Source organism: Mesoplodon densirostris, chromosome 1 (assembly GCF_025265405.1).
Source record: "Mesoplodon densirostris isolate mMesDen1 chromosome 1, mMesDen1 primary haplotype, whole genome shotgun sequence".
Classification (NCBI taxonomy): Eukaryota; Metazoa; Chordata; class Mammalia; order Artiodactyla; family Ziphiidae; genus Mesoplodon; species Mesoplodon densirostris.
The window spans coordinates 28,773,052-28,913,206 of NC_082661.1; the positions used below are offsets into that span (position 1 = coordinate 28,773,052).

At 47.6% G+C, this 140,155-nt stretch overlaps 7 protein-coding genes across 12 annotated transcripts in view; 2 read left to right on the forward strand and 5 right to left on the reverse strand.

The window, feature by feature from the left end:
- The window catches only part of SFXN3 (sideroflexin 3), an 8,432-nt gene extending 1,825 nt beyond the window's left edge, over positions 1–6,607 (reverse strand). The window contains exons 1-9 of one of the 2 annotated variants that reach the window (XM_060100618.1): positions 6,287–6,607; positions 3,984–4,147; positions 3,155–3,329; positions 2,716–2,810; positions 2,304–2,379; positions 1,833–1,918; positions 1,484–1,611; positions 1,255–1,304; positions 355–404 (exon numbers count right to left, since the gene is read on the reverse strand). In XM_060100618.1, the coding sequence (XP_059956601.1) occupies positions 355–404; positions 1,255–1,304; positions 1,484–1,611; positions 1,833–1,918; positions 2,304–2,379; positions 2,716–2,810; positions 3,155–3,329; positions 3,984–4,144 (821 nt within the window). In that variant the 5' untranslated portion in view covers positions 4,145–4,147; positions 6,287–6,607. Of the gene's footprint in view, positions 1–354; positions 405–1,254; positions 1,305–1,483; positions 1,612–1,832; positions 1,919–2,303; positions 2,380–2,715; positions 2,811–3,154; positions 3,330–3,983; positions 4,148–5,306; positions 5,884–6,286 lie in introns of those variants that run through there. The other variant, XM_060100609.1, reaches the window with a different exon arrangement.
- Positions 6,608–7,660: 1,053 nt separating this feature from the next.
- On the forward strand, positions 7,661–25,518 carry PDZD7 (PDZ domain containing 7). Its single transcript, XM_060107636.1, has 17 exons — positions 7,661–7,883; positions 12,058–12,198; positions 12,501–12,675; positions 13,194–13,370; positions 13,607–13,754; positions 14,967–15,027; positions 15,415–15,822; positions 16,331–16,528; positions 17,704–17,796; positions 18,108–18,158; positions 18,768–18,943; positions 21,968–22,059; positions 22,185–22,276; positions 22,428–22,499; positions 23,375–23,962; positions 24,278–24,378; positions 24,800–25,518. Exons 1-17 carry the CDS (start codon positions 7,661–7,663, stop codon positions 25,013–25,015), a joined length of 3,012 nt encoding a protein of 1,003 aa, XP_059963619.1. The 3' UTR covers positions 25,016–25,518.
- A 710-nt stretch (positions 25,519–26,228) lies between these two features.
- LZTS2 (leucine zipper tumor suppressor 2) lies at positions 26,229–35,951 on the reverse strand. Of its 2 annotated transcripts, none has more exons than XM_060100640.1 (5): positions 35,834–35,951; positions 30,043–30,492; positions 28,787–29,434; positions 27,989–28,240; positions 26,229–27,168 (listed from the first exon to the last, which is right to left on the reverse strand). In XM_060100640.1, the coding sequence occupies exons 2-5, from the start codon at positions 30,448–30,450 to the stop codon at positions 26,485–26,487; spliced, it is 1,992 nt and encodes a 663-aa protein (XP_059956623.1). In that variant the 5' UTR covers positions 30,451–30,492; positions 35,834–35,951; the 3' UTR covers positions 26,229–26,484. The 2 variants fall into 2 exon arrangements, with proteins under 2 accessions (XP_059956623.1, XP_059956614.1); XM_060100631.1 differs by lacking the exon at positions 35,834–35,951 and adding an exon at positions 33,059–33,197.
- A 2,047-nt stretch (positions 35,952–37,998) lies between these two features.
- On the reverse strand, positions 37,999–44,445 carry TWNK (twinkle mtDNA helicase). Its single transcript, XM_060100654.1, has 5 exons — positions 42,595–44,445; positions 42,162–42,402; positions 41,916–42,023; positions 41,465–41,606; positions 37,999–40,165 (listed from the first exon to the last, which is right to left on the reverse strand). Exons 1-5 carry the CDS (start codon positions 43,835–43,837, stop codon positions 39,845–39,847), a joined length of 2,055 nt encoding a protein of 684 aa, XP_059956637.1. The 5' UTR covers positions 43,838–44,445; the 3' UTR covers positions 37,999–39,844.
- A 75-nt stretch (positions 44,446–44,520) lies between these two features.
- On the forward strand, positions 44,521–46,298 carry MRPL43 (mitochondrial ribosomal protein L43). Its single transcript, XM_060100686.1, is given in 4 exon segments — positions 44,521–44,688; positions 44,779–44,885; positions 44,999–45,195; positions 45,198–46,298. Coding segments are annotated over 4 exon segments (465 nt in total). The 5' UTR covers positions 44,521–44,557; the 3' UTR covers positions 45,228–46,298.
- A 178-nt stretch (positions 46,299–46,476) lies between these two features.
- Positions 46,477–60,192, reverse strand: SEMA4G (semaphorin 4G). Of its 2 annotated transcripts, none has more exons than XM_060100672.1 (16): positions 60,104–60,192; positions 56,616–57,094; positions 56,373–56,521; positions 56,044–56,106; positions 53,301–53,399; positions 53,086–53,179; positions 52,823–52,936; positions 52,464–52,633; positions 52,211–52,380; positions 51,802–51,946; positions 51,451–51,673; positions 50,929–51,044; positions 50,629–50,789; positions 50,367–50,428; positions 47,711–48,765; positions 46,477–47,582 (listed from the first exon to the last, which is right to left on the reverse strand). In XM_060100672.1, exons 2-15 carry the CDS (start codon positions 56,737–56,739, stop codon positions 47,939–47,941), a joined length of 2,517 nt encoding a protein of 838 aa, XP_059956655.1. In that variant the 5' UTR covers positions 56,740–57,094; positions 60,104–60,192; the 3' UTR covers positions 46,477–47,582; positions 47,711–47,938. The 2 variants fall into 2 exon arrangements, with proteins under 2 accessions (XP_059956655.1, XP_059956650.1); XM_060100667.1 differs by having other exon boundaries at positions 50,614–50,789.
- Positions 60,193–63,287: 3,095 nt separating this feature from the next.
- SLF2 (SMC5-SMC6 complex localization factor 2) lies at positions 63,288–107,119 on the reverse strand. 3 transcript variants are annotated; one of them, XM_060107734.1, is made up of 20 exons: positions 106,895–107,119; positions 104,263–104,306; positions 103,028–103,752; positions 101,626–101,683; positions 96,176–97,164; positions 95,120–95,190; positions 92,291–92,413; positions 91,198–91,365; positions 89,965–90,067; positions 86,562–86,637; positions 85,623–85,764; positions 81,487–81,589; positions 80,383–80,559; positions 78,910–79,007; positions 78,243–78,330; positions 75,677–75,808; positions 75,161–75,238; positions 73,432–73,518; positions 71,211–71,279; positions 63,288–63,390 (listed from the first exon to the last, which is right to left on the reverse strand). In XM_060107734.1, the coding sequence occupies exons 1-20, from the start codon at positions 107,032–107,034 to the stop codon at positions 63,292–63,294; spliced, it is 3,570 nt and encodes a 1,189-aa protein (XP_059963717.1). In that variant the 5' UTR covers positions 107,035–107,119; the 3' UTR covers positions 63,288–63,291. The 3 variants fall into 3 exon arrangements, with proteins under 3 accessions (XP_059963717.1, XP_059963776.1, XP_059963871.1); XM_060107793.1 differs by lacking the exon at positions 63,288–63,390 and adding an exon at positions 68,490–68,748; XM_060107888.1 differs by lacking the exons at positions 63,288–63,390; positions 71,211–71,279; positions 73,432–73,518; ... (14 more) ...; positions 103,028–103,752; positions 104,263–104,306 and having other exon boundaries at positions 106,344–107,119.
- Between the last annotated feature and the right edge of the window lie 33,036 nt (positions 107,120–140,155).

Below are 140,155 nucleotides of genomic sequence, written 5' to 3' on the forward strand. Positions count from 1 at the left end.
CAATGATGACATTAGGTTCTGGCTGAGGAAAGAGCCTCCAGAGCAGTGACCCAGAGCGCCACAGCCAGTGACAGAATTGGGAATTAAATGTGCGTGAAACTCTGGGCTGGTACCAAAAGGTATATTTCCATGGTTTCCGTGGTGGATGTAGAACCCCTTCGACTAGATTCTTGACCTTCAAGAACAGAGATCACTCCTAACACACACAGTATGCCCTACAGGTGTCCAATACCCCTACCAGTTGAATGTATGAATGAATGATGTATTTAAACATCTTAAAAGCAATAAGACCCACCCACATCCACCACAGAAAGGACACTCCCACACATTCTAGCTAACTCCCTGCACACTTACCAGAAGCCCACCAGTCCCACCTGCAGGGGCGCCCCCAGCCAGGGGCGGCGCTGTGGGGAGAGAGAGAGAATGTAATGGTGTGTGTCCCCTGCACCCCCCCTCACCCCTACACATTCACCCACCACGGCTCTATCCCATCAGCGCTGCCTTTGAGCCTCTGATATGTGGCCCTTTTCTTTCCCCCAGTCCCATAACAGGGACTCACCACCCTCCACTCCAGCCAGGCCCATTTGCTGACACCCTCCCTAGCGTCCCACCACCCATCTTCACCTCTCTGAATCGCTTCCCACACTTCCTTCAGGAAGCCTCCTCTAACCCTCCACTCCCTCCCTCCCATCCCACTGCGTGAATCTGTCCCTTTCCAAACACATCTCCTGCTCTGCACACCCTTCTGGATTTGCTCCAGCCTTAGAGGTCACCAATCTGTTGCTCCGTGTACATGGTTGGCACTCAATAAATATTTGCGAATAAATGATTCAACAAATGAGCCAGAGCTTGTATCCCTGTGCCTTGCTTCTCCGTCCTGCTCGTGTGCGGGCGAGCCTGTGTGTATGTCTCAATGTTTTTTGTAGCTGACAGCATGAGCATGATATCAAGCATGGTTGTGATAGTCCCTCCCTATGTGTGTCAGAGGTGTCTGGAGTGACACCAGCTTCCTTCAGGACAGAAACCCTTTCTTTCCTTCCCTTCCCTTCTCCTCCTGCACCCTCAGTGTTCCTTCATTCCAGCTCAATTTATTCTTGCTGAATGAATTAATGAAGGTGGAAGGGGTAGCACAGGGGTGGGGCAAACAGGTAGCAAGTCTTAGACTCAAGTCAGGTTGGAGAGGAAGTTGGGGACCGGTCACTTCTGCCCCCAGTCACCACTATTTCTAGGACGGGAGAGGTGAGAGTGACGTACCTTTAGGAAGTCTTTCTTCTCCAGGGTGTCCATGATCACGGGGGGAATGGCTGAGGGGAGAGCAGGGCAAGGAGGGAGGGAGTTAGTAGAGTGAAAGTCAGGACCCTAAGGAAGGGGCGATCCCCCTTTGAAGCTCCTCCCACTCCCCCCAGAGTCCTCGAACCCCCCGAATAATGGCACCCCCTTCTCTTAGAGCCGCCCATGCCCCACCGAGCCACTCCTGCCTCACCCATGGCAGGAATCGCCATGCAGATTCTTGATGTCACCACCTGGAAGATTCCTTGCTTGGCTGCGGCCACCGAGTGGCCAAGCCTCTGACCCTGTTCATCGGTCACTGGGATGCCCACCTGCAGCTCTCTGAGTAGAGAAGGGGGTGGGGGTCAGATCACAGGCCCCAAATCTGACCTGCCATGCTCTCACGGGCAGCTAGTCCCCTCAGACAGCCTAGATTCAAAGGCTGGTTCTCCCACCCCAGGATCCCAGCACCAGACTGAGACTAGGCCCAGCAGCTCGTGTGGCTGGCTGGTGTGCCTACATGCACCCTGGGCGTGCACACGCCAGGAGCTGGGGCCACTCACCTCTGCCTCATCAGGGGGATGTTGATGCAGTTGGCAGCTGCCACAGCTGCAAAGGGCACAAATCTGCCAACCAGTGGGGGCAAATGCTGGGGGAGGAAAGATGTCATTTAATGCAGGGGTCCCCAACCCCAGGGCCGCAGACCGTTACCTGTTAGGAACTGGGCCGCACAGCAGAAGGTGAGCGGCAGGCGGGTGAGTGAGCGAAGCTTTATCTGCTGCTCCCCATTGCTCGCATTACTGCCTGACCCATCCCCCCACCCCCATCTGTGGAAAAGCTGTCTCCCACGAAACCGGTCCCCGGTGCCAAAAAGGTTGGGGACCACTGATTTAGTGACCCTAAGGGCCACGGGGTGGTAAGGAACTCTGAGGAGAGATATGGGGAGCCTGTAGGTTGGGGTGGAGGAGTGGTAGGGAAAAAGGAGGCAGATAAAGTGTGAACTGGGGGAGGGCAGTGGAATGGGGGGGATTTACCTTGGTGAGGGATTTGAGTCCCAGGGCCGTGGCCACAGCCCCGGTGGTAGCACTCACGTAAGCCGTTCCCAGCTGCCTGTGGACGGAAGAGCCAGGACACAAGGTGGGAGGTAAACAGTCCAGCATGTGGCTCTTTGCTTCAGGGATGTGAGGCGTGGGAGGGTGGCCTCATTGCAGAGAAACGTCTCCCCTGCTCCAGTGCAGATTTGTCTGGAAGCCCCAATCCCAGCCCTTGAAGAGGATTGGGTCCCCCAAAGCATACACAAGAAGACCTCAGGCCCTCAGTCAGGCCAGGAAAGTGAGTGGGGGGCAGGCTGAGAGGAGGCCGCTGAGCCGCTGGCTGCAGAGGCCCAGGGGAACGGGAGAGAGCAATGGAGGGCCGGGAGAAGAGCCCCTGGGGACAAGCTCTCACCCCCCAGTGATGGGAGCGTCGCCACTGCGGTTGGAGTAGTTAACGATGGCATTGAAGGACTGATTCACCCACTGCCAGAACACCACGGTTGGGGTCTTCCTGAGGGAACAAAGACACTTACTTCCACAGTGTCCCACATCCTTGGACACTGATAATAAAACCCCAAAGGTTAACCCCAAACCCTCAGGAGGGGCCCTGTTGATGCCCCTAGAACGTGCTCTGGTGACCCCTGCATGACCCTCCTTACACAAACACACCCATTGTCTCTGGGGTGGGAGGACCCCGGGGGCTGAGTTCTGAGGAATGGAAGGGATTCTAACACAAGCTCTCACCCACCTACTATTTTCTGCCCAAACTGGCCCAGAGAGGAAGTGCCTAGTCCTCAAGTTACACTGTAGCTTGAACAGGGCACCCAGGGAGGAGACACACAGGATAGGACCTGCCTGTAGAAGGTGAGCATGCAGCCGGTGATGGTCATGTTCATGGGCACCTGGGCTGACATGCGGCCAATCAGGACCACCTTCTCCCCTGTGTCCGGATGGAAGGCAGAGTCGTACACATACTTGGCCCTCCAGAGCTGGTCCTCAGTGAGCCCTGGTGTCACCACGCCGGCCCTGCAGAGGTTGGCAAGGAGGAGATAGGCAATTCTAGGGGGCAGATCTGCCCTCCCAAGCCCTGCCCACCCAGCTCAGGGGAAGTCTGGGCAGAGGACCAGGCACTTTGGCTCCCAATCTCAAAACAAAGGAACTACTTGTCTCTGGGGAAGAATCAAGTCTTGCCAGAAGGAGGGCTCCTATTTCTATTTCCCTTCTAGCCACACTAGGAGGGGTGCCCTTCTGTTTCTGCCCAAATGCTAGGTCAATGCTGGGTAATGGTGGTTTCCAATGGGTCAAAAATGGCTGGGGTGCATGAGTTTTTCCTCCTGGAGACAAGGAGGCTGCCTTCCTACTTCCTTGGGACTCAGCTGAGCCCCTCTGTCCTTGCAGAGGGTGGCCCAGTAGTGGGACAGGTCCTTGTAGGGGGTTTGTGAAACACAGAGCAGCCCCCTACCCACAAATATCGACACCACCTCCTCAACCCAAACACCCTGAAATCCTTTAAGTTAAAGTTCGGTGCCCTAGTTGTCTGTGATTCCAACAGAGAGGGCAAGGGAGTGAGGGGGTGGAGGAGTGGAACAGGGTCACGCTCAAGTTAGGGGAGACAGGTGCAAAAGGTACTGTATTAACAGCAGGGAATGAGCCCCTGGGTTAAATGGGGTTGGGGGTCACCTGTAGTTCTGTACGATGTTCCGGGAAGCTTCTAGCTGTGCCCCGGACAACAGCAGATTTCGGGGGTCGGTCACAGTGAAGAAGTGCCGGGCTCTGCCCAGGAAAGTGCTCTGGTCCCAGCGAGGTTCCTGGATATTGATATCTAAGGGCAACTCACCCATTTTCTGCAGGGCAGGGACCAAAGTCAGAGGACTCCAAGGAGGGGTCCAAGGGCTCCACATGGGGGAGACTTTGGTGGTGCTGCCCTGGTCCCTGCCAATCCTTCTAGAGCTCAAGATGACTCTAGATAGGTAAGCAAGGATGTGGGGAGGAGCTGTTTTCTAGGCAATGTTCCAGCCCCCCTGGGCCACTAGAGAACATGGCCAGGAAAACAGATGTCCTTGCACTCTGGCCTGGTAGAGATTTTCATGAGTGAGGATTTACATGTGTGTGGTTGATGCATGAGCAGCAACTAATCCCATGCAGCTATTCTTGTGCTCTGTATGCACAAAAATGCAGATTATATGCATTACACATCCACGTTCATGTCAGCTTTAGGCCCCAGTTGCCTTGAGACCTACATCCAAACCCCCAAGGCTGTTTGGGAAGATGACGTAAGCCATCTCACACCCCAGGCCCTGACTGGAGGACAGCAAGGGGTCATTGGCAACTCCAGGGCTTACCTATCCCAGATCTCAAACAGGGGACTCTGATGCCAGCCAGCCAGGTGTGCTCGTGGGCATGCACAGTCCCCTCTCCAGACCCATCTTCCTCAGCCCACACTGAATGGCCCAAGGTTCTCCTTGTTCCCTAGCTGGGCAGGGCTGGCACGAACACACATCCACCTCTCCCTGAGCTACCTGCCTCTAAAGGAGCAGGATTCAGTGAGTGACCCCTCCACTCAGCACAGAGAGGAAAGCCTGAAGCATTCATCTGGCCATGTTGGGCAATATCCTACAGAATGACTAATTCTCTCCAACCACAATTCCTCCCTCACAGGCAGACACACCCTCCCCTCTCACACACTCACATTCACATACCCACACACAAAGACACCAGCATACACGCCCTACACAGACCTGCAAACAGGGTGGACACGCCCTGCATACAAAGACCGTTACTTAAACACACACACACAGCTCATATCCATCAGTTGCACACACTTGAATGTGTGACCATACAGAGTCTCAGCCCGACATTCCCTCCCCAACCAACCTCCTCTCGTGCCTTAGAGCCCAAGATGCTGAATCTCGCAGGACAGAGGCAACTTTCCTCTCTGACTCCCAGCCCTCAAGCCCCTACTCCCCTGACCCCCGAACCCCGCCCGGCACAATGAGCACTCACGATTTCCTAGGCTCCTGGGCTCCCGTCCTCGGCAGCTCTCAGTCCCGCCTTCCTCTCCGCGGGCCGCCCCTGCCCTCACACCCATCACGGGTAACGTCACGCGTGACGCTCGCCAGCCTAAGGGGCGGGGGCTCCCTTGGCGCAACCGCCCGGCGAGGCCAGGGATTGGCAGAGCCTGGGGGCGGTGGGTGTCATTTAAGGGCGACGCCCCCAGCCCGGGCCACTGAGACCTGGCCCTACGCTGTCTCCCAGAGCCAATCCGAGCTCAGGGATCAGTTCTGGCCACGTCCCCAGCCCGAGAGAGGAGAGGAGCAGCTGCCCTATTTGCTTGCAGTCCCTTGGCTGGCCTCGGGAGGCACCCGGTCTCTGCAACCGGGGGTCTAGGTGCCTGGGGCGAAAGCTGGCGGCGTGGAGGGGCATCCTCTGACGGTACGCCCAGAGGGACTCGGTTACCGCCCGGCTTGTTTACTTAATGGCTGCCTTGGCAGTGGCCTCTGCCTACTTGGACCCCTGGTCTCCTACCCCGGTTTCCTCAAGGTCCTCTCGCAGCACCTTGGCATTCTCACCCCTTCACAGTCCGGTTCTGCTCGTGCCTGTGCCTCTTCGGTGTCCCCAGCCCTTTCCTCCTCCCCAGTCCCCTCTATACTCCCCTCTATAACCTCTAGCTCCACTGGGTCCCCAGTTTCCTTATTCCTCAATCCCTACCCCTGCATCACAGACCCTGGCCGCAGTCCCTGCCCCGGATGTGGAGGGGCAGAAAGCTCCAGGTACCTCCGTCTGCATCAAGAAAGTGGATCAGAAAGTCTTCCTCCTTCTAGTGTCCTGGAACCAGCTTCCCTGCCTTGCGTCCTTTCCAGAACTGGGTGGCCAGAGAGACACTTTCTGACATAGGAGGATGCATATGAAAGCAGCGCTCAAACACACACACACACACACACACACACACACACACACACACACACACCACACTCCCAACTCACCCAGTCACCATACAGAGCATGCGTGCTGCACACCCAGGTGCCAGCCCGCGCTCCTGCCCACCGCAGGCTCACGCCCCGCTCTGCCCAGGTGGCATTCCCTCGCTGAGGCCTCAGGGGTGACCGCGGAGGGGTGGCAATTCCATGAGCCCTGGTAGCTGGTTTGGCCTGGAGAAGACGTGGTTCTGGGCTCCCCTGCGCTGAACCGGTAGCGGGAGCCGGGCGAGCTGAGACCCAAGGCCTAAGTTCGCGGTGAGGGGTGGGGCACCAGAACTCGAACTGGAGCGGGTAGAACCCAGAGGCCCCAGCCCAGATTACAAACGGCCGACCGGGGCACCCAAGGGAGGTGGCTGGAGGGAGTGATTGGCGGCCCTCCCAGCCAATGGGAGCCCGGGGCTGCGCTGGGCAGCCCTATTCCTTCAGCCTCGGCGGGGCTTGGGCGGGGATCCCCCTGCTGCTGACGCTGCTGCTGCCGCTGCTGCTGCTGCTGCTGCTGTCGCCCGCGCCCGCGGGCGGGCGAGGCTGGCGGCTGCAGCACGCGCGAGCAGGTGAGGGGGGCCGGGAGGACCGAGACGGGGGTAGGGTGCTGCGTTCTGGGTCCAGGAACTGCTCTGAGGGATTTGGCCCAGGTTTTGCGCGGGATGTTGGGGGGCTCTCGCCAGCTGGTCCTTCCCCCAAGGCTGGGAGAGGTTCACGCCCCTCTTTGGACGGGAGGGAAGGGGGGACAGAGGGGACCGCAGCCTGGGGTCTGGGGATCTCTGGGGCCCTTGGCTGCAGCTGTCCCAGGTTCTGAAGCCCCTCGAGGCCCGAGCCCCTGGGGCTGGCCCCCTACCCACATACACAGGAGGGATAGTTCAGCGAACTCTCCTGGCCCAAATTTCTCTCACACTGCTTGCAGCCCTAGGGCCGGCAATAATCCCATCTCCACTCTCTCAGCCTCGACTGAGGACTGGGGACCTACCCGAGTAGATGACTAAGCTGAGAGCAGGAACTAGGGGTGAAAGAGAGGTTCTCACCCACCTTGTTGTATAAATGGCTCCAGAAGTCCACAATGGTGGCTGAACTGGGCAGTTCTCTGGTCAGGGGGTGGGAGAGGTGAGAGGCCTAAGGCATGGGAGGCAGGATGCTCCAAGCAGGGGTGGGGTGGAAGTTCTGGGGGGCAGCGGGGGCAGCATTCACACCCCTTCCCCAATCCCTGCTCTCCCTATGCAGGCCTGGAGCACACACTCCTGAGAGGCAGCAGAGGTCGGGGACTCCGGGTCCCTGAGATCCCAGTCCGCACAGAAGGCTCATGGAGCCTGGGGCACGTGGGGCCCTCCTCTCAAGGGCTAGCAGGTTCTCTCTGGACCTGTAGGGCACCACCCCCATCTAGCCACCATGGCGCATGGCTTCCCAGTGGGCTTCGACCCAGTGGGCCTCACAGACCTAAGCTCTGGCTCTCTGAGCTCCCTCTCCTCCCGAGGCCACCTGGGCAGCGAGTCAGGCTCTGCAACCCGATACCTGCTGAGAAAGCAACGGCGGCTGCTGAATGGGCCCCTCCGCGGAATCCGAGCCTCATCGCCCATGGGCCGTGTCATCCTCATCAACTCCCCCATCGAAGGTGGGAGCAGGGCCCAGCCACCGGGCCGGGAACTGCAGGTGGGGGGTAGGGGACAGCAGGCACTAGGTAGGAGAGGGCAGAGCCAGCGTGGGTGGGGGAACTCAAAAAATGGGAATCGTAGGGATGCAGGGAGAGAGGGCCTCTGGTAACCCACAGACTCTTCCTCATCTACTCTGTTCTCACCTTTAAGCCGATCCTTTAGTGTTCCAGGATTGTGGAGAGGTCAGAGGTGGGACGTCTGGCATGGAGGTAGAGAAGGGGGGTGTGGTATGCCAGCCCCCAAGGAAGGAAGGCAGAGTATTAAATTGGCACCTCACTCCTATGGACTCTTCCTTTCTCCAGACCCATTCATGTATGACTTTGGGGGGTGGGCAGGATGGAGAGGGACATTCTTCATCAACCAGTTCATTGTGTGCCCAGCTCTGTGCTGGGCTGTGAGGAGTCAATGTCCAGCTGGACAGACGGAATTAAAGGCTTCAGGTGCAGAGGACAGAGACGGAGGTAAAGTGGAAGATGTTCCAAAGAGTTGGGAGAAAAGGAGGGTTGAGGATAGGGAGGGAGCCCCAGGTCTGGGCCCTGAGGGAGGGGGACACCTAATCTTATGTAGTTGCTTAATGTTTCATTGCACACCTATTGTATACCGGCTCTTGTTAGGTCCTGTGGGAACCTACAGAGAAATAAGGCTCAATCTTCACCTTCCAGAAACTTCCAGCGTAGCAGGGCTTAGAGACAGAGCAATGACAGCAGCTGGTGGTGGGGGGGGGGGCGGAGATATCACAGACAAGGTTGAAATGGAAAGCATGGGATATGATGGGTGGGCACTTAGGAGACAGCCTGGCTGCAGTGACAGATGTGAGGCGACAAAGAGCCGGCGACCAAGGCAGGACCTTGAATACCAGCAGGAGAGTGGGGCCCCCTGGGCCTGGGCTTTCCGTGGGTGGGACCAGATAAGTATCTCCAGCTCTGCTCTTCTCTCTCAGCCAGCAGGGCTCCCCTGGCTGGATCCCAGACTGGACTTTTCAGCCTGCTCCTTCCCGCTGACTCAGCTGGGCCCCTCTGTCCCCTACCCAGGGCACCAGGGCAGGGGAGGAGCATGTTGCTCAGGGAGCAGGCTTTCCTGCACCAGTGGCCCATCACGCTCACCCCCATCGTCCACCAAGCCCGGCCTCAATTTCAGGTGAGCAGCAGGGCAGCATGTCATTCTGGACATGGAGCAGAAGTCGCCAGATAAGCTAGGAAACACAGAGGGGGAGAGAGGAGGTACTGTAGCACGGCCCTTGCAAGTCCCATCGTATTGGAAGAACCACATCATACCTCCCCCTCACACGCCCACGTGCTCCATGCCCAACTGTGATGCGAGGCCTATGCACACTGTCCCTCTAAAGATCCTCTTCCAGAAGTTCCATGAGTGCTCTCTCCCTCTGCCTCACCCCAGTGCCCTAGTGCAGCCAGGAGAGCAGCATCCCCTAGCAATGGAAGGACTGGGGCATTGCTCCAACCAGCTGGCTTGTCTGGGTTGGGAGCCTGTGAGCTCAGAATCATCCCCTCTGCCTGAGCACAAACATCTCCCAACTCACCACAGGCTGGAGCCCCTCCCCCATGTTATTATCAATATTTAGAACTTTCCAGAGGCCTAAAGTTAACTGATAAGGAGACACAGTGGGAAGGGGAACACTGCCACCCATATCACCCAGGAGTTCCCACCAACTCCTCAAACTCAGTGGGTCCCAGAGAAATGGTATTATCTTTAATCCCAACCAGCCCTTTCTCCTCACTCTCCTAATTCATTCATTTATTCATTATTCCACTTATTATTTCATTGATTAAAAAAAAGACTTAGCAAATATCAAGCACAGTGCACCATACTGGGGATACACTGGTGGAAAGAATTACTAAGTCCCTACCATGATCGAGCTTACAGCCCAGTGAAAAGAGAGCACGCATAAATAATATACAAATAAGCAAATGATGAGAAAGGCTGGTAAGAATCTTGAAGGTACTAATTTGGATGATATGATAGAGCAGTGGTTCTCAAACTTCAGAATACATCAGAATTGTCTGGGGGGCTTGTTAGATAGGTTACTGGGCCCTACACCCAGAGAATCTGATTCAGTGGGTCTGTGGTAAGACCCCCAAGTTCACATTTTTAATAACTTTCCAGGTGCTGCTATGCTGCTGGTCTGGAGAGCTCACTTTGAGAACCATTCGAACAGACACTACCTGGGAGGAGGGGGAAGGGACTTTCTTAGGTAGGGTTGTCCAGGAAGGCTTCTCTGAAAGTGGTGTTTGAGCCAGGAGGAAGTGGAAATAGGAGGTGACTTTATGAAGGTCTGGGCAAGAGCATCGCAGGCAGAGGGAACACTGAAAGGACTGGCCAGTGAGAGGAACAGGAAGGCGGTCACTGTGGCCAAAGGTCATGAGGCTGGGGAGGGTGGCCAGAGGTGAGTGTAGAGAGGTGGGCAGGGGAAAGCCCAGGGAGGGCGTTATTGGGCATGGAAGGAATGTGGAGCTCCTTCTAGAAGCAGGGGTAGGCACTGAGGTTTGTAATCAGGGGAAAGGCATGATCTAGTATGAAAGTTGACTCTGGCCACTGTGTAGAGAATGGACTAAAGGAGGCAGGAGTGGAGGAGATAGTGAGGAGGCTGCCGAGTGCCTGGAGGGATGCCTGATGGCCCCAGGCTAGGGCAGTGGAGGTAGAGGATCTTCCCTCCTCAGAGGCCCCAAGCTCCTAGGCTCAAAACCCCAGATTTGACATCCCCCTGGCCCAGGGCCCTAGGGAGGCCCCCCGAGGAGAGACTGAGGAGAAAGAGGGTTGGAGGGCGGGAGAGCAAAAGCCTCCTCATCTGGGCTGAGAAAGTCCTGGGACCTGTGCAGATAGAATCAGCTAGGAAGCCCCAGGATCTCCCACAGCTCTGTCCTGCACTGTCCCCACCTACAGGCTGCCTTTGGGGATTACTTCCTGAGCTGCCCTGCTCATGTACAGTAACCTGATTTCTCTTAGATCGAATAGAAGTGTGTGTCTGTGTGTGTGTGTGTGTCTGTGTGTGTGTGTGATATTTCTCCTCTCAAACACCTCTGAGTAAGCCTTCCCCAAGAAGAACTCTGACCTTCCCACCTGGGACCCAACTTACCCCTCCAGTCCCCTCACTTTTCTCTAACCAAAAGGCCACCTCTGAGCCTTTGCTCACTCCATCCCCTCATCAGTGCCTTTCCCTTCCCCTCCACCCATCCAAATCCCATCCTCCAAGAAAACTTCCCTGACAGCTCCAGTCCCTAAGGACCCCCTCCTCTGACTTTGCCCATCACTGATGGAGAGGACCACTTCTGTGCTCTGGGCACATACTGAGGCATGGTGGTTTGAGTTTCTTTCCTCATGTAGTCAGTTAGCTCCTAGAGCCCTCACCTCCAGGATCACAGAGTCTATGAGATACAAGGGGCCTCAGGGATCCTTCCACAACATCCCAGACAGGGACTTACTAGGTATCAGTTTGTATGCCTCCAGTGATGGGAAACTCACTATCTTTCCTCGGAAAATTCATTCCATTGTCTGCCAACTGAAGGTTTTAGAAAGTTTTCCCTTATTAAATCTTCCTCCATATAACTCCACTGCGTGGGCTTGGTTCTGCCTTATGGATTACACAGACAAAAACATCTAATGCCTTTTATAGAAGAGCTCTTCAACTATTTGAATATAGACTTACCATACTTGTCTCTACTGCAAGCTGGATAGCCCAGACTCCCTCAACTGTGCCTCGTAGAATGGAATCGTGAACATCTTTCCCATCCATCTGACTCTCAGAGTGGCAGGATTTTTCAGAATTTGGCCTATCCCAGGCCTGTGGTCATGGGTAGCTTAGTAAGGATTAGACACACACACACACACACACACACACACACACACACACACACACACACACACACCCTGCATTATGAGGAAAGGAGAACAGTGTCTTCTAGCATGGAGTCCTGTCCTGTCTGCTCCCACACCCTCCCTGGCCCATGGTCTCAAAATCACCCAGAGAGGACGCAGAAATTAGCTACCTACCCCCTCATTTAGGGCCCTGGGTGCCGGTGCCCAGTAACCCAGCCTTCGCAGGCCCCAAGCTGGGGAGGCCAGGGGCCCTCTGTGCCCAGAATGGGCAGGGGAGTCATGCCTGTGTCCCTACGCCAACAGCCAACAGCGATGAAAGTGACATCATCCATGCAGTTCGAGTGGAGAAGAGTCCAGCTGGGAGGCTGGGGTTCAGTGTGCGAGGTGGCTCTGAGCACGGCCTGGGCATCTTCGTCAGCAAAGTGGAGAAGGGGAGCAGTGCAGGTGAGTGGGGCCCAGGTCCTGGCTTCGGACGTGACCCCCACTTTGGTAGGGTGCAGAGATGCTGTTGTCAAGAATAAGAGGAGAGGGCCCTCAGCTTTGGAGGGTCTGATCCAATGGGGAGATGGAAGGGGCTAATGAACAGGTAGGTCCCTGTCTGATGGCAGATACTCAGACCCTACCTGGGGATCCCAATCTCATCAAAGGTTTTACCCCAGGGAGCCTAGTCTGATGGGAGAGGCTCAGCCTCAACCTGGGGGACTTCTCCCAAGCGGCCCATGCCAGCCATGCCTCCCCTGGTGCAGAGCGGGCTGGTCTGTGCGTGGGTGACAAGATCACCGAGGTGAATGGGCTGAGCCTGGAGAGCACCACGATGGGCAGTGCTGTGAAGGTGCTGACAGGCAGCAGCCGCCTGCACATGATGGTGAGGCGCATGGGCCGCGTACCAGGCATCAAGTTCTCCAAGGAGAAGACCACATGGTGAGCAGGCCTGGTCCCACCCCACCCACCCCAGCACCACCACCCAAAGCCGTGGAGGGAGAGGCCAATGGCACAGGGCTCAGACGGGGGCCTGGCTAGTATGGCTTCTGTTCTTCCCATCCCCTGGCACTGGCAACACAGGGATCCGACAGCCTGACCTTGAAATGAGGAAAGGCCATTTCTTTCCCCAAGCCCTCCTCTCAACACCCTGCTGTCTCAGACCCCAGTGGCCCTGCCCCTCCATGCTGCGGCTGTGAGCCTGGGGACAGTACACGGCCTCTCCCTCGGGGCCCGGGGAGGATTTGAAATGGGGCCTGGCAGTTAGAGCTGTTCAATAAAGAGAGATTTGCGTGGTTTCCCTGACTTGATGAAATCTATATCCCAGTGAAGATCTCAGGTCTGGGAGTCCCCCAAAGACAGCCCTGCCTTTCCTATGCAATTGTCTTGGCTGCTGAGAGGTGAGGGGGTGGCCGGTGGTGGATGAGGGCCCAGGCTGAGGGCCCCGTGCTGTTGTCCAGGGTGGATGTGGTCAATCGGCGGCTGGTGGTGGAAAAGTGCAGCTCAACGCCCTCTGACAGTGGCTCAGAGGACGGCGCACGGCGCATCGTCCATCTCTACACAACCTCTGATGACTTCTGCCTGGGCTTCAACATCCGCGGGGGCAAGGAGTTTGGCCTGGGCATCTATGTGTCCAAGTGAGGGTTGGGGCAGGGTATGGAACGGGGTTGGGCTGGAACCTGGGGATGGGTCAGCAAGTAAGTCCTGACCAATGACCTAGGTCAGGGGTGGGATCTGGAGAGGGGGTCGGGGGTCACCAGGAGGAGGGTCAAGGGGTTTGACTGGGGTATCCCTGTATGCGAGTGAAGAGTCTGGAATAGGGTGAGGGAGAGCAGCCAGGTGGCCTATCGGAATGCCTCCTTTCTGACCCCAGAGTGGACCATGGTGGACTGGCCGAGGAGAACGGCATCAAGGTGGGGGACCAGGTCCTGGCGGCCAATGGTGTCAGGTTCGACGACATCAGCCACAGCCAAGCCGTGGAGGTGCTGAAGGGCCAAACACACATCATGTTGACCATCAAGGTGGGCAGGACTGTGGGAGACAGGGAGAGGCCAGACTATAGGAAGGACTTCCCAGACCACCCTAGCACTTAATGTTGCCCATCGCTGTGCAACTTATGACTTTCCACAGCCTCGCGAGAGGTAGGGCAGGCATTGTCCTCATACCTATTTCACAGAAGAAGAAACTGAGGCTCAGAGAGGTGACATAACTCAGGAATCACAGTCAATTACTCAGTTGATCAGTAGGAGGGCCTGGTTTCTCTCCAGCTCCCCACCAGATGCGTAGGCCAGTGTCCCTTTGTATGAGTGGTGGAAGTCTAGGGGCCTCCACTCAGAAAGGAGTCCTGCCCAGAAAGGGGGTGGTAACTGTGGCTTTGGGCAGGACCTGGGTAGTGGGCATCCTCAGGGCACAAGGCAGGGAGGTCTGGGCTGGAGCCAGAGATTGGATTTCAGGGGATGTGCCTGGATTCATTATTCATGTGGGTCTCACACTTGCCTAAGGATCAAGTCCTTCTCACCCTGGCTCCCGGAGGAGGTGATGTCTCACTCTCCCCTAGCGCCCAACCCTGGCCCCTGCCCCCATCCTCTCCCTTGTGAGACTTCTTCCCTCTCACCATTCGGTGCCTCCCCTGCCACCACCCCCACCGCCTCTATTTCCCACCTCTCCCACATCCCGTTTCTCCATTTCCTTCCTCTCAGATTACCCCCAAACACTCCTCCTCTCTCCCACTCTGCCCCCATTCATTCATTCATTCAATATTTTTGAGTACCTACTACACGGCAGCCACTATGCCAGGTACTGGGTCACAGCAGTGAACAAGATAGACAAGGTCTCTGCTACTGGAGGGAAACAGACAAACTAGGTGTATGCGGACTGTGACAGCTGCTGTAGGGAAATTAACGGAGAGGTGGGATGGGGTAATTTGGGAAGGCTCTTTTAGCCAGGGGGGGTCAGGACCTTTCAGCTCTGAGGAGGTGACACCTGAAGAGCTGGCCATAAGACGAGGTGAAGGAAGAGAATCCAGGCAGAAGGGACAGCAAGTGCAAAGGCCCTAAAGTATAGAGGAACTTGGCACGTTCAGAAACAAAGTGGCTGGTGTGGCTAGAACATGATGAGCTCGGAGGAGTGTAATCAGGTTGAAAAGTTGACTCCTGTCCCGTCGCTCCTCCATTCTTACCCTCCCTCCTCAACCACTCCCCTCTGCCCTCCTGTGCCCACCATGCCCTCCCCAGGAGACTGGCCGGTACCCTGCCTACAAGGAGATGGTTTCTGAATACTGTTGGCTGGATCGATGTAAGTAGCCAAGACTCCAAGGTTGGAAGGTAGGGGCTGAGGCCCTAAATTGGGGCTGAAATCTCTGAAGAATAAGTGGGCAGGGGCACCAAAATCTCCTCAGGACTTTCACACGCCCAGAGCCGTTTCTGGGCTCTCCTCCGAGAAGCTGCGGTTCCTTTACAGGCTCTCCTGGGGTCTGGAGTTGCAGGGGGTGGTTGAAGAAGAAGTGACTTGCTTAAGATCTCTCAACCAGTCAGTGACAGGACAGCTGAGCAGCTGGTTCCCTAGACCCCATGCTTACAACCTTGCTGCCGCCAAGCCCACGGATGGCCTGCAGCCCCGGCAGGGCCCCAAAGCCACCCGGCCAGATCGCTGAGACGCCCCTGCCCTCCCCACTGCCCGCAGTGAGCAACGGGGTGCTGCAGCAGCTGTCCCCCGCCTCGGAGAGCAGCTCCAGCGCCTCCTCGTTCGCCTCCAGTGCCCACTACAGCTCGGCTGATGGCTGGAGCTCCCTGCCCTCGGACTGCATGGATGTCTGCCTGGGGCCTGAGGAGCCGGGCAGCTGGGGCCCAGGCCGGGGGCGGGCAGACACGGCCATGCAGACAGAGCCAGACGCGGGGGGCCACGTGGAGACCTGGTGTAGCGTGCGGCCCACAGTCATCCTCAGGGACACGGCCATCCGCTCCGACGGCCCCCCGCCTGCCCCCCGCCTGGACTCTGCGCTCTCTGAGTCTCCCAAAACTGCTCTGCTCTTGGCCCTCAGCCGACCCCGGCCCCCCATCACCCGCTCCCAGAGCCACCTGACCTTGTGGGGTATGTGGGGGATGGGGGGCTGCTGCTGTCTCCAAAGCCCCTGCTCCCAAACCTGTCCCTCACCCTGCCCTGGGCCCCAAAGCTTCCTTTGCGCCAGGCTTTGCCCCAGCGCCAGCTGCAGAATACACTCCGACCCTGCTCTGGGCTCCATTTCAAACTAGTCCTGGGCCCCAAACCTACCCTCAGCCCCAGCCCCAGCTTGTCAGCCCTGGGCCCCAAACCAGCCCTAACCCAGCCCCTTCATCCTGGAGTTCCCAGCCCTGTCTACAGCCAGACAAACAGACAGACACACGCACACACTCCTCACATAGCTGTAGCTGTGGGTGGGGGAGGGGTAGAAAGCTGGAAGAGGAACCCCAGCCCCGTGCTCATCCCCACCTCCCCACATGGCTGCAGATCCCGTCTGCCCCCTACTCTCCCTTTTCTCTGCCCCTCCCCACACCCCTGCCCCTCGTCCTTCCCTTCTGCCCACCCCTCCAGCCCCCCGGGTGCTCCCTCGTGTCTGCAGAGGAGAAGAAACAGCGGAGGAAGGAGAAGTCGGGGTCCCCTGGGGAGAAGGGGGCCCTGCAGCGCTCCAAGACCCTGATGAACCTCTTCTTCAAGGGAGGGCGGCAGGGGCGGCTGGCAGGGGACGGGCGCAGAGAGGCCTGGACGCTGGACAGTGGGAGCATGGCCAAGCCCCGCCCCCACCCGGACCTGGAGAAAGGTAAGTACTGGGCAGGTCAGCCAAGCAGGACAGAGGAAAAGTCCACTCCGGCACCCAGCAGGTCTGAGCTTAAATCCCACACTACTTCGTCCTAGCTGTGAGCCACCACTTCACCTTGCGAGCGTCATGAGTAAAATGAGAGTAATAATACCTATTTCTTTGGGAATAACGAGGAATAAGTGAATTAGTGTATGTTAATCACTTAGCACATGGTCTGACACACAGAAGGTGATCAGAAAATATAATGGTCCTTGTTATACTGCCTCGTCTTCCCATTTTACAGAAGGGAAAACTGATGAGAGTCAGAGCATAGACAAGAAAGCCTTGGATCAGATCCCCGTGCTCTTGGCACTGAGGGGAGGCAGGGCACTCCTTTCCTAGAGCATTTGGCTTCACTTCCCCTGGCCAGAGCTCCATAGGCTTTACCCAGTTCTAGAACCATCTTGAGAAAGGAGGCCATTTGTAGATCAAGGGCCAGGCAGGAAGGCCTAGACAGGCTTCACTCATGTCAGGGGCTTCCTAAGGACACTTACAGAGGGTGTCTCATCTCTCTGGTGAGATTCAGAGGCTGGGCCAAAAATGGATGAGTTGAGACTATCAGGGTTGCCTGTAACAGAAACTCAACTCAAGCTAGCTTTAAAAAGCGCTTCTTGGCTCAGCTACTGGCGCAAGCTGGGTCTAAACGTTTAAACAATCTCCTCAGACATCTGCCCCCTTCATCTTTTGGTTCCTCTTTCCCCTGGGTTGGCTTCATTATCTTGCCGGCTTTGCCACTTGGAGGTAAGAAGGCCACTGTCGCTTAGCAACCCAGGGAAAAGAGCTTCTCCTTAAATAGTTCCAGCTGAAGGCTCTCATTGGCCCAGCTGGGATCACGTGCCCAACACATCACTTGTCATCTGGGAGAGAGAGAGGGTGCTTTCATTGGCCAGCCTGGGTCATGTGTCCACCCTGGAGTACAGGGACTGAGAATGGGGTGGGGGGGTGGTCCCCAAGTAAAATCAGGGTGCTGTTTCCAGAAGGGAGAGTGGATGTTGGGTACGCAAAAACAACCAGGGAATGAGGGGCTCGGCCCTGCCCCTCCCTGGGGTCTCAAGGTGACAGTCTCATGGGAGAGACAACCCCTTCAAATCAGGGCAGGCTCAGCCCCCTCCTTAAACCCATCTCTTTTTCCAAAGCCCCCAGGGCCCTGCTCTCTCCTGGTTCTCCTCCTACTTCTCTGGCCACTCCTCTCCTTCGAAGGCTCCTCTTTTTCTCTCTGTCCCTTGAAGGTAGGTGATTTGCCCTTGGGGTTCTTCCCTCCATTCATTTGCTTCCAAATGAACCTCCGCGAGCAGGGTGCAGACTGGACCCTCTCTTGATCCAAAGCCTTCACTGACTCCCCGTTGCCTGTGAATGAATCTCTGGCCTGAGCATGGCCTTCAAGACCCTCCTCAATAGCCTGGCCTCTTGTTTCCCAGTCCTACCATCTTCCAGCCTTGAACGCTCCATTCCAGCCAGTGATCCAGCCAGTCCTGAGCCCCCAAACCCCATTTTCAGATTGGGGACCAGGGCTGCAACTGAGCCTCTTTCTTCTTCATAGCAGGGGGAGCGGGATCCGTGCAGAAGTTTGTCACCTGGAGGCTGAGACGTGGTAATGCATGCATCCCTCTACCAAGCCTGGTTTACAGTAGAGCTGCAGATGGGGTGCATATTGGGGGTAGTAGCTTAGGAGCTTTGGGCTAAACTCAGTTGGGGTCAAGCATGGGGGATCAGACAGATAGGAAGGTGCACATTGGGGGGCAGCTAAAAGAATTGGACTATACTTTCTAAGAAAGATAGGGTTGCAGACAGGTATTGGGGTGAATTTTTGAGGAATGGGAGCTTGAGTTGGGTCTCCCCAAAGACAGATTTTTGGAGAGATGAGGGAGGTAACGTTGCTAGAACTCCAGTGAGGACAGATGAGTATGACAGTGCATGTTCAGGGGGCCCAGGGGGCACTGGGCTAGGACTCCACTAAGGAACAGCCTGGGATAGGGGTCTGTGTTGGGGGCTGAAGGGCCTGGATTGGAGCTCCAATGATGAGAAGATTATGTGGGAGACCATGGTGGGGAGCATCTGGGCTAGGCTGGGATTCCGTCGGGGGTACATGGGCCCCTTAGCCAGTCTGTTCTGGGGTCTGACCCCACTGAGGGGAGCCCCCCGCCTCCTCTTCTGATGGCTCCTGGCTCCTTCATCATACCCTTTTGCTCCTGCCCTGCAGACCGGGAGAGGGGCCGGACTCTGCTCTCTGCCAGGTCCAGGAGCCCCTCCAGCCAGCTGCCCAACGTGGATGAGAGGGTGCAGGCCTGGGAGAGCCGAAGGCCCCTGATTCAGGACCTGGCCCGGCGGCTGCTGACTGACGACGAGGTGCTGGCTGTCACCCGCCACTGTTCCCGGGTGAGCCTCCAGCCTGTCCCCAGCCCTAGTACATAGTCACTCAGTCTCCCAGCCCTTCATTCATTCAGGCCACTATCTATTGACCAGTATCTGGGCTTGACACTGTGAGGCCAGTGGTAAGTAAAAGCAGAAGTTACCCCTGTAACTCATGAGTGCACACAGACACACGGACACATGGACACACACACACACACACAAACACACACGTTGAGCTCACAGCCAGGAAGGGAAGATAGACAGTAACTAAAACCTAAGCACCCATAGTGACAAATCATGTGAAGTACTGTGAAGAAAAAGAACATGAGAAAATAACCTAAGAGGCACAAACTAGATGGCGTGGTCTGGGAGGGCCTCCCTGAGGAGGTGATATTTAAGCTGAGGGGAGAAGGAGCCAGACCAGACAGGTGATGAGTTCGGGACCTGAGTCCCTGGAGTCACCTGCTCTGTTCTCTGTTCTCTTCTAAACCCAGGCTTCCCCACCCCTCATGCCTCCTTCCACTCCTGGGTCAGCCAACAGGCCTGGCCTCATGCCAAGCCTCCTCCCCTGTTACCCAAGTCAGTAATCTTTTGTCCTCCCAACATACCCCAAGCCTGCCCCAACACCTGCACTCTTGTCCTCTGTTTCGTTCAACTTCAGACAGAAGCAGAGGGCCCCGCGGTGGGGTAGAGGGTAGATCTCAGGGAGTCTTTGTAGCCTGGGTGTTGGGGAGGCTGCAGGAGGCACAGGCCACGCCCTCCAGGAGGATTGGAAGGCTCTCTCCTATCCCTCTGTCTCAAGAACCTGCAGGTTTCCTGTGATGGGTTCCTTGTGCTGGATCTGCATCAGTGCACACGTGATCCCGTATACCAGGGCAAGCTGAGGAGTTTCAGGAAATTGTTTGTGGTTCCCCCGACTCCCTCACCTTGGTCAGGGTGGGGCTGTGTTATGTCTGTGTGACGTGCATTTGTTAATCTCTGGGGTACCTGAGTTTGTGTTGACTTAACTGTACGGTTGTATCTGTGTGTATGTCACCTGGAGACTGAGGCACACTAATTAATGCATCCTTTTGCCAGTGCTTGGTTTACAGCAGAGCTACATATGGGGGTGCATCTGGGGGGCAGCTAAAGGCCTCTGGGCTAAACTCAGTTGAGTGTCACGCTCAGCTCTGAGCGCCAAGTAGGGCTGTGTGTACCAAGCCTTTGTGAGCCTGCAACTCTAGGCTCTGGCCACTAGGTAGCGCTCGGCATCAGTTTCTTTGGTAGGCTCCTGTTCCCCCACCCCTCTGCTCCTCCCACCCTGCCCAGGCCAGGAGGGCCTCTCTCTGTGCCCCAGAGCACCTAGGGAGCAATGCCTACCACCCAAGCCTGACCCAAGCCCCCCACACACCAAGAGATCAGACCCTCGGGGTGGAGTCCTGGCTGGAATGATTAGTAAAGCTCCCCTGGTGACTTGGATGTGTGGTTCCCGAACCCCAAGCCTCCCTTCTCTCTCCCCCTCTGAGCCATCTCCCCACAGCCGCCAGACCAGGTATTATAAACCACCTCTCTGATCACTTTACACTCCCCAAGCCCCCTTGCAGCCTCATATCTTTGGCAGAATAGAGTACAAGTTCCTTATCCTCACATTCAAGGCCCTCTCTGATTTGATTCCCCAATTCACTAACCTCTGCTTTCCCATGGTCACCACATCACATCCTCTTTCCTTGGTATAACATACAACACTGGTTTATACAGCCTACGAATTGCACAACTCTAGGGGCACTACTCACACTGTAGTCACAAACTGTACAGCCTATATGGAGGCCCTCCATGTACCCCATGTTCCAGTTCAACCTCTATCCACCCATTATTCCACACTACCCTTTCCTGCCAGCTATCACGCTGTTTCCCTGCATTTATCCTTAAGAGTCAGTGTAAAGGCCATCTCCTCCATGCAGCCTCCTTTGGTCTTCCCACCCTCCTCTGAGACTGCCTCTGCCCCATCGCCAGTAGTCTGTAGTTTACTGGAGCATGTGGCTCTCTGTCGTTGTGTCCCCACTGCCCAGTACAGGACCTGGCACTTAGTGGATGCTGAACACAAGTTTGTGGGCTTGAAGTGTGTGCACATATGTGACTGGCTCTGTGCAATTACATGTATCTCTCTCCAGACAAAAGGGGGTGTGTTGTCCATATTTGTAAGTGTGGGTCCCTGTAATTTTGTGTGTGGTTTAGGGCCACACACAGTTGAATTTCCAGATATTTATGACTGTCTCACTCTGGCCACCAGGGTGTGCTGTTTCCCTGTGTCTGTGCATGCCCAGGATGCTCTGTGTGTGTGTCCCGGAATCAGTATGTGTGTCCCTCATGGCACTAGGGGGCAGTGTGCTGTCCAAGTCGGCTGGCTCCCAGTATACAGTTTGCCAGTTTGTCTGGGTCGGTGGGGTGTGGCTTGTGGCATCCGGGCAGTGGCAGGCAGAAAGGCCTCCACCACCCTGGGTACTGACTGGAGAGGCTTTCTGTAGGGCCACCCCTTCCCCAGAGTCCCCATTCCAGCCTTGAACAAAGCCTAATTTGTAGGTCTGTGCAGACACAAGCTGGGACAGCCAGGCGCACAGACTAGACTTTGGCTCAAATTCCTTCCTTCAGCCTGGGAGGTGGGGTGGGGAGGAGAGTCCACGCCCTGCATATCCTTTTCCGGTACCACAGCAGGCAGGAGCCAGAGCTCTTAGCTTGGTTCCTCATCTGTGTGGCCTGGGGCAAAGTCCTTCTCTCTGAGCCTCAGTTCCCTCATCTGTGAAACGGGAATAATTGACGTCTCTCTCAGAGTGGTTGCTAAATGAGAGACCACGTGTACGAGGCCTAGAAAAAGGCCCAAAGCTGTTAGTGTTATTGCTGTTACAGCTCTGTCATTATTATTGCAGGCTTCCTCCCAGTCACCAAGATAAGACAGCCTGGGGGTGGGGAGAACCTCTCCTAAACGTGGGGTCCCTCCATGCCCAGGCATGCCCCCTCGCTGGGCTCTGGAAGTTCCCGCTGCTATCTGACCTGTGGCGCCTCTCTCTGCAGTACGTGCACGAGGGCGGCGTGGAGGACCTGGTGAGGCCCCTGCTGGCCATTCTGGACAGGCCTGCGAAGCTGCTGCTGCTGAGGGACATCAGGTGGGGAGGGCTTGGGGGCAGGAAGGGGATCCCCGATACCTCCCCTAACCTCTCCAGGGCTGAAGTCCCTCCAGGCACCTCCAGAACTGAGCCCTGACCACCCCTCGTCTCTTGCCCTCCCCCAGGGGTGTGGTGGCCCCCACAGACCTGGGTCGCTTCGACAGCATGGTGATGCCTGTGGAGCTGGAGGCTTTTGAGGCCCTCAAGAGCCAGGCAGGTCAGCAGCCAGGGGGCAGGACTGTGGATCCCGAGCCGCAGGTGGGGCTGGGGGCGTGGCCTCCCAGTGGAGAGGGGCAGAGATTGCCTGGGTCCATTCAGCTGGGCCCATCAGGGAGCCTTGTTCCTGACTTGCTCTCCTCTCCAAACAGTTTGGCCTCCTGCCTTGCGACCAGCCCGGCAGGACACACCGCCCAAGCGTCACCTCATCACTCCTGTGCCTGGTCAGTCAGAGTCCCAGAGCCCAGGGAGGGGGCACACCCTAGGGAGGCTGGGGGAGGGAGAGTGAACCTTCCATCCTTGTCCCCATGTGGGCTGTCGCGGCTTCAGAGGTACGTGTGTTTCCCTGAAGGAAATCCCTTGTCTGCCAGAACCATTTTCATCATGTCCACTCACCATCTGTACTATTATTTACTTAATAATATAAAACATTTTTTTAATTAATTAATTTTATTTTTGGCTGTGTTGGGTCTTCGTTGCTGCACGCGGGCTTTCTTTAGTTGTGGCGAGCGGGGGCTGCTCTTCATTGCAGTGTGCGAGCTTCTCATCGTCGTGGCTTCTCTTGTTGTGGAGCACGGCTCTAGGCGCGCGGGCTTCAGTAGTTGGTGGCTCGCGGAGCTCAGTAGTTGTGGCTCGCGGGCTCAGTGGTTGTGGCTCACAGGCTCAGTGGTTGTGGCTCACGGGCTTAGTTACTCCAAGGCATGTGGGATCTTCCCGGACCAGGGCTTGAACCTGTGTCCCCTGCGTTGGCAGGCAGATTCTTAACCACTGCGCTACCAGGGAAGCCCCTTAATAATTGGTTTTAAACCCACCCACTTTTTAAATCATCTCATTCTATGCAATAGCCTCTGCGAAATTACCAGCTTGGTGTGGGAGTCATATTTTTACTTTCTATTGTAATAGTTACTTAAATAAAACTGTAACTATTACAATAGAAAGTTTTAAAATACTATTGCAATAGAACCTGGGCACGCTGCCAAAGGGCCTGAGCAAACCCAGGCCTGGGTCTCCCTACACCAACAAAGGCAAGGACTGGGGTCTGGCAAGGTGGTCTGGGCTGTTGAGGAGAAGGCGGCCTGACCTTGGCCCTCTTCCCCAGACAGTCGTGGAGGCTTCTACCTACTTCCTGTGAACGGCTTCTCAGAGGAGGAAGATGATGGGGAGCTGAGGGAGCGTCTGGGGGGCCTCCAGGTCTCCCTGGGTGCCTCTGCCTCCTGCCACCCTCATAAAGGGATCCCCCCTCTCCAGGATGTGCCAGTAGATGCCTTCATCTCACGCAGAGGCGCCTGCACACCCCCTCCCCAGCCACCCCCCGTGGCTCCCCGGCCCCCGAGGCCTAACTGGCTGCTGACAGAACCCTTGACCCTAGAGGGCCCTCGGCAGAGCCGGAGCCAGGGCCCAGGCCAGAGCCGCAGCCGCAGCCGGGGCAGAGGCAAGTCCCCCGGGCGCAGGCGTTCCCCATCCCCGGCACCTATCCCCACTCCCAGCACAGCCAGCGGGCGCTACCACAAGCCTCGGAAGGCCAGGCCTCCTCTGCCACGACCTACGGATGGGCAGGTGGCCAAGGCAGGGGCCAGTCAAGGGCCCTCTGAGAACGGAACTGGTGGGACAGCCGAAGAGGCAGCCACGAAGGTCCCCAGTGGGGAGCTGAGGACCGTCACGCTATCCAAGATGAAGCAGTCCTTGGGTGAGTCCAGGCGGAACTGCGCCTGCTTGGGGGTGGGGGCTCTTGGGTGTGAGTGAGGTTGGTGGGCTTGGTTTTGGGGTATAATTAGGGGACCTGGGACTAGGGAAAGAATCGGGGTGTTAGGATATAGTTGGGAGGGTCCATATTTGGGAGGTTTGGGGTCTAGAGTGAGTTGAGGATTGAGTAGTAATAGAATCTGGGGGTTTGGGAGAAGTTGGGGGCTCTCTATTTGGGGATGGGTCCTGGGTTCTCCTGGGAGCTCTGGGCTTTAGGGGTGTGGCTGCACGGTAACCCAGTGTTCCTCCCTCTCACTAGGCATCAGCATTTCTGGGGGCATTGAGTCCAAGGTGCAGCCCATGGTGAAGATAGAAAAGATCTTCCCTGGGGGCGCCGCCTTCCTCAGTGGGGCCCTTCAGGTGGGTGAAGGGCACCCAGGCCCACTCCCTAGGCTCAGAGCTGAATTCTGGCAGGGGGCGGGGCTGGTACATGCTCTTCTTCCAGCCAGACATGTTTAGACCAGGTCATGGGAGGAGGCTTGGGAGCAGCGGGGTTAGGCCTGAAGGATGAGCAGACCTAGGGAAAAATCTGTCCCCTCATGCCAGCCTGCGCCTGAGGGTGGCCCATCCTGTTACACCACTAGCCCCAAGGGACAAAAGGCAATTGTCTGCACCCCACCCTGCCCCCAACCGGCTCTGGACACAAAAGTCCCATTGTCCATCGCCTCCGCCCAGAGACCAGATGGGGAGGAGTGTCCTAGCTGGTGGAGGTGAGAGGTTGGGTGGTGGTGTGGCGTTGACCTGAGGAGGGAGGTCTGTGATTCTCCCACCCCCATCCCAGGCTGGCTTTGAGCTTGTGGCCGTGGATGGAGAGAGCCTGGAGCAGGTGACCCACCAGCGGGCAGTAGACACCATCCGCCGGGCGTATCGAAACAAGGCTCGGGAGCCCATGGAGCTTGTGGTCAGGGTCCCCAGGCCCGACCCACTGCCCTTACCCTCTGACTCATCAGCCCTCACTGAGCAGCGGCTTCCTGGTGACCATTCCCCTGCCCGCTGACCCCTTGATGGTACTCCAGCTACCTCCCACTGGCTCCCAGAACCTCCCATTAATGCCCTTCCCACCCATACCCAGACCCCTCCCGCTGATGCCAGGCTTCTCCAGCTGACCCCCAGCCCAGTGCCCTCTCCAGTCTTCCAGCCTCCTGATACTAATCCCAGACTCTCCCCAGCTACCCTGTAACTCTTCCCACTGACCCCCGAGAATCCTCCTGCCATCCCCTGGACCTCACCTACTAACCACTTCAGGCCTCAAGAACCTCCCACTCCTGCTTGCCTTGCCTACTCCCAAAGCTCCACACTGGTGGCTCAGATCCTCTCCCCCGACATTCTCCCTCCCCAGTTGTCACTAAGGCTCTGCTCATTCCAGATAAACTTGGTGTCAAGGACAAGGTGCTACTGGGCAGCTCTGTCACCAGCTCACTATCTCCAACCTCCCAAGACAGGAAGGGGGTTGGGAAACCCAAGGTCTGGAGCTTAGGATTGGTGTGCACGTTCTCATGATTCCCCCAGTGAGGGACAGGCACTCTCAGGGCCCTCAAGGGGGTCACTGTATCCAGCCCCCAGCCCCAAGCAGTGTTCTGTGCAAGGGACAGGATGGGTCTTTTCTAGTTTCTCAAACCCCAAGAGCCCATTTCATGTTGTGGTCCACTAGGAACTCAGATTTTCTGCTGGATTTGTCCCTCCCCCATCACCCTTTCTCCCCCGAAGACCTCCATGAGGGGTAGGGGAATAGCCAGCAAATAAAGAGGGCGTGGGGGTCAAACAAGTTCCCGTAATCTTTATCCAGCACACTCATCTTTTTCTAAAAACAAAAAAAATTTTTTAATTTTTTTCTTCGGGTTTTTACAAGAAATTTACAATGTGAAAAATATACAAGTGAAAACAAGGCCATAAACCTGGGTGTGGGGGAGGGGCCACTTGGTCACAAATACAAATAAACAAGACATTTCTGAGTTCTTCCTTTGGTCTGACTATAGCCCCCTTACCCCAGGAGAGAGGCTGCAGAGCTGGAATCTGGGGATCAGACCCCACTCCCAGCCCTGTCCCCCAACACAGGCAGGGTGGGGGCAGGCACATCTGGAGCAGCTGGCGCTGTCTGGCTCGCTCTGGCTGTGTGATGGGGAGAATGTGGAGATGAGGGAGCCCCTTCCTCTTCCCAGCCCCCTGGCTGGGTGGGCTGGAGCGCTGGGGGTGAACGGGGTTGGCAGAGTGGCAATGGCAGTAGTTGGTGAGTGAAATAGGTTGAGTGAGTAGGAGCCTCTGGGTGACAGTGAACACAGGGACCTTCAAGGAGTCTGATCTTGCTCATCCAAGTCATAGGGCAGCCCCGAGTCCTTGACAGAGGCCCAGAGGCCTGGATCACAGGGGACAAGTGGCCCTGGGACCCTGAGACTTCGGGGCCCTCAGTGGATCTGAGGCTACCATCTGCATTCAGTAGACCTCCCCGCAGAGCTGGATGCCAAGGCCCTAGATTTCGGTGGCAGTGATCTCCTCCAGGCAGATGCAGGGAGCTGGCTCCGCCAGGCCCAGGTCCGCGAGTTCCCGGGCCTCCAGCTCCAGGCTGAGCTGCTGCAGCTCCTGCTCCAGCTGCCGGTTGCGTCGGTACATCTGGATGTAGTTGTGCTGCAGCTGCTTCTGGTAGCGGATCACCTGCTCCTTCTCCGCCTGCCAGGCCAGCCGCTCCTCCTCGAAGCTGTCCCGCTGCTCCTCGCCTCGCCGCCGCTCCCGCTGTAGCTCCGCCCGGAGCCGCTCCACCTGGGCCCGCAGGCTGCCCCCAACCCCGGCTGCTGCCCGCTGTGCCTTGGCCTCATCACTCTCTGCCAGGAGGAATGGGTCAGCAGTGGCAGGAGGCACAGGGGCTTCCCGGAGTCCAGCCGCCTCGGTGTCCAACTGCCCAGCTTTCTCCCGCAGCCGCTCAGCCTCCTGGCGGTGCCGCTGCAGCTCCTGGGAACAGGCCTCCAGCTCCAGCTCCCGTGTTCGGGCCGCCTCCTGGAGGCCCCGCGCCCGGCCCTCACTGACCCGCAGCGCCGCCCGGGCCTCCCGCAGTGCCACTCGCAGGGCCACCAGCTCGCTGCCCTTCTGCACCAGCTCTGCCTGAGATTCCTTCAGTTGCTGCTTCAGGAGGGAGATCTCGCCTGACTTCTGGCACACCTGGGGGTGGGAGATAGTCAGAAAGGATGATGAGAAGTGTTCTCCCAGGGTGTCAGGCCCTGACATCATGCTGGGCATTTGGGGAGAGGTGGTTTGATCATTATACCCATTTTACAGATGGGTATAATGAGACAGCTATTAATTGGCTACGGTGGAATACAGACCCAGATCTTTTGCTTTCAAAGCTGGGGTCTTTAAACCATCATGAAGCAGTAGCGCCCTGGGGACTGGGTGGTGGCAGGTTTGGTAGGAGTGGAAGCAACTGAGGGCAGTGCCCACATTTCCAGTTGAGAGGCACTACAGTATCCTGGTGAAAAGCAGAGACACTGGAGCCAGACTGCTTGGGTTCAGATCTCAGCTCAGCCACTGACTAGGTGTGACCTCTGGCTCTAGCCTTTCTGGGTCTCACTTTCCTCACCTATAAAATGAGGATATTAACAGCACCCACTTCACAGGGTTGTTACGAGGATTAGAGGATACACTCTACATTACATGCTTAGAATAGTGCCTAGAGCAGCAAGCACTACATTCGCATTCTTATTATGGCGGGAAGGCAGTGGATGGGAACGTTACTGGCTACATGAGCACTTAGACCAGACCAATGAGAAGACCAAATGTGGAGGCCCAAGAAGACCCGCACCCAGAAAGGGAGGTCAAAGGGGGAGCCTCATCTCACAAAGGTGAGGAAGGGGAGGCCCTCTGGGGGTGGCAGGTGAGGGGGTGTGGCTGGGCCCCTCCTTTCAAGGCTTACCCACTCCCCACCCCCACCCCCACCCCCCTGCCAAAGGCCCTGCTCCCTGCCCATCCTGGTCTGGCCCACCTCCCACTTGGTCTCCTCCAGCCGTGGCCCGAGCTCCCGCTGCTCCCGCTCGAAGGTGGCGCAGCGCCGCTCCAGCTGCTCACGTTCCTGCAGCAGCTGTGCAAAGTCATCCTGCAGCTGCCGCTTCTCCTGCTGCAGCTGGAACACCTGAAGCTGCAGCAGCTGCTGGGCCCGCTGCACCCGCTGTGCCTGGGCCGCGCCGTCCTCTCGCAGGGCCTCGCGCTGCCAGTGCCGCTGCCGTTCCTCGTACACCTATGGGCGAGAGGGCAGGCCTGGGTCCTGGTGGCTCCCCCAAACCTCAAGCCCTGGCCACCCCCAGCTCCCCAATCACCGACTGCCCTGGCCCCTGTCCTGGGCTCAGGGAAGGTAAATTCCATTCAATAATTACAATAATTACAATACCAACAGTAGCAGCTCCTTTTATGAAAAGCAACACAACAACAATAACAGCAAGCACTTCCCAGGTGCCAGGCATTAGTCTAAGCACTTTACACCCTTCACCCTACTTAATCTTCATGATACCCCTGAGGCCAGGAATATCCCCATTTATAGATGAGGAAACTGAGGCTCAGTACAACTAAGTAACTTGCTCAAGTCTGAAGGACAGTAAATGGTGGTGCTGTGTCAACCACTCCACAGTTTAAGCCAGACAGCTGGGGTGGGGATGGGGTCACAGTGCAACAGCCCGACACCTGCCCCTCGGCACAGGCAGAAATGCTTCTTGTATTCCCAGCACCTGTGGATGTCCTGCCATGCCACCCCCGTCACTGCCACTGACCACACCCGGCACATGGTCACCTCGCTCTCGTCCAGACTGTCCCGCAGCTGCTGCAGCTCTGCCTCCCGGTCTCGGAGCTTTCCTTCCAGGACACAGTGCAGCAGGGCCTCGTCCGAAGGGGGTGGAGGGGGTGGAGGCGGTGGCGGGGAGCGTTCCCCACAAGAGCTGCTGTCAGGGGAGGCCCGGGGACCGCTGCCCAAGAGCCCCCCGGCCATGCGGCCCCCCAGGGAGCCTGTGCTCTTGCTGGAGGAAGATCGGCCGCTGTCTGAGTGGGAGGGCCCAGTGGGGGCCCCTCGGGCTGGCCCAGGCAGTGCCCCCCGCCCAGGGCCGTGGGAAGGCAGGTGCCCGCCTGGGGAGTTGGTGGCTGGCTCTGCACCCCCGGTGCTGTAAGTGGGCAAGCTGGACAGTGAGTTTCGGCCGGAGTCAGATAGAGTCCCCGATGGACAGCTGCTGGCCCAGCCACTCAGTGTCAGGGGTTTGTCGGCAGCCGAGGAGGAGGAGGAGGAGGAGGAGGAGGCAGGGCCCCCAAACAGCTGCGTTAGGCTGCCTTGGCTCCCTGACAGTCCGGCGGCCCGAGGACCCAGGAAGCTAGGTAGGGATGGTGCCCCTCGAGGTTTGGGCAGCACTGGCTTGAAGGCTGTTGGGCGGATCACAATTTTCTCCATGTTCTGAAATGAGGTGCCACTTGACAATGGGGATGAGGCCGCCCAATCTTTCAAAGCCCTTATCATACTCCCGGCCCTCCCATCCGGGGTCCCCAATCCCCATATATTAATAACAATTGCTACCACTGGCTGAGGGCCTCCTGAGTGTCAGCTTTATGTCAAGCAACTTAAAACGTTCCTCTCAGATCATTACAACAGCCATACTAGCAAAATATTATCACTATCTCATACACAGATGAGGACATGGAGGCTCAGCAGAGTTACGGGCCTTGCTCAAATTCGAACACGTTGTTTTAAGTATAAAACAGTATTTCTAAGCAGCTAACATTTATCGAGTACATATTATGTGCCAGGCACTAGGCTAAACACTTTACACACATTATTAAATGTAATTCTCCCAACAATCCTGTAAGAGTTGACCTATTACCTCCATTTTACAGATATAGGAACTGAGACTCAGAAAGGTTAAATGACTTCTCTGAGGTCATACAACCAGAATGAGAACCCAGATCTGGAGCCCACACTCCCTCCTCTAAATAGGTCTCCTGATTTCAGCTTCTCCAGGGGACCCCTGATTCCACCCAGGCCCCAAAGGAAGGGCTGGTCCTCACCTTCTCCAGCTTTCCAGAGACAGGGACGAGCTTTGGTGGGGGACCGCGGAGATGGGCATTGCGTGCCCGCTGTTCTCGGGCATCTTCGATGTCACTGCTTGGGCTGGGGGGTGACTCTGTCCGGAAGTCTTCATTGACGTAGGTAAAGTTGGTGCCAGGGACAGCCTTCCTGGGGGGCACAGCTGGGCACAGCGGCTCCTGTGCCTCATAGCCACCCTGCAGCAGCCCATCCTGCTGGCGGAAGAAGGTGGGCCCAGGGGGACCGTGATGGCGGGGAGGAGCCGGCCCCCCAGGGCAGGGCCGGCCTGAGATGAGGCTGCTCACGCTGCCCATGGCTGGAGCTTGTGGGGCAGTGGCGGCCTCAGGGGCGGGCTCCAGTGGCACTGGCAGCGTCTGCACAATGGCCATGGCAGCAGAGGCTCAGGCCTGGCCAAGGGCCTCCAGGGAAACCTGCGAGCAGGGCAGGGGTGTCAGTCTCTCCATCTGGAGCTCCCTCCCTATGTAAGGTCTCGAGTTCCTCCTGGTCCTTTGTCCCAGGTCAAACAGCCCCCTGACATCAGGAACAAGCACTGATACCCTCCCCCCAAGGCATCCCCTCCGAGTCTTGGCAAGAACCTCACTTATCCCTGGGCCCCAGGCCACTGCCCAATTCTGCTCTGAACAGAGCTGAGGACTGAATCTACCAAGCAGGGATGATGAAGGAATGGGGGCCCACAGAGGCCAGGACTCAAGTTAGGGAGGGAGCCCTCTCTACCAGCTCCCGGCACCAGTCCTTGGTCCCCTGGGACAGGTGGCCTCATTAGAGGCAGCCTGGGCAACCTCAGGGGTGCAGTCAGCAACTCAGATGGTAATTAGGAAACAAAGAGCTAAGGCCAGGCAGTGCCCAGCCTCCCCCAGCTGGGCCTCAGTTTCTCCCAGACAGACAGGCGGCAAGGGTGGAGCTGGTCAAACAAGAACTCAAGAGCTCTTAGGGAGCCCACAGGTACCCTCTGGGGTCTCCTGCCTCCAAGAGGTGGATGCAGGCTCATGCCTGTTTCCATGACAACTAGCCTCACCACACCCAAACAGTCAGGCCTAGAGAAGCCTACACAGACCCATTGCCAACCCCTATGAAACCTTCTAGCTTTGGACATTCCCCAGAGTAACCCCAAGGGGATGAGGATAGAAGCTCTACCATCACCTCTGGCAGCTGCTCCAAGATCTCATTTCCCTGGAGCCCAGGGACGAGGGCTCCACCTCCCCAGGCCCTGCTCCTTCCTGGAAGGGGACAGCAAGTCTCCACCCGGAACTCCCTCCCCAGTCCTGAGGCTGAAGACCAGGACTCAGGCATCTGCTGAAGTCATCATGCAGAACGGGAGCCAAGGAGTGGACAGAGAATTGCGTAGGAGTAGGAGTGTATGCATCTTACTTATTTGTGCATGTGAAACTGTGTGCACAAGAGCATGAATCTGAGCACTGTGTTTGAAAACATCAGGAATGAATGTATGAGTATATATGTTTGGATAAATGCATTAGTACATTCAGATATACATGCCTATGTATGTGAACTCATATATGCATATCTTACAAAAGTGTGTGTGTAAATAGGGTGTCTCTCTCAGAAACAGAGAAGGTTTGTGAAGGTTACAAATGCATACATACATGCATGTATGCATGCATACATTTGTGAAGGTTACAAATGCATACATAAGTGAATTTGTGGTGTATGACTGTGACTATGTGAGAGAATATGTTTGGTTAGATGTCCATTCATATATACATGAGTTTATGTATCTTACAGAAGTGTGTGAGTAGGAAATGAGGGTGCACAAGTGTGTATAGAGCACCGTGTGTGCATGGGAGCATGTGAGCGAGAGGGTGAGAGCCTGGGTGGCACGCAGGGCCTACTGGGTGAGTGGGAGCCTGGTTTTTGTCACTCACTGCATTGTGGGGAGAGGAGAGACACGTGAGTCTTTGCTTGATCTGCTCTCCTTCATTCTTGTGTGTGTTCCGTTAAGTCCGCCCCCACCCGCCCTCCCCGCCCAAGTCAGAAGATCTGGAGAACCAGGGAAGTGTCCAGACTGAGGAAGGAGGAGCTGCGAGCTGGGGGTGGGGGTGACTGGTGTCCATGGAGCAGGGGCAGGGGCTGAGTCCACCCCACGAGCGCCAGCCCTGAGCAAAGCCAATGGAACACCCCCTCCTCTGCCCTCTCCCAGACCACTCCAGGGCCTGGAGGAAGCAGTGGGGAAGGGGCTTCTTAGGGGGCCATGGGGGCTGGCATCTCTGTCTCCATTTCCCCACTTCTGTGAGCACAGAGAAAGTGGAAACTGAGGGGAGGAGACAGAGAGATTCAGATAGGGACCCAGAAGACAAGAGACAAAGACTGAGAGAGGCCCCAGGGTCAGGCAGACCCAGTGAGCCGGGGTCCCTGCGCGCCACGGAGCCAGGAGCCCTTAAACCCAGAAGAGTCACTGAGCTGGGCCCTGAGAGCCAGACACCCAGGGAGCCAGCGCCAGGCGTCTGGAGAGCCAGGCCCAGCCAGCCCGTCTCCTGCTCTTGGAGCCCGAGAGAGAAGGAGGGGCAAGTGGAGGCTCCATTTTGAGAAGTGCGTTTGTGGCCGTAGGAAGGGAACCCTCAGCTCTCCCCAACATCCTTGAGAAACCGCTCCGGCACAGCACACACTCCCCCCGCCCAGTGGGGACTGCTGAGGGCTGGGTCCAGCCGGGGTCCGAGGGAGGTCTGGCCTAGGTCCGAGCTCCCACAGACCTGTTTTGGGGGCAGAAGAGTTCGGGAAAGTCTCCCCCTCACCAAACTCCAAGGACCATCCAGCGGGATCAAGTCTGGGATCACGAGTTCCCATTCCGAGACCGGAAGCCGGGAGCCCCCAATCCACCCTCCGGAATCCATCCCCCCCCTCCGCCCCCCGCCGCTTCCATAAAGTGGGGGCAGCTGTAGAATGCCGCCTCCCCACGGGACCTCGGCCGTGCATAAGTTGAGGTCACCCCCAGGTCGTCTCCCAGCCCCGGCCCCCCCTCACCTCCACCGCGCTGCTCCATGCTCAGCCCCGGGCCGCCCCCAGCGCTCCACAGGCGCGCCGCCCGGCTCCAGTCCGTGCGCCTCTACTCGGAGCGGCCCGGTCCGGCCCGGCCCCGCCTCCGGGGAGCCCCCGGCCCCGCCCGGCCCAAGTGGGCGGTGCAGCGCGGGGGAGGGTCCGAGGGGCGACCCGCCCCCGGGGCGCGGATAAGCGTAGGCACCCCGTGTCACGCGTGTCCGGCGAGGCGCACGCACGCAGGGGCTACGCAGCGGGACTCAGGCTCCCTCCCTCCGAGGCGCGGTGGCTGTGTGTCTGGAGGCTCGGTCGGCTCAGGACTAGGCGGCGGCGGGTCACCCTGTACCCCTACCCGAGCCCCGGGGCCAGCGGCTGCTGATCATTGTTAGAGCACAAAGGGCCAGGCGCCGCGGCGGCCGCCCTTCCCCCTCCGCTCCTCGGGTCGATGCCAACCCCGCCCCCCCCCACCCCCGACACACTCTCCGGCTTCGGAGTCCAGAGAGGGAGGCCGAGGGTCAGCTGCCCCCCACTCTGGGCCCTGCGCCCCAGCACAAGTCGGGGGCCGAGGTTTGGTGGGTGCTTGCCCCACCCGCAGCGGGTTGGAGGAGGTACGCTTGGATTTGCGGAGGCGGCGCCACCTAGCGGCCTATTCGGAGAACACGCCCAGTCACCCCCAAACTTGGGGGTCCCTACCCGACTCCCCAGCACTGTGCCCTCTCCCACTAGAGCCCAGGCCTTCCCCGAGCGCGGCTCTGTGCTCCCCAACCTTCCCTCCGAGTCATTTGCTAAGAGAGAGGTCATTGCTCGAGAGGCAGCCCCTGGGCCCCCAAAAGTCACTGGGGTGAGCTGGTCCAAACTTACAGGCCAAGCCTACACGAGCCTCATAGCAGACAACATTCCACTGTCTTCTCAGGGTCAGGGATATTCTCACCCTCTGGCAAACAACACTGTCTTAACACCCACACGATCTTTCCCACATTCAGTCTCACACAGCCACAATCACACAGTCTGTCTCGTCCATCACAAGGTTCCATGTCCCTTCTTTCCATAATCTTCAGGCCAACTCACAGAGATACACTCGGTGTCACACGCCTAGTTGTGCACAAGCTTTCACAGCTCGAGTTCCTTCGCACCCAGTCACAATCTTAAATACACTTCGTCTCCTAAGCATTTTTCACACTGACAGTCTTATTCAGTCACAAAGACAACTTCTTACACATACACGTTGTATTTCACAAACATTTTAACACATAGACTTGCCCGTAGGGGTCTCTGTGACCTAGTCAGGTCAGCTGATGCCCGCACCGCTGGGCAAGGACAGCCTCCTGCCCCCTAACCCCGCCCCCCAGGGCCTAGGCCCGCCAGAGCTCCTCTGCCCCAGGAAGGAGCATTCCCCCCCTTCCAGGCCACAGCCCTGGCCGGCTCTCAGCTCTATTTTTAGCTCTATGGAAAGGGTTGTTTTTCTTTCTTTTTCCGTGGAAAGGGAAACATAGCCCAGCCACCCTCAGGCTCACCCTAGACCCTCTGCCTCACAAGAACAGACTGAGCCCCACCCCCCCGTGGAGACCCCCTCTGCTGGCCTTACCCTGATCCCAGCCTCCTGGGACACCAGGAGCCTCCTCCCCTTTCTGGCAGCCTGCCCAGAATCAGGCAGCAGCTGGGCTCAGCGTGTGTGTAGAGGTGGGGGGTGGGGCAGGGAGGGAAGCCGAGGGCCGCTGCCCACTACCTCATTCCCTGGGGGGAGGGGGGCCGTCCTCCCTTCTACCAGAGGGAGATAGGCCCACTCTGGTATTAAGGGGATGTGTACGCTCATGCATCCTCTGGGGAAGGGGGACTCCCACTCTTGCATGAGGGGCCTTCTGCTTCTACTTTGGGGGTAGGAGCTCCCAGTTCTGCAAGGAAGAGTGGCAGTAGGAAGGGGACCCACAGGCTCTCCCGCAGCTGCTCCCTGGGCTGGAGGACCGGGCGGGGGCTGCTGTACACTACCATCCAGAATAGCACCCCCTTCAGGGATATTTTCAGGGATGGGGGGACCATGTTCCGGAGAAGGAAGACGAGGAACCCAGGTAACCCCACCCCAGCGCAACAGTCTCTGGTCCTCCTGCACTACCCCAACTCCAGGGGGCGTTGTGTACCCATTCCTGGGGGAGGGCTTATCACGTCCAGGAGGAGAATGAAATACAGCCCGGCAAGATACCTGGCAAACTTGCTGAGTACCGCGGAGGGAGGTTCCCGCCCCGAGGCTGGGGTGGGGGGAGCACAGCCCGCTGGTGGGCGAAGCGATCACGTGCTCAGCGCCTGTTTACGTCCTAGTCTTCACCTGCGGGCGGCAGGGAAGCAGGAACCTCCGGAGGTGTCCCACCCGGCCCGCCCCCATCCGCGGTCACTGGGCGGCCCTATTCTCCCACCCCCGTCAAGTACGCGACAGCAGCGCGCCCTGCCCGCTGGGGGGTTCTCGCGGGCCAGTGGTGCTGCTCCACGGACTACTAGCGTTAACTCACTGGGCGCGTCCGCCCCGGAATGCACGTGTGTTCGTGTGTCCCCAGTACGCGTGTGTGTCTGTGTGCACGCGTGTGTGGGCTCGTCAGTGTGAGCTTCCGTGTAGGTTCCCTGTTCAGACTCCTGGCCTGCGGCCCCCGGACCGGGGACCCCCCTCCCTCAACCCCAATCCCCAACTTCCCCAGATCGGGAAAGTTCGCTCCGGGGCGGGGGTGTGCGGCAGGCGCGAGTTCCTGCACCTCCGCGGCCCCACCACTCACTCACCCAGCGCCACCTGCACCGCCGTTCCAGCTTCCGCCCGGCTCCTGCTCCAGAGCCGGTACCTCCTTGCCGCAGACCCGCCGGCTCCCAAGCCCGCTCCGGGTTGCGGACTCCCAGCGCCCGCCCGGCCGGGCTTGGTGGAGCGGGGCGGGGCGGCTGAGGCCGCGCCCCCGACCCCGGCAGGGGAGTGGTCTGCGCAGCACCCCCTCAACAGCCGACCCAGTACCCAGCCCAGCTGTGGCTCGACGGTGGCCCGAGACTGCCCCTCTGGCCTCTGACTTCACAGCTTACTGGATTTGGCTTTTGACTTACGAAGGGGCCAGTGGCGCGACAGCCAAGCTAAGCTACCTGGCTGCCCTAACCAAGTTGGCTATAGGGCTTTACTGCCACCCTCCTCTGCTTTGTAGGGAGCCCACCCTGGTCCACTCTCAGCCCACCCCCCAGACACAGGGGAACCCCCTGGGAATCAGACAAAGAAGGCTCAGGTTTCACCAAAACAGACCCCGCCCTTCTTCACACCTCGAGGCTGGGGCTGCCCGAGCAGAACCAGCGTCTCCCCCTCCCCTGGAGTAGGTGTCTGCCTAGGTGAGCAGGCTTGCCAGTTCTGGCCCCTACGGAGTATGGCCAGGTTTCTCTCAGGCTCATAAAGTTCCACCCACAGGCACAAACAGGAAGTTGACCTGTATTGCAGGGAGGCACCAAGGGCTCCCACCCTCCATGGCACTCAAGGCAGCCTGTGATGTCTACAGGTATCTGGGCCATATTTGCAGCCTGAGTACTTGGGCAGCAGGAGTCCTGTGAGTTTAGTCCCTTCTCAAACCCATTCCCAGTAAAGGGATGGAGGACCAAGGCTGCCCCTCACAGGCAAATGTGACAATGAATCTGAGGACAAGGCTGCAAATCCAGCTGGACTCTGCTGGGCCAGGCTCTTCCTCAGCTCTCAGGAAGATTCTTAATGTCCAGCTGGGCACAGGCAATTTACCTCAATCACTCTGGCTACGTACAGGGACAGTGACTCCCAGGGATCTTACACAGGACCCAGGGATTAACTACTGCTTTCTAGGCTCCAGGGACTCCTGAACACACTTTGGGCTAATTTTGATGTGAGGAGTTTAAGGCAGGTGTGGAATAGAATGTGTTTGTCTAGGGGGTGGGGCTGGGGGAGCATTAGCTTCCCCTCCCCCCATTCTGGTTTGTGCAGTGTGGGGGGTATCTGCTAGGAGGGTGGGGCAAGACAGGCAAGTGTGTATCTATCCCTCTAACCCCAATTCACACAGAGACCTCACAAAAGTCCCCTAATGGAAATCCCTAAAGGATTTCCTGAGAACACACCAGGCATCCTAGGGAGACCAGAATATGGAACCCACATCCTTATAGGTAGGACTGACCTGGTCGTGTGCATCTGGAAGGCATGGCGGATGTTCAGCGTTATAGACCCTGGATGAGGCCTAGACCAGCCAGCGGCTGGGAATGATTACTGCAGGATTAGGAGGCCTGGCTCCAGCCAGTCTGGGAGAGACCCCCAAGAAGGGAGGCCCTGGAGGAGGTCCCCCCTCCCTCCCCCCCAGAGAACAGCTTTGCTCCAGGGTGTTTCAGCAGACAATAGTAGCCACAGTTCTCACACACCACAGACCAGAGACCCCAGACCATTCCACAGGGTTCCAGAGCCCCCTCCTAAATTGACAGGGAAACCTTGATAAAGCAGCCCTACTTTCAGGAAGCAGGAACCCCACTGACCCCACCACCCTTTACAAAAGGCTTCTCCCCAGCCCCCTTAGAACATCTTGCATTCTCATCACGCTTGCAGGCAAATCTAAAGGGAAACAGACTTTAGGATATCAGAGGAAGTGAGATGGGAAAGTGTCACCATTTAGCAATATTCCTTAAAAAAATTTTTTTTTCATTAGATTTTTAAAAAATATTTATTTATTTGGCTGCACCGGATCTTAGTTGCAGCAGGTGGGATCTTTTTTTTTTTAATTGCGGCATGTGGGATCTAGTTCCCTCACCAGGGATTGAACCCGGGCCCCCTGCATTGGAAGCACCAGAGCCTTAGCCACTGGACCACCAGGTAAGTCCCTCAGCAATATTTCTGACAGGTCTCTAGGTAAGTTATCTTACAATCTCTGGCAGGGTTTCTTAAAAATGAAGAGTCCTTCAGCCATAAAAAGAAATGAAATTGATTTATTTGTAGTGAGATGGATGGACCTACAGACTCATACAGAGCGAAGTAAGTCAGAAAAACAAATACCGTATGTTAACACATATATATGGAATCAAAAAAAAAAAAAGGTTCTGAAGAAACTAGGAATAAAGACGCAGATGTAGAGAATGGACCTGAGGACACAGGGAGGGGGAAGGGTAAGCTGGGACAAAGTGAGAGAGTGGCATGGACACATATACACTACCAAATGTAAAATAGCTAGCTAGTGGGAAGCAGCTGCATAGCACAGGGAGATCAGCTCGGTACTTTGTGACCACGTAGAGGGGTGGGATAGGGAGGGTGAGAGGGAGATGCAAGAGGGAGGAGATATGGGGATATATGTATACATATAGCTGATTCACTTTGTCATACAGCAGAAACTAACACACCATTGTAAAGCAATTATACTCCAATAAAGATGTTAAAAAAATAGGTTCTGCATTTTTAAACAAGAGCCCCAGTTCTGACACACACTAACATAAGAGAAAAGCTGAGAGGGTACAAGAGGAGGGAAATGTACGGGGGGGTGGCCAGATAAGAATATGCTGAGCTTGGGTCCACGATGAGAGGTCAGTGAGTGGCTCATGTCACAGAAGGACAGCTGGTCAGGCAAAGCCTTAGGCATGGGGCCCAGTGATCCACACCTCTGCCAGGGATCACATGGAGATCCTCAGGGAAGACAGAGATAAAGAAGCACCATCCTGTCTTCCCTAGGCCACAAAGAGATGTAAGGGTGTGCATGCATGAAGACCCCTTAATACCCCGGCTTTCTTGGGAGTGCGTGGCTCAGACAGGGTCGGGGAGGGGACCTATCAGCTCCCAATTCAAAGTGAGAGGAAAATCCAGTTAAAGACTGGGGTGACACCCAGTGGTCAAATAAGAAAAAGCACAGAAACAAAGGCAATGGAAACATTTTTCCAGTAAAACTGGAAAAGGCTCTACAAAAAGTCATGATTGCAGCCACTCCAGCAGCATACCATGGAATGAGTGTCTAGGTGGCAGGCACCCCGGGCTAACAGCTCCCTTCCATGGCTCTCTTCCAGGCTTCCACCTTTGTGGCTGTCCCTGGTATTATAAGGGCTGAGCACCTAGATCCAATGGTAGTAAGCACTACCTGAGGGCAGGCTCCAGAGTGGGGAGCAGACGAGATTGGTATCCACCGTGTCACCCCTTGGCTCTGAAAGCCTGGGCTGGAGTTTTGGCAAGAAGTCCCCTATCCCCCTCCAGGTTCAGGGGGCCTGACCCCACTGCTTTTACCTCAACTTGCTCACTCCCACCTCAGGGCCTCTGTATTTACTTTTCCCTCTGCCTGGATTCCTTCCTCCAGATGTTCACATGGCTCAATCCTAGTTCTTCAGAGGACCCAGCTCAAATGTCCTCTGCTCAGAGACACCTTTTCAGATCTTAATCTAAACTAGCCTGTAAGCATGATCACATTACTGTATTTTTTTTTCCTTTAGAGCATTTTTTCACTATCTAAAACTATGTTTTGTATGTATTTGTTCATTGATTATCTTGTCTCTTCTACCACATTACAGGTTCTGTGGAAGCAGGGACCTCATCTGCCTTGTCAGTGCTATATTTGCAGGATGTAGAACAAAACCTGGCACACAGCAGGTTCTCAAATATTTGCTAAATTGAATTCTCTTGCAATGAAACCCTGCCCTAGGCTAGGCCCCTCAGATTGAGAAGGGCCCATAGGTCACAACTACAGGACAGAGGCAGCCCTAACTGCCTTAGAGGACTAAGAAACAGTCTCTACCCCAGCCTGTCCTGGCAGGCTCGTTTCAGCATCCAGCTCTGCAATGCCTTCACCTTGAAGGCTTGGAGAGGTCTGGCTTCTTGGGGTCGGGGGCCTGGTCAGCGTGAGTCTCAGAGATCTGGGGCACAGCCCCCTTTTTGCCAGAAGAGGGCTTTTTGGCCACTAGCCCATTGTCATCTTTGATCTTCTTGAGCCGGGCCTTGCTCTTTGGTGGGATGGAGAAGGTGAGAGAGCTCTTGTTGAATTCAAGTGGGAAGACACCTACGTCTCCATCAAAGCGGTTCTTGGACACCTGTAGATACCGTTTCCCTGGCCCAGTTACCAGCTTCCTGTCCTGCAGGATCAGAACATTGTCCGCTTCCTGGCTTGCCTGGGGGATAAGGGGCAGAGGAGGAAGGAGCAGTGAGAAGACATATGAGAGAAGCACAAAGGAAGGCTGAGGGTGCAGGGAGGAATAGCAAGAATGGGGGAAGGGAAAAGTACTTCCCCCATCACCAAAGCTCTCTGAACGACCGACCAGAATGCTGGGGCCACTTGAGTCTTTTGGTTCCCTGACAACCCTGTTGCTGTCTCAGATTGTGTACATGCTGCTAACACGTCTGGCTCCACAGCTCACTCAACCCGAGCGAGCTCCTTATCATTTAGGTCCTGGTCTAAATGTTACACTTCATCAGAGAGACCATTCTTTTTTTTTTTGAAGAGAAAAATATAGGTATTTTATTGACACCTGAGTGAACATTAGATTAAATAAGGCAATGTGGCAATCAGCATATTTCTCTTGAAACTGAACCCATTATTCCAACCATATCATTTGGGGATCAAGCAAGAATAGAAATAGTATGCCTGGCACCTTATAATTTGTGCCTATCTTAGTAAATATAGTTAAATTGATGATAAAAAGAGAGACCATTCTTGATCCCTGTAAATAAAAAAGGCACTACCATCTTTCTACTTCTGTGTTATTCTCTTCCCCAGTTCCATGTCTGTTCCATTGTGGCACATAGTTTGTGTTCCTTGCCCTGTATTCCCCGTGCCCAGCCCAGGCCTGGCGTGTAATAGGCACTCAGTGTACCACTGGAAGCTCCAGGATCTGGCTGGTCCCGCTGCCCAGAAGGCCCTCCCACTTATTTGCTTATTTAACACCTATTGTCTGACAAAACCCAACCCAACCTCTGTCGACGCATCTTCTAGGAAGTCTCCCCCCAGGCTGACTCAGATGCCTTTTCTCTTTTCTCCCAATACCTGTGCTACCTATCATAGCTCTTATCATACTGAGTTGTAATCACTGTCTCCTTTTTCCCCTGGTTTTTTTTTGCATGTGCCACGTGGTGTATTGGATCTAAGTTCCCCAACCAGGGATCGAACCCGCGCCCCCTGCATTGGAAGCACGGAGTCTTAACCACCGGACCGCCAGGGAAGTCCCTCACTGTCTCCCTCTTTTCCCCATAGAATATGTGAGTTCCTGAAAAGCAAGCAGGGCAAAGGACCAACCATTATCGGCCTTTGTATTCTAGCACATGTGTTCCTCATGTCATGGCCCTAGAGGCAAGCTGCCTCCTGCCTGTTCCAGATGGACAGTCAAGATGATTTAAGGCCTAATGAGGGCTGTCCCTGGTCACACCTGCCCCCTCTACTTTCCATAGCTTGAGCTCCTCTAAAGCCCACTTACTTTGGCTGAGCCAAAAATGGATGCTGTCTGTAGTTCTTTATCATCATCTTCCTTCCGGGGGTGAATGACCAGTGTCACGTGGCAGCTACTGTCTGTGGCAAACTTCCGAAAAGCCCCGATGACATAGTCTTGAGCTGCAATCCTACCCAACAAAGAGGTTACCAGACACAGAAGGACAAGAACACACACATACTCCTGATTCGTTCACATCTCCCCACAAACCACCACAACCTCACTCTACTTCCCTCTACCCAAGGACTCACACTTAAGTCCCTGTCCATACTTCCCACTGCCACACCCCACACCTCTACAAAGACAGTAATACATATGGGATGGTATGTTCCTGCACATATGTCAGAAAACAAAGAGTACAGTGTGTCTGCCCAGAGGCCAGCTGCCTGAGAAGATGTGTGTCTAAGTGGGTTACAGGTAGACAAGAGGAGGATGTCACCTGTCTGTGGACAGCTGCTCATGACCCATCATGAATTGCAGATTGTCGATAACCACATGACAAATGTCATACACGTAGACTGCATGTTGCATCGTGTCTATTACAGTCCTGGGAAGAGGAAGAGACAATGAATTCAAGAGTCAGTTACAAGTAATCTCCAGACCATGGCAGCCAGAAAACTCTGTTGGGAGTCTGTTCTCCCACCCTCCTATTCTTTGAAAGCTCCAGATTCTTTGGGAATCTCACCTGATGCTCTGTTGCCCATGAAAAGTCATGAAATAGAGGGGCAGGTCCTCAAAGCGGTCGGCCCACTCGTCGTATTTGTCCAGTTGCTCTTCCAGTCGCCCCACAGCAAACTGTGTCAGCATGACCCGGGCTAGTCTCACGTTGCTGATCTCAAAGCTACCCCATAGCGTGTTCACTCCCTGGGTACACAAGTCCAAGGCATATTCACTGATGAATGTCGTCTTTCCACTGCCTGTCGGCCCTGCATGGGGGGTTGAACACAGACCCGGGTGAGGAGTAAAGGCCTACCCTTGAAACCAAGACATGCACGGAGCTTCAAAGTTGGGAGGGGAAGGCGCCTCTTCAACATTTACTGTAGCCCAAACCCACGTGCTTCCGTCATCTGACCCTCTGCCCCCAAACCCGCCCAAGCAGTGATTTCCCAAAGGGTCACCTGTGAAGACTGTCAGCTCGCCCTTCCGATGTCCCTTCAAAAGACGATTGAGGTCGGGGAAGCGGCTCCAGCGAACGCCAGCTGCCTGCTCCACGTTTGATAGTTCTCCTAGCACCTCCTCCCGAAGCTGCCGGAAAGACACGATAGACTTGTGCCAGGCAGGCAGGGCAGTACGCAGAATACGAGAAAGATTTAAGCCTTGGTTCAGAGCCTCCAGGGGAGAGGGCTGCTGGTCCCCAGGCCGCACCAAGGAGCATCGTTTGGGGTTCAGTTTTCGGGCGAACAACTTGGCAGCTTCCCAGGACCGAAGGTCATCCCCCAGCCAGAGAACAATACGTCGGAACTGTTCGAGGTAAGGAAGCAAGGCAGGGGGTAAGCAGGCTGTTCCTCGGGGTAGGGCAAGGGTGGGCAGCCCTGTGGACTGGCTCAAGGCCAGGCTGTCCAGCTCACGACTCGTCAGCACCACCTCAACATCTCGACGACTGATCAGGGGTAACCCAAACAGGTTGTGGAAGGCACCAGGCTGGGGGATGGTGGTCTCCACATAGTGCACTCCGTCACCCTGGCCTTCGGCCCCTAGTAGCTTCAGGCCTCGTAATCCCAAACCTCCAGGGGAGAACCAAGGAAAGACAAGGCTGTGAGCAGGCCGCAGGTAGCGCACACTGAAACGCTTGAGTGTGTCATCTGTCACTTTGGTGAGGCCAAACATCACGCGAGCCAGCTGGGCCTCCTCTGGTTCAGGCAGCTCCCAGAGAGGTACGGCTCGGTCCCAGATCCTCTGGACCTCCTCACTGTCCTCAGCTTCTGGGGCCTCACTAAGCAGGACCCCTTCTCTGGCCCCATCCCCTCGGCCCTCCACGCTGGCCTGGAAGTCTTCCCAGCTCCCCTCAGCTAGGCTGGTCATGCAGAGAAAGCGGCCTGTGGTCTTGTCGATGAAGAGGCTGAAGGAAGTGGCAGCACCAGTCTCGTCCTTGAGCTTCGAGGCACCCACAAAGGGACTAGGTGCCCGCACGCAGCTGTGCCCATCCTGGAAGGGGATCCCATGGGCCCGCAAATATTGCCGGATTTCAGTTGCAGTTACAGGCAACATTGGTACCTCCAAGGCGGCGAGAGCCTCCTTCCTGTACCGTCTGCGAGGAGGGCCCAGGGCCAAGCTTCGTGGCAGGCCCCTCCACCCCATCCACGGCCCGCGCAGTGGCAGCAGGATACGGAGGGGGTACCCACTTCGGAGGAGGACCCACATTCCTAGTCAAACGGGGGAAGTCACTGCTTGAAATGCCTTAGGCGCCCGGTTCGGGTGCCTTCACTACTAGGTCAGACCCTGTGGATCCTGCACGCAGCTCTCTTCTCCCTCTGAATCCTCTTCAGCCCCTCTACATTGCCACTTCACGTCTATGCCAGAGGACACGGCCCTTTCACGTCCGCGTCCCTTGGCCGGTTCCCTACCTCTGAAGTCCTCCACAGCTGCTCCCCCCGCCGCCTCCCCTCCGCGCCGCCCCTCGCCGATACGGTTTTTCTCGATCATCTCCTCGTCACTACCGCCCCTCCACTGCCCCTCCTCGTCGTCCTCATCTCTGCGGCCGCCTGCGTCCCTTCCGTAGTCCCTCTCCTCTGGGCCCCGTGCTAGAAGACCGCTCCGCCGCTCCTTCCCTCAAGGGGACACCAGGCAACCTGAGCGCCACTCCTTCGCCGCCGCCGAGCTCCGCGCTCAGAGGGACGCCCGCCGCGCCTCCGTCGCGTGGCTTTCTCGGCTCCACTGCTAGGAGCTCCGCCGCTCCTGACCCCGGCCCCGAGTCACCACTCTCGTCTTGCCCCTGTCGCCTGCAACATGGGTCACTCGCGCCACTAGCCGCGACCTCGGAAACAAAACTGCCGCGGCGCCGGTGTTCCCGGAAGCGGAAGCCTCGGGTTAGTCCCTCCCCCACACCGCGAGGCCGGGCTCGACGGCTTCGGAGCTCCGGCCATGACTGCGCGCGGGAGCGCTAGCCGCTTCCTGACCAGTGTCCTGCACAACGGGCTGGGTCGCTACGTGCAGCAGCTGCAGCGTCTCAGTTTTAGCCTCAGCCGTGACGCGCCCTCGTCCCGCGGCGCCAGGTGAGCCGGGGAAGGGCGCGGAGGTGCGACTCCAGGCCGAGGTTGCCCCGGGTCTGGGGTCACCTTGCTCCCCCTTCTCCGGTCCCTCAGGGAGTTCGTGGAACGGGAGGTGACCGACTTCGCCCGCAGGAACCCCGGGGTCGTAATATACGTGAACCCGCGGCCGTGCTGCGTGCCCAGAGTAGTGGCCGAATACCGTGAGTGGGGCCGGACGAGGGCTGGAGGGAGGCGTCGTGGGGCTTGGCCCGCTTGCCTGCCGCTCGTGTGACCCCTGACCCTCTTCCTCTTATCCCCACCTCCCTTCGGCCAGTTAACGGGTCTGTGCGCGAGGAGAGCATCCACTGCAAGTCGGTCGAGGAGATCGCCACGCTGGTGCAGAAGCTGGCGGACCAGTCGGGCTTGGACGTGATCCGCATCCGCAAGCCCTTCCACACGGACAGTCCTAGCATCCAGGGCCAGTGGCATCCCTTCACCAACAAACCGACAACGCTGGGCGGGCTGCGCCCTCGAGAGAGGTCCAGGATCCTGCCCCAGCCTAGCGGCTAACACAGTGAAGAGTTGCTCCACCTATTCCAGTCCCAGGGTTTGGACTCTGACCCCAGCAGAGTCCCAGTAGAGGTAGTTCTTCCTTCTGGTTTGGTTCACGGGAGACAGATGGAGCCCACCAAAGGGGAAGCTGACGCCAAAGCTTTTGCTTGGGATAAAGAAGAGCTGCCTGTTTCTTGTTGATGTCCCCTGTGAGGGGCAGAGACTGTGAGTCTCCTAATTCTGATCCAGCTGACATCTCTGAAACCCGAGAGTCTTCAGATTTCACTGGATCTTCATTTCTTAAATCCAGATCTCAAATCACAGTGAGCAGATTTAAGGCTGGCTTCTGAAGAATCCCTCATGTCCTGTTTTTGCAGCCATTGACCAAGAGAGAGCTAGTACCTTATACCCTGCTGTGAGCATGGCATTGGGCTAGGTCCTTTATATCTGTGAATGTTTGTGTGCAGATTAGAAAACTGAAGTTAATAAACTTGTCAAGGTCACACTTGAAGTCTGCTTCAAAATAGGCATATATTTAAACTATAATGCCATTTTTTAATCTTAAAACCAGAAGCGAGCTTCCCTGGTGGTGCAGTGGTTGAGAGTCCGCCTGCTGATGCAGGGGACACGGGTTCGTGCCCCGGCCCGGGAGGATCCCACGTGCCGCAGAGCGGCTGGGCCCGTGAGCCATGGCCACTGGGCCTGCGCGTCCGGAGCCTGTGCTCCGCAACGGGAGAGGCCACAACAGTGAGAGGCCCGCATACCGCAAAAAAAAAAAAAAAAAAAAAAAAAAAAAAACCAGAAGCAAAATGAATAATAACTCTTCAGGATGGTGTAGTATCAAAGGCCACGTGATTAGTCTAGGCTTGACCCTTGGAGAGAGTGATTCTCAGGCCAGCTGATAAATAGGCAGCATCTTCTAGGCTTAGCTAAAAATGAGGTGAGGGACGGGGGGAGATGGTGAGAAAAAGAGCCAGGAGGTAAAAGCCTAGAAACTGTTGTATGAATTCTTGAACTGTTGTAATTTTGTTTGTCATCCCCTTATCACCATGATCAATAAATAGTGAGAGCCTTTAAAAAAGGACTGTACCTGCCCAGGACAGTCAGGATGGAAGCTGAGGATCCCAATTTCCTCTGCAAATGGTTTTATGGGGAGCAAAGCCAACCCTGCAGCACCTTTACCATAGGCTCAGAAGCCTGTCCCCTGGTGATCAGGAGAAAACCAGTCTAGACCAAGCAGACCACTCATAGCTGTGGGGAAAGAGGGTATTTATTAACCAACAGTGGGGGGAGGAACTGAGCCCAGCCTCCCCACTCTGTCACATGCCTCTCCCGCCTCCCTGGGTCGTGAGCGGGGGCATTCCTAAAGAATGGTAGCCGGTTTACAATAAATACATTCATTGTGGGGTAGAGGGGGGAGAGGTTGGGTGAAGGGCAGTAAAAATCCCGTGGGACTCCACGTTCTCAGCTACAAAAATAACAGTCATCCTCACCCAAAGGGAATGGGGGAGCTCAGTCAGGTTTTGATTGTCCCATATGGGCCTGGAGACTTCAGAGGCCCCTGGACCCTGAAAGTGCCCCGGTGAGGTAGGACAGGGGTGGGAGCCAAGCATCCAAACTCCCAGCCTCTTATCCTTTGCATAGTTCCAAGAACGGGCTTCATGTGCCAGGTGAGACATCAGATCTCTTCTCCCCCGGCTCTGGTCTAGGGGTAGCAAATGTTTGGTCCACAGAAGGGAGGCTGGCTCTTTGAGTGCATTGTTGGTCACCCGTCCTAAGGAAGTGTCTGTGAGGACAGCTAAGTGTGAGAGAGCTCTCCCTCTGAAATGTTCATGGATCAAACCCAACAGACACAGGTCCAGCGCAGCAAGGGGAGGCTCAGAAGGTGCATGTGAGTGGAAATGTAAGCACATGTGCATGAGGAAGACCATGCCTGGAACTGTCTGTCACTCTTGAGAGTGACTAAGGGGGTAAGGAGGCTGACTTACAAGGGCTGCACATTAAGGGAGAAGAGGGAATGATGCAGTAGTCTTACCTCCCCAGGCTGGCCTGTTCCCAAGCTCTTGCCAAAGAGGTCATCACACGGGGCTGGGACTACAGGAGAGGACTAGGTAGGATGGGATGTGGCAATTGGGAGGGTACCCAAAGTCCAGAAGAAGGGATGAAACAAGAATGCACCAGGAGGTGGGGGTGGGGGCCCTGCAGCCCAGCTGATAGACATTCTTCCATGTGCACACGTGAATGTACACAGGGCTCAGGTGGTTCTGGTGGCTGGCAGAGGTCTTTTCTGTTTTCAGGACCATCCAGCACATAGGGCCATGCAGAGGGTGGTGACATTGAGGCCATCTGGACCTGCAGAGCCCTGCCTGGGAGAAAGAAGAAGGGTTTGAGCAGATGAATGGGGCAGGAGGATGGCATCCTCTCCTCCCAAGTGCTTAGGTTAAAAGGGAACAGGAGCTGGCTCTGGGTCTGCAGGGCCTGAGGGAGCACCTACCTCTGAGGAGCACCGGTTGGCCTGGGCTGCTCACAGATGGGTCCGTGGAGACTGAGAAGGGGACTTGGGCTGGGCCTGACTCTGGCCAGCCCTACAGGGACATCAAAAAGTTGGGAGAAGGGCCTGGAGTTGTGGGGATGAAGGTAGGGTGTCTGTGCTGGGGAGGCAGCGGCCCAGCCTGGGGCAGGCAGGCTGGTTTGGAAGAGCATTTGTCCTGGGAGGCTGGGCTCAGACAGAGCTCTCATCCAGGTGCTCCACGAGCTGTGTGTGCTTCCTCTTCTCCAGGATGCGGCTGAGCTCCTCTGCGAAGGAGCAGGGACCTGCCGGCACTCCATTGTCGCCCTGCCTCAGGAGCACATAGCTGTTGCCGTTCATCCTGCGCAGCCGGCTGGGCAGTGCCACCAGCCCGTTGGTCAGCTCAGCCGGGGGGGGTGGGGGTGGCGGGGGTGGCGGGGCTGGAGCCCCCTCCCCGGGGATGATCTGGAGGCAGCCACCCTCCAGGCCCCCAGCCCCCTCCCCATCATCACCATCTTCCTCTCCAGGACACTGGCCTGACACTGTCTGCAGCTGCACAGCAGAGCCCCCTGCCCGGCCGGCCCGACCCAGTGAGTATTTCTGTCGGTGTCCTCGTCCACCTCTCCGAAGACAGGCCACGTAGAAGAGGGAGGAAGCCAGGATAAGGCAGAGGCCACCAAGCGTAGCAATGGCTAACACATAGAGCAGCCGCGTATCAGGCGCCAGTTGTGCCCCAGGCATTGCAGGGGCCTGTGGAGCAGGGGCAGGAGTGGCTGGCCGCACTGTGAGGCTGTAGGAGGCCAGCAGGGTGCGGAGGCCATTCTCTTCAGCATAGCAGCCGTAGTTGCCACTGTGCTCGGGCTGTGTGTCTGTTACCAGTAGCCCATCCACACCCACGCGGTAGCCATCCTGCCCATCACTCAGGCCTGTGCTCCCATTGAGCATCCACAAGGCCCGGGCCAGGTTGGATGGCTGGTCACAGGGCAGTAGGACATCATCACCCCGGAGCACAGAACGGGTCTTCAGTGGTGGTGGTGGCCCTGGAGGGAGCGGGGGACAGGAGAAGTGGTCATTGCCTTCCTGTCCTGGGAAGGCATTGGAGATGGCAAGCCAGGTGGTTCACTGTTAGGTCCCCAGCACCAAGCACAGAATCTGGAATTACGGTGACAACTAAGCTCTCTGTGCTCATGCTCCCACATAAGGTTCATGTTGGCCCTTCTCAGTGGTTTCAATTCCTGACATCTGCCAATGATTCCTCATCTCTACCTCCAACAAAGAGTTCTCTTCTTCTGAGCATCAGATTTGAATATCTTCCACATGCTGGGCATCTCTTGGAACTAAGGCCAAAATCTCCCTCCCAGCCTACACCAGGTATTTTTCTTGTATTGTCATCACCATGTATGGTGCTACCAGCCATTTCCCAGAAACCTGAGTTTCCCTTGGCTCTCTCTCCCCCTCACCTTTCTATCTAACCCTCACTAAGATTCTGCTTCCAGAATCTATCTCAGACCTCTTCACGTCTCTCCTTCCCCAACTGCTGGCCCCCATCTAATCCATTCTGCATGTAGCAGTGGGGTGACCTTTTAAAAACACTATGCTGGGGCTTCCCTGGTGGCGCAGTGGTTGAGAGTCTGCCTGCCGATGCAGGGGACACTGGTTTGTGCCCTGGTCCGGGAGGATCGATCCCACATGCCGCGGAGTGGCTAGGCCTGTGAGCCATGGCCGCTGAGCCTGCACGTCCGGAGCCTGTGCTCCGCAGCGGGAGAGGCCACAGCGGTGAGAGGCTCGCATACCGCAAAATAATAATAATAATAATAATAATAAAAATAAAAACACTATGCTGATCATGCCACTCCCCTGCCTCAACACAGTCCAGCCTCTTCTCTTCTTGTTCAGACATCAAGCTTGCTCTGCCTGCTCTTCCATCTACTTGGGTGTCATCCCCCTCCCCATGCCCTCTATTTGCCCGGTTAACTTAGGGGAGAGAGCATAACAGTGATCAAAAGCGCAAACTCCAGGCAGCCTGCTTAGGGTCAGGTTCAAATTCAGACCCTACTGCTTAATAGCTGATTTAACTTTGGGTAGTTTACTTATTCTCTCTGTGCCCCAGAGAGATTGCCCCTCACAGAGATGGTAATAATGGCACCTTTCTCATGGGAATGCTCTCAGAATAAATGAAATTGTTCATGTAAGTGTTTGATCAGTGCTTGGTGCATGGTAAGTACTCGGTACATATTAGCTATGATTATTATTATGATTATTGCTCTTGCTTCAGTTATCAGCTCGGTCATCTGATCTTCCTTGGGGCAAGCCCTTGTCATAGTTGTAATTATTCCTTTTGTAACAAAAACCAAAGAAAATAATTGTAATTAATTGGTTGTGTGATCATTTGATTGCCTGTGCATATACTTGGCTGTAAGCTCCAGAAGTGACAAAAAACTGCACATCTTGAACCTGTTTCCTTATTTACAATTTTTTTTTTGCAACAAATATTTGTCGAGTACTTACTCTGTGCTGGGTCATTCTCGCTGAAAGCACAGACACAGCCATTCAGATACATACATGCACATACAAGTGGCATCAAATGGTAAAGAGGACAGGCTACGCAGCCAGACGCACACACATCTGTGACGTCACTTACCTGTGTCCCTGTTGCCCTCACAGCCTCGGTTTCCTCTCTCTATGTCCTGTATCAGTGCTGTCCTGGAGACAGAAGATTGGGATTTATGAACAAGGAGAACTGGGCTTCAGTTTCCCCAGCGGAAGGGTCAGTAAAGCTGTTACCAACAACTGGCCCCTACTCCCTGCAGCTGGCAGGCCCTCCTCCACCCCTCAGGCCCTGATCCCCTGGGCAGAGGGGACCCTCACCCCCCCCCATGGCCTCCCACCTGCTACCCTGGGACCTGTTGGCTCCGGTGGTGGTCACCACGCAGGTATGGGTGCCGGGGTCCCAGCCACAGTAGGGGTCCCGGGCCAGGATGCAGTCGTAGCAGGAGCGGTAGCGGGAGCAGCTGGACAGTGATAGCTGGATGACTCCACTAGGGGCCCCCACGTAGAGGCTATGCTAGGAGCCAGAGAGGACAGCTGGTTGGCAACACCCCACTCCCACTTACAGACACACACACACAGCCACTGCCCAGCCTCCCCACTCCCTCCACTTATTCTGGCAAGGCCGGAATATTGAGGGTCACGAGTCGGGCTACCTGCGTCGGAGAGATGACCAGGTTCTCCACAGACTGGGCCTCCTTGAACACCTGTGTCTCTTCAATAATGTGCATCCCAGAGCCCAGGACCACTGCCTTGTGGATCCAGCCATCAGCTGGTATGGGAATGGCAGAAGGTCAGACTCCAACAGTGGAATCTACTCTCAGCCCCCTGCAATAGCCTAATGGGAGCAGCTTGGAGTCATGAGGTCAAGGACAAGGATTCGGCCAGTAGCAGTGGGCCCTCTGGACATTGGGAACTCCAAGCTAGTCATGGCAAGAATTATTGGATTTAGAAGAATTGGTGACTAGGGTCAAATGTCACTGTGGTTGGTGACAGGAGTCAGCAATCACCAAGAGCTAGTGGTCACTGGGGACCGGTAATGAGTGTTCATTGAAGAATCAACATCAGTGGTCATCAGGGTTTTGTGATCAGGGGTCATCCAGGGGGCTAGAGGTCAACAGGGATCAAGGACTCAGGCCAGCAGTCACCAAAGGGCTCAGGCCAGGGGTCAGAAGCACCTGTGCCCAGAAAGAGCAAGTCATAGGTGGGTCCAGCTGGCGTGGTGACAGGTGTCCCCGTGAGGTGTGTGTAGCGCACACTGCGCTTGAGCAGCAGGGGCCGTCCGCGTGTGGGTACCACGGGCCGAGCCATCAGTGGGTGTAACTTCACAAAGTCCAGGACCAGAGATGGCAAGTCCTGGGATGAGTTGTAGCCTCGGCTGCGCAATGAATCTGTAATGCACTGTGGCGGGGGACGGGGTGGTGAACCTCAGGACTCTGCCACCTGCCCGTCCTCCCCACAAGGCTAGACCTCCTGCCCCTCTCAGGGGTCCCGTCTGCTCAGCACTGACCCCAGGCCTGGGCACTCACCGAGCCAGGCCGGGGCTCCGGCACCCCTCCCTCGTAGCGGCCCCAGCGTCGGACACCATCCTGGTATTCCATGTAGGGGCCTGCGAAGACAGCCTGCACCTCGGCCAGGTCGTAGCGGCAGATGGCTGAGGCCTCCAGGGTCTTCCTAGAGACGGGACGTAGGGGAGGGGGCTGAGTCACACTGAATGGAGCCTGCCCACCTGCATGGCCTGGAGCCCACTGTTACCCTGACCAATCCCTGCTCCAGGCCCACAGGGCCTCTCCTGAGGGTGAGCAGGCCACTGGATGTGCCTGAAGTTCTCTGTCTGCAGCCAGCCTCCCCCAGTGGATCCTATCTCATCTTCACTAACCTCTGCTCCAGCCCCTATGCTGTCCCCGTTCCTTGCCTCCCCACTGTCCCTGCACTGACCACTGTGTGGTCAGCGTGAAGGCCGCATAGAAGTGCGTGCGGGCTGAGGTGTCAGCTTCCAGGCTGCAGACACCACGTAGTGTCTCATACTGTGGAATGTGGCAGATGAGACGCGCCTTTAAGAAGGAGGTCCACTTCTTCTGCAGGATCTTCTTCCCTCCCAGGTCTCCCTGGGGAGGTAGGGGCATGGGGTCAGGGGCCAGGATCAGAGGTTCAGCCTCTACACCCTGGCCCTGCCCTCAGTCCTCCTCACCTTGCACACACGGGCCACGCGGGCCACACGGTGGCTGCTGCGGCTCTGAGCAAAGCTTCCAGAGCCCTCCTCAGCAGCACGCTCCGTGAAGAAGTAGTAAACCTTGTCGTCGTCACCCGCTGCACTGGCCTTGCTCTCCCGCACCAGGACAGAGAACACAAACTCGGCATCTGTGGGTCAGGCAGTTCAGGTGGCTTCTGAGATAGGCTGGGATCTCCCCCAACCGCCCTCACTCAACAACACACAGGAATAGACACGATCACCTGGGGATATGGGGATGGGATGGTCAACTGCCCAAGGGAGTAGAGATGAAGAAATAGTCCCCTGCCCCCCATCATCCTGTGCCTCGTCCTCCTAACCATTGAGCCAGTGCGTTGGTGCCTCCTCAGTCCTCAGGGAGTGTGGGTGGCGGCTCCGGCGGATGTCAGGGATGCTCCGGAATTCATACCGAGTAGCTGTGTAGAGGCCTCCATCTGAGGCAGGGACATGCCAGCCATGAGAGACATGTCACACAAAACAAGACACATAACACATGGGTGGCAAGTCCTAGCAATGAGATCCATGTCCCACAAACAGCATGCTTGTGGATGAGGGGCCGATGTGGGGAGGAGGGCATGCTTACCAATGATGAGGCCTGTGAAGCCACGGGCTGGGTCATAAGGACACTTCTCCTTCCCCTCCTCGAAGCTGGTTGGCAAGGTGAAGGCCTCAGCATCCTGGGGGAATGAAGGAAGGGCCAGAAGTCATTGCTCTTGAGGATAGGCCAGGGTTGTTGCTGAAGATCAGACCAGTCCAGGGTCAGGGACCAGCAATCAGGGCAGGGACAGGCATACTCACAATGGCTGCACAGAGAGGCTGGAAGGCATGAGTCCCGCACGCGTAGAGGTGAGTGGCATTGAGGCGCTGCAGGAATCGCACGTGGTTGAAGCACTCGGTCTGTGGGATAGGTGGGGGAGGGCTGTGAGCCCTGGGCCTCCTTAGAGACTGCTTCCATTAGGCCAGCTTTGGCTGGCTCTTGCCCCGACCCACGGGACAAATAGTTCTTTCCAAGAGCCTGGTGGGCTTTCTCACTGCCCAGACACAGACTATTCCCTGGAACTCACTGTCCTTTGGTCTGCCAAGGGCATGACCCCTTTTCCCTTGGCTATCTCTTAGATTGCCTGACACACTTGGCTGGCTTCTCCTGCATCTTCTGTAGTTCCCTGTACCCCCCAGTTCGGGGGCTCCAAGGGCTCTCACCACCCTAAGATGCTTCTCTCTTACATCTCCTCAGCACTGTCCCCCAGTCATGCAGCTCCCACACCTGCTTTGGGGTGGCACTACCAAATCTACCCCCAGGTTCCAGCCATTGCTCCACCTGATATCCCACAGACACGTCAAACTCATGCTGTCAGAAACCAAGCTCATCCCCTCCCCTCCCTCACCTGCATCCTCCCTCTTAAAACTGTTCATCCAGTCTTTCCCACTTCATTTCATCAGTCCATCCCATCACTCAGTCCAGAAACCAGGCGTCATCTTTGCTGCTTCCCATTCCCTCACCCTCACATTCAGTCTCTCTCTGTGATTAAGTCTTTGTCCTACATGTTTCATGACTTGGTCTACTCCCCCTCCACTACCACCACCCTAGTCCAAATTACCACCATCACCTCTTCCCTGGGCAGCTACGCGACCACCTGGCAGCTCTCCCAACTCTCTGCCACTCTTTACAGAATCCATTTATTTATTCAGTGAATGAGGAATACATGCACACAGTGTAAAATTCAAAAGGTAGAAAGGGATATGTTGTAAACAGTCTCCTTTTTATCCTTGTTGCCTTCAAAGGAGACTGCTGTTACCATTGTCTGGATTTTCCTTCCAGAGAGATTCTACCGGTCAGCACCATCTTGCAACCCACTTTCCAAGGCATATTTAAAAAATGTAAACCAGATCATGTCACTGCTGTATTTAAAAACCCTTCAGTGACTCACCAGAGTCCTGAACATAGGGTCCCATATGCTCCCGGCCCTACATGATAGGGCCCTACCCCTTCCTCTGGCCTAATTCACCCTACTGCAGCCACACTGGCCTCCTCTGCCCATCAAATGCCCTAAGCTGCCACCCTCTTGACTTCTTTGCCTTGTTAATGATTTCTCCTCCTGCCTATTACCCAGGGTTTGAGTCCATGCAGGCCTCTTTGTCTCATCCCACTCCCTCACCAGGTGCAGTACTTTGGCATCCATCCCTCCTCTCCAGAAGCCTGCTCAGGCCTCCCTCCTCTGACCCATATGATGCCCCCAACCTCCTCACTGCCTTTCGTGCCTCCAGACTCACTGTATTTTAAGCCATCTAGTGCCTGGGACCAGATAAATATTCTTATAATAGTGTTTCCCCAAGATGTTTACATGAGAAAAACTGGGGAGCTGGGAGGGGGAATTCTCCTCAAAGCCTGAAGGGTACTGCTGTGCATTGTGGGATTGAGCATGCAGCATTTCCCAAACTCATCTAACTATTAAACATCTCTTTTGAAACTTAATGCTCCTCAGAACATGCTTTGGGAAATGTTCTAAAGCCAAAGTGTGGTTCGGGACCAGCAGTATCAGCTTCATCTGGGAGCTTGTTAGAACTGCAGAATCTCAGGCCCTTCCCCAGACCTACTGTGTTAGCATCTGCATTTGTAATACACCCAGGTGATTCACTACACATTAAAGTTCGAGACTCTCTAAAGTGTCAAATGGTGAGGGTGCCCATTGTCCTAGAATAAAATCCAAACCCCCAGCTGGGTGTTTACAGCCCTCCATAAACTGGGCTCCATCTGCCTCACCAGCCCCATTTTCTACCCATGTTATACTAAGAGGCAGCCTTTGATGGACTCTCCTGGAGACGCCTCTTTAAATGCAGCTGCCTCAACACCACCACAGACCCACTGAATCAGAATCCCCAGGCCAGTGGGCCTTGGGAATGTGTATTTTTAAAAAGCTCTCCAGGGATCTCCCTGGTGGTCCAGTGGTTAAGACTCTGTGCTTCTACTACAGAGGGCGTGGGTTTGATCCCTGGTCATGGCCAAGAAAACAAACCAAAAAAACCCACAAAACCCCACTGTGTAAAAAGCTCTCCAGATGGATCTGTTACATAGCCAGACACAGGACCCCTGCAGACACCCTGTTCTTTAGCCAGAAAGGGCTGACACTTCACTAATACACCTCCACGGAAAACTGGGTACTTGAGCTATTCCTTGACCGAAGCCTCATTTTTCTCATCTGTAAAATGGAGGATAATACTATTTCATAGGGTTATTTTAGAATTAAATGAGATAATAGCTAAGTCAGCACTTACTAGAGATTACTTATTGTTATCATGATTATTATTTGGGAGCCCAGAGGAGATTAAGATGCTGGTCTCAGACCAGGCTAGTAGGTCGCCAGATGTTTGGGTTAAAAATACTGCTCCCAGGGCCTGCCACTCCAGTGGCACTTACAGTGCTTATTGTGGTTGCTGCAACTGACTGGCTGATCTGTACCTCTCCATCTGTGTCCCCACCAACCCTGACATCCCACACTGAAAAGAAAGAGGAAAGGAGCTGGGGAGAGGGCGAACCACATACCTGGTTGTTTTTCCCTTTTTGATGACATTTGCTTTGCATCTCTGGGGAGGCCTCCCAGTGAATCTGGAGGGGGCAGTAAAGGGAATTGGCTGATGCATTGAACCCAGTGCCTTTGCGTTTCCCCATTACCTGTGGGACAAGGTGATAGGACCCCAGGGCAGGGGTAAGTTTCAGGAAGAGTATTGGAGGTAAGGGAGACCTGGGCCAGGAAGGGCAGTGCTGTCTGAGCAGGAGGCTATGGAAGACTGACAGGGTTTCCAGGAAGTTGAGGTCCCAAGGAGCTGCATGAAGCTGGAGACCCTCTGGTGGTCCAGGTTCCAGGGGCTGACCTCTTTGTGAGTCCCGTCTCCTATGTTGTGGGCATTGAGAGAGAACAGGGCGCCTCGGGCTCCCACCAGCAGCCTTGCTGAGGCCTCCTCCAGCAGCAGCGTTGAGTAGTTCTGGGTTCGGCCCTTGAAGTGCTGGGTCCCGGAGAGCTCTGGGGAGAGGGGGAGCTATAAGCCCAGCTCTGGGGCTGCCTCCCCATGCCCAGCCCTGGCTCCTGCTGCCTTTCGAGGTTGGGGATGTCTAACCTTCATAGGGGATGGTCATCCGCGGGGTGGCATCTAGTTCTCTGGATGGTCTCCGCAGCGAAGGTCCAGGGACTGCAGTTGCTGTGAGGAAGCTCAGGAGGAGGGGCCAGAGCCTCCCCAACATCTTCCTGGGGAGGCCCAGACCAACGAGACCCCCAAGGGGAGCCAGGGCCAGAGTTAAGGGGATGATGGGAAGAACAGTCACAGGGGTTAAGGTCCAGGGAGATGACTTAGAAGGTCAGGAGTCATGGGGCCAGGGAGGGTCCTGGAATTGGGGAGACATGGAATCATAGGGTTGTGTGGCCATGGAATCCCAGGTAAGAGGTCAAGAGGAGGGATGGATTACACGCTGCCTGTCGGCATCAAATACAAACGCCATGGTGAGGGGGAGTTGTGGGGTCACAGAGGGGTTGTAGGTCACTGATGGGGTCACCCTGCCCTGACAGCAGGGCTAGTCCTGGTTCTCTGAGGTCTGTTTTCTGAAGAAAAAAAAAACAGGAAAAAAAAGCCCTTTCATCTGTGTGTTGATGGGAAGTAGCTAGCATTACCCTCAGACTTCAGGTGGTACCAAAGGGAGGAGGCCCAGCATCTACGAAACTCCCACAAGAGGATGGATTCAGCCATTCTGTCCCCCTCGCTGTTCTGATGCAGGAAGTTGGGTGGAACTTGTCCACTTTCAAGACCCTAGACTCCCTTCAACCCAAACCCAAGGTAATAGCCCTCCTCTGACTGAGTCAGAAGTGCGGCTAGACCTCCATCTTCGTGGAGCTCGGGTTCCTAGGGAGAGTGCCTTTTCCCAACAGGGAGACCCAACACGGGCAGCAGCTGCCCCTACCGCCTGCGGGGGTGCCTTATGCAGGAAGGCCTGGGCAGAGATGCTTAATGGGCCTTTGTTTATTTTGTCCTGTTTTCCCTTTGTTTTTTCTTTTCCCTGGCCTGAAAGCTCCCTCTGGAATTTCTCTTTAATTAGATACTTCTCCTCCTCAGCATTCCTCTACAAGGGGGTGCACATCTCTGCCCTGCCCATGCGAGTCTGTACTATACCCTCTGGCTAAGCATCCACACGTGCCCCTACCTGCAAACAGGCACTCACAGGCACCTCGGGGTGTATCTGCCTCCCTCTGCTCTCCACCCCTCGCCACTGTACAGTTGTAATACCTGTACAGGAGCCTCTAGTGTGCAAGGTCACTTAATTGAGACATGAGCAACATGTAAAAGGTGAACGATAGGATCCCTGAGCTCTTGACCACCTCTCCTGGCACATCTTGGAGACTATTCCCACATCTGGACCCTCCCTCACGCCAACCAGCTGGGGGTGGGGTTGGGATAGGTGGCAGGTCGGATATGATTCCTGTAATAGGCCTGATCTCTGAAGTTCCTGAGGCTTGGCTGGGCTATGTGTGGAGAAAAACCTGACCCACCCAATCTCATCAGACAAGGCCAGGGGGGCAACTGGCCTTTCCCTTTCCTTCCAGGTCAAATATTAACTATGTGGCCTTGAAGAGAGGGGAGGGACTGGTAACTGGCCAGAGGGAGAACAGGAACTTGGAGGGTTTTTTCAAGAGGTAAAGGTCACCACTGTGGTGGGCAGAGCCCAGAGAGGGGAGAATGGAGTATGAGTAGACTGAGGAGAGTGCCGGGCTCACAGAAGGGGCATGGGCCCCTGGTGTGGGGGCTGCGGCAGCAAGAGGCCCCAGGCAAACAGCGCATGCCCCACCTCTCACTGTGGAGGCACACCTGTTTACCTTTGGGCCTCCTGTCTGCTTAGTGCAGAAGTGGGGGTGCGGGGGAGCCCTATGGCTAGGAGGGATCAGCCTCTAGAATTGGGCAAGAGGAACACACCCCAGGTCAGAGGAGCCACTCAGAGTGTGGTGCATGGCACACTTACACAGGTTTAAACGAGTCACATATGTCCAGAGGAGGGTGATGTGCGTGCACATAGGTACACACACACATACATATTCATCAGAGGGCTGCGAGCACGTGTGCTTGCAGGAGAGTCATGCACACACACATTCACAGGGAGGTTTGTGCACACATATGTTCACCTAAAGGGCCTGCCACATGTTTATACATACTTACATGTAAAGTTGTATTTACATGCCCATTTGTTCAGCAAGTCACCCAGCCTATGGGGTTAACAAGGAGGCTTATAAACCCACACATGTCCCTATGAAGGATTGTACACCTATTCACAGGAGAGTCCTGCACATACACATGTACAGGTAGGGACATGCACACAAACCCATTGATATAGTGGGTCAGGCACCGTCATGTTTGCAAAAGGATCAACTACATGCGTACGCACACAGTCCTCAAACACACAGTTACATCTACGCAGAGACAAGCATATGTACATACAGGGGTCCAGTTCTCACTGCAGGCTTGGAGGCTGCCAGTGTCCACTGGGGGTGAGATGCAGAGCAGAACCCTGCCTCCTTTCCCGAAAGTCCCAATTCTAAGGCCAGAATCCAAGTATGTGTTGGTGAGTGTGTGTGTGTGTGTGTGTGTGTGTGTGTGTGTGTGTGTGTGTAGTGATGGGGGAAGTTTCTGACCTCGCATGCTCAAATAGGATGGGTGCATGGGTCAAGGCTGCTCTGTAAGGGAGGGAGGGGCTACCTAACCCAGGCAGGAGGAGGCCCCTAGTTTTAGCAAAGTAAAGATGCAATGGAATGTGTAACTTAGTCCTCCCCTACTCCCATGTATACTGCAGTTCTAGATACGGGAGTTGGGCAGGAGCTCTCAGCCCCCATTTAACTTGTTGGGAGGGAGGATGGGCCTAAAGGGGGGGGGCGGAGCTGCCAACCCCCTCCCCCAGTGGCAACGAGGCTTCAAGGTCTCCAGTCCACATCCCACACTCCACCCTCGGTTCCACAGCTTGGGTTCCTCCCCCAGGGCCAGCCCCCTGAACTCTGACCACCTTCCCTCTATTAGATCTTAGGGCGGAGGGAACTGAGGAGGGGAGCCACCCCACAAACAGGATCAGTGTAGGATGAGCAGGCTCTCGACCTTCATCCCAGATGTCCACCTGCCTAGTGTAGGTGGTATCTCCCTCTGCCCAGTAGGATGGCGGTCCCTCCTGGCCTGAGAGCCCCTCCCCCGCTACCCCCTCCCTCTTCCATCCCGGACAGTCCGCGGTTCTCTCCTCTCCTCAGGTCTAACCTCAGTCTCTACTGCTGCAGCTCGAGGACAAGCTCTCCTTCGATGCAGCCAGACGCTGGGAGACGTGACCCAGATCCCAGGGAACACTGTTCGCCACGCGGGCCCCCGCCCCACGCCAGTTCCCGACTCTGCGGTGGCGGGTCTGCGCCCAGCGCGGCCCGAGGCCTGGCCCGCACCCCTCTAGAGCCTTTACGCGGGACTAGGGGACTTGGCGGTGAAGAAGGCCTGGCCTAGCTTGGCGGGTTTAATAAACGTGGGAAGGCCTGGCCTGGCCCCCGCCCCCCGGTCCGGGCACCGCCGCCGCCCGCACTCCACGCCTCTCTCACCTTTGCGCTCAGATCCCCGGCCATAGAGACAGCGGTGCGCGGCTCCGCGGCCCCACAGCACCACAGCACCAGCGGCTGGAGGAAGGGGCCGCGGCCGGAGGAGGGGCGGGGTGGAGGCGGAGCCGGGGGGTGGGGCGGGAGCCTGGGAGGCGGGGCCAGGGAGGCGGGGCCAACAGGGTGGATTGCGGGGAAGGGCGCTCCCCACACTACACCATAGGTCAGGGCTCACACACAGCCCTCGGGTGTCTGGCGTGCCACGCCCCCTAGGGCCGCGGCCCCGGTAACGCCCCCTGGTAGTGGCTTCACCACCCCGTGCGCCCTCGAAGGGCTGATCCTACCTTCCCACCCCTCAGCCCTAGAACCCCTTGGACTTGACTGCTCCTGGGGATGTGCACACGTCTCCTCTCGGGGCTTAACTCTCCGAAGGCCCTCTGGCCAGTCCTCTAATCTGGAGCTCACTTCTTGTGCTCCTGCCACCTCCTTCTGCTCTCTGCCTAGGGCAAGAGAGACCAAGAGTTGGGGCAGCTCTCACCACAGAACAGTGTCTTGATTCCTAGCTCAGGGGTCTCCAGCCGAGGTCTGAAGAGGTGAAGGGGGTCAGGCTTGGAAGGATGAAGTAACAGCTTGACCAGAAGTGCACACAGAAAATGCTGTTTTTCTGATTAAATAAGCCACAACCATTTGCACCCGTCCACTCAACCAAATCTTAGATGTAACTGGGGTTCACTTCCTCGGGGACTGGGTCACTCAGACACCTGCCTTTCCTTCCAGCTCATCTTGAATATCATTCTTACTCCAGATCTTAAAGTGAGCTCCTCCTAGGCAAATATCCTGTTCTGCCTAGGCTTAATCATCTTACCCAGCAACAATCTAGGAAGCCTCCTCAGAATCAATTCCCCAACTCCCTTAAACTCAGCTAGGGAAGTCCTCCCATGCCATCTGGCCTTGCAATTTCCCCTCAACTCAGGCCATGCTTCCTTCCCACCACCTATTAAAACCCCCTCTAGGGTTTGAATCAAACCTGAGTTCTAGCCATGATCTGGCCTGATCCTCCCTCTCTCATCCGTGACAGTACTGATATGGGCCCAAGAATAAGACCAAAATGATAAGGGCCACAGGGTCATAGGTAACTGAGTAGTATCACATGTGCCTAAGAGTCTGAGCTCTGGAGGAGCAGGGGGTGGGGGAGTAGGCAGATGAGCACTGGCCTGAGAGAGAGTGAACAGGATTAAAGTAGCTGCCATTATTTAACTGAAGGGACCCTGGGAAAGACAGGTCATCCCTCTTCTCAGAATTCCCCAAAGCTCAGTTTGGCACTTCATCATATACAGTCTCGTAGTCTGTGCGGTTGTGTGTGACTGCAGACCGCTAGACAGCAGGGCCCACGTCACACTTCCACCACCCCAGCACTCTGTAAATAGGATGTGTGTGTATGTGGAGGGGGAGATAGCTGGGGAGAGATGTTTATATTAAAGTATACACAGGGAATTCCCTGGCAGTCCAGTGGTTAGGACTCTGCGCTTCCACTGCAGGGGGCATAGGTTTCGTCCCTGGTTGGGGAACTAAGATTCCAAAATAAATAAATAAAATGTATACAAACTTTTACAAAGGTGTCCAACTTCTTTCTTTCATTGTAGCCTCATTCCACCCTGAGGGATTAATAGCCCTATTTTATAGATTGGAAAACAGGCTCTAAGGGGTTAAGCAACTTGCCTTGAAATCAGGACTGGAAAAGCCTGAGAAGAGGGAAGCAGGGTAAACCTGAAGGGGAATTGTCAAAGCAAAGGCAGAAGTGTGCAAGTTTGTGCACAGATGAGTGTTGGGTGAGTAGGCAGAGGGAAGGGGCATGAAAGAGGAAAGTGAGTTTGATTTGATGAGATGAGAAGGTTCCTAGTAGGAAACAGAAGGGAAAAGTCAGCAAGTAGTGCAGAAAAGACTACAGAAAAATATCCTAAAAAAGAGCTGATGGATTGAGTAAGGAAGTCCAAGGTGGGACGACCAGGAGAGACATGGCTATGAAAAATAAATCTGCAGTCCTTGTGGGAAAGTGGGTTGGGGGACAGTGGAGGGAAGGCAGGAGGACTGCTAGCCCCATGGTACCAGACAGGAGAGAAATTAAACTGCAGGTGCCCAGTGGGCTAAGGGACACAGCTCCTCATGTTCTCACAGAACTCAGTGCCAACCGCAGATACCTCAGGAGGTGGCAAGAAGGCCAAAGTGACTTGGTGGTCGGTGTGGCATCCCACTTGCGTACACTCTACGAGGCAAGCCTTTCTCCTCTGAGGTGCTCTGATGGCCGATTCAGAACCTCACACATTTTCAAATGAACAGAATGTACAAATCACAATGCTGAGTTCCAGCATGGCACTTGCTAAACTGTAGCTGGGCAGTTACTTCACTATCTCTGATAATATAGATTCAGACCAAATCCATTTCTCTCTGCTGTCCTCCCATTTCAATCTCTGAACTTAATGATCAGATGTAACAGCAATTAATGGAACTTTCTATAGGAAGCCCCTTCGATTGACAATACTCTCTACAAATCAAGCTGATAAAATATGAATGAGGGGATAGTGACAGTGAAAGAGATTCAAAATCAAACCAAGATGTTAATCCTAACCTAGCCATGAATCTGTATCCTGGGACATAGGAAGTTCATTCTTTGAGTGGGTTGTTACTTACCCCTAAAGTCACTACCCTGGCTGCTTCATAGGGTGGCTATGAGAGGATCCCATTTGAAAACCTTCTGGTTTTCAAAAGAAACACAGAACACAAATATGGGTTTTATTTTTGCTAGGCTATTCTCCCCAACTCCGCTGTAAGAAAGTGGCAGAGGGCGGTGCTGGTTGTCCTCAGCCACCTACACACCAGCGTTTGGCTCCAGGCTTTGCACAGAGCAGTTACTCACTGTAGCAGAGATCCTAGGTGAAGGGGGTAGGTATGAAATCCTGAAACTTGAGCAGAGGTTCCCTGAGGCAAAAGAACTCTGGCCTAGTCAAGTTGTCCTGCTTCCTGCTCACTGTGGCAGCACTTCTGTTCCTACTTTGCCATCTCCGGCTCTGGTCTGCCCAGTACTCTCCCTTTTGGTGGTGTGTTATTTATTTTGGCCACACATACAGCTGAGGTGCTTCTTCTGTAGGCACTGTCACCAGTGCAACAATGCTGTAGTCTCACTGTCCCACTGTGCCTCAGAAGCCTGTTTTGCTTGTTAAGTTTTCCTCCCAGCCAGTCGTCTTGGAGTCAGACCCAAAGCTGGGCCTTCTGGTTTGCCCTCTCTTGACTCCAGCCTGGGGAATGGTTAGCAAGGAAAAGGGAGTGTTAGGACATGTCCACAAATGATGGAAAATCACCACCCACCATCCCTTTCTCAGCTTAAGCATGCTGGGTTTAAAAAAAAAAAAAATCAGTTTTTTTGCCAGCAGAGACAGAGCTGGACAGAGCAGCTTCTGGAGGTCCCTGTATCAGAAGGAATAAGCACACATACACTATAATTTTAAGAGATATGGTTTGCTCAGATGTCAGTGAACCCCAAAGTGCCAAGATCAGTTTTGTCATCTGAGAAGAGCCTCAAAGTAGAGCTAAATAACAGCTATCATTTATTGAGTTCTTGCTATATACCAGGCCTTTGCTAAGCACTTTTCATGAATTAGCTTATTTAGCCCTCACTAATCCTGAGGTAGACACTGTTATTATTCCTTTTAACAGATGAAGAAACTAAGGCTCAGAGGAGCTAAGTAACTTGCCAAAGATCACATGGCTGGTATGGTGAATCTGGGATCTGAGGTCAGGACTAAGGGCAGGGTCAAGGCCCTTAACTTGTAAAGGCTGTACGGCCTGTCTCCAAGTACTTAAGGCAATTTCTCTGCTTTGCCTAGGCTGTTGCTCCCTACCCCTCCATCCCACGTCTGGAGAAAAGTGCTCACAGGCGGGTTGGTCTCCTCCTAACCAGCCTGTCAGAAGGGAGAAAGAAATACTGGCATGGTTCTGGAACTCAAGCCTCTGGCAACCATGCCTAGCCCTTCTTTGAGCTCATTAGAACAGTTTCTCCTGTGAGGAGGTCTCAACCTATGTCTCCTCTCAGCTGGCATATCCAGAGCTGTATCTGCCTGGCAGGTTGGAAGTGGTCCTAAGCTCTGCCTCTGCACTGTATGGCTTCCCCTTTCTTTGCCCTGAGCTCTAGAACAAGGGAGCCAGGCCAAGGGAATTCTTTTCCAGTTCCCTTTGCCTAATAACAGAAAATATTTTCACCTGGATTTCAGAAAGGAAGATTCATGAGAGCTCTGTTTGTGTTGTTTACCACTGAATCCTAAAGAGTGCTTAGCATGCAGCAGGTACTTAACAGTTGTTGAACAGACATAGTGAATGAGGTAATCTAAAACTGAGATTACCAAATTACTGACTGCAAAGTATGCAGCTAATTATTAATTGGGTTATATAAAAGTGAACTATGTACAACTATGGCTTTATGTATTCCAGAAACAGGAAACATCAAGCTAAAAAACTGACTGGAGAATCCAATGCAAGAGGAAGAAAGGAAGAAATCAGTTTAAAAACCAGGGCTTCCCTGGTGGCGCAGTGGTTGAGAGTCCACCTGCCAATGCAGGGGACACAGGTTCGTGCCCGGGTCCGGGAAGATCCCACATACTGCGGAGCGGCTAGGCCCGTGAGCCATGGCCACTGAGCCTGCACCTCTGGAGCCTGTGCTCTGCAATGGGAGAGGCCGTAACAGTGAGAGGCCCGCATACCGCCCAAAACAAAAAACAAACAAAAACAAAAAACAAAAAAAAACCCACCAAAAAACAAAACCCGAGGTGAGGCAGGGGAAGAATCAGGACATTCCAGATACTTAACCATCCCCACTCCCAAACAAATATTACTAAACACATGTCCAAAACGAAGAAAAAGCCATTTTAATAACAGACACATACATTCATAGGACTTAAAACAAGATGTAAATAGTATAAAATTTAAAAAAAAAAAAAGGAAAGAAAAAGGAAATCTGCATTTACTTGTAAACTTCATAAAAGCTGGTGGATTAACTGGCTGATAGGATTGCCCAGGGAAAACAAACACACAGATAAGGAGGTGCACCAACACTGTTAATGAATAAGAAATAACTGCAGATCATGCTCTACATGCCCAAGCCACCTGTACCCTAACTTGTCTCCTTAGAGACAAACCAGAACAGTCCTCCCCTAATTCTCCAACTCAGTCACTTGTTAATGGGTCACCTCTTAAATTTTTGTTTTTTTAAATTTCAAAACTACTCTTGGTTTAAAGACTCCACAAATTACTGGCCAGTCCCCACCAACTATACTTGTTTTGACAGAAATAAAAATACAAATGCTCCAACTGAGCCTGGATGACAACACACCGTTTTCTTTTACATCTGGGGAGATTTTTGTGAAGTCCAAAGCAAGCTACTACTTGTACTTCAAAACAAAAACAAAATGCCAGCCTTCTAAAAGGTGACAAAGGCACCATTGCCCTCAGGAGATAGACAGAAAATGTACAAATGCTGTTACTTTACTGCTACATAGATGCATTTTGTGCATGGAAAGCCTCTTCATTTAATATGGTATACCCAACAATTATATTTTAGAATAACAAGAAAAGCAGTTTAGAAAAGGCAAACAGTTACACACAGAAGCATAAACACAAGTACCTTATTTTTCAGCTTGCAATAAGGGTAATAAGTTTGACATACATATCCAGAAAATTAGAAAAGGTGATTTTTGGCACAGTAATATTGCCAAACACACCACCACTCAGTGCAAGCTTTGTTTGCCAAGTCCAAAAAAGTGGCCTGACATTCTCTGTGCAATGAACATATTCTCCCCCACTACCATCCCATTCACTGGGCAACAGCAGCAGGAGGGAGACAAAGCATGGGGACTCAGAGGGAAAAGGATAATACTTAATTTGGGAGAAAAACCATGGGCCAATTGTGCTAAAGAGACTCACAAAAATTTTTGAGAACCCCAATGCAAATACTGGCTGGAATATGACCTGGAGACTAAAGACACTACCAAAGTCATAAATACAAGGGTCCAAACTGATGTTTGGCCATTGTTTTTAAAGGGACAGATGAAGTATTTTTCTCTAATGTAGAAAGACAATTAAAAATAGAGACTTTTTTGGGGGCTTCCCTGGTGGCACGGTGGTTGAGAGTCCGCCTGCCGATTCAGGGGATGCAGGTTCGTGCTCGGTCCGGGAGGATCCCGCATGCCACAGAGCGGCTGGGCCCATGAGCCATGGCCGCTGAGCCTGCGCGTCCGGAGCCTGTGCTCCGCAACGGGAGAGGCCACGGTGGAGAGAGGTCTGCGTACCGCAAAAAAAAAAAAAAAAAAAAAAAAAGAGAGAATTTTCTTATTGGAACTGCTAAATAAAAATGTATCAAAGTGGTTTTAAATTTGATGGGCAGTTATCTGTTGAAACTGCAATACAAAAGGGTCACTTAAAAAAAAAAACCTGAATAACCCACTTGTCCCCCTGTCAATGTACACAATTAGAAAATATTTACACACTGTAATTACAAGCAATATAAGCAGTATTTTATACTTTGAGATATTGTACACTTTACACAATGCAAAATGAGAAAAATATGGACACTTATAAAATTACACACAAATAATGTATCTACAAAGTATTAAATTACAGAGTGAAAGCCCCCATTGTTGGGCAGATAGATGCCAGAGTTTCAAGCTTCTGTCAATATAACTCTTTGTATCTATCTCATTAACCATAAGTGGCATTTTCTAACAATACCCTTGAGAGGTAGTATCAAGATAATAATATTCTTACCAGTAAACTCAACACAGAATAAAACTCTTGTTGGTCTGACTCTTGAAGCCTCATTCAGCCCGGGTTCTTGGGAACTGGATTAACTTAGTCTTCCCTATAAAATCTCTAACTGCTCAATGCTTGACATGGGCTCAAAAGTTACTGATACTATTTTAAATGATAAATTTAAGATAAAATGGTTTTTACTCCTAAGCCTCAATTTAGAGGTAGAAAGCTGGTTTTCAAAATTTATTTTCTCCCCTCTCAAACCATAAACGTCAAGCCCAATTCCCTTCCCCTCCATCATCCTTCCCCCACAATTGGAGGAAGCAGAGTGCTCAGGAGAGCAGTGTCATCCAAGTCAATATTGAAAGAAAGGAAAACAAAGCTGGCATTATCTTTCAAGAAACAAACCCTCCTAAAAGGGACACTCAGTCAACAAAAGAAATTTTCAGTTAGCTAGTAAGAGGCTATTACTACCAAAGGCTTCAAAAGGCCCTTAGGCTAAGACCAGCATGTGCACTTCTACTAACCCTCCACCATTTAAACCAAAGGATGGCTTTCCAGTGTTTAAGAATTTAGAGCAGCTGTGGTTTTCAAGTGCAACAAATTTAAAATACAAGCACACATGCGCACACACAAATACACACGCGTGCGTAGTGTACCAAAGAATAAATGCCATTCAGGTCTCTGTCAAGGTTATATACTCATGAAAGTAAGGTTTTTGGAAACTTGTCCAGATCTTTAAGCTTTTACAATATAGACTTCTGGAATATGGCTACAAAGGGCCAGAATTCTAAGATTTAGCCAAGATTCTAAAATTTAACCAGTATTAAAAAATATATATATATATATGCACTTAAAGAAAATCCAAAACAAACTGCATATGTATGTTTTGGAATAAAAACAGAGCCACTATTTTATAGCTTAAACTCTTCCCCTTAAGGGGATCTGACAATATACCAAACTTGTGTTTCTCAACTGTTCGTTTTGATGTATTTTAAAAACCCAACAGATTTATAATCTTGAATAGCCAAGAAAAATGCATGGATTAAAACCCGCCAGTGGTTTACAGGAGTAACAGAAGAGATTTATCCTTTCTATTAGTAAACTCATTTCTAAGCGTTCCCTTTGAGTCGTAAAATAACCAAGATGGAAAATTAAACCAAACTAGAACTTGATCTTGGTTTCCATGTCCATCTCCTCAAGTTCATCCAAACCCTTTCTTACATCCTTTCTGTGATTATCCAAGTGCAGCAAATACAATCCAAACAAACAAACAAACAAGATAACTGGCTTACAATTTAACAAGAGTTAACAGGGGAAGGTTAGACATGCAACTATCAGCTGCTTCCACCCCTCCCCTCTTATTATGGGATTCTGCTCTTTTAAAAGGCTGGTTTGGGCTTCCCTGGTGGTGCAGTGGTTGAGAGTCTGCCTGCCGATGCAGGGGACGCGGGTTCGTGCCCTGGTCTGGGAAGATCCCACATGCCGTGGAGCGGCTGGGCCCGTGAGCCATGGCCGCTGAACCTGCGCGTCTGGAGCCTGTGCCCCGCAACGGGAGAGGCCACAACAGTGAGAGGCCCGCGTACTGCAAAAAAAAAAAAAAAAAAAAAAAGGCTGGTTGCCTTTTTAAGCAGATGGCATTTTGTATCTGCTTCAGAAATGCCAATTTCTTCATTACCAGCTTCATACTAGATATTCAAGTAGCACATTTGCTGAACATTTTCTTGGCCTTCCACTGGGTTCTGTACTACTTTCTACTCCTTTAGGAAAGGCTCTTAATGAACTTCTCTTGGTTCATAATTTTGCTGCTGCAACTCCTGTTAAGAATCTGGTACCCAGAAGTCATGAAGCTGCCCCTAGAAAACGGAAGGGGGGAAAAAAACAGAATAAAGGAAAATCAGATTATGAATTAATCCTTATAAAACCACTAATCATCAGACAATGGGCTTTGATAATGAAAGTAATAAAGTCTTGATATTATACATTGCTCTGAAAATTTACGGTAATCAGATTCAAGTTTCACATTTTATAGTCTAAAAACTAAAAAAAAGTATAAATAAGTACAAGATGTTTTCCTCAGTAACACACACATGTGGAGGGACATATTTAAAAAGATTAAGTAAAACGTTAAGCTGATTTTTTAAAATTTTATTTATTTATTTATTTATTTGGCAGTGCCGGGTCTTAGTTGCGGCATGTGGGATCTTTTTTAGTTGAGGCATCCGGGATCTAGTTCCCTGACCAGGGATCAAACCCGGAGCCCCTGCATTGGGAGTGCGGAGTCTTAACCACTGGACCACCAGGGAAGTCCCTGTTAAGCTGATTAATATGAAGTTTTGGTATTAAATTCTTTTCTGTTTTAATGTTACATCAACAAAAATGGCAGGCCTAAAAAAAAAAGTCTACTGAGATTAAAAACTAAAACAAGAATAACAAAACGGTAACCTAAGATTTCTCAAAGACTTCTCTATCTTATGAAGAACACCAACAGCAAAAGAGTCAAAGTGTCATAACACAGTGAGACTGCTTTTCTTAACTAATCTTCAGTGTTCCTGCTACTTTTATATAAAATATAAGCAACTTCTAGGCCCTATCTAATGAAAGTATGGTCCCCGGATCAGCAGCATTGGCATCAGTCTGAGAACCTGTTAGGAATGCAGAATATCTCAGGCTACACTCCAGATCTATTAAATCAAAATCCGTATTTCAACAAGTTCCTTATTGAAGCCTATGTACATTAAAATTTGAGAAGCAGGGAATGCCCTGGCAGTCCAGCAGTTAGGCCTCTGTGCTTTCACTGCCGAGGGCACAGGTTCAATCCCTGGTCTGGGAACTAAGATCTCACAAGCCACATGGCGTGGTCAAATAAAAAATAAATAAATAAATAAAATTTGAGAAGCATTTTAGACAATCCCATATTAGTTGGTTTGAAAATAAGCAGGATGGCAAACTTAATATCAGGTGTTTAAACAATGCCCCTCTTAAGGAAAGTCTCCTTAGATATAACACCAAAACCCTAAGTGACAAAAGAAAAAAAAAGATAAAACTGAACTTCATCACAACGAAAAATTTCTGTTCTACAAATAATATCATCAAAACAATAAAAGGCAACACATAGAATGGGAGAAAATACTTGCAAATTATATACCTAATGAGGGACTTGTATTTAGAACACATGGAAAATTCTTACAATTAGAAAATTTAAAAATGGGCAAAGGATTTGAACAGACATTTCTTCAAAGAAGCTATATGAGTGGCCAATAAATACATAAAAAGATGCTCAACATCATTAGTTATTAGGGAAATGCAAATTAAAATCACAATGACATTCCATGTCCAACTCCCTACTATGACTATATCGAAAAGACAAATAATAACAAGTGTTGGCAAGAATGTGGAGAAATTAGAAACCTCATACATTCTGGTGGGAATGTAAAACAGTGAAGCCACTTTGGAAAACAGTCTGGCAGTTCCTCAAAACATTTGACACAGAATTACTATATGATCCAACAATCCCACTCCCAGGTATATGCCCAAGATGTTTTCATTTGAAATCATACATTACACCAAAACTTATGTACAAATGTTCATGGAAGCATTACTCATAACAGCCAGGAAGTGGAAACAACTCAGATGTCCATTTAATAAGTAGATATATAAAATGTGATATATCCATATAATGAAATATTATTTGGCAATAGGAAGGACATACAACATGCTACAATATGGATTAACTTAACATTATGTTACATAAAAGGAGCCAGTCATAAAAGACTACATCATATATGATTCCATTTGTATAAAATATAAAAAACAGGCAACTCTATACAGACAGAAGGTGGATTAGTGGTTGCCTAGGGCATGGAGTGCAGACGGGAGTGCAGGTGGTTGGGAATGAGAAGTGACTGCTAATGGGTATGTGATCTCTTTTGGAGTGACAAAAATGTTCTAAAGTTAGATTGTGGTGATGATTGCACAACTCTGTGCATATAATAAAAAATACTGTACACTTTGGGTGAAAGGAATGATATGTGAATTTTATCTTAATAAAGATATTAAGAAAAATACTACACGAGAAATAACCTCCATTTGATGCAATGTAACATTTTAAAATGGGGTCAAACACCTTTGGAAATAAATTAATGAATATAAGAGCAAACAAAAATTTGAAAACATACATAAAATATTATACGGGGTTTTCAGTTCATTTTAGGATACCTAGAAGCAAGTGCTCTGTCATGCTTTTTTTGAACAGTATGAAGAAATAACATTTAGCAAAACTACTGAGAATAAATGAAACTGTTTAATAAAACGACACCTGAGTAGGCCGACAGTTCTGGATTATTTCCTGCCATTTTCCATGTATCCTGGCAACCAAGTCTTTTACCTTAAAAATATCAAGAAGGGGAAAAGGGATCAGAGCAAAACAATTTAATGCTTGATACAAAAGACCTGATAGCTGTGACAGACCCACACCCAACAACTCAATGTGGTTTCTGTTAAGAAAGAGAGAATAAACTCCTCAACTTCTGGAGGGGCTTTCAAGTCATAGTGATTACTAAGACTTTCCTTCATCACCATATCTAAAATACTGAATGCTTAGGACTCCATTTTCCCATTAGTTACTAAAGATCATCCAGAAAAACATACTCCCTGCCTTCAGGACACTTATATTTTCAACTTACTGTCTTCTGAACACCCACAAAGGGAAGCTGAAGAGTGGCCTTTGTTACAGGACCCAAAGCTTTGGCTGTTCCCTGCCTTCCAAGTTCTATTTGAAAGACTCAAGGCCACAAAAAAGGGTTGTCATTTGTTCCTTTTCACACTATTACAAGATTCAAAATTCAATGTTAAGCCTCTCTAGGTTTTTGCAAAGTACAGTGGACTCTTGAACAATGCGGGGGTTAGTGGTGCCAAGCCCCCACACAGCAGAAAATCATACTGCTCTCTCTGCCTCAAAAACAAAGAAAGTGATAAATGACTCACCCAAGGGCAGGAAGCTGAAACGGTTTGGACAGAATCAGTACTCAAATCTGTGTTGTTCAAAGGTAGACTACACTATTAATCCTCTTTTTTTTGCCCCCCCGGTACGCAGGCCTCTCACTGTTGTGGCCTCTCCCGTTGAGGAGCACAGGCTCCGGACGCGCAGGCTCAGCGGCCATGGCTCACGGGCCCAGCCGCCCCGCGGCATGTGGGATCTTCCTGGACCGGGGCACGAACCCGTGTCCCCTGCATCGGCAGGCAGACTCTCAACCACTGCGCCACCAGGAAGCCCCTATGAATCCTCTTTAAATACCTGATCTATTCCTATATTTGGAGGTTTAGCAAGTCTCTGTGTGAAACTCCTACCACACTAGAGATTCTCAGTTAGTTCCTGGACATAATTGCTTGACAAAATGTTTTATTTAATTAAATTATTTATTTGGTCGTGCCACACAGCACGTGAGATCTTAGTTCCCTGACCAGGGATCGCACCCACGCCCTCTGCAGTGGATGCTCAGAGTCTTAACCACTAGACTGCCAGGGAAGTCCCAACACAGTGTTTTAAACAGGTCAGGAATTTTATAGTTGCTTCAAGTTTATAAAGTAAATTTCAAGGTCTGCTTTTTTCTCCATTTAGAGTTCAGCAGATTCAGTTTCTCTAAAACAATCACCACCTTTTCTACCAGAGGCTTGTGGAGAGGCATGCAATTCATCTATTTCAGCAGGACCTGAAAGCAACTGCCACAGACCTCTGTGTCATTCTCTGCTCTAAGTAAGAGGAGTCCTGGCACCAGTCTATGCCCAGCTTCTTGGCTTTAAGAAACAAAAACCTTGGGTGGTCCCCCTTAGCATGTCTGTCAGCAGTAGCCACTACCACCAAGTTCTATGGGCCAGTAACTCTAGTTAATGTTCAAAAGAATGTGCTTCTGAAACTACAGTTTCCACTCTAAGGCAAAGAGCTATCCCCTACATGTATTTGAAAATCTGCAATCTGATACAATTTCATTAGTTGCTCATTTTTGTATTTAACTTAAATCTATTACAATAAATACAGATACTAAATCTAAATGGGAATTGTTGAAATATCTAACCTTCACAGCTAATTAATGTAAAATATAAAGTTACAAAGCTGAAACCTCACATTCAATGACTATCCAAACACAAATGGGCAAGAATGGATCGGCTCTACACTACAAAAGCTAAAAGATGATTTAGAATAAAAAAAAATACTTAGAAGAAAAAGTTTCCCCCCCAAATTTTTATGCTTCAGTAAAAATCGTCAAATTGTTTTATTAATACCAAAGTTGCTTTCCTAACTCCATACTCATATATTCAGCTTGTCTTAAAATGTATTTGCTTTTGAGATTCCCCCCCCCCCTTTACTTTCAATCTAGCTAGAAGTACTTAGTAGAAGCTAATTTGTTATTAAAGGAGAAAGTCATATTTCTAATCTTATATGTTCCTTCTTAAAGAGAGGCTTTTCTTACTCAAGTATTAACGAAACCAAGGTTAAACAAACAAACAAAAAACTAACAATAAGAAAAGCACACACTTACCTTAGTTCTATAAAACAGTCTTGCATCTTCCCTAATATCACACTTAACATGCTTTTCTAAAGCCCCACAGAGGTGCACAAAGTGTTTCTGTGTAAAACAAATGCAAGGGATGAAAACAACTCTGAAGCATTACAAATTAACAAAGAAAAGATCATGTAGCTAGGACAGCTAACAATCATTTTAAAAAATCTACCTTAGCAATTTCTGATATTAACCATCCAACATAATAGCAGTCATATCAGTAAAAAGTACTAACTGCCACAACAATAAGACTGTTATGGTTTATTGCTAGTTAATGCATAAAATATAATGCAAAAATAAAGGTTGTTTTGCTATGTATTAAGGCACATTAATGAAAATTAACCCCAGAATTCAGACTGTGAAGTAGTGCCTAGAAATTTAAGAGTCTTTCCATTAACACATTCTCTAATGAAATATTCAAGTAACAGCTAACCTATTTTTTTCTCTATGAACAAAAGGAGGTTTAGTGGTAGTTCCTTGAAAAAGTAAGTGTCTTAAGTTTTAGAAGTGTATAGTCCAAAACAGTCACACTCATATATATATACTAAGGTTGAATATACTAAGGTGAGAATGTAAATGGACATTTTTGGGGAGGAAAATGTGATAAAAACCATTTTAAAATAATTAAAATTTGAAAAATTTATAACCTTTGATCTAGCATTTCTACTTCTAGGAATTTACCCTACAGAAATGCTTCCAAAGGTTCATGTTAGCACTGTGTGTAATCACACAGAAAGGAATGTTCATCAAAGGTTCTGAAATACTACGGTTATTAGATAGACGTGCCAGTAATTTACAGTGGGGGAAAAAGACAAGTTGCAAATAATATGAACTCATTAAAAAAATAATTATGTTAGTATATGCATAAATTATGGAGAAATTTATAGGAGGGCACTGGATTATAAAGTCTTTCACTTTCTACCTTATATGGTTTTATAATAATTGAATTTTAAAGCAATAATCATTGATTGTTTTCTAATCAATCAGAAAAAAATAATTTAAAAATTTAAAGACCATATATAAGAACAGATAGATGACTATGTTAGGTTCCAATCAGCAGAGCAAACATAGTTCTATGAACAGCAGTGTTTATAAAAAGACATGAACCAGTCTTGTGCCCTTCTGATCATGCCTAAGGAGATACAAAGTTTTAAACAGCGGTTGGATTACCTAAGGTGTGAAACATGAAGAATTAAACAAGAACTTTCCCCAGGAGTATGGAACATGATAGGATAGGAAGAATAAAATAATTCAAAATGAAAATCTTAACATGGTGAGATAATTGAGAAATGCATATCTGAAGTAGCCTGACTTACCATCAGTTTAATTTTGAAGGCAAACATGGTTTCTAAAGAAAAAGGAAGTGGAGTGGGAGCAGAGATGGGAAGAAACCAGCTAAGAGCTAACCCATTTGGTATTTGGTGATCTTGATATCTTATTAATGTATCACACTACTGCCAAGTTATCACAGTTAAGTTCCACTCCAGTAAACAGAACTAACATGTGTAGACAAATAATTTTTGTCAGTGACATGGCTGCAAGGTTACTATTACTTCCCTTTTTCCAGTGTACACTGAGATTTCTATAGTGAATCCAAAGGTAACTTGATAAAAGTTATTTTATTAAGTTTTCTCCTATATAAAGAATGTTCATTTATTCCATCAATAGTGACACTTATTAAAAACAAAAAACACTAAAATATACCTACCCGTTGTCCAGAAGAAAAAGAGTGAGAACAACTAACTTCACCGACTAAATGAAGAAGAATGTAGGTCAGGTAATATGCCTGGTAGAGAAATGAATAAAATCAACATCCATGAATCAGCTAGAATACATGTCATCCCAGTTTATACATTAGGAAAGCTGTCTAGGAAGGATTAAGGATTTGCTAAAGTTAACTGAGCTGGTTAGTAAGGAAAAGCCAAGCATTTATCCCAGGTTTCTGATTTCTAACTCAAGTGCATTCCTTTTACCACCTCACGACTGCCCTAGTAAAGGGCTACAAAAAATACTCCCAGTATTAAATTACCAACAACCATCCTTTTACCTCAATCCTCAAGTTAACTGAAGAATTTCATGACAGCAATAAACAAAAATATCATTCACTATATAATTGTGTTTGCTAGAATGTATCTAGTCTCTAAACCCAGAAACGTCCATGGTTAGGAAGTTATCATTGGTTATGCTCATATGTACTCTTTTGAGATGATCTAGCCGTGGATACCTGCTTTTCAAGTTCCAGATGAAGACTATCATCAATAGTGCCATTTGGTTGTTCAGCCCTTTTCTTCAAGACCATTTTCTTCAACAAATCTGAAGGCTTCATTTGCACAAGATAGCGATGCAAGACTGATATCTATCAAAAGAAAGAGGAGACACTGAATAATACTAGGCAATACACTTACTCTTTCTTAGGCTATTTTTATTTTCAGTGTGTCCTCTGTTCATTTTGCCTTCTCTAATTTTGCCCCTTTAGCTTCTTATGGTCCAGTGATATTCACTTAACTTAAAAGTCCCCAGTTGACCCACCAAGGTCATGTGACTTTTTTTGTACTATTAAATTTCACTGCAATAAAATAAGAGTAAAAAAAAAAGTCCCCAATTGCTTAAGAGGGATCTTATTTTATTTTTTTGGCTGTGCCACGCAGCTTGCAGGATCTTATTTCTTCGTTCAGGGATTGAACCCAGGCCCCAGCAGTGAAAGCCCTAAGTCCTAACCACTGGACCACCAGGGAATTCCCTAAAAGGAATATTAAAGATTTAGTACTTGTAATTGAGGATGAAAACTTAAGGAGACCAAACAGCTTTACAATAGAGGTCAAAGGGAGGACTTTCTTTGAGGAACTATTTGAAAGGCAGCAGAGTTGAATCTTCCTCCCCGTGAGTAGCATTATTGAATTCTGAAAATAATTCTTTTTTAAAATAAATAAATAAATTTATTTATTTATTTATGGCTGCATTGGGTCTTTGTCGCTGCACACTGGCTTTTCTCTAGTTGCGGCGAGTTGGGGCTACTCTTCATTGCAGTGCATGGGGCTTCTCATTGAGGTGACTTCTCTTGTTGCGGAGCGCCGGCTCTAAGCACACGGGCTTCAGTAGTTGTGAAGCACAGGCTTAGTCGCTCCGCGGCATGTGGGATCTTCCCGGACCAGGGCTTGAACCCGTGTCCCCTGCATTGGTAGGCGGATTCTTAACCACTGTGCCACCAGGGAAGTCCAAGAATTCACTGAAATATCACTGAAAGGACTGAGAGCTATTTGCTAATTACCCTGGTGGCTCAGGTGTGGTCCCCCAAAAATCTAGAATGAAACCTACATCAACTCTACTAATGTAGAAACCAGCTGTCCTTTTCAATCTCTCTGTCCCACAGCACCTTGTGCATACTTCCATCAGAGTTCTTGCTACACTGTACCACAATGGTTGCTTAATTCTGTTTCAACCACTACATTGTTTTCAAGGTCAGAGTCTCTATCTTATTCATTTTTTTTTCTTAATCTGTAGGACCTAACGGATTATCTTGTACTGAACTGCAGTTCAAACAAGAACACCACATCTAGATCAGGTTCTGTGTTGAGTTTTCAGATTCAACTATGAATAACCCCATTAGTGCTATTATGCTTGTAAAAAGCCTTCAGGACTTCTCAGAGTGGGGTTTCTATAGGACATGTTTATACACACTCATGTATACATGATATATTCACTACTGGGCAACCACATTTAAGCTCTATAATTTAAAGACTGTTTAATATTAAAATAGGTACAAGATGCAATTAAGGTTTAGTAGTTCTGCAATTTCTAATCTTGTGATAAAATGGCTAACATTGACAAGGTGAACTAATTAAATAATGTCATATTTATATAGCACATTATGATTTTCCCAGTACTTTAAAAAAAAATTTTATTTATTTATTTTTGGCAACATTGGGTCTTCGTTGCTGCGCGCAGGCTTTCTCTAATTGTGGCAAGCGGGGGCTACTCTTCGTTGTGGTGTGTGGGCTTCTCATTGCGGTGGCTTCTCTTGTTGCAAAGCATGGGCTCTAGGTGTGCGGGCTTCAGTAGTTGCGGCGCACAGACTCAGTAGTCGTGGCGCACGGGCTTAGTTGCTCCATGGCATGTGGGATCTTCCCGGACCAGGGCTCAAACCTGTGTCCCTTGAATTGGCAGGCAGATTCTTAACCACCGTGCCACCAGGGAAGCCCTTTCCCAGTACTTTTTATTGATTTATTTATTAAAATAAATCTATTTATTTATTTATTTTTGGCTGCATTGGGTCTTTGTTGCTGCGCGCGGGCTTTCTCTAGCTGCGGTGTGCGGGCTTCTCATTGCGGTGGCTTCTCTTTGTTGGGGAGCACAGGCTCTAGGCACGCGGGTTGCAGTAGTTGTGGCTCGCGGGCTCTAGAGAGCAGGCTCAGTAGCTGTGGCACATGGGTTTAGTTGCTCTGCGGCATGTGGGATCTTCCCGGACCAGGGCTCGAACCTGTGTCCCTTGCATTGGCAGGCAGATTCTTAACCACTGTGCCACCAAGGAAGCCCTTTCCCAGTACTTTTTATACATTAATTCATCTAACTGTCCACAACCATCCTATGTGGTAGAGGGTGTGATACTGTCTCTATTTCACACATAAAGAAACTGGGTCTCATTAGTTAAGTACCATGCTAAAGATTACATGAATAGTATTATGCCTGAGTTAGGATCTAACCTCAGTACTTTTGACGTAGGATCCATCAATTTTCTCTACACATCACTAGCTCTCCCATTTATTAAAAGAAAACAAAAATGTTATTTATACCTGCAGATTATTCACATTAGGGATATCTTCATGTTTCTCATCCAAAAGCTTTGAAATAATCACTAGGCTGAGGCACTGTCTCAGTTGCCTGGAATTAGAATTTTAAAGTATTTAGAATGTGTTTAATGAATACTGCTTAAGAAGCAAATGAAGTTTGCAAAAAGAAGTTCTTCTAATTCGAAACATAGCTAATGTTTCAAGAGAAGGCTATACAAGAATATATAAGCTATAGTAGAACAGTAAAATTTTCATGTAAAGTATTTGTACACAAAGTTAAAGTTGCGTGAAGCTCAGGAAAACCATTAAGAGCCTTTATCTTTGACCCTGATGATTTACTGTTGGAAAATCTATTTTACTGCTGGGATTTCTTTTTACTAAAGCCAAAAAAAAAAAAAAAAAAAAAAAAAGGCAAACGGATTCATTTTCATGGTATATGCCATCTATATTAAGTTATCAGATAAGCTAAAATTAAAAATCAAGAATATTACAAACTGATCTAAATATCAGAATCAGCCTGTCACTGCCTTTTCCCACAACTGAATATGAAATGAAATAAAAGACTCTGATTTAACATTCATGGAATGATTAAAGGAAATAAATGACCTAAAAGCATTTCATTAATGTAAACATACATTTTTCTTAGTGTTTAATTCTCACTTTTCAATACCTTCCACGTGATGTCCAGTTAGGGACCAGCTGTACCAACCACAGAAGGTTGTGGGGATGACTGGAGAGCTCATTTATGGCCAGACAGAGTTCAGGCACCTGAAAACAAACAGTGAGCAAGATTTTTCAAACAGGTCAGTGGAATCAAATATCTAACAGATCATCCACATCCCTTCTTAATGAAGCATTATTATAAAAAGAGCATTCATTTTTAGAAACAGCATGGAGTACACATATTCAGCTTTATTTTAAACTCTAGAATAGACTGAATAGATACATTTACCAGAATTTCATTTGGCTTTTTTTTTTTTTTTTTGCGGTACGCGGGCCTCTCACTGTTGTGGCCTCTCCCATTGCGGAGCACAGGCTCCAGACGTACAGGCTCCAGACGTGCAGGCTCAGCGGTCATGGCTCACGGGCCCAGCCGCTCTGCAGCATGTGGGATCTTCCCGGACTGGGGCACGAACCCGTGTCCCCTGCATCGGCAGGCAGACTCTCAACCACTGCGCCACCAGGGAAGCTCGGCTTTTGTGTTTTGTGCTACATCATATCTATCTGTATTTAAACAGTCTTTTGAAGAATAAAGTAATCTAAGTGCACATACCAGTCTCCAAAGGTATATAATGAGAGCTGCACAAGATAATACATGTTCCTGACTTGGGATTTCTTGAATTTTAGGAATCCTCAACTATTCCAGTATTTAAAGTCTAACAGAACTACTTCAAAATAATCCCTGAGTAGGGAAGTATGGGATGAGGGTAGAGATGAGATAAGATTGATTATGTCTTGATAATTATTGAAGTTGGTTGATAAGTATTTAGGGGTTCATTAAACTCTTCTCTCTACTTTTGCATGTTTGACATTTTCCACCAAAAAATGCTGAAAATATAATTTAAAAAAACCTAACAAAAACTATACATGTTTACCTCCAATGGCTGCAGAAGTTCAACTCAAATTCTTGCTGTTACGTATGATTCACTCTATCATTTCATTTAGGTCTCTGTTCAAAGGTCACTTCAGAAAGGGCTTCCTTAACTGCCTCATATGAAATAGTAGAGCATCCCTGCCTTGTCCTGCTTTATTGTAATTTGTAGCACTTATTACAACTTAACATGATATTATAACCTACATTTACATTGTTTATGACCTAACCCTTTGACTAGAATAGAAGTGCTGGGAGAGCAAGGGCTTTGTCTTCACAGCTTTATCTCTAGCACCTGCATTAATGCTTGGGCCACAGTAAATCCCCAGTAAACATAATACATTTTTTGTGGAATGAATTAACTGCAGTTTTAGAAGAGATTCAGTTTCATGAATTTAAATACAGTGCCAGCACAGACAGTCATTTCTTCAGTTTATTTTTCATCTGCTGAAGATCTTAACTGAGGTTAGAAACTTTCAATTCTGCACGCACTATGAAAGTCAAATTGTGATGCTATACAAAAAACAATATTAAAATTTTAAGTAATGTTACCTTTGTATTCCAATCTCTGATGTTTTTCATCAGGTTTATCAGGAGGCTTTGAAAGTCCACTAGAGGAATCTGTTTCAGTTGTTTCTCCAGACTCATTTTAAACAACATTAAAATCAGTAACATTATTTCACAATCCTGGTAACCTTCCGGATGTATAGATGTACACAAGCCTAGAAACTTTGACACATATCAGAGACAAAACAACTTAAGGAGATATATTTTGCTTGAAGAATTTACATTATAAAAACGTTTAAACAAAAAATGCAAAAGAGAACTATATAGAAATTGAAACATCAGTTGTCTAGGAAAAAGGCAAGAAATACTCATGTTAATAGTTGACTTGATAAGTATTTTCTTCCCCATTTTTAATTTTCGAAATTTTCTTAGCAGTTCAATATCATTGATTTGATTCAGCCACTAAAAATGTTTTAACACTGTTATTAATTCTTGGTCACTAAGTTATACTGTAAGTTACAATTTTTTTCTTCATATATTCTAATTCTAAAAAATTACTGGTTTCAAAACTACTAGCAGCAAAAAGCTTCTTGGTAAAGGTATTCCTAGAACTATTTTAATCACATAACTTTGATTCAAAGTTCCCTTTTGTTCCTAACATTAAAACAAAAATAAGGGACTTCCCTGGTTTGTGTTAGGGTTAGCGGTCCAGTGGTTAAGACTCCACGCAGGGAACTAAGATCCTGCATGCCGCACAGTGCAGCCAAAAAACAAAACAAAACATAAATAAATAAAACAGCAAAAAACACCTTTAATGTGAAGATTATTGCTAAGAAATTTCAGAGACTAGAAATCCCATGGTAAAACACTAGTGAGTTTTTTTTTTGTTTTTTTTGTTTTTAATTTGGCTGTGCTGGGTCTTAGTTGTGGCACACGGGATCTTCATTGCTGCGTGCGGGATCTTCAGTGAGGCCTGCGGGGATCCAGTTCCCTGACTAAGATCGAACCTGGGCCCCCTGCATTGAGAGCGTGGAGTCTTAACCACTGGACCACCAAGGAAGTCCCTGATTTTGTTTTAAAACCATTAAGCAAAAAACTAAGTGGTTCCAGCTCTGTGCTAAAGACATACAAAAAAGAGTTTTCTCCTACCTTGACAACATTTAAAATGTTGGTTTCAGGGACAGATGAAAATATTGGCTTACAAGATGAATCTTCACTTCCTTTCACCCCCAGTGTCATCTGTGTTTCAGAACTATGGAAGAGTGAATAAAGCAATGTGAAACTAGGCACAAAACTGTGAGAAGTACTGAACAACAAAAGTTTTACTGAGGTATAATTTACATACAATAAAAGGAATACACACATTTAAAATCTTGGTATGTATACTAGTGTAACCACCATCCAAATCAAGAAACAGAACGTTTCTATCATACTTCAAAAGTCCCTTCATGTCAGATCCGAGTCAATTGGCTACCTCCATTCCAGGTAAATCTGATTTCTATTTCTATGCATTAGTTTTCCCTTGAACAGCTACTTTTTATGAGGCATTCTCTCTGTTGCTCTGGGTGTCAGAGAGCTATGCAGAAGGTGGCTCTGACTACAAAGAACTCATAATATTTAAAGGCCTCATAAGTGGCCCAACAAAACTTCCACAGCAATATAAACAATTCCAAGCACCCCAATTTTGGTTGAGGAATCAGTGAAGGTTCATGGAAGAGGAGACACATGAATTTGGCCTTCAAAACATAGGTAATATTTTCTTGTTTAATTTTTTTTGAATAAATAACCCTTTCATATGGTTAAAAAAAAAAAGTTAAAAGAAATTAAGGCACAGTGTGCTGAAGAGAATTGTCCTCCCAGTCTAGGCCTTCAGCCACTCATTTCCCCTCCTCACAGACAATCACTACTAGTTTTAGTCCTTCCTCCCACAGGCATTTTATATACATACAAATAAATATGAATACACCTCTCCCCACTGCTTTAATACAAATGGTAGCATACTATACACTCTGTTGTGCACCTCTCTTTCTTCACTTAATATGTCTTAGAGATACTCCTATAACTACATGGGAAGAACTTTCTTATTTTTTAAAATATCTGCTCAGTAGTCCTGTGTCCATTCCTAGCTATACAACCTCAGGCAAGTTACTTAACCTTTCTGTGCCTCACTCACCTGTAAATGGGAATGAAAATACTATCTAGTAGTTGTAGTGACTATTAAATGAAGTACTATATATTAAGCCCCCAGAACCATGTCTGGCACATAGTAAACAATATGTAATGTTGGTAATTCTACTCTTATAAACAGTGCTTCAACAAGTGAGACAGATAATTTTGGTGAGTAGACACTGAGGATGGAGGTGAGGGACTAGCATGAGGAAGATCCAATGCAGCAATGGCTAACGTGGAGGAACAGCAACAGAATCAATTTGGTTAGAACAAAAGGGTGAACAAAACAGAAAAAAGGTCAGAGTCAACTGTAGAGTCTTAAATACAGGTGTAAAGCTTTAATAGTGGAGAAAAAAAGCTTTCATAAAAGGAATCCTCTAACAATGAAAGGAATAAATATCTTGGAGGTGGAAAGCCCCACAGGAAAGGAGATTTTTGCCAGGCTAGGCATGAAACGAGGATCTGAGTTAGACTGACACTGGGAACGAAAAGGAAAGAATAGCTGTGAGATAGGTAGAGGAAGTGGAACACAGGGATGTGACAATTGATGGAGTACAGACTAGAAAGAGGTTAGGACTAGGTCTGTATTTCCTGCAGAATAATGGTAAAGAAAAGAACTGTCCTAGTATCCTTTAACATCTTACTCTCCCTACCTGAATATTTACTCTAACAACCTTTAAACATTTTTCACTCCAAACCTCCTAGTTGGATAGAAACTTGCTACTGTGAATATGCACATATATACCAGCAAAAATGCATAAACTGGACGTGAGTCCTAGTGAGAAAAGAGTAAGTTGTGATATCTCAACAGAATTCACTCTCGTGCTCATGTTGTTTAAACAGGTATTTGATTATGTTTCACTCATTCCTTCACCAGCTTACTCTTGCTTACCTGTGTTCATCTTCGCCTACCACTACACAGCAACGGTGGTGACTTATAGCCACCACCTCCTGGCTCCCAAACCTGACTGAGGCAACTCTTCAGTTGGTAAATAATCAATCAAAAAACAATTTTGCTAAATATTATTTGCATTTATTATGTCTTAATGAAATAATTATATATCTTTCACTATTTCCACTACAGTACCTGTTCACTACAGTGAAGAAAGGAAAACAAATCTGTTGCATACAACATACAGAATCACCACATACTATTCAGTTCATTAAATGTTAAATAATATTTTAACTTTCTAAATATAGGTATTTGAGTATTTTGGTCATGTTTGGGGTTTCTGAATGGTCTGAGAAAGCATTATTTTTCCTATTTAAATGGAATAGGATGGATGATGGAATACAGTCTTTATGTGAAAATTTGCTATCCAACATATTTTCAGATACAGGTTACATCTGAGCAACAAGGAGGGATCCTGTATGGGGTGGAAAGAAACGGAGAGAAGAGTTTGGTTCTGGATATACCAAGTAACAAAAATTTGCTTTTTTTTTTTTTTTGAAAAAGTGAAGATGAGAATATTCTCATAAAGTTTAAGAACTGTTATTTTTTTTGTGGTACGCGGGCCTCTCACTGTTGTGGCCTCTCCCGTTGCGGAACACAGGCTCCGGACGTATAGGCTCAGTGGCCATGGCTCACAGGCCTAGCTGCTCCACGGCACGTGGGACCTTCCCGGACCGGGGCACGAACCCGTGTCCCCTACATCAGCAGGTGGACTCTCAAACCACTACGCCACCAAGGAAGCCCAAGAACTGTTTTAATTTCTTTTCTTTTTCTGCCTATTTCCTTTGTCCATTTTTCTAATAGGTTATTGATCTTTTCATTAATTTCAAATTAAGCCTTTGTCTGTGACCAGAGTTCCATTCTTATATAGTTGACCCTTTTTTTTCCTTTTTTAGTATGTATGTATGTATGTATGTATTTATTTTTAGCTGTGTTGGGTCCTTGTTGCGGTGCACGGGCTTCTCACTGCAGTGGCTTCTCTTTGTTGTGGAGCAAGGGCTCTAGGTGCGTGGGCTTCAGCAGTTGTGACACGTGGGCTCAGTAGTTGTGGCTCACGGGCTCTAGAGCGCAGGCTCAGTAGTTATGGTGCATGGGCTTGGCTGCTCTGCGGCATGTGGGATCTTCCCGGACCAGGGATCGAACCTGTGACCCCTGCATTGGCAGGCGGATTCTCAACCACTGTGCCACCAGGAAAGTCCCTACAGTTGACCCTTAAACAATGCAGGGGTCAGGGCACCCACCTGCTGCAAAGTCAAAATCCTCATATAAAGTATAGTTGGCCTTGGACTTATTTTGTTCCACTGATGAAGCTATGAATACCTGCATTTGTCCCATGTTATTATCTGCTAAGGTCAGTCCCGCCTCATAACTCTTCTTTCTCAAAACTTTCCTGGGTATTTTTTCTATATGACTTTAGAATCACTTGTAGAGTCCCAACTACCCTCGTCCCCACAAAAATCTGACTGGCATTTCTTTATTTTATTTTAATCTTATTGGAGTATAGTTGATTTACAATGTTGTGTTAGTTTCATTTCTTATTAGGATCTCATCAAGTTCACAGTTTACCTCAGCACACACACACACACACACAAACACACACACACTTCTATTTTAGTCCAAGGTATTTAATATATTTTTCTTACTATTGCAAATGAAGTGTATCTATTAACTAGCTACAGTTCATATACCTTAAGGTTACTTATTTCTCTTTATTAACATTGTACCCTGGCATCCATACCAAATTCTCTTACTGGTTTGCCATAGCTTTTCAGTTGATTCTTAGGCTTCTATGTATATATTAAATCACTTTTTCTGCAAATAATGAATCTTTCACCAACTCATTTCCTATCTTTATATCTCTTCTTTTTTCTTGTCTAATTGTTTTGGCCAGTAGCTCCAAAATAATGGTAAATAACAATAGGCAGTCTTATTTAAAAAATTTTTTTTTAATTTAAAAAATGTTCCCATTTTTTCCCTGTTAAACATGCTGATGGCATTTAGATTAAGTTAGATGTTAAGAATATATCTAATTCAAGATCCATTTCAACTTTAAGATTAAAAAAAATCAAGCATGAATACTGAATTTATCAAATGAATATTAACTGTTTATATATAAATTGTTTAGAAGACAATTTTTGGAGTTAATTATGAAAAGAACACTTACACTAGATCATCTTCATTAAAGTCTGGCTGAAGATTCTCCAGAGGAAACAAAGATTTAAAATCAATTCCCATATTGAAAAACACAGCAGCTATATCAGACAATGATGGGATCCAAGGCCAAACTGGTGATTCACTGAAGGTATCTAGTTAACAGAAGAAAATATTTTATCCCAAATCCTGGGTTCACAAAACCATAGTTGCAAGATGACAGTCTGCACATGAAACATGGATTATTACTATGATTTTATAGAAATGGCAGCTGGTAATGATATGTTAACCATATAGTTATTTAGAATGATCATATAGGAATTACAGATTTTCAAATAAATGTGAAGGAAATGACATTTATAAACAAAATATCTGCAAGTGATGGATAAAAGGGTGTAACTCAGGAGGAACATTTTCAAAAGACTGGAAAATAACAACAGTAAAAAACCAACTACTGCTAACACAAAAATTTTACCATGTTCAGTGCCTATATAGTCCCAAGTGAAACAAGTGAAAAAGGTAAATCACAATGCTTGTTTCATTATAAGGGATCTCAAAGGTAAGAATGCAACTGTCACAGTTTTGCAGTGGATACTTTCAATATTCTCAGTGCATAATCAGTACAATACTGTTGCTCACCAAAAAGCCATCAAAGTTAATTGGCTAAATAAACTTGCAACTATTTCCACTTATCCAGCACAGTAAGCTATGTCTTGGTAAAAATTAGGTAAGGGATGCCACTTCCAAGATCTTATACCCTTTTCTCAATGCAACTAGAAAAATGCACTCATTTTTTATTGGAGTTTCATTTCATTATTAAGGACTTTATATTACAAAAATAATTTTTTATTCTATATATCCAAATATCCTAATTGTTTAGTAATATGAAAGAGATCATGTACAAAGCAACCAATAATTCACACTGTTAATCACAATAAATTTATCTACTCACCATTTCTTATTGTTATTTCCATTAATGTACTTAAAATCTGCACAGACACAATACAGTCTGTATGAACTGACATCATCTGCCAAAGTAGATAAATGATAGAGTATTAAGAGAGAAGAAAGAGCAAAGAGGCTCAGAGAGATGAACATACTCCACCCAACATAATACATGAGTTGGAATTTAAATCCAGGTCTGATTTGTAAGTCAGAGCCCTTTCCATTCTAACATGCTGCTTGTTTTCTTTTTTTTTTTTTTTACAACTTTCATCTATAATTAGATAAATATAACTTTAAAAACTATCAAAAATACCTTTCTAGTTCATATTATGCCATGAAACCCAAAGACCATAAAGGAGAAGGCTATTAAATGAATCACATCACAAGCAAAAATCAAACCACAAACTAGTAAAAATATTTGAAAAGATACAAATATACAAATTAATAGACCAATGTATATTTTTAAGAGCTATTCAGAGTCACTAGTAATCAAAGAAATGCAAAGAAAAATGACATGATATCATCAGCTGACTTCAAGACTGGTAAAGATTAAGAGTTTTCATAATACCCAGTGTTCACAAGAGTACTAGGAAAGAGGGAGTATGTCCAGTATGAGTGTAATTTGGTAAAAATTGTAAAGTCATTTGGTAATATTTATGCAAAGTCATTGTCCTTGCACTCTGCTCTACTCAGCCTTTTTAACGTACAGGAATTTATATACAGAAGGATATAATTAATGTAATTTTACAAGACAACTTTCTGGGAACAAAATCTCAAGTTTAAAAGATGTTAAAAAATCATAACATATTGAAAGTTATTTTAAAGTGGTTTTGTAGAAAAAACATGTTGTATTTCTATTTCTCTTTTGTTTTGAAACCATGGATTACGATTATAATAAATTTAAATCTAAAATATAAGGGTGAATAGCCTAAACTCTGGTTTCAATCAGGCATATAACTTGTGTCATTTCCAAGTCAACCTATGTGAAAAAATGTCTTTGCTATGATGTTTGAGTCATTACACTCTGCCACTAGGGGCAGCACCATTCAAAGCCATGTTGGACACTGGACCAGTCCTGCATAATAATCTTTTTGTGGGGGGTGATGAATTTTAAGGTGGGCAATACAGTACATGAAGATAAATAAATATGTAAAGAGATACATACATATATATAAAACAATCGAATGTCTGTCAATTGAGATTGGGTTAAATAAATAAATAAATCATGGTACAGCACTACAAAGGAATACTACTACTATTACAATATAGTATACAATATAAAGCCATTAAAAAGAATGATAACATGTTTCTACTAAGATGAAAATACTCAATAATTTATTGTTACCTGAAAAAAAAAGTTATAAAACAGCACATATTCTGCTCACATTGTCTTTCTGGTCAACTATGTTTAGACACATGATAAAATCATGAAGATGTAAACATTTCAATTACATTTTAACAATTAAATTTCAAACTATCAGGACTATAGCATTAAAATGAATTCTGACATACTTTATTAAAAAAAAAACTTATAAGTTGGTAAGTCTCTCCTTCATGAAAAAGGGACTTGGAATTGAAAAGGAGAAACAAGACAAAGTGTCTTACACAGAAAAAGCACTTAACAAATGATTATTAGTTTGCTTTTCAAAGAATAAATATAGAGTATAAAAAGCTGCTTGCATGAAGATATGCTTGTATGTCATCATTAGGGTTTTAAAGGCTAAAATGATAGGCCCACACCAACAAGATGAAAACACAGATAAATGCAAAGTCCTACTTGTAAGTTTAAGAAAAGATATATTACGTAATTAGAGAATAAAGAGGTCCTGGTGTGATAACAAATGAAGTTTTGAATTGCAATAAACATAAATATGTGGGGGCGGGGGTAGATGCGTAAGAGCCTTGCTGGAAACTGCTGGTAGGAAAGACCTTATCTGGAGCATATATTCATTTACTGGGGGGAAGGAGGACACTTTAGGAGGGAAACTGACAAGCTAAAGGTCATTCAGAAAGGTGATCAGTAAAGGGACTGGATATTTAGTGACTCGAGAAAGTTTAGTGTGGGGAGTAATGAGGGTCATGATAGTTGTTTAACTGAAGGACTGTTAAGACAGATGAGGCATACTGTGGGAAGCTACAGAAAAGATAATTAGTACTACTACTTAAAAAACCATTTGGAGGCAAATTTTGATTTAATTAGGACTGTTTAAAAAAAAAAATCACTGGGATCCAAGTAGTGAGCTCCTAACCACTGGAAGCAAATGCTCCTGCCCCACAGTCTGTCCCACCTGTTATTCTCTCTGCCTAGAATGCCCTTCTCCCATTTACCATCTGACATATCTATAAACGTACACACACCTGTTTATTGTCTATCTCCTCTATACTAGAATGTGGGTTTCATGAAATCAGAAACACTGATTTTTTAAATTGCTGTTCTCTCCAGAACCTGGCACAGTTGGCACTCAAACATGGCAGCTATATGAAAAATGCATGAAAAACTATATTGGAATATCTAGTTCTTGCAAATATGAGATTCTCTGAAATGTAACCTTAAAGCCCCGAATAGAAACTGCATATATTTTTCCCACTTCTCACTTCACATATATAGTAGTTACAGTTCTCTGATACCACTGAAATTTATAGTTACCATGTAGATAATACAAAATTAATTATTTAAGTGGATTTAAAAGTTAAATACGAATGGGGAAAAGAAATACTCAGTTGGATTTGCACTCCCCGCACCCAGTTATGAATGGGGAAATATCAGTATACAAGTCAAATCCTAAAAATGTATGTAGGCACCTCCACAAAAACAGGGGGGAAAAGGTAGAAAAAAATCCCACCAGGTACGCAAGCATTAGAAGACTTCTTCTAAAGCAAACTCCAACAGTGATTTACCAGTGGGATGAAACGTCTTAGGCACAGCTAGCATTATTGCCTATCCTGCACACTATCTGCATTAGCATTTCTTCTTCTTTTTTTTTTTTTTTGCAGACAGTTAGTAAGTGAGGAGTATTCCCCTTTCTGAATTTAACTGGTACGCGGGCCTCTCACCGCCGTGGCCTCTCCCGTCGCAGAGCACAGGCTCCGGACGCGCAGACTCAGTGGCCACAGCTCACGGGCCCAGCCGCTCCGCGGCACGCAGGATCTTCCCGGACCAGGACACAGACCCATGTCCCCTGCATCGGCAGGCGGACTCTCAACCACTGCGCCACCAGGGAAGCCTTAGCATTTCTTCTATAATCTCTTTATTCTGACTCTTCTTGCTTCATTCTAGCCCACTAAAATCCTGGGTTTGATATGCTAGATTTTTTCTCTAGTAATGTGCAAATAAGATTATATTTTAGAAGTTTGTTTTTGACTGGGAAATATAGAAAGAGGCAACTATACCCCCCAAATATTTCTCTTACCCGAAACAGCCACTTTAACACAGGTACAGGACACTGGACATAGTGATAAGCAGAGGTAAGGAAGCCTTGTGTTGTCAAAAAAATCTGATCTGTTTTTCCTGATCTGAAAAAATACAGTGAAATCAATATGACTGTTATCTTCATGGCAAGAAACTTCTACCACTACCACATCTGACATAATCAGGGAAATGAGCAGCAAACCATCGCAGTCCGTGGAGGTGGACTCTACCCCAGTGTGGATGGGTTACTCATTAGAAATTCAATCAGTGGCCTAAAGCTGAACCAATCTGTTGGCTTGGCTCCAGATTTATCTGGTGGTCAAATCTACAGTAGCTGGCAGTGTTGAAGAGCCTATCAAGTCTCAGAGCATCGTTTGCTTTTGCCAACTTGGGTTTGTACTTCCATAAAACTCAGCACCACAATTAATGTGATCTCTCTGGATCTGAGCTATCACGTACTGAGAGAAATTAGACCAGTTTGAGTATTGTGGTAGAGACTGTTAATCCCAACATTTATTCTTGTCTTTCCTCTTGGTAACTGAACCCTGGGGTTTTTAGCTGGGCACACTGGCTGCCTGAAATAAAAATCACTTCTCAGCCTTCCTTGTAGCTAGGTGTGGCCATGTTGACTAAGTTCTACCCAACTAACCATAAGTAGAAATGTTGTGTGGGGTTTCTGGGAATTTAAAGGCTGGAGCTCCAGTAGCACCTGAAGCAACCAGGTGCTAAGGATGGTGGGGAAGAAAGATTATATGGTGAAACACCAGCCCTGGACTTCCCACCTCTGAACTTCTTCCACATCAGAAAGAAATATACTTCTTGTTTAAGCCTTGTTATTTTATTTATTTATTTATTTTTAACATCTTTATTGGAGTATAATTACTTTACAATGTTGTGTTAGCTTCTGCTGTATAACAAAATGAATCAGCTATATGTATACATATATCCTGATATCCCCTCCCTCTTGCGCCTCCCTAAGCCTTGTTATTTTGACAGTCCCTGTCATTAGATACTGATCTTAACCCTAACTAATAAAGGCATGTAATATGCCAAGCGACTACCTTACACTGCTTCCTATAACTAAATAATAAAACACAAAGAGCAACAGTAATAAGTAAGAGGATGAGGAAACTGGATAGGTCAGAATGGAAATTAACCTTTCAGAAGCTTACATCAGTCAGAAATCTTTCAATTTTTATACAAGAAAGAGTTAAATGTCTATTTTCCTACTTACTTAAGAATAAGCTTTTCTACAGCACTTTGTCCGATAAAACCAGAGTCTCTTAAATCCAAGGTATACTGATTGAAAATTTTTCCAGAATTAAGGAAATTAAATATTTCTTCGCCTGGATGATGATCAGGAATAGCATCAATTGTAACTGAAAATTTCTTTAGAAATTCTCTGAAAAAAAGAAGTTATTGAATACTGAACAGTTATACTGCATATAATTTTGTATTTAAAGATTGGGTGCAAAAAACCCTTTTCTTAGGACCACTATTAATCCCACATTAGAAGATGAACATGAGAACACATGTTCTGCTCTCCCACTTTTTGCTAGTATTGAATAGTTATAGTCCAAAGCCACTAAATGTGTCTGTGTGAAAAGACAAAAATGTAACTTGGCCTTAAAATCTGCCTTTCAAATCCACCCCAGATGGATTAAAAACCCATCATAGATTATTCACAGAGTAAATAACCATCAATGGCCCATTTATTTTAGGAAAACAAAATTTTAAAATGTATTTTTAATACAGCATACATCATGAAAAATGCTGTCCCTGTGCTCTTTTTTCCTCTGATTTTATTTATTTACTTATCCAGTTTTATTGAGGTATAACTGACATACAGAACTGTTTAAAATATACAGCATAAGGATTTGACTTACATACATCATGAAATGATTATGACAAGTTTAGTGAACATCCACCATCTCATACTGATACAACATTAAAGAAATAGGAAAATAAATTTTTTCTTGTGGGGAGAACTCTTAGGATTTACTCTCTCAACAACTTTCATACACAACATAAAGCAGTGTTAATTATATTTCTCATGCTGTACATGACATCCCTAGTACTTATTTATCTTATAACTGGAAGTTTGTACATTTTAACCACCTTCATTCAATCTTCTCTCCCCCAAACCTTCTGCCTCTGGTAACCACAAATCTGATCTTTTTGAGTTTGTTTTTGAAGTATAACTGACCTACAATACTGTTAGTTCCTATTACACAACATCATATTGATTTTGTACTTCTATACATTGCAAAATGATCATCATAAGTCTAGTTATGATACACCACCGTTTACAAAGATATTACACATACCTGTGCTCTTCTAAGAGGCCATCTTCATCATCTGTACTGTCTTGATCGCCAATTCTGATTGGGGATTTAATGCCTCGGCCCTGCCTTATGTCTTCCTGTAGTTGCTTCTGCAGTTCATCTAGCCTGAGAATCGAAAGAATGTTATAATAAATGGCTTAAACTAAAGATTTTTTTATTTTTAGGGTATGTCTAAAAGCAGCACCAAAGAAAACTCTTATTAAAAGATTTGAATATTTCTTTACGGCTAGGACTTCAAGAAAGATGTCCAAATCATTTAGAGATCGGAGGAGGAAAAACCACAAAGAATAAACACCACTGATTTGATTATCCCTCTAATCTTTAATGCTCATTGGACTTCCAGTAGACCAACAACCTGATAATGTTAACTAGGCTTTCTAGAAACAGTAGTCATCACCATTGTCACTGTGATTATCACCAACACCCAACACTTACTAAGCAGTTACTATGACACTGTACCAAGGACTTCATGTATTAACTCTTTTAACCCTCACAACAATTCCATGAGGTAGATTATTACCCATTTCATACATGAGGAAACAGGCATTAGAAAAGCTAACTTGCTCAAGCTCACAATGTAAGGAGCTGGGATTCAAAGCCAGAGAGTTTAGCTCTGGAGTCCTTGCTTATATTGCTTGCCAAGATTAAGTTACTTTAACCAAGGTCCTTGTTCCCAGCTCCAGCCCCACAGTAGATGAGTATAATACAACAGTAAATGACCAGTAAAGGCACTGCTCTATCACTACAGGAAAGAGTTAATCATCAGATCAAACTAGAACCTCTGCCTTTGGTCTGTGCAATGTTCAATTTTAAATAAGCAACTTCAGATCTGACATCACAAATCACATGAATTCATGAAACTTTTAAAGAATTTTACAGTTGACAGGAATTCCCTGGCAGTCCAGTGGTTAGGAATCCATGCTTCCCTTGCAGGGGGCACGGGTTCCATCCCTGGTTGGGGAACTAAGATCCCACATGCTGCACAGTGCAGCTAAAAATAAAAAATTAAAAAAAAAGAATTTTATAGTAGAGACAAATTTCTCCAGTTAAATTCAGAAAGGGGAATACTCCTCACTTACTAACTGTCTGCAATTCCTATGCTTAGCTACTTAAAGACACATATATACCAACTTCAAGCCAACTGAGGTTTCAGTGAATTTCTCTGCATTAGTTTCAAGGATAGTCTTTTAACTAATAAGGAATATTATTTTTCCCCTTTCATAAACAAAAGCAGTTCGCAACTAGTTACGTAAATATCATTGGGGTTATTATAATTCCCAAAATTTTTGATTTCTGTATCTGTGTGTGTGTGTGTGGGGGGGTTATCAGTAATAATTCTAAACTTCTTCCTCAAAAGAGTAATTTGATGTAGAAATACCACTTCTGGTTATACTCGTTTCAAAACTTGGACTAGGATGGCATACAAATGTGTAACAAGTATGAAGATGCCACTTCATACCTGTTAGGATGGCTATCATTAAAAAACCAGAAAAACCAAGTGTTTGTGAGGAGGTAGAGAAACTGGACCCATGTGCACTACTGGTAGGAATATAAAATGGTACAGCCACTATGGAAAACAGTACAGCAATTCCTCAAAAAATTATGTATAGAATTACCATATGATCCAGCAATTCCACTTCTGGGTATATACACAAAAGAACTTAAAGTGGGTATCTGAAGAGACAATTTGTACACCCATGTTCATAGCAGCAAAATTTACAGTAGTCAAAAAACAGAGGCAACCCAAATGCGTCCATCAATAGATAAATGGATAAATAAAATGAGGTATATACATACAGTGGAATATTATTTAGCCTTAAAAAGGAACGAAATTGGGTCATTTGTAGAGATGTGGATGGATCTAGAGACTGTCATACAGAGTGAAGTCAGAAAGAGAAAAACAATTATTGTATATTAACGCATATACGTGGAACCTAGAAAAATGGTACAGATGAACCGTTTGCAGAGCATAGAGACACAGATGTAGAGAACAAACATATGGACACCAAGGGGGTAAAATGGCGGGGGGAGTGGTGGTGGTGGGATGAACTGGGGGATTGGGATTGATATATATACACCAATATGTATAAAATAGATAACTCTTAAGAACCTGCTGTATAAAAAAATAAATAAAATTCAAAAATTCAAAGAGAAAATTCTGACACATGCTACAACATGGATGAACCTTGAAGACAGTATGCTAAGTGAAATAAGCCAGTCATAAAAGGACAAATACTGTATGATCCCATTTATATGAGGTACCTAGAATAGTCAATTTCATAGTAACAGAAAGAGTGGTAGTTGCCAGGGGCTAGAGGGAAGGGGAGAATAGGGAGTTATTGTTTAACGGGTATAAAATTTCAGTTAGGGAAGATGGAAAATAAACGTTCTGGAGATGGATGGTGATGATGGTTGCACAACAATGTGAAATGTATGGTAATGCCAGTGAACTATACATTTTAAAATGACTGAAATGGTAAATTTTATGTTATATATTTTTGTCACAATAAAAAAAAAAAAAAAAATTTCTACCTATGCTTTTGATCAAGAACTTCAGCTACCAGATACCAGCTGCGGTAAGCAGAAAGGAATTCGTACTATTAATTAATGCAGTACGCCATAAAAACCAGGATCTTCTGATTCAGCCTGTAAATAAGAACACCTTATTTCTAACATAGTTGACAGCAAAACTGTTATAATAGCACTAGCACAAAATACATGCTAATTTCTCATGTTTTTTTAAGGTAAATTAAAAGCCAGCCATACAAACAGTATGTTAAATTTAGCAAGATAGTCACGATGCTAACCTACCTTTGTGTGTCTTCCATCTCCTTCACTAGACGCTCTAAAGTATTTGTATAAGTTCCACTATGAACATGTTCCTAAAACAAGAAGAAAATTTGAGAATACTTTATAACATACCTTAGTAGAAGAATTGGGATGTTTTAAATTATTCAGAAGACTAAAAAATATTTTCTATTTCAATAACCTGGGCCAGGAGGATATCTTTCTTAAAAAGATAATTTTCACCATCATGCTTTAAATCTAGAATTTTGTACTGCAGGCAATTTGATTTTACCATCTATTAGGAAAGGCACTACTTATAAAAACCCTGCTAGCCTTAGGAACTGACTGTCAACACCCAAGGGCTCCACAGCTACCCTGTCTTTATTTTTAAATTCTATTTTAGTGGAATTAAACTACTAATTTTTAGGTGTTACCATGAAACATTAACACCTTCCCCACCAAATTTTACACACATGAGAATTTAATTCAGCTTATTCCCAAGATAGAATGAAGCACTTTATAAATAAAATTGCACACCACAATTAACAACATTTCTACACTCTACCTTCATTTACAGCAGTGGTCTCCAAAGCAGGGGGTGTGCAAGGTGATCCATTGGGGTGCAGGAAGAAAATAATAGAACTTCTATTTATATGGAACTTCTATAGAAACTCCAGTAGAACTTACTCTATTGTAACTTCTATATAACTTATATAGGAAAACACTTTTTTCTTCTTCCTTTCAAATTCTGTTTTCTTCATATGCTTCAGAAAGTACATAGCAGTATAGTAGTACATGTATATAATCTATAGGTATACATATAAATTGGGGTACATGCTCAAAATTTTTACTAATAAATGTGTGTGTGATCAAAAAAAGTTTGGAGACCACTGATTTACAGTTATAAAGCTGAAGATACGGGAAATCCATTAACCAAAAAAGAACTATACCACTTTCAGTCTAATTATAAGTTGTAACAAACAGTGAATTTTAAAGTAAGTTCTAACAATCTATCCCTCTTTCACTAGTCAATCCATCTTTCTCTCTTCAAGTAAAGATAAATGTCATAAAACTACTTACCGTATAGTCTGATGACTGAGATCTAAGCCCCTTAGAAAGAGCAGGAGGCTTTCCTGTAGTTGCAGGAGTCTGATTGAAGTTCAAAGCCATTATTTCTTCCAGTGATTTTAATGTTTCCTCTTCCTCATCACTGTCTAGGTTATAACCTAAACTTTCTTCATCACTATCAAAATCACCCCTTAGTTTTCTTTTCAGTGCATTGCTACCTGCATTGGAATTTCCTGAACTCTCTTTATCTGAAGGGGCTTTATCTGAAGGTGCTGTTGGGCTCGGAATACATGGCACAACTTCCAAAGCAGCCGGGGGAGACTTTGTAGCAGTGCCATATTCTGAATGCAAAGATCCCCCACAAATTTTCCCTGTAGATACGTTAGAATCAGCCTTATTAGTCTTTGCTTTGTGTTCCTTGTGTTTGGAGGACTCTGTAGAATGCCCAGAACATTCTTTAGATGAGGAACGCTCTTTATCTTTTTTAGGAACTGGAAGAGTGCAATTTTTAGCATTTAATGGAACCCGAGAGGAACCAGCACTTGGAACATGGGAAAGTAAAGGTAGAAGTTTTGTCTCCTGTGATGCCACAGAGCTAGCAGTTTTATTTTTCTGAAGGTTGCTAGCTTTTTTAACTGCAGACTTTTCCTGAGGTAAAGATAAGTGGGGTTTCTGTATCTTAGTCTCTTTGGTACTTGCCACACGAATTTGGTCACTATTCCTGGAAGAATGGTGCCCAGAATTTGAAGGTGCCAAGCCTGCAGAGGAGCAATCAGCTTCTTCATTCGGTTCCTTGGATATATCTTCCAAGCGCAATACACCACCAGGTGTCTTCAGTGCAATATGTTTTATAAATTTTTCTCTCTGATGTGGTCCATCAGGACGCTTCTCAAGGAAGGACTCTTTTGCTTTTGGCATTATAGATTCTCTTGTGCTTTTCAGATCTGAGTCCACAGAGTTCCTTTTTCTTTTGTCAGGGAATTTATTCTGCTTAGAGCCTGCTAAAATTTAATTTTTGCCAGATTAGTGAAAAGCATACTTTCCTATCTTATTAAAGTTTATTCAGTAAGTGTCTAGAATACCCTGACAAAATGTTTAAATTCTAAAAGTTTAGGCTGAGATTATTAGCTACATATGGAATGAGGAAACAGAGTTAATATTTTATTTATTAATTGATAAATACTAGTGTCCATGAAATTTAGTCCAACGCTAATGACAAATGCTCATTTTCATTCAAAAGCTATTAAAAGTTTACCTCCTAAATAGAATTAGAGGTGTTACAACCCAAAATACTAAAAAACTGCATATCCGTATCAAGGAAAGGATCCTAAAGGCACTTTTCCTCAAAGTGCATATACTCTCTCTTAGACTAAAGCCTACCTGGTTCTAGAAATGTAACACTTTTACAGCTAAATTTATAGTACCTTAAAACAACATACACAATAACTAGTTGAAGGCAGAAAAATTTTAATTTCTCAATTAAAAAAAATTCCCCTAAGTCTTTTCCCCTACTATTAAATTGTTTATTCTTTCCCATGTATCCCTCTAGTCTTCAGCTGTGTTAATGGGTTGAACTGTAGCTCCCAAAATGATATGTTGAAGTGTTAACTCCCAGAACCTCAGAATGTGACCTGAATTAGAAATAGGGTCTTCATAGGGGCAATCAAATTAAAATGAGGTCATTAGAGTGGGTCCTAATCCAACACAACTGGTGTCCTTATAAAAAGAGGAAATTTGGACATGGAGAAAGACATACAGAAGGAAGATAACATGAAGACACATAGGAAGAAGATGCCACGTGACTGGAGTGATGCACCTACAAGTCAAGGAATGCTAAGGATTGTAGACAAACGCCGGAAGCTGGAAGGTCAAGTAAAAGGAGTCTCCCCTATAGTTTTTAAGAGAGAGCATGGTCCTGCTGATAACCTTAGTTTGGGAATTCTAGCTTCCAGAATCATGAGACAATAAATTTCTGTTGTTTTAAGCCACCTAGGTTTAGGAACTTTGTTATGGCAGCCCTAGGAAACTAATACAACCTGTCTCTGTGTTAGGAGCTCCATCCAGAAGCACATATACCATCCAGAAGCACATATATTTGAGTTAACCAGTTTTTTTAAATTTCTGTGTTTAAAAATGTGATGTTTCATTAATTCACTCTTAAAATTTATTATTCATTAAAAATTCACTATTTATATAACTAGTATTCTCAAAATCAAATTTCTCTAAATCAAGTTCTTTCTGCACATGGACAGATATCCCCAAATTCTTAACAGCTTGGTTTAAAAAACAAAAACCAAAAAAACTCAAGAGTTAAGCAATTATTTACATAACCTGATCAATACATACTCTGGAAAACTCAATTTATAAGAATGAAAAATCAATTAATAAACAAATGCTCCTATCTACATTCTTCTACAGATATTTTTATTACCTGAGAAATCATTCCATGCCCACTAAGTTTTCTGGGGTTAAATGTCTTATAAAAAAGGACAGAGGTCCCTTATAGGGCAGGATGAGAAATCAGATAACTAAGAAAAAGAGAAGACTTACACTGATTATCTTAAGTTTGGGGGTTACAAAAAAGCTACAGAGCTGCCAATTTGAGTTTTGCTCCATTTCCTTAGAGAAGTCAATTTATACACAGCTAGTAATGAGGGGAAATTCCTGCTTTGTTTAAGAAGTAAAGACTTACCTAGGAGGAAAGAAAAACTGTGGGCAAAGTTTAGGAAAAATCAGCTTATTATTATTTTTTTAAAGTGGACGGTGTTTTTTTTGTTTGTTTGTTTTTGTTTTTTACTTTTGGCTGCATTGGGTCTTTGTTGCTGCGTGCGGGCTTTTCTCTAGTTGCAGCGAGCAGGGGCTCGTCTTCACTGCCATGCGCGGGCTTCTCTTGTTGCAGAGCACAGCCTCTAGGCGCACGGGCTCAGTAGTTGTAGCTTGCGGGCTCTAGAGCGCAGGCTCAGTAGTTGTGGCGCACAGGCTTAGTTGCTCTGCAGCATGTGGGGTCTTCCCAGACCAGGGCTCGAACCCGTGTCCCCTGCATTGGCAGGCGGATTTTTAACCACTGAGCCACCAGGGAAGCTTATTAATAAATAAGTTTATTAATAAATCAGCTTATTAAGAGCTTTTAACATCTAGTGTTAAGAGGAGGGTGAATTGGTACTACAGGTCTCCTTTTGCAAGCTCTCTAGGGCAGTAATGTAACTATAAACATTTCATGATTCTTTTCATACTTCTTGTACAACCTGTAGGCTGAATGTTTGTTTTACAACACTTTAAATATCTATTAACATATAAAATGCTCAGATAAGATAGGGACTGAATTTGTAAAAAGAAAAAAAGGAAAACTCCAAATGCTCAATAGGGGATTGGTTATTAATAAATTATGGAATAAACTAGGGAGGGATTAAGTTGGTCCTCAGAATTCAGCCAAAGGACAGGGCTCTGGAAGACCAAAGAGCTAAATGCCTACCCTACCAACATTTTTGAAATCCCTGAACTTGTGTGTGATTAATGAATGTGTGATTATGTATATCACCACAACTGTTAAGTGTAGTTAGCAGTAATATAAATATAACATAATATTTGGATTATTAATATCTATTCATTATTTATCTATCAGATTAAGATAAACATTCTTCATGTTATCTAGAGTGAAAAGTCCCCTTATGCCCTTTATATTCTGTTGATATTCAACTGAAGTATAAATGTATGCTTACTAAGATTACAACACCATAATTATTAATGAGGATTATGAAAACATGCAAACATATTAGAAATAAAAATACAAGTGGGGGCTTCCCTGGTGGCGCAGTGGTTGAGAGTCCGCCTGCCGATGCAGGGGACATGGGTTCGTGCCCCGGTCCGGGAAGATCCCACATGCCGTGGAGCGGCTGGGCCCGTGAGCCATGGCCGCTGAGCCTGCGCGTCCGGAGCCTGTGCTCCGCAACCGGAGAGGCCACAACAGTGAGAGGCCCGCGTACCGCAGAAAAAACAAGAACAAAAACAAAAACAAGTGAAGGCAATTACCTTAAACCTGCCTCTGAAAATATGTAGAAAGCATCCTTTTCAAGCAGTGTTCAAGAATGCGGGAAACAGTATATGGGAAACTACTTTAGTCACCACTGATGAAATCTGCAAACCCATGAACTGAAGAGAATTTTTATCTTAGTCATTATCAGAGAAAAAAATGCTGAACAGAGCTTGGTGGCAACACCACCACCAGTGGTCCCTTATACTAGCAGAGCTAGCCTAAAGATACTTTGTTTTCCATTCACCTCAGTGCAAAGTGATCATTTATTTAGTGTTACAAATATGTAACACAGTACAGGAGCAATCTCATGGCTCAAGGCTGAGAAATTATTGTTCTTGTACGATAATGTCAAAATCCACTAAAATTTGATCACTAAAACCAACAATACTGTAAAATTTTTAAAAATTAAAAAACACATAAAACCTCAAATTTATTCTTTTATCCTAGAAGGTCCTTCTACAATAGTAAAATATGATTTCAGCCTTGGCTGCAGATGGATTTTAAGACTCAAGATCACTTGGTCAAAATGCAGTACACCTCTAGAATGTATAAAAAACAGAGTTTTACATGAAACCTGAAGAAGAATGAGTTAGAACTGTCTCTCTGTACCTATTTTTTCATCTCTAAAAGTAACCACCTTATAAGGATGTGAATCAAATGATTAAAAGCATGGCACACAGTAAGTGCTCAATAAATGTTGGCTATTATCACTATGTCCAATGTATCTTACTGACTGGAAATTTATGTCCATTTTTCAAAGTCTGCAGTTATAGCAGAAAAAGAAATTTGATACACCATACTATTCTGAACAGTTGGCATTTCTGGGGGCCTTTTATTTTCTATGTTATACATTTCTGCGGTGTTTGAATTTTACACTGTTCTATCTTCTAGTTGAAAAAGAATACTTTAAGAATTACTGAATTAACAGTAGCTGTTTGTTATTATGTATTTTCTCAATCAACAGTTACTGAAAGTACAAATTAATATCATGTAGGTGTCCTTGAATTTGATATTAAAAAGGGACCTTTGTATTTGAAATATTAAGAAACAGTTTTGGACCTTGATAACAGTTTCAAACTTAAACAAAGCATCTATAATATCAAGACCTCAGTCCGTAATTCCAAGAATTTAAGATTATGCTTCTTAATGTAGCCAAGGATTCAAAAGTAGAACACTGAGTACCAATATGAGAAGCACACTGTTAGGAACTCTTGAAGAAGGCAGAGAAGAGTCAAGACAAACCACTGTTTACACATACTGAATTCAAGAACTATTCCTTCTGAATATAACATTACCAAACTTTTAACTAATCTGAGACAGCCAATTTACCTCTAGGAAGGAAACTGCATATTTAAACAAATTTAAGTAAAAAACAGTGCCATTAAGATGCAAATTTATTTAAAATTCTGAAATTTAATTTTGATTCTACCTGAGGCAGGTTCCCATGAATCAGAAGAGGATCTTTTTCTTGAGAGAGGTCCATTTTCCTATTAGCAAAATGAGAAGAAATTAATTAGGAGTTGCGAACAGTCAAGAATGTGAACTTTTCTTCATAATATTTGAACACAGATTTCTAGACTGAATAAAGCAAGCACCAAATTTGGAGGTAAACCCAAACTTCTATAATAAAATATTTTAAATTCTTAAGTCTTTTCATAAAAATGAAGTACATTTGTATCATATGTAAAAATGTCAGTTTTCATAATGTAAGTTTAGAAATTTTTATTAATAGCTCAAGATTAATATTAGAGCACTGTACTGTACTATTTTAATAAAGAAATAGCCTAATATTTGCCTATCAAATGGCTACAACTCACTCTTCAACACTTCTGTTTAGGTACTGATACACCACCAAACACTGAAATGTTATGAAAATGGACCAAATGTTACTAACTTCTGTTGATCATTAGCAAATCTCACTGGTAAAGGCACCAAATTCCTTGCAAACAAACCCATGAGTTTACAAATATAATTTTCCAGCAGTATAAAATACAACTCCATTCACTCTTAGAATGTCATAGTTTGGTTTATATTTGGTCCATCTGGTTTTAAAATTTCATAGTACCTTATCAACATAGCACTTTCTTGATATCTCATCTTCCTTTAGTTGCTCTGTATGTAGAGAAGCTTTCTGAAACAGATGTACTTAACAACTTGACTTTCCAGGGGACAGGAACAGCTTTTATGCTAATTCTCAAAACAGAAGTTTGATGAGCTTAAGATGTATCTGGATAGTTTTCATCATATTCTAAGTTTTCTAAGACCCAGACTCAACTACTTAAGACATATAACCTAAGCCAGTGATTTTCAAACTTTAAAGTGCAGCAGAATAATCTGGTAGGCCTGTTAATTGCAGATTACTGGACTCTACTTCAGTTTCTGGTTCATTGGGTTTGGAGTGGGGCCTGAGAATCTGCATTTCTAACAAGTTCCTAGGTGATGCTGATGTTGCTAGTCCAGGAACATTTTGAGAACCTCTGTTCTAAACTATTTCCTGTTGTTTTAGATTTTCCATTCCCTCAAGAATCTCCCTTTAGTGCAGCCTAACTTAAAAATAACTGCATTTGTCTAAAAAAAAATGCTTACTTTCCTGATTAAGAAAGATCTTTGTTCCTGGTCTGAAAAAATTATGGGCAAAAAACAATGCTTTACTAAGCGTGACGGACAGTTGGAGGAAATTTAATGAAACTAGCTCTATACAAACTGTGTATCAGTATTTCCCTAACAAAAGGTACCAAACTGTTTCTTGACAATTATCAAACATTTTTAGATTTAGTATTCTAAATATGATAAAATAGTAGCCAAGCTAATTCAGCATTTATTGCACATACCAGGTTTGAAAGATTACTATTTCCGGCTGTGACATCATTCTGTTTACTCTGTTCCTGCCTTGGTTTGCATCTTCTTCCTATACTAGAGGATTTTAAGGAAAGAGTGCTTGCTGCTGAGAAAGAATTTTCTGAGTTGATTCTCTGCTCCATTTGCTCCCTTCTCAACCTCTTTAGTTCTCTTTCTTTGCAGTAAGAAGCTAGAGACAACTGGAACTTAGCTCCCAGTGGGCTTTCTCCTGGGTGGTGCCTGGATAGGCTGCTCCTGCTGCTAAGACTTCTGGAGCTGTTCTTGAAGATGTTGGCTTCTGTCACCGCAGCCTGCTTTTTAGAATCTGCACTGATTTTGCCTCGATCTCCATCATTCTTCTCCCTGCTATTTTCATGAATGAAATGTGACTTCCTTCCCTCTGGAGACTGATGTTTTTTCTTCGTCTCTTTTGACAAGAGATATGAAGGAGGAACATATTTTGTAACTGCCTTTGGACATCTGGTGGCCAGTGACACACAAGGCTGACGTGACTCATGTACACCATGATCTCTATGGTGCTCTTTAACACCTTTCATGAATGCCTCTAAGACGGGGCTCTTTTCTGATGGCACCCTTTTGGGTTTAGATCTTTTTGGTGAGGATAGTTTCCTTTCAAATTGCTCTGTTCCACTGATGGACAATCCACTTTCTCCATATTTGATGTTCGATTTTTGTGGAGAATCCAACATATGTCTATCTAAATAGCCAATTAAAACACATACACATTGTATGTTATTAAAAATAGCACAAACTATTACATTTGTATATTTATGATAAATTATTATACTTAAAATATTAAGCTATCACAAAAGTTTTCAAATTGGTAATTAAATGATACACATATTATTGGGGGGGAATTAAGACATGATTTAATAGCCTTACTTTCACAAATCTCCCTTTTGTTACATCATGTAAGCTCCCTATAGCTCCACTTATGAAATAAGTTACTTTAATACAGAATCGAAATGGTATACATTATGAACATTATTAACTGGTATATTTTCAATTAAGAAAGCCTAACAGCAAAAAGTTTCTTCATGATGTTTAGAACTTGTTTATCTTTGTAAACAACACTACATCTTCTTTACATTTTCTATTTTGAACACCATGTTTAATCAAATTAATTAGAGTTTAGAGTAGATTTAAAAATTGACTCCATCTTCCTCCCCAAAAGATCCCACAAAAAATGCATTAACAGTATACATACCTTGTTTTGAAGCTGGTTTGAAGAAATCTATAATTGACTGCTTCCTGAAAATAAAAGCATAACTAATATGGGATCACATTAGCAAATATTAAAACTTCAATAATTCAGATTAAGTGGAGAATATTAGTAGATTTATAGACTATAGGCTGAATTTCACTACCTGGTTTAATCAAATTCTGACAATGACAATAATGCTTTGCTAAGATGATTATAAAAAATTTTAAAAATTAAATTCAGCACTTCCTGTAGGAGTAAATTTATAAAAGCAGTATTGAGGTTTATATACTGTATAGTACTAAAATGATAAGACTAGAGTATGGATCTAAGGAATTGGTAGAGTATTTCCTAGGACTGAAAAGCTTGTTGCTATGTGGGAGAAGAAAAGAACTTGAGGGGATCTGATCCTATTCCTTGATATTTCCAGTGCCAGGTACAAAATAATGCTCAATAGATGTTTGCTGAATGAATAATGGAGATTATAAAAACTAAGTAAAACCTGAACAGACTCATAACAAGAGTAGATGGTAGAATGGCAAATATGGGTGATTCTGCTGGTCTGGAGAGGCAGATGAAGAGTGTGCTGGGCAAAAGGAAGAAAGGATCAAGTTCTAACCTTATACTATACTCTTTATACATTACAGTTAGATGTTAATCTAAGTAACAGCAAAAACTGGAATGAATCGTGTTTCAAAACCTTAATTTTTTACTAAGAATTCTTAAGATATTTACGAAAATAATGCGTTGCCTGGGAAAAAACACAGAGGAAGGAGAAAGTTAACAAGAGTAACAAAAACCAAACTGTTTTAATTTTTAAGGGTTTCTGCATCCTACAATGAACACAAAGTGAAGTAGGACCATATTACCATAATTTTTATTCTGATTTGTTCATGTGTTTAGAGTTGTCAACTGCATAGAGGGATGTTATTATATGTTGAGCAACAAACCACCTTTCTGGCAAATTTTGCTAAAATGTATTCATTTTAGCTGAAAGAAAATAAGCAGTAGATGAGTTTCCCTAAGTATTTATCCACTATGAGCTTGGAATGCTCAGAGGAAACTTGAACAATCCAAGTCCTTTGAAGGTTATGCTTCTTCTACATCTTGTACTCTTTACTTGCCACATTAGAATAGCAACGCCCATTCTTAATGGTTTACTGAGAGTCCACAATGTTTGTTTGAGATGCTGGTAGAAAAGCTAAGCAGCTATGAAATGAATGAGTGGGAATCTATGCATTTTTTTCATAAAATAAATTATATCAGAGGGTGAAAGAAGAAATACTAGAGGTCTGCAAAGGGGAGAAGGATGATGCCTTCAGTTACTGGTTGAATAAAAGATGAGAAAGGACTAAAAAGCAGCTAATTAACTCAAAACAATACTGAATGTTTTTATGTTAATTACTAAAAGTAACACTGTATCTCTTCCGTAAAGTATTACATCTTTTTGGTTAATACACCTGAGAGAAAAATGGTTTTGGGTAAAACATACAAGAAACCTGTAAAACCACCATGAATGTGACTTTCAAGAAAGAACAGTCCCCTAATTTCATATGCACAGAAAGGTCCATTACTTATTTATAACTAATTAAACTAATTATAACTAATTAAAAAATTATTTGTAACAGCACACAAACCCTTATCTGAAACTTTTGGGGCCAAATGTGTTTTAGAATTCTAAATTTTTTTTTTGGATGCATTATGTAAAGCCCCCAGTGGGGTCTGAGACTGCACCCTGTAAGCAAACACATTAATATTTCTCCAGCAAAACTTACAAACACTCACACCTAATGAGATAAAGACCATCTATAGCCTTCCCTTAGTTCTGGTCAGGTTTGGCTGCCAAGTTAGATGTGGTGCCAAACTTATTGAAAACTTTCGATTTTCATTGCTTTCTGAATTAAGATAAGGGGTTGTGGACCTGTACCACAGTATCTGAAGATACATTTTCTGTTAAACTTACGTTACAAGCTTTTAAACTTAAAATAAAAAAGACAGTACCAAGTGCGTAGAGAATTTAAACATGTTTTATTGTCAGAGGATGTCATTTGATTAAACTCCCCATCTCATTACATAGCCCCCACAAAATCTTTACAAAAAAACCTGGCCTCTTGGAGAGGCGTAAAGTTACTGAAGGAGAAAACATATCACATTCCAAATCTGCATGTTTTTAAATTAAGACTTATCGTGCGTAGTGGACTTTAAAGCAATTCGTGGAAGGATTTCCCTCATCACATCTTACATAATTTCACCCACAATACAGAAAAGGCTTATACTATTCAACCACTAGGATCAGTAAAACTGACAGCGTACAGAAAACCACTTAAATATGCATTTAGCAGTCAGGGCCCCAGGGCCAGCTAAAGTAAAGGACAAAAATCACGTTCCACCTAAGGCGGGTGGTCCGTAGCCATCCAGGCTGTGGTCACTAGACCAAGAACAGCGTCCCAACTACAGAAAAGGAGACTCCAGCTCCCAGCAGCCCCAGCGCGGAGGCGGGGCGGTGGTGTGCCAGGCCCCGGACGCGGAGGCCTGAGCTCGCGGAGGATGGCGGGAACTGGAAGAGAGGCCGTTCGCAGTCCTCCCTCATACCCTTGCCCCCGCGACCCGGCCCCTTCTCAAGCCCTCTGCACGGTACCTGTCCCCAGGACTCTCTGTTCTCTTTCCCGCTGCAGCAGGGGCGGTACTACCGGGTCTCAGATGGCAGCGCGGGGGCGACGACCCCGGGGCTGGGGATGAGGGGAAACCTGGCCTAGCGGGCATGCAGCGCCTTGTCATGTCGGCGCCGCTGGCGACGGCGGCATGTGCTGTGGCTGGAGAAGTTGGGTGCGTGGTTGCCGTCTTGCTGCTGGGACTCGGGGAGGCTGTCGGAGCAGAGGTGGGCGGCACCCCCTTCTCTCTTCATGGCGGTTCTCTCTCTTCGGAAGTGACTCCGGTGTGAGCGGGAAGGAACCTGAGGACCAACAGGAGGCGGGTCTTACTTGAAGCGTCGCGTTCTGACTGGCTGGCAGGGCGGTCATTCCTGTCGTGGCGCAATGGAAAGCCGCAGCCTCTCAGGAGAAGGCGGGGTTTCGGTGAGGGGGAGGAGAGAAGGAAAACTGCCCCCCGTCACGTGCACGGGGACGGGGGCGCGGGGGGTGGGTGGGTGCGGTGGGGGCTCAGCGGCCTCCGGGCCGCGTCGGCTTCGGCGGGCGCGTGGGGGCGGGCGGGCAGGCGCAGGCATCAGAGCGCGCTGCGGCAGCTGGCGACACCCATCTTGAAAAGGGCGAGGGGCGAGTCAAACCCCGAGCTCGGTAGCTGACCTCAATGAAGATGGCCAACAGTTGGGCTTCCAGTGTCATACAGTTGTGCCTCAGAAATCCCCAGCTGTTCATTACATCGTCTCTTTAACATCTTAGGCCAAAGTGCCCTGATGCTGTCACCATTTCCTCGGTAGTCTGCACAGCCCAATCTGAAGACTTGTTCATTCTGTGAGGGTTCTTGCTAAGTGCTGGGGGTGGCTCCTTTTTCTCTTTCTTTTAAAGAAGGAAAAAAACCTCATTGAAATAAAGACTTTTTATTCCACAAACGCATTTTGTTTCTCAGTTGCTGAAATGAGTTATCCATAAAACCTCTGCAGCCAGATTCCTGGGAGATTTCTGAAAGGAACATAGGCCCAGCTTTCAATTACCCATGTTAAGCGTGGAGAGCATAGGTTAGTGAAAACTGCCAGCAGCCTCCAGTCCTCCTTTGCAAAGGGCTTGTGCTTTGGAGGCTGTTAGCGTTTTCCCTACAAACTGAGAGGCTGGTCAGAGTATCTCTGAGCTTGTTTCCACATCTATAAAATGGGCATTCTACTTTTCTGGGCAATTGTAAACCATAAAAATGGTAAGCAATGCAAAGTGCACAGCTCAGAGTCTCTCATGTAATAAGTACTGGGCAAATTAGTGTTCCCTTCCCTTGTTCTTTAGACAGACTCTTACACTTTAACTTACTACAAAATCTTCCAGAGACAGGTCAGATATTATAATAACTATTAACCAAAATATCAATCTCAAGGTTGTTCAAGCCTTAACTGTCAGGCCTGTTCAATCAGTTGGATGGAACAAAATCTTAAATGACAGAATTTAGACGGGTCTTTAAAGTTTATTGTACTCAGATTTAACTGCTTTGCTAGCTAAGCATGCCTGACTGGCCTCAAATTCACCTCCTTCCCTTCCCCGTTAGCCTTCAGGAGGAAGAATTAATGAGGAACAAAGTGGCTAACAGGGTGGCAAAGTGGAGGATAGAAGGTAAACTGAACGTACAGGTCTCTCATTCATCCCCAAAGTATATATCCATAGGTATATACTAGGTAGCAGGGATGCAAGAAAGGAAATACTGAAATAGGCATTTTTCTGCTCCTAATACTTGAGAAGTTACTGTACCTAGCATTGTTTCTTAGATTAAAAAAATATAGTAAATGCTCAAAATGTGTTGAATGAATAGTGCCTTATATGTTTGTTTATTCAGGGCTTTTCACACATATTATTTCCAATCTCTTGTCTTATTGTGTTCTGTTGGATGTTACTACACTAGCAAGCTCCTGTTTCTATAACAGCACATCTACAAAACATTTAATCTGATTCATTTCATTGCATGCTTGGATCATAAAAAAGAGTAATGCATAAAAACACGTTCTGCATAATCAATTAGTTGCTTTTCTTGGATTATAGTATTTGAATCATCCAGCTTCCAAGGTGTCGCTTTAAAGTCTATACTCATGCTACCAAACAATAGTTTTTGGATTTTCTTAATCTGAGCAACAGATTATGGAGTTAAGTGAGGCAAGAAATCCCTAGATCAATAAATGGAGACGGAGTCATAACGAAAACACGATTTAAAAAATCTCTTCTTAACAGTGAAGTAGTTATCCAAATCCTCAGTAAGCATCAAGGCTCTTCTTTGTTTAAACTGTGTTTGAGAATGATACAGATTTGGGTTGCAGGGTGAAATATACTCAACAGACCAACCGGAACTGCCGGGAGCCTCTAAGACTCTTCCTACCCCCACTGCCACCCCCAAATAGTGCTGGTCAGTCTATTATGTGTTTATATCCCTTCTCTCACTGAATTTGTGTGTGTGTGTGTGTTTGTGTATGTGTATACACACATACATACGCTGTGTGCACACACATAGTTAATGTAAGGGATTTTTACACATTACTTTGTAGTGGGCTGGAAATAGATGGCCTGGAAGCTGTACACTAGGTGAAAGACGTTAAAGAGCCAGGTATTTGCACGTGAGGAGACCAGGGGAGAGAAAAACAGGGGTGGGGCTGCGGGAAGAAGATGATGAATAAAGTAGACAAGACTGAATTAGAGACTTAAGACAAAACTTCAGCCAGGATTGGAAAAGTAATTTAGAGAAATGAAGACCGGATGACCATAAAAGGCTAGTTGGAGAAGATTTCTGGGCATGGGGATGAGGAAGCAAAGATCACAGGAATGGAGTGGCTTCTAGGCCTGAGGCTTCTATGGGGTACCCCTCAGCTCAGTAGCACCCTGAGCTGTTAAAGACAATAGGAGGAGCACAGACTCTGGCCTTGATGGGAAGGGATGGGGCAGCCACAGAAACAATGTTACGTGCACGACAGATCAAATCTGCTGGGAGCCTCAAGCCCAACGTGGGAGTCCTGAGAGGAGTGACAGTATAGCTGATGCCAGAGATCCCAGCAGTCACAAAGAGAGACAACTATTTAGGGAGATTGGCTCACGCTGTACCTTAGCAGGCAGGGGCTAAGAGAACAAAATGTCAGTAAGTTGTGCAGAATGTTACTAATAAGCAGGGAACTCTACCTTTTGATTCAACAGTAATGATATACTTTTGCTCTGAGATTGCTGCACTCTGGAATAAACCCCAAGGCTCTTGTTGGAGGGTGCTCCACGGCAGGCGAGAGACAATGATGGGTTTGCTGCAGAGCAAGGCAGCTCCTTGATGGTGGCCAAGAATGTGTGTGTGGAGGGGAGGGTAGAGGGTGACCTGGGAAAGGGGATAAGGAACAGACTCAGAAAAACAGGAAATAATTAACTTGAAAGCCTGACAGAGAAAGACCACGTGATGATCTGAAGGAGGGAAGGCGAGCTCCAGCGTCTCGAGATCTGCACAAATCACTTTGCGAATGGATGCTGAACTCAAAACTGCCTAACAAGTGCTTGGAAAAAGCACTAGCTTGGGTCTTAGGGGCTGCTGGGGAAAAGCCAAATGTAATATAACATAATGTCATGTCATGAAACCTAAACTTCCTGGGAGTAATTAGTAAAACTGTGCAGAAGCAGATCTAATGTTAAGGAAAGTAAGTTTCTTGTTATTTCATTATGGAATGGTGCAAGATAGAGTTTCCCACACTTTAGAACACGAATAACATATTTGTAAATTTTGACATACCTGAATGTTTCCTATATTAATAGTTAATTAATATTTTTCTGTAAATCACTTTTTAAACTTAAATGCATTTATTTTAGAAGAAAACTTAAAATCATTTCCACAAGTGGAAAATCAATATCACTTGGAAAGGGATATCTTTTCAAATGGAAGCTAACTCTAAAAACTAAGAAATAACTGAATAATAACTAGAAAAAAGTCTCCATGTTTCTTCTAGAGACATCTTGTTTTCTATTGGTGGTAGGTATAGATATTACCCATACATCTGAAATATAAAAGACTCTTTGGGAAATATTGGTTTTGGGAATTCCAGCCTGGAATCAGGTGTTTTTCACACTGGATTAACAACCCATTAGGTTTTGAAATTGGTGTAATGGGTCACAGACCACATGAAAAGAAAAAAGAATGAGAGACAATGGAATAGAGAGTACTGATGCACTGCATACAGTGTATGAGTATGTGTTTTGCAAGACTGTTACTTATTCAGTTGTACATATATATTTTATATGGCAGTGATGTAAAAGGTATTCCTGTGGCCCTACTGTAGGTGGTGGCGTAAACTTTTGAAAGTTGTTGCTGTAATCTGTATTCATATTTCACACTTCTGTGTATTGGTGGCAATGAACAGCAGAAGCTGCTTGGGGGGCAAAAGATGGGCTTTCTTTGGTCACTCCTGCTGTTGGGATGACATAACTCCGGCTCTCCTTATGCCCTTTTAAGACCATACCCTCGAGGAGTGGGGGAGGATTGTAGAGAGGCAGACTGTCTCTCCAAAGAAGCTTTCCTTTACCCCTCCCTGGCTGTAATAGTTTCAAGATGGGGAGGAGCGGCTGAAGTCCTATCAGATCCCTCCTTGTCCTCAGTAATCTTGAGACTGCGAGGGAGAAATGGGAGAGAAGGGAGAATGATACAAAAGAGGTGGAAAGACCTTATATCCCTTACCAACTTGCCCCTCACATAAAACCCCACCACCCTGGAAAGAAGAGCATCTGTTGAGGATAGTACATATGATCTCACACCTTTGCAATGCTCTTCCCAGAATTCATCACACCTACTATCATGACCCATAAAACCTTTCTTTATCGGGCTCAGACCTGCCTCTTCAGAGTGATTCTACCACCACCGTCCTTAAGCTGTAAACTTCCACAGTACCAAAATACTGAACCCTCTATGCCAGGCATGATAAGACGGCCTCCTGAAGGAGCCATCCTTCATCTCCTTCTTTTAGCTCCCAAAGAGGTTTTTGTTTTTTTTTTAAGATGTGGGGTAACATTTAAAAATCAAGAGATTTCCCACAAAATTCTAGATTTCTGGCTTCAAGAATTACAAAGATCGGTCTCACATTTATGTCTACAGGGGCTAGGTAGACAATATAAGTACGCGAATCAGGTCAGTTCAAGGCCCCCGCAGGCTGCTTGGCCACACAAAATGGATGCCAAGGCAGCAATATATGGAGTAATTTAGCTGAACTCTCAACACTTGTAAACAATATAAACTGGTATGGAATAATCTCTAAAATATGTTACGTGAAAAATTAAGTTGCAGAACAGTGTATGCTACAGTGTATCCATATATTATGTTATTGCTTGTATAAATAAAAGGGGTTATTTGCGTGTATATGCCAAGAATATCTCTGGAAGGATGCTGTGCTTTCCAAATAACTTCCTAATGCAACATAATATTCTACTGTAGGGATCTGCCATAATTTACTTAACTAGTCCCCCACTGCTGGCCTAGTTAGTTTCCTTTCAGCCTTATGTTACTGATAATGATGCAACAAATACCTTTATACATCCACCTTTGTGAACATAGAAACATATCTCTAAGATACATTGGGAAGGGAATTGCTAGGTCAAAGGACATATACATTTTATATTTTGATAGACATCAGCCATTGGCCCTTTTAAGTGTCTAACTTGAGCATAGGTAAATAAGCTTATAACAGCAGTTGCCTCTGGAGAGAGGTTTTCCCCTATTTGTGAAATTTATATTTTACCAGGTGCATATATTGCTTTTCCAAAGAAACACATATGTCTATCTCTATCTATCTATCATAAAATAAAAGGTCAATGGTTTTTGATGAAAAGTTACACCCTGTTACATTAATTGCTTTCCATGAAGACTTCGCCAGATATGTTCCACTATTTCTGTTAGCATCTGCTCATTTCTCCTTCATCTCCCTTCTGTGGAACCTTGCCACTGACACCCCTATTCCTACCTGCCCCTTTCAGGCAGTGTTGAGCCTATTAAGTTATGTTGCCTGACCAGGGATTTGGTAGTACAAACATTTGTTGTTGGGTTCTCAAACTCAACGTGTCTTAAATAGAACTAACTGTCTTCCCTCCCTGACCTCCGGATTTGATGTTCTCTCCTCCTGTATTTCTTATCTCAGTGAATGGCGTCATCATCTTCTCTCACCTGTCACTCCAACCAGAAACCTGGGAGTCTTACTAATCTCTCCCCTCCGTCACCCTCAACCCCCACCCCCGTTATGTCACCAAGTCAATGGTTTTGCTAAATATCACATGTGTCCTTTCTTTTCTCTTAAAAACACATGTACACACCTACCCATCCACCCATATTTGATTCTTTTTAGAAATGTAAAAGATATAGACAAATACAAAGAATAATATTACAAACACATATTCACCATTCTGAACTCACAACTGACTGTTAAAATTTTAACCAGTTACTTCTCTTTTTTGGTTTTCTTTATTTTTATAATAAAACATTACAGGAGTAGCTAAGTCTCTTTTTATTGACACTCCAGTTTAATTCCCTTCTCCCCTACTCCTGTGGTTTTTCAAGTCCACAAGCCTCAGATTCCTCAGTTTTTACATACATGTATAGCTCATCATAAAGAATATAGAGGATTATTTTGTATATGTTTTTTTAAAATATGCGCACATTTAGATTTTATTTATGTATGCAGTTCATATGTCACATTTTATTTGTCCATTACAAACAGTACTGTCACAGACATCTCTGTACATGTTTCTTTTCACCCATGTGCAAGAATTTCTGTGGGTTATATAATCAGAAGGGAAATTGCTGGGTCATAGGGTATTTGCATTTTCAAGTTTATTGTATGCTGCCAATTGCTTTCCATGAATGGCTGAGTTAATTTGCAGTCCCACTAGAAATATATGAGAGCACTGTTTTCCTCATGTCTGCTCAAATATTTGACATTGTCATCCATTTTTATTTTTGTTAATCTGAAGGGTGAAAGTGGTTTCTCACTGTTTTATTTTGCATTCCCCTAATTGTGTATCTCTTCATACATTTGGGAGTGGGTCATTTGGATTCTTCTTTTGTTAATTGCCTATTTCTATATTTCACCCATTTTATAAGCTCCTGTGTTTTTCTTATTGGTTTGTAGAATTTAAAAAATGCATATTTTGAATACTCAAAAATTCTTTCCATCCCTCCTGCTGCACCCCAGTACAGGTCTTAATCATCCTTTGCAAAGTCTCTTGCAACAGCTTCCAAATTGATCTCTCTGACTTCAGTTTGCCCTTCTTCATTCCATCTTCCACACTACAGCCTGAATGATCTTTCTAACAAGCAATGCCACATGCTCTAACTGAGCATGCCACTCCCAAATTCATTACTGACAGGGAAACAAGGCAAAACAAAAACATCATCATCAGATCATCATCAGCAGAATTACCAAATAAACCAACTTTAAAGCCTTAAACTCTCTGGCATACCATACCAGCTACTCCATGATCTGATCCCTCTCTACCTGTGCAAGGCCATCACGCTGTTCCTCCCCATACATCTTACATCCACCCATTCAGAACGATGGTATTGTCCATTCTTTGAACACATCAGCCTCACTCATGCTTCTGGGCTTTTGTGAACCCCAATTTGTACTGCTATCTCTAAAATTTCCCTGACATCCCTAAAGAGACCTGGTTGCTCCTTGCTCAACTGTTATATGCACTATAGCTCCACTATAGTCTTTATGACTTTGCATTGACATGATTTATTGTATATATGTCTTCTCTCTAGATTGGAAGCATCGATAGAACAGGGCTCTGTCTCTTGGTGTCAAAAGGCAGTATAGCAGCGTGGTTAGGAATGTGGGCTCTGAAGCCAAACTGTCTGGGTTTGAATCTTAGCTCTGTTACTGTTTAGGAAGTTGTTTAGCTTCTCCATGTCTCGGATTCCTTATTTGTAAAGTGGGGATAATAAAAGTACCTATCTCATCCACTTGTATTAAATCAGTTAATAAATATAAAGTGTTTATTACTAGCCAAAAGGTGAAAGCGACTAAAGTGTTGATTAATCGATGAATTGATAAACAAAATGTGGTATATATATACATACAATGGAATGTTATTCAGGCTTAAATAGGAAGGAAATTTCTGATATGTGCTACAACATGGATTAACCTTGAAGACATTATGCTAAGTAAAATAAACAGGTCACAAAAGGACAATTACTGTATAATTCCACTTATATGAGGCATCTACAATAGTCAAATTCATAAAGACAGAAAGTAAAATGATGGTTACCAAGGGCTGCAAAGGGGGGAGATTGGAGGATTAGTGTTTAATGGGTATAGTTTCAGTTTGGAGAGATGAAAAAGTTTAGAGATGGATGGTGGTGATGGTTGCACAACAATGTGAATATACTTCATGCTACAGAACTGTACACTTAAAAATGGTTAGGGAATTCCATGGTGGTCCAGTGGTTAAGACTCCACACTTTCACTGCCGAGCGTGAAGTTTCTATTCCTGGTGAGGGAACTAAGATCCCATAAGCAGCATGGCACAGTCAAAAAAAAAAAAAAAAAAAAAGGTTAAAATGGTAAATGTTATGTATTCTTTATCACAATAAATGAAAAACAGTGCTTATAATGGTGTCCAGTATATAGTAGGTGTTCAATAAAGGTTAATTCTGATTATCTCTATTAACAACCCATTATTAATAACCATTATTTATTCATGGTAGGCACATAGTATTTTTGCATGAATACCTTGTCCACCCACTCTGGATATCTTAATGCTATTTTCAGAATTAGGACTGAGAATGTTGAAACACTTTTCCACTGTCCTTGAGGTGTTACATCCTCCAAGGGGGCTAGCTCCTACAGCTGGGTCAGTTCTCCCAGTATGTCTCCTGACCAGTCCTAACTTCCTCTGATTTCCTGACACAAGGCCAACTCCTCAGAAGGAGATTCCTAGCGCAAGAGGATGTACTTAGGAGCAATGCTAGCCTAGGTGACACTTGGGCATCCTCAACTATAATTTCAGGAGTAACTCCCACTGTTCACTTAATCCTGGCTTGAGTTCTTGGTCAGTAGTGACCCCCGCTTCCTTCCTTCTTTCTCCAGCTCATCCGTCCCAGCCACCTAGCTACCATACCAGAAATAAGTGGAGGCATTAGAAAAATACATTGCATTAAATGAATCTGAGAACATTCTTAGCACGTTAAAAACCTGTGCTAATTCCACTCCAGTCCTCTCCAAGCCACTCACCAAATCTGCACTTTCTCTCTTCTCTTCACCCTAGATGCAGGTTTCAGTCTGAGGTCTCAACATGTGGTAAACCCAAACCATCCATTCCAAGATTCCTCCAGAATCCAATTTCCCATGTTGGGGCCTCAGATGGTATTTACCATAATGTTCTCTCTTTGAAGTCTTTCAAGCACAAAATTCTCACTTTGTGTTCTTATGACCAGAATAGAAACAAACCTTTCCTGGGTAGTTGAGAGCAGGAAAATATGCTTTGTTTTTGTTTTTTAGAGCACAGCCTAGAAATGCCATGCCTGATTTTCTAGAGGCCCTTGGAGTGCTGCTGGCTTAGATCACAAATGAAAAATTCAGATGTGGACAGGTGTGAAAGTCAAGGGCTCAGCCTGGGGGTTTCTGGGTGTCTCCAATTCAGCAGAACAAATGGCAAAACAACAGGTGTCCACAGATGTACCGACCCATGAGGCACTCATACCCAAAGCTCGCCTTGGGATTGAATTCTCTTATTGAAATATGCCCCCTCTTTGTGCGGCCCCCAACACCTAATCTCTGCAGGGCTTGGGAAATTATGCATTCTGCTGGCCTTATATTACAGGTACCAGGAGGCTATGTGTGACTCACCCAGGATTAGCTGGCTTTAGGACTAAAAGTTCTGACATTTTCAAGCTGTTTATTAGTCATAGAATGTTGCAGCCTACCTACAGATGTTGAATAATAATGAAAAACTATAGTTGGAGCAAATGCTCGGGAGTGACCACAACTGACAGGACAGAGAACTGTGGAACTGGGAACCCAGTCTAGGGTCTTCAGGGCCGTAAAACGTTGTGTTGTTTTTTTTTTAATTTTATTTATTTATTTTATTCTTGGCTGTGTCAGGTCTTAGTTGCAGCAGGTGGGATCTTTCATTGTGGTATGTGGACTTCTCTCTAGCTGCGGTGTGCGGGCTCACAAATTGTGGCGCGAGGACTTAGTTGCCCTGCAGCATGTGGGACCTTAGTTCCCTGACCAGGGATTGAACCCGTGTCCCTTAGCATTGGAAGGCAGATTCTTTACCACTGGACCACCAGGGAAGTCCCTGTAAAGTGTTGTCTTGAAATAAGACATTTGCAGGCTGGGGAAGAAGGAATACTATGGAAAAAGAGTCAGTATGACTTTTCCTAAATAGGGAATCAGAAATGGTGTTGGTAAACCTTGGAAATTAGGTATTCCATTTACTGTTTCTTAAGGTAGACAGAAACCAGAGCCAGGAACTATTGAAGTAAAAACTTTACAAGCTATGTACCATCCCATATTTGTTCTTATTGTTATTCTGTGTTTGTTTCTTGGAGTGATGGCACAGAACACAAAAAACCACAGAAGCCTGTGTGCTAGTCATCAGGAGCACCAGCAAAACAGGGAGCTTAGGTAACTCCATGCTGCTCCTTAGCCAGGCTTAGGATGGGTGGGTGGAATGGCAGCCTCCAAAGGAGAGGGTAGCAGGTTGAACACCTGAGTCTGCAACAAAGGAAAAAGAGGAGAGCTTTGAGTGAGGTACACAGTGGAAGGGAGCAGTTGCCCTGAGAAAGGACTTAGCCAAGCAGCAGCAATTTTGTGTGTGAACCAAAGCATAGCAACATTGTCTGTAATAGCAAACTAGAAGCAACCCAAGTGTCCATCAGCAGAGGATTGCTAAACAAATTATGGAGCAGCTTTACTATGGAATACCATTTAGCCATTAAAAAGAATGGAGAGGATATAAATATGCTGACATAAAAAGATGCCTGAGGTATGTTAAGTGAAAAAAGCAAAGTGCATAACAGTATACATATGTAAAATCCCATTTCTATATGGTGTTTCCTTTTAAGGTGAGGCGTGTTAATATGTTTTTGCATTTTCTTGTATGTATATAGACAGTGTCTGGAAGGAAATACATAAAAAAGTTAACACTGACCCACGTCCCTCCTCTGGGACTGAGACTTAGGAGAGGTATTAGAAATTATTACTTTCCACTTTATAATTTTTATTCTGTTTTATTCTGTTTGAAAGTTTTAAAAAACATTCTTTTTTGTAAATCTTTTGAGGGTTTCAGCCAGGCAAATTTCAGGACTTACAGTTATTGGAAACCTGTCCCTCAGTTCTAATTTCAAATTAGGAATGTGGACTTTAGTTTCCTGATTTCTTCCTTCACCCAGGATGGTGGACAAACTTGCACTGTTAATATATATTCTTTTCAAGCACATGTGGAATATTTACAATGACCATGTTCTAAGTCACAGCAGGATTCAACAAGATGCCAAAGAACTGATAGCATGTAAATAACATTCTCTGTCCACAATGCAATAATATTAGAAATCAGTAACAAAAGCACTGTATTTAAGCAAGAGTCAAATAACCAAATCAAGATGTAGTCTAATTCTAAATTCTCTCTCTCACAGTGATAACATAAAGGAAAAACTTCTATTAATGAATTTTCTCTGATTTTTACCTTAACCCTTAATTATGATGAGGATATTCACTGCTCCTAAGTTGATCTATGCTGTGACTAAATGAACGAGTCAGTTTATTTAAGTTTATCTCTTCTCTTTCCATAAAGGTTTGAAGGCAGTTCAGTTGCTTGAACTCAATTCTGAATCTGGAGGAATCTTCTTTGTCACTGGTTATAATGTTAGTGTATTAAAGCCATAACATTCCTCCAAGATCCTAACCCTTGGCTACAGGCACCAGCAGTTGAAAGATCCTTTTTTTCTCTGGAGAGGAGCCCACACCTGCCAGTCACAATAATGTTTAGATACTGACATGGACAGATGCCCAAGATACATCTTACGTGAAAAAGAAAAACAAGTTACAAGACAATGTGTAATATATGTAGTATTAGATGACAATGTGTAAACCAGGCATATGCTTAGGGTGCCAAGAAAGCTAAAAAGCAGTTTCGAAAGAATATATGTATATATATACGTATATATATATATATATATTTTAAATACTGAAATAATAATTAAAGGAAAAATAAAAACTTTGACCTCCATATGCTTATTTTACTGTTTAGTATTTTTATTTTGAATGAAACACAGGTGGGGTAGGGGACATCCTAACCATTTTCAGGTTTAGGGTTGCCTAAGTTCTAAGTCTGGCCATGATTTAATGATACTGACTTTGTAAAACTTTACATATATAGCAAATGTTCATCTATGAAGAAAAAGCAATCTGGATAAATACACTTCTGATTAAAAATGGTTATCTCTGAAGGATAGAATTTTAATTTCTACACTATATATTTCTATAACTTTTTTTTTTTTTTTTTGTGGTATGCGGGCCTCTCACTGTTGTGGCCTCCCCCGTTGCGGAGCACAGGCTCCAGACACGCAGGCTCCGGACACGCAGGCTCAGCGGCCATGGCTCACGGGCCCAGCCGCTCCGCGGCATATGGGATCCTCCCAGACCGGGGCACGAACCCGTATCCCCTGCATCGGCAGGCGGACTCTCAACCACTTGCGCCACCAGGGAGGCCCTATTTCTATAACTTTTAACTTTTTTTTTTTTTTTTTTTTTTTTTTTTTTTTTTTTTGCGGTATGCGGGCCTCTCACTGTTGTGGTCTCTCCCGTTGCGGAGCACAGGCTCCAGACGTGCAGCCTCAGCGGCCATGGCTCACGGGCCCAGCCTCTCCGTGGCACGTGGGATCTTCCTGGACCAGGGCACGAACCCGCGTCCCCTGCATTGGCAGGCAGACTCTCAACCACTGCACCACCAGGGAAGCCCAACTTCTAACATTTTTACAATGAGTATGAGTTCTTTTGTAATCAGGAAAAGAATGAAGATTAAAAAACAAAATAAAACAAATTCATTTTAGGTAGCAGGCAGTTACGCCTTGTCTGGAAACATCACTCATCAATTGTGTGGTTGTGTGGTCCTACTACTCGTTTTCAGCTTCTGAGACATTGCTGCCAAACTCAGGTACAAAATCTTTCCCACATGCATGGCCTGAAGGCTCATCCTTGCTCACTGCATTTTCCCATGACTTCTTTGTGACCTTCTGCTGCCACCTCTGATCTCTGGCCACACTCTTCTTGTCCCCTTGTCCAGCTGGGCTCGGTGAGTATTCATCTAATTATTAAGATTCCCAACTCTTTCTCTTTTCCAGCTTGGCTTGATCCCCTGGGATTGACATTACTGCAGACCTTCTAACGAAACCCTACTTCTTTTTCCAATGTAAACAGGCCTTCTGGCCATTTTCATGCATGAGTCATAACCTTTTGTAAATGTTCTGGCAACTGGATGAATGTAAAATGTGGACGTGATCTATTAAAGATATTGAGCACAGTTAAGTTCTAAAAGCTGCGCTTGAATGGGAGATGGCCGACACCAGGCAGAGGATGCTCACCAGTTTCCTGACAGTCTAGGGATGAAGGGGAAACCACTGGAAGAGAAGAGCAAGACAAGAGGTGGCTAGTTGGCAGTGAGGAGATAGCAGATTTTGGGGACGTGGAGGTATTGGGTGGTGATGAAGGGTTTTGACAGATGAGAGACTTCTCTGGGTGGAGAATTCATCAGGGTCTGGAGCTTCCTGAAGGCAAAGGCTATTGGGGCCAACTGGGATTTACTGGGCTTTAGCTAATCCTGGGCTTGGAGACACACAGATTACCTGTCTGGCCTATTTGTGGGTGTGTCATACAGAGAACAAAACCCAGTAAAAGAGGGGTGGAAGAGCAGAACTCCTCTGAGGTGGAAGGATCCTTCCCCAAGGTAAAGCTGATGGCAAGTCAGTAGGCTTTGCTTGGTGAATAGTTGGCCACCCAAAGAGAGAGGCTCTGAGAGAGAAAGACTGGGAAAGGGAATGAAAGGGGACAGAGGCAGCCCAGTGAGCACTTCCAGCTCCCATATTAGAAAGGAGTCAAGAGCCAGCCCTGGGAAACAAATCTGGTGACACCTGTATGATTCTTTTTTTTTTTTTAAATTTATTTTTGGCTGTGTTGGGTCTTCACTGCTGTGCGCAGGCTTTCTGTAGTTGTGGCAAGCGGGGGCTACTCTTTGTTGCAGTGCGTGGGCTTCTCATTGTGCTGGCTTCTATTGTTGCAGAGTGCGGGCTCTAGGTGTGTGGGCTTCAGTAGTTGTGGCACGCAGGCTCAGTAGTTGTGGTTCACGGGCTGTAGAGCACAGGTTCAGTAGTTGTGGAGCACGGGCTTAGTTGCTCTGCGGCATGTGGGATCTTCCCGGACCAGGGCTCGAACCTGTGTCCCCTGCATTGGCAGACGGATTCTTAACCACTGTGCCACCAGGGAAGTCCCACCTGTATGATTCTTAACTGTTGTGTGGCTTCCGCATTTGTGGTGTTTATGTTTTTCCATATCGGTTTCCATGGTGATTAGCCATAAACCAGTAGCAGTAAAGCAGCAAAAGCCTTAAAATGAAATGGGTTTGTCTTTGGGGGCAGCAAGGATGGGGGAGCTGGGGAGGCTGGCAAAGGCACCTCCCTAAGGAGACAAAAGCCCACCGGTCCCCAGGGCCCACTGCAAGAAGGTGGAGGAAACCTGGACCAGGCAGCAAGTTGGCACCAAGGAGGGCCTTAACTTAAAAAAAAAGCTCTCCCTGTGGGATTTTCTTGCCCCAACCCTCATTTTACTTATCCCTCTATTGTGGCACTTATTTTGCACCTCATAGGAGAAAATAACTTGCCCTGTGACTTTTGCTTTTACATTTCCAGCTAGAGTGAAACCGTGTCTCACATGTTCCTATACTCTCAGGAGCCTTGTATAGAACTGAGCATGTATCAGAGGCTCAATATATCTTTATTTTTGTAAATTAAAAATAATTTTACTTTTATACAGATATATAATGCGTAAATGTGTCCTTTTAGTTTACTGTTTTTCCTTGTCTCTGCCCTCCCCCTCTTCTCATATTCTTACAACCATATATAAATAGAACACACACACACATTTTTTTTTGTCGATAGATGTTTTACAAAAATATAATTATGTCGTCTTAAACATTTTCTGCCTCTCGCTTTTCTTCCTCAACAATACCTCTTGGAAATCTACCAAGTAAACTTCTATAGGATGATCTTATTATTTTTAATGGCTGCAGAGTAGCTCAAGGTGTGGCTTTGTTATAATTCATTCACAGTGGGATTGTGCTGGAGCCCCCAGCTTTCTAGAGTCGATTGCTCACATCTCTCCCCAGCTTGGCATTCAGTGACACTAGGATGGTAGCTTGAAATAGGGCAAGGTGGGAATATTTACATGATAAGAATATGCAAAAGCTACAAATCAGGGCTTTTCCAATGGTTTTAACTAGCAAACCACTGATCTCTATTAATGGGTTTTAGTTTGTTTCTAGTTTTTTTCTGGGGTGGAGGTGTAGGGGGAGAATCGGCCAGTACAAATAAACAATGCTGATACACATACACACACACACACATACATACATACATGTGTATATACCTATATCTCCTTATGTACTGGTGTTTTCACTTTTGTGGGATATAAGAGTAGGATTGATGGATCAAGGGAATACATATTTTCAATTTCAAAAGATGTTGTCAGATTATAAAGGATTGTAGAAATTTACATTTCTACCAGCAATGTAAAAACTTTTTTCTGTGCATCCCCGCCAACAATGGAAATTAGCCTCATTTCAATTTTTGCTAGTTTGAAAGGTATAAAATAATATCTCATTGTACTTTAATTTGCACGTCTTTGAATACTAATAATTTTGAGCTTTTTTTCCTAAGCATGTTGGCCATTTAAATATGCTCTTTTGTGGGATGCTTTTTGATAGATTTTGCTCATTTTTCTATTGGGTTATTTGTCTCCCTCTTGTCCATTTATAAAACCTTTTTGTTTATTGTTGCTTTTAATTATCTGTCTGTCCTATACATTATGAATATTTTCCCCCAAATCTATTGTTTGTCTTTTGACTTTTTTTTTTTATTGCCATACAAATTTTTTTTATAGTTACAAGGTAAAATATATCTATATTTTCTTTTATAGCTTCTGGATTCCAGTCTTGGTTTACAAACCACCCCCCCAACCCCCACCCCTATATTGAACAGGTAGCCTCCTAAATTTTCAAGGTTATTGTCTTATTTTTTATATTTGTCTTTAATCTATATGGAGTTTATATTTGTATGTGGTATAAAATAGGAGTCCAGTTTTATCTTATTCCAGATGCAAGCTGTCTTGGCACCATTTATTAAATAATCCTTCCTTTTTCATGGAATTGAAATACCAACTATGTCATACAGTACATTCTCACATACACACACTTGGTCTATTCCTGGGTTCTCTATTTTATTCCAGTGATACATTTATCTATTCCCATGTCAATACTGAATTGATTTAATTACAGTAGTTTATAGTACATTCTGATATCTGGTAAGACAAATCTCACGCTTTTTCTTTTTCATGTTTTTATTTGCCATTCTAAAGCATTTATTCTTCTATGTAACTTTAAGTTCATTTTATTCAATTTTCCTCCCAAATCAAAACTTTCTTGTTATCTAATTACAATTGCATCAAATCTGCACATTAATTTTGGGAAAAAATGACATTTTAATCAATATTCTTTCCAAAGATATTTACTAAGTACCTACTTTGTGACAAGCTCTGGGGATATAGCACTGAAAAAGACGGATGTGGTCTTTGCTCTCCTTGAGTTCAGGTTGTGTTTTTTAAATAAATAAACAGCCCAGCGATTCCACTCAAGTATATACCCAACAGAAATGAGTGCTAACATCCACCAAAAGATGTGTATAAGGACACTCATGGCAGCTTTACACATAATAGAAAAAAAACTGGAAGAAACACCAATGTTCTTTCAGTAGAATGGATAAATAAACAACAACATAGACGAATCTCAGAGATATTATGTTGTGCATACGGAGATGGACACGAAAGAGTACATACTCTATGGTCCCATTTATATGAAGTTCAAAAACAGGCAAACCTTATCCTGAGATAGGGTAGAACAGTGGCTACTTTTAGAGGATGGATGCATATTGACTGAGGGGATACAAGGGAAACTTCTGGGGTGGTGGTATTGCTTTACATTTGGTCTGACTAGTGATGACACGAATACATATATACTTTCATCAAGCCATACATTATGTACCATCCACTTTACTGTTTGTAAGGTCATACTTCAATTAAAACGAAAAGGAATAAAAAGGAAATTTATCCTCACAGAACTGCCTTCCTCCCCTCCACGTGCCTAGGGTGAGCAGCCAACTGCCCACTTCTATCTTCTGCCTTCTCCATCGCTGAAAAATGGATTTTTCTAGTACTTTCTAGGCTGAGCTATTGCAATCTTGAAGTGCCTGCAGCTGCTGTTCACTTCATGATTTTCCAGCTCCCTCCCCCATTTAAAAAAAATATTAAAAAAGAAAATCTCCTGATGGAATACAGTACAGTATTGTGGAAAAGCAGCAGGCCTGGACCAGCCAGCTCAAACTCCCTCTGCCCCACTGGTCAATAAGAAACCCTGGATTTTTGTGCCTTACCCCCAAAAGAGTTATAAAGTTCAGTAAGTGCCTGGAAAGCAGGCAAGACTCTGAGATGCAATCTGGATCACCCACTACCAATTTGCTTTGCTCACCCACCGTAGTGGCTGGGCCTTATGCTTCCTAGAGGAAAATGAGCAGTTTGAATGCCTGCCCCTCCTCCCTTCTCCCATCTCACCCACTCTCCTCCCTTTGTTCTCGAAGAATGGTTCCCAATGTGGGGATGCCTGTATTTGTGGCTCTTTGGGGAGAAAACTTTGAGCCCAACTTGGGGTTTCACATGTAACCCCAAGATGGTAAGCGTCAGATGCAGCCTGCAGCGGTTACAAAAGGCAGATTACCGTGTAGCACTGCTGAGCTGCAGTTCATGCCATTTTGTACTTCCACCCTCTAGGGTGGTGACTCACTGCTTTGCAGTTCAATGTGGGGACATGTCCCACGGTGTTGACTGCCTGATGCTCCTGGAGGACATTCCTAACCCACCGCTCAAGTTATTAGAAATCTAACTCCGAAATCACTAATCCCCAAACAGCCTCTATTTTCTCAACTGATGGCTTCCTTGCTTTGATTTTATGCACAGTAGTTCTAAACTCAAGGCCAAAAATTCTACCCCATGCCGAGCCACTTTCAAAGGAGAACCAATATGCTAAGACTAGAGGGGGATCTGAATAGTGGCTAATTGTCAGTTTGTCTAGTGAAAAAAGCTCCCTCTAACCCCTGAGTGGGCTGGTTATTTGTTAAAGTTTGCTGGGGTTTTGGAGCACCTCGCTGTTAGGGGCAACTCAGACTCAGCAGTTTTAATTATTAATCAGGTCAAAGGCTGATGACAATTTTTCTTCTCTTCAGGGGAGGGTCTTGAAAGTTCCCAGGAGGGGCTGTCCAAGCCCTTTTCCTGTGATGGGTGGAAAAGAGGGAAGAGGGAAGTGATTCATGCCAGAACGGTCTGAGTTCTTAATGGTTCCTTGCCCTAGACAGACTGTGCTGGAAAGTTGCTTATTCTGCCTCCGGATTGATTTTTAAGTGAATATAGGTCTTTATACCTTCCAGGGGGTTGTGGCCTTCTGACTTGCACAAATTCCAGACCTGACAGCACATGTGAAAGCATATCCAGTTGTACCCTTGCAAATTGGAGTGCAGGAAAGGTGCTATCCTCTCCAAAGAATGTGTCCATGTGGGGCATCAGCTCACTCGGGTGGCGGTGGGGAGGGCTTCTCTGTGCTTCAGCGCACTTTGGGAAAGGCACCTGGCTTTTCCCAGTTTGGGTTTCTAACGTTTCCAAAAAGGCTGCCTCTATTCCTGCCCTGCCTCCCACGCTTCTCTCCTGGTGTCTGTGGATGTGCTTTCTCTTTTTGGCCTGAGACCCCAGCTTGACAAGCTCCAGAAAGGTCTCCTTTTCTGTCTGCCTCTCCGTCAGCCATTCTACACGATTCCAGCAGGCCCCGCCTCCCGCCCCTGTTGCTAGGCTGATTCCCCTGTTGCTAGGCCACCACTGCTTCTTACCACCCTCAGAAAGAGGCACAAATTCCCTGTGACCCACTCAACCGTCCGCCCACCTAGCCACACGCTGACAAAACAACTCGATCCCAAACACCTGCTATACGTGAACTCCCGTGCCCAGTGTAGAACAGTTACAAACGGAGAAGAGGCCGCAAGTCCAGGGCTGTCAGAGATAGGGGTGACCAGTTGTCCTGGGGGTGGTGACCCGGCTGTCTTCTGGGAGGTTTCTCAGGGGATAGACATTAACTTGAAGACTTTTCCCTGGTCCAAGATTTGACCCTCAACCTTACAGGTTCAGAAAACTCATTTTGCATGCAGCTAGAAACAGATCTTTGTCCTGGTAGCAAAAGCATATTAATCAGGCTTGAAAGACTGATGCCTAAAATGAGAATGTGAATTTATTCATTTATAATGAGAAGTCTGTCACATGGAGATAGGATACTCCTGCAGGCATCACTGTCTCACGGAGGAGGCCGACTTTTCTGGAAACGGTAGCATCACCGAAGGATATTGGAGAGTTGCTATGAAGCACCAGTTGGCCTAAGAAAGGGAGTGTATTTATCTATATCTAGATCTGTGTATCTATTTTTAAAGATGTAATTCTGTTAATTCCTCACATCAGCCATGAGAGGGAGCTACAAACACTCATCCCCATTTCACAGAAAGAAAGCAGTTCAGGTTAAATTGCTTAACTGAGGTCATCCAGCTAATAGGTGACAAATCCAGGGTTGGAACCCACAGCCTATTGTAGAACTAATAGATCTCAGCTCCCTGGCAGTGTTGAGATGACAAATTAGGCTGGGGGCGAGTTGGATAATGGATACTGAGGTGCTGATGAATGAGGCAGATGGAAATTTCCTTTAAGTGATGGGACCTTTGGAAGTGGAGCTCGGCTGAGCCTAGATCTTGAGGTGGAAATTAGAAGCACCACCCAACATATGCTACACCCCTTCTGGAAGTGTTCTGAGAGAACAGCTTTTGAGTTCTTATTGATAATGGATAAGTATTTGTGCTTTTGAACTCCACTGTAGTGATAGAATGCAGGAAGGTCACCTGTGCTGGGTAGACATCTGAACAGGGTAGGACAGGGCACCTGAGGGAGTTGCCAGGGTTCTCCTTTCTCAGAGGAGAAAGGCTTCTGGGATAGTGGCTTCACCATCATCTTGCCAGTTGGCCATTAACTCAAGAGGCCCAGTACCTCAGCAGACCAAGAGACCAAGATTTTAACTCTAAGGACAGGTAGAAGCAGCCTTAGGGAGAAGGTTGCATTCACTGAGCTCCCTGGAAGGGGCAGCCTGGAGCCCCTGTAAGAAGAAGGGGATAGAGAAGTGCCTTCCTTTGTCCAGGGGCCTGGTCAGGAACCCTTACCAAAGGGCAGGACAGATGTGCAGATAGCCCAGCTCTGGGAGCTGGATCAAGACAGGGGCCTGAAGCCTCGCTGCACAGCCAAAAGAGAGAGAGACAGAGAGAGAGAGACAGAGAGAGAGAGAGAGAGACAGAGAGAGAGGAAGGGGCCTGGATGGCAGTTTCTGAAGGCAACTAAGAGCTCCATCAGGCATGGCCATTGCCTCTATCTCTGTTAACCTCTATCTCTGGCTAAAGTGTGAGCATCTTTATTCTGTATCCAAGCCTTAAAGAACTGAGAAGGAGTGAGAGGCAGGAGACGTGGGTGTCCAACAAGCTGTAGCTTTTCTTCTCTCCCTTTCCCCCCATCTTTCTTATTCACGTATTCTTACAACAAACTTTCCTGTGTCTAGACTTGAGTCATTCTGGGAGAAGGAATCTGTGCTCTATAAGCTGTCTGTTTCTCTGCTTTTGTAATTTACTTTTTTGGCGTTCCCCCCAGTTTCCTAGTGAAGTACTTTTTGAACAATCTTAGCCTTGTCTGGACGCCTGAGATTTGCCCGCATTTGGGCCAAGAGAGTCAAGGGGTTCCAGGGCCCCTGGAAATTTAGCATGGTAGGCCAGCAGCTGTCTCAGCTGGATTTGCAGGAAACAGCTGGTGGAGCCAGGGCAGAGAGAGGTGAAACCTCGAGAGAGGAAGAGATTGAGCAAGAGAGAGAGATGGGAGCAGCTGCGGTAGCTAAGCCTTCCCGCCTGGGCTCCTCCATCACAGAGGCCAGCTCGGCTCTAAGGCTCTCCACCCTGGCGTTACTCAAAAAGAAACAAACAAGTTAAAGTTATGCCCCGGGGACTATAAACAGCGGGCATGGCCAGTATCTGATGGGGGAATCAGACTAGGGTTCTTACCTTAGAGCACGGGGTGCGTTCACCTGCAAAGCTTAAGGGTACCTTGGGTGTGATTCAGCTAGAGGGGGATTATGCCCCAGACATTAGACCGTGACTGTTTGGGGATGAGGTCCAATCAGGGTACACTGCATTCAACAGAAATAGCAGAGAATTGGAGGAATTTGGGCCTCTTCTGTTAGTTTAGAAAACTGAGAGTCTCTTAGAGATTTGTGCACAGCACTAGCCTGTGCCTGATTGGAGGCCCTCGCCAAGCCCCATCTCCCTTACTCAGGTGAGAGATGATTTTTTTCCTTAAAGACTCAGAATTATGTAATAACTGGGGAAAGGCAATACTTTCCTGGACTTATTACTGGCTGGCCTTTGGGAAGGAATGGCTGGAGTTGGGAAGATGTCAGGGTCACTCTGAAAGTTTTGGGGGGTACCTTCTCCTAACCCACTAATATATTGCAGACTCAGACTTGGTTCCTGGGCAGCAGTGGTTAAATTGAAATCTTGATTCTCTTGGTAACTTGATGGCTTAGTTTAGGCCTCAGGTTGCTGTTCCATGAACTGCCTTGAAATTTAATCACCCAAATTTATTTCCTAGAGTGTTTTTCAGCGTCTCCTCCTCTAGGCCCATTAGTCACCATCCCGTGACCTGACAGAGTGATTATCAAAGACCCTGTGGTTCCCTTTCACTAGATTTAGGGGTGTTGGTAATTCTGGAGGCAAGTTCTAACTTGAGTCACAGTTGGGTGGATTTTCCCGCAATTGGTTGTGAATCTTCCCTAAAGGCATCCTCTCAAGGCCTGGGAGAATAACACTGTGGACATTCTGTTCCTTCTTCAAAACCAGGGAGATGGTTTCTGGGTTCTTCTAGGGCCGGTGTTCTTGGGCTGAGGGCTATATTATCCTTTGCCCCTGGGCACATCACGGACATCTCCCAGCTTCAACTTATGGGGATAATGCACGTAAAAAAAAAAGGAGTGTTGAGCCAAGCACACAGGCCTGCAACACACGTTAGCTCCCTTCCCGTCCACCTGGGACAAGGCTCAGGCCTTCTGTTGGGAATCTTGGAAGAAAAATTTTATCAGTCTGATTTTGAAGCATTCTCCGAAATTTTTATTTCAAGAGTAGGTCCATAAGTGAAATTTTAGCTGTCTCCCCCTCCAACCTGATTCTCTAAGGTAGGAGTTGCAAACTTACACGATTACAGGTGTCAGGCAGGTAATGTAAATATATAGCAATCTGGCTGAGCGCTGTGGGTGAAAGGAGGGCATGAGTCCTGTGAAGACAAGACACTGTCTCTCCGCTGGAAACAGTGAGAACGAGGCCCAGTATGATATTCCCATTTTTTAAGAGACGCTAGATATCAGCCTATTTTGGTGAAAAGTCTCAAATTTTAAATGCGTTCAACCAATCGAAACATTTTAAAGTGGGATGAATGAAACACTGTATAGCTCTCCACTGGTTAGAGTTTCACCCTCTGCTCTTGGCAGGTTCTGGAGAGGGTGCTTTCCCCTCCCCCAAGACTGGGCGTTCCTACTCGCTGCTTGGCTGACCTCGGGAGGCATCTACCCGGGGCCTGCTCCTCTCCTGCAGACATGTTGGACCAGTTAAAGGTTATTCTGTAGAAACCTCCACCAACAAGTCAAAAGATGAGTTTCCTGCTCTTAATAGATAATTTTTATTGGTTTTGCAATAAACGTATGAAATAGAAACAATAGCAATAAACCAGCTCAACAAGAAATCGAAAGGCACAGGCCCCCAAAGCCCTTCGCGCCTCCTTCCCGCCTCTTCTTAATGAGTCTCTAATTTATAGAACGGCTAGAAGGCCCACTTTTCTTTTTCCAAGCTTTGCAAACTTTTCCATCTCGGAGGCTGGTGTGCTGTGGTGGCTTGCGTGCTTGTTTCTGCAGAGCTGCTGTAATGGAAGCCAGGACACAGCGGAGCCAGACAGGAGCGGGTGGCACAGCTCTGGGGCTTGGGGCTCTGGTCCTAGCACTGTTTCCTGTGTCTTTGAGGGTTTGCCTTTTTTCATTTCATATTTATCAATGGAGGGCAGAAAGGGAGAGTAACCAGGATAAAAACTCATGCTGAAATGACCAAAGACCACAATTTAACTTTTGGAGAGCCAAGGGACTAGGATGGGAACAAAAAGCATCCTGAGGCTGGGGAAGGGGTTTTTCACCTTTTAAACCTCTGACCTTTATCTTTTGAAATGTGCAGAATATTTTTAGTCCATGGTGCTGTGTGTTTTCTGAGGATCCACATCTGCCTGCCCCCTGTCTGCTAAGCAGCACCAAGGGGTGAGGGGGATGAACTCGGTACCTTTGTGACAATGATGAGACCTCCTGGCTGTTGTACTCAGTGGCAACTCAAGCGAGCTGGAGGCCTTGGGTCCCTGCCAGTGGGTATTTACTTGCGGGGTTACTGGCGGTGTCAGATGAGTGATAGCTGGAGTCAGAAGGGCTCCGTTCGCTGTTGGAACATTTCCCCTGAGGCCGCAGCCCAAAGAAGGGTTCTCTGTGTTCCTGATCAGGCCTCAAAGAAAGTGCAGGCCTCCTCAGGGCTCATTCCTCAACAGTGAAAGGGAAAAAACAAGATCAAATGGGTTTCCATACCCACCCGTTCAGGGACTGGATGACCCCGGGCCCTGCATGGGGAAGACCCTGGCAGCCCATGGCAGGAGAGCACAGAGCGCTTTCACTGGGGACGTTTATGCTCTCATGCCTTCAGCCAGCTTGGCTCACCAACACCACCCCCTTCCCCACTTCCTGCCATGCCCTGCGTGAGGAAGGAGCAGTGGGTGCCTCTCCTAGGAATTCACGGCCAGGAAAGGGCTACAGGTTTCTCCACCGCCTCATCTCTGCTGCACTCCTCCTGTTCACCTTGTTTCCCCCTCCTCAGTGGGCTTGGGGGAAGAGACCGCTGACTTTGCAACCCACAGCCCCTGAAAGTCCCCTTCTATGGCATGCTGTTATGCTTCGAGGACACAGGACTGTGAACTCGAAATTGTCTCGCCTTTGTCACCTCCTGGCAGGTCTTTAGAGCTCGGGGAAACAGCCGAGCGGTACAAATCGCAGTGGCGTGGTAAAGCCCCCCTTACTCCTGATGGGCTGCCTGACTCATATCCGTTTCCCTGGCAAAAAATAAGTTTTTGTTATTGCTGGCTTGGCAGAAGCATGGAAGAGTGCGCGAGGATCTACTGCCCCATGCATCACTGGCCAAATTGCCTGAGAAATCCCAGCTCTAGAACTTTTCATCGTTGGCTGTGATGTACGGAGCAGAGCGGCAGCTCCATTTCCCCCGCGTGGGGCTTAGCGACGCTGGCACTTAGCAGACCTGCTCTGCTTGCAACTCCCAGCAAATGTGGCCTCTTCTTTCCCTTCCCCTCTTCTTGGCCCCGTATCCTCCCGACTCTTTATCTTTCCCATCCCCCTGTCTGCTCATCAAGCCCCTCCCTGCCTCTACCCAGCAGAGCCATAGCTGGAGAATCAGGAGGAGGCCCACAATGTCATTTCCCCATCACTGTGCAGACGATTCCACACTAATGTTCTTTTAATGCTGTGATGCTGCACTAATTAATAAGCATCCTGCACAGAGGCCTCGCCTCGCCTCGCCTCCCCTCTCCTCCTCTTCCCTCCCCGCCCCTCCCCCCCAGCCTTCGAGGAGGCCTCATGACATCCTGGCATCTGGCAGCAGAAAAAGGATTTCACTCCTCTACCTGGGCTGCCTGATATTGCTATGAGAGATAACTGTATACGAACCAATAATCTAGCCTGACAATCCAATTTACTGACCAAGAGCGCACAATCCACCATGTCATCGGCTGTGGGGAGGCCCATAAATTAGTTCCTAGTAATTTATTCTGATCAATAGAATGGGCAAAGTCACTTGTCTCTTTAATCAAAGGCCCTCTCAGAGATGTCAGGACAGGCGGCTGCGTGGGAGGCAGCAAGGCTTCATGAGCAACTGGGCGGTGGATGCTCAGCCCTGCACCCAGAGCTCTGGCTTCCGGAACCCAGCGGAAGGCTCCCAAACAGGGCTGGTGTGGGAGGGACCCATGGTCCAGGCTGCCTATGGTTCCTTTGGCCTGCCCAACCATAACACATTGGCTGTAAAGTAAGCTAGGGGCAGAGGTGGCCAGGGTGGTGGTGAACAAGAGATAGACTTGAGGAGACTGCACTGGGCCCCAAGGATGTCTTATCCCTTCTGAATGCTCAGAGCCTTTCTCCCCAGGTCACAGGAGTCCCAACCAGCCACTGTGCTGAGGCTTCGGTAAAGACAGGGTGCACAGCGTGGTGGACCAGAGCCAGGTTGCCTGGCTTTGAATGGTGACGCCACCCCTTCCTAGGTGTGAGGCCTTGGGCAAACTGCTCACCTCTCTGTGACTTGGTTTCCTCTTCTGTAAAGTGGGACTAATAGTAGTGCCTGCCTCATGGGGGTATTAAGAGGATTCAATAAATACGTAATATGAATCAAATCAAATCAATAAATTAATATGTAAAGCACTTAGAACAGTGCCTGACACATAGGAAGTACTATATAGTGTTTGTTAAAATAGACAAGTGCAGGGAGATCAAGGGAAAATGTTGATGTGATTCTCTCTGAAGATGTGCCAAGTCCTTGAGATACTCTGCTGCTTGAAAACTTTTGCCCTTTCTTACCCACCTTCACCTCTTGTCCTCCTTGTCCAAGATAAACAGAGGACGAGTCCATTGATGCGATCTCTTTGAAATGTCAGAGAAGCTCTAAAGGCCTCCGTGCAAGGTTCTTCCCCTCCTCGGGGCCCTTGGTCAGAGTCGGTTTGTCGGCCTTGAGGAAAGACACTGATTTTGCTTTAGAGAAAACAAGCCTGTTGTCAGGCAGCGAGGAGGAAAAGGAAGCCTGTTATCTGCTTTGGCTGTGGGGCCTGACACGTGAGGCAGCGCTCTCTGACATGAGCCAGATAAACCAGCAAAGACACAGAGCAATGGTGCAAGGGTCCGTCCCCTTGGGTTCTAGGCCCAGCTCCACCACTCACTAGCTGTGGAACTTGGGCAAAGTCACTGCATGTCTCTGACCCTAATTCTGTACCTGAAGCATGAAGGCGCTGGAGAGAGTGATCTCGGAAGTCCCTCCCGGCTCTGACACTCTGAAGTTCTATATGGTCGGTGAAGGAGTCTGTGGGCATCTCTCTGACTCCCCTCAACCCTACACTCCCCACAATAATAAACTGAAAGCCTCTGAAACCAGAAGCCAGCAGCATGAGAAAATCCATGATGTCTCGGGAATATTAGAGTCACTAAATGGACTGATGTCATTGGTGGAACAGGGATAGGGATGAGAGCCATCTCACTGAGGAGAGGGGTTCCTGGGCCCCTGACCCCAACTGGGACTAGGTTCCTGGATGTGCAAGAGGCCATGGGCCTCTCTTCTGTCATCAAGGTCAAAGCCAGGACTTCTGACACTAGAGAACCTCTGTGGCCTCCTCTGCTCTAATCACCACCCCTCAGGGCTACGTCAGGGTAGGGAACCCCATGCTAAAAGTATAGTCTTGCCAAGGCACAGAAAAGGAAACTGAGGCAAAGTCTACCCCAAATTCCAGGCTCCAGTGACCATCCCTGGGTCCCCATCCTGGCCTCCCATTTCCCCACAACTGAACCCTGACATGTGCTCAGCTCAGACCTGGTGAGTCCATCAGAGGTGAGCTGGAGGGCTGGGGTACAGGGGTCATTGGGGTGATGGGGCCAGGTTGGAGGCCTGAGGCCAGCCCAGGGCGGCTGCATGGCAGGTGCACACAGTTTCTGGTGAGCAGGAATCTGGCACCCTCTGCTGACCCCGCGGCGGGAGACAGCTGGTCAACCAGGCTGGGGCTGCAGCCAGCCGGAGGGGATGGGGTGGGGTCCAGCACCAAGCGGCAGCTTACCAGTCAAAAGAGCAGCTCCCCTCTCTGAATAGATCATTTTTATTGGTTTTGCAATAAGCTTATGAGACAGGAACAATCGCAATAAACAAACTGAACAAGAAATCGAAAAGATGGGCCCCGAAAGCTGTTACAGAACCCTCCTCACCTTCTCTTAATGAGTCTCTGATTTATAACAAACTCATCAGCCTAGCACCTCCAGGGTTCCCTGGCTCCAGGCTGGGAACCCATAGTCTCTGCCTCGTGTGTGCGTGTGATCTGTCAGCTCTGGGCGACTGAGACCTGGCTCCAGAGTGGCAGGAGGCTCCAGAAGGAGGAATGGATTCAGGAGAGTCCTGGGACAGGGCTGGGACTTCAGTCAAGGCTACCTCCGGGAAGATCTGGGAGGCGTGGACCTCCCCCACTAGTCGCCAGACCTCTTCAGAATGGATGGGGCTGGTTGGGGAGGATCTACCTCCCCCAAACTCCTTCCTCAACCCTCTTCCCAGCCCTAGGCTACAGATTCAGACACAGAAATCATGTCTATTTCAGAATTTCAGACTAGGGCTTGGCATGGGAAGCTGGGAGAGCTGAGAGCTTCTGAACCCCTAAATTGCATACTTTTCAGATAGGATTGGGGTCCCTGGTGGGGGCTGGGTTTTTTCCCTCCTCAAAATTAGAGGATAACTTAGGGCAGAGTGGTACCTTACCCCTCCTCCCTATAATTAGGCTCTCTGTGAGGGGGCCAAGTGCTCCCCATCAGACAGTGCTTCTGTGAGGCCAGGGCTGAGTCTTTTCCTTCAGGAGGGGGATCCCTGGGGAAAGGTTGCATCTCCTCCTTAGACTGCAGCCCCATGAGTCAGGGTCACGTTTCCCTACCTCATACTGGGGCTGCGGGAGAACAGGGTTACATCTCCACCACAGACTGGAATTCCCTTAAGCATTTATTTTTCTCTAGTCCCCTTTGTCACCATGTGCCCCTGAAGCCTTTTCCCAAAGCAGCTTCCTGTTCTTCCACCTGTCCCTGCTTGAGGTACATGTTAGCCCCCGCTGTACTTCCTGGCTGCTGTGCATGGGACAGGGCACCCAAGGATCAGACCTATTTTCTTGCTCATTATGGTCCCAATTAGGTAGGGCCGTGCTTCTCCACAGGATACAAGTGCCGCCTGGCGCTGCCTACAATCCTAGGGGTAGCCACAAGATGTCAGTGTGAGGCCACGGAAATGGCTCCTGTCCTGGGGCTGAACTCAAAAGGAAGGAAATCAGATAACAGCCTGGAGGGGTGTGTGTGTGTGGGGGGGGTGGGTCTTGGCAGTCACCCCTGTGCTTCCCTCTCTGTCCCCTCTGCAGGTCCCAATCACTGTCCTACCACTCCACCTACTCCCTCAAACTCACGGCAATGCTCCATCTCTCTTCTCTGCCCGCAGTTCTTTGCTCCCAGAAGAGTGAATTCTGCATCTCCCTGACCTCCAGCTCTGGGGAGGATGAGGAGCTGCTGTCCCTGCTGCAGGCACCTTTGCTGGGAAGAGCAGCCCGTGCATGTGTGGCCCTGCACGTCAGCGTGGGGTGTGGCTTCAGGCCACCAGGCACTTAAAAGCCCAGGTGTGCTTGCTTGGGGCTGCCTCTGTGTATGTGTGTGTGTGTGTGTTTGTATGTGTGTGACTCCACAAGGATTTATATCTGCCGCAAACAGAAATTTGGAACTTGAAGGGGATCTTAGAAATCACCCAGTCCAACCTCTTGTTTTATAGATGAGGAAATAGGGACCCAGAGAGAGCAAACCCTTGCCCAAGGCCATGCAGCGATTCTGGCTAGGCTGTGCCTGGAACCCAGGTTTCCTGCCTTCCAGCCCAGTGTGTGTGTGGGGTTCCTGTCTGGTTGTGTCTCCAGGGCTGTGTGTTTGGTCTACTTCTGTCTTAGTGAGTTACTTCTAACAGGTCCTGGGAAGCTCCCCAGTTGACTGTCAGCCAGCAAGGTCCTGACCAGACTCAGAAGGTGAAAGGAAGAAGGGATGGAATGGAAAGGAAGGAAGGCAAGGCGGGGGTGTGTCCATGTGTGGGTGTGGGTATCTTTGTGCTTCACTGTGGCAGCGTGTGGATGCCAGTGGGTGGGTGTGTCTGCATCTCAGTATGTCAACGCGAGTGTCTGTGTCACAGACCCTGATTCTGGTGTGTAGGTTTGAGTCGTGTGCACGTGTGTGCACGTGTGTGCTAGGACATGTGTGAGCGGCCTCTGGGAGTCAAGGCCTCTTGGAGAGGTGCTGGTGCTGCGGGCTGGATAGTGTGCGAGTGATGGTGTGTGTCAGCCATTGGTGTGTGTGTCAGTGACTCTGGCGTGTGCATCTGTCAGAGGCTGCGTGAGCAACTGTGGGTGTCAGTGAGGACATGAGTGTGTTCGTGAAAGAGAGGCTGCTCCCTCTACCCCACCTCCTTGCCCGCCACCTGACTGTCTCCCACGGCCCCGAGGGTTTCTGGGTCCCTGCCCCAGCATCAGCAAAATCCTTTATCGGTTGAGGCACCAGCCTCCGTGTTGGAATTTCAAGGTTCCTGTCGGTTCCATCCATCTTCCGGGGCCTCCTGGTATTAGCATTGATCTACAGGGGAAATGGAGAGCGCGGCTGGGTTATTACGCACCCACCCGCCTTCCCTGGGCTGTGATTGAGTGCACACAGAGAATTTTTGAAACATGGCCACCCTAACTTATTCTGTCTTCCTGCCAATAGCGTGGCGTGGGTCCAAATTACCAGTCGATACCAGCTGATCTTTTTATGTTAAACTGTGATGAAGTCACATCTGTATGGAGATGGGATTAAGCCCTGGACCCTCTTTTAACGGAGAACTTTTGGGGTGGAAAAGGAGGAACTGGAGAGTGGACAAGGGGAGTGGTCCGCAGGCATAATGGAGGTGGGGAGCTGAGAGCAGGCGGTATGTGCAGGGCGTGCTTGCAGGGCGGTCAGAGCTGACTGCACTGGCCCCTGGCCTCCCATTCCAGCTAGTTTCTCCCCTTGTGACCCTCACTGCACTGGGGACCTCAAGGCACCCCCCCCATCAGACTTTCCATGGTCAGCCAGTCTGGCCCTGGTGAGGCCCCTCCCTGCTTCCCTCCAAGGATAGAATTCCATTTCCCTCCAGTCCCCTCCACCCGGCTCCCCCACCCCCCCTGCACACACCTGCACCATCAAACGGGTTTGTCTTTAACCTCCAAACAGGGAACTTTAATTAAAGAGACAGTGACCCCTTTTATGAGTTTGGTCGAGTTGGGTTTCAGGGCCCTTGTCACTAGCGGCTCACATAACGCTAACAAAAGCTTACAGGCCCCAAAAGGAGCCGGTCTTCCTCATAGACATTACAGTAGGGGCACAGGGTGGGTATGGGGGCACTGAGAATGGGGAGGCACCCCAGTGGTAACCTTGGGAGATGGTCACTGGGTTGGAGGTTGGGGGAGGGGCCGGGCCTGGGGGCACAGACTCTCTGCAGTACCTTTGGGGCATGACCCCTATCGCCCCAGCCATCTGGACCCAGCAGTGCGGTGGGTGGGTTGGTGACAACTCCCTGTGTGAAATGGTTAGGTGCATGTAAATGCCCAGGGTTCCCATCCTGTTTGCCTGTTGGTTTGTATTATAAAACTAGAAGTAATTTCCAAGAGGAATAGATTGGATAGAACTTACTCTAGGAACAGTCGGATTTTTAATCACATATTCAAAGGCAAAGTGATTTGACGATAAAACCTAATTGCTAATAACTGTAATAATACCACTCAACATATGGCATGACACACAAATTCTGTCCTGGATCTGGAGGGGCAAACACTGCACAACACACACTGCTTGGAAGGGAGCTGTCCCTCCATAGGCAAGAGCTAAATCCAGGCCTCCTTGTACCTCCTGCTCTCCCTCCCCCACCTCCATCTCCCTTAAAGATCCCAAATGTGGACAACTGTTGAGTTAGTGTTAGGAGTTTGAAGGGTCCTTATCTTTCATCTAATCACCTCTTAACTGTTGATTTTTAACTAAGGGCTTCTCTAGGTCCTATAAGAGATGTTTGCTTGCCCTTTGATCTAGTTCTTTGATATCCTTTGTGAATTCTTTAAGCTGAAGAGGGCTGCCCAATCTGCCACACTTATTCATTCAACAAACATCAGGGGCTCTTAAAAGAGACCTGTGGGTAATTGATTATTTCCGAAAGGTTGGGCTTTCCCTAAGTGGGGTACACTCCCATTAATCAGGGGCTGATAAGTTGTCAATGATCTGCATGGGGAATTAGCCACCTAAATGGTAATCCAGGGTTGCCTCTACTGGAAACTAGGGTTGAGTCCAAATTAGTAACTTTGTAGAGTTGGCAATTTAAGGCCAAAATTGAACGAAGGGGATCCTCAGCACCACCCCCCCTCACTTCTGCTGCCACCCGTTGGCCCCTGACTCTTCCTGGTGACACATGTGCTTGCCATGTGGGGACACTTAGGTGGGATGTGGGGACATCTGTGAGAAGACCCACGCCCAAGGAGGAGAGCACATAGACCAACATGAGAAACATGATCTCATCCTGGGTCTACTCACTCCCACGTGTGGCCCTTCCCCCGTGCACACACCTACCCACGTGAGTGGCCTGTCTGTGTGTGTGCCTGGAGTGCATGCACCAACAGAGAGAGGTCACAGCCCCTTCCCTCCTCCCCGGGGGAGGGATCTGGAGGCCGGAGGGGTTGGGGAGTAATTGGTTTTGGCGTTTCCTACCTCTGCTGCCCGGGAAGCTTTCTCTGTTTCATCTTCAGCCTGATCAATCCCTAGTCATGTGCCTTTCCACATGGGCGCCCCCGACCCCCCAACTCACTATGCTCTTGGAAACTTCGTTAGTGCCATTAATCTGCTGACCCAGGCAAATCACCACCTCTTCCTGCAACCCAGCCTCTAAACCCTTCTCCTCAAGACCACCCCCTAGGATCTGCTAAGCATCCCCCAGAGCTGGCTCCCTCTCCTTTTCTCTTCCTGTTCCAGGTCACCCCTTTCTGTCTGAAGGCCTCCCCAAACCTATCACCTCCAACGTGGAATGCTCCTTCTTCCTCATTTCTGTCCTCATACTCACCCGTTTCCAAGTATTTCCCTGCGCGTGAACACCAGCGCTTTGCATGTAAGGAAATTAGTCCGTGTGCCTGCAACCTAGTGGTGGAGGGTGTGGGGTCAGGCTCTGGCTGTGGGAACCCGACACGGAACCGTATTGAGGGCTGATTGTACTCCAGGCACGGTGCTGGACACTTAACACAGGTAAATAATTTAACCCTCACAACCCAAGGGGCAGGCATTATTTCCCCCATTTTAAAGATGAGGGAAGGTGAGGCTTGAGAGATTAAGCACTTGTTCATGAATAGCAGAGCCAAGATTGGGACCCAGATCTGTCTGCCTCTAAGACCATGTTCTTTCAGCTATTGAGGAAGGAAGGGGGCCCCCATCCTTGAGCTAGGTTCCAGGTATCCCCCCTAGAAACTTCCTATGATAAGGACTCCCTGACGTGAGGTTTGTCCCTCTTTTTTCCTCTGCTCGAGCTAGGTCTTGAGGTTGGGGTGAGTGTGAGTGTGCGTGTCTCCCCTTTTCCTCTCACCCCAAAAAGGGCCCATGGTGCCCAGACCCCTGTTAGAGGCCCCAGGCTGCACCCCACTCCAGGGTGCACCCCTCTCAGCAGGCTCCAGGCTTATGGAAGAAGGGCCGGCTCCTTCCGTGGCCTCCGTGGCTGATGTGCTGGGCCCATTGTGCAGGCGGGAACAAAGCCTGCGGATTTAAGCTGAGTGACCAGGCGGCTCTGCCATGCAGAAAAGACCGCCCCCCTCGAAGCCGGGCCCAGCCGGGGGCAGGAGGAGGACGGAGAGAAAGGGGACAGGGAACCTTTGAAAGTAACTAATTAAAGGGCCTTTGCTTGCCCCCTCCCCCTGGGCGCCTAATCT

What these genes read in the sequence shown, in the direction of transcription:
- PDZD7 (XM_060107636.1), top strand. Translation starts at nt 7,661, where the DNA reads ATGGCGCATGGCTTCCCAGTGGGCTTCGACCCAGTGGGCCTCACAGAC. An exon ending in GAGCCACCTGACCTTGTGGG is followed by an intron (nt 15,823 to 16,330) that starts GTATGTGGGGGA and finishes TCGTGTCTGCAG; the next exon opens with AGGAGAAGAAACAGCGGAGG. An exon ending in TCCTCAGTGGGGCCCTTCAG is followed by an intron (nt 24,379 to 24,799) that starts GTGGGTGAAGGG and finishes CCCCCATCCCAG; the next exon opens with GCTGGCTTTGAGCTTGTGGC.
- SLF2 (XM_060107734.1), bottom strand. Translation starts at nt 107,034, where the DNA reads ATGACAAGGCGCTGCATGCCCGCTAGGCCAGGTTTCCCCTCATCCCCA. An exon ending in GAGATGGAAGACACACAAAG is followed by an intron (nt 92,414 to 95,119) that starts GTAGGTTAGCAT and finishes TTCGATTCTCAG; the next exon opens with GCTAGATGAACTGCAGAAGC. An exon ending in TGTTAAAGTGGCTGTTTCGG is followed by an intron (nt 86,638 to 89,964) that starts GTAAGAGAAATA and finishes CTACTTTGGCAG; the next exon opens with ATGATGTCAGTTCATACAGA.
- LZTS2 (XM_060100640.1), bottom strand. Translation starts at nt 30,450, where the DNA reads ATGGCCATTGTGCAGACGCTGCCAGTGCCACTGGAGCCCGCCCCTGAG. An exon ending in TCTCTGGAAAGCTGGAGAAG is followed by an intron (nt 29,435 to 30,042) that starts GTGAGGACCAGC and finishes ACCTCATTTCAG; the next exon opens with AACATGGAGAAAATTGTGAT. An exon ending in TGGAGGAGACCAAGTGGGAG is followed by an intron (nt 27,169 to 27,988) that starts GTGGGCCAGACC and finishes TCCCACCCCCAG; the next exon opens with GTGTGCCAGAAGTCAGGCGA.
- TWNK (XM_060100654.1), bottom strand. Translation starts at nt 43,837, where the DNA reads ATGTGGGTCCTCCTCCGAAGTGGGTACCCCCTCCGTATCCTGCTGCCA. An exon ending in CATGGGCAACAGAGCATCAG is followed by an intron (nt 42,024 to 42,161) that starts GTGAGATTCCCA and finishes TCCTCTTCCCAG; the next exon opens with GACTGTAATAGACACGATGC. An exon ending in CCATTTTTGGCTCAGCCAAA is followed by an intron (nt 40,166 to 41,464) that starts GTAAGTGGGCTT and finishes CTTATCCCCCAG; the next exon opens with GCAAGCCAGGAAGCGGACAA.
- SEMA4G (XM_060100667.1), bottom strand. Translation starts at nt 56,739, where the DNA reads ATGTTGGGGAGGCTCTGGCCCCTCCTCCTGAGCTTCCTCACAGCAACT. An exon ending in GAGACGGGACTCACAAAGAG is followed by an intron (nt 56,107 to 56,372) that starts GTCAGCCCCTGG and finishes TGCCCCCTCCAG; the next exon opens with ATTCACTGGGAGGCCTCCCC. An exon ending in TTCACGCTGACCACACAGTG is followed by an intron (nt 51,947 to 52,210) that starts GTCAGTGCAGGG and finishes TCCCGTCTCTAG; the next exon opens with GAAGACCCTGGAGGCCTCAG.